Raw genomic sequence first — 144,179 nt, 5'->3', positions numbered from 1 at the left:
AAGCTGATGCTCTTGCCTGATTAGCAAGCTCGGCTGAGGGGATAGCCCCCCGGAATATTATGGGGGAAGTATTAGAGAAGCCAAGCACCCAAAAACTTGTTGTCATGGACATTGATAGAGGGGAAACTTGGATGGACCAAATCATTCAATGCCTAAAGGGGGAGCTGCTCGAGGACACCCCCGACTTCATAATGATCAAAAAGCGGAGTGAGTGGTTCTTTCTTCATGATGGGATCTTCTACAAAAAATCCTTTACTCATCCATTGCTGAAGTGCATTACCCCAGAGGAGGGAAATTATGTTCTTAGAGAAATTCATGAAGGGGCATGCGGTAGCCATCAGGGTGGAAGGACTATAGCTGGAAAGGCGCTAAGGGCCGGGTTCTATTGGCCAACCCTGAAGGATGATGCTGCCAAAATTGTCAAGAAGTGCAAAAAATGCCAAAGGTTCGCTGACATGCCCCATGTTCCGGCCAATGCACTCACAAGTATTCAGTCAGTCCTACCCTTTGATCGTTGGGGCATGGACATCCTAGGACCATTCCCCGTAGCCTCAGGACAAAGGAAATTTCTGATAGTAGCGGTGGATTATTTCACCAAGTGGGTTGAGGCTGAGCCGGTGGCAACAATAACTGATAAGCAAGTCCAGAAGTTCATCTGGAGGAATATCATCACCCGCTTCGGGGTACCCCGCATCTGAATCTCAGATAATGTCCGGCGATTCAATAGTGGGCCAACCATAGAGTATTGTGGGCGTTTTGGAATCAAGGCAAGGTTTTCGGCTATGTGTCGACCCCAAACAAATGGCCAAGCAGAGGCGGCAAACAAAACAATATTGAAAGGGTTGAAGACAATGCTGGAAGGCACGAAGGGATCTTGGGTGGATGACTTGCCCGGGATCTTATAGTCCATTCGTACCACAGTCAAGGAAGCTACGGGGCAAACTCCTTTTGCCTTAGTATATGGGAGTGATGCAGTACTCCTCGTGGAAGTTGGGATCCCATCCCCCAGGGTTACTTTCTATGACCCCGACCGAAATGATCAGCTAAAGCCCTTGGCCTTAGACTTACTCCTAGAGATAAGAGGAGATGCTCTGCTTCGCTCTATAGCATACAAGCAAAGGATTACTCATTATTTCAACAAAAGAGTCAAGGCAAGGCCCCTGGTTGAAGGTGATTGAGTGCTACGAAAGTGTGAGGCTGCGGGCAAGCCCCCGGCATTGGGCAAGCTAAGCCCTAATTGGGAAGGGCCCTACAAGATTACAGAGGTAGTCCGCCCGGGAACCTTTCGCTTACAAACCCCTGATGGCAAGGACCTCCCTCGGCCATGGAATGCAGACAACCTCCGGCGGTTTTATGTCTGAAGCATCTTCATCACAATGATACCCTAGGGGCAATAAGAGCCGATGCTAGGAGATCAACTTCTATATAGCGCATCATTGTAATGACTTTCATCTTTTTGTTAATATAATGAAAAACCCCCGGTTGGGATGTTTGCCCCATTTATTTTGCGCTTGTTATTTGTTGTTTACTTAGTTTATTTTTGAAACTTTTATATCGCTCATTAGCATAGCCAACGTTCATTTAATAGCACCACATGCCGGGCATAAGGCATTTTTGGTTCGCTAACACTAAAGTTTGTTCCAATGTTTGGGGCAAGATGCTAGCCTATACTCAAAGCATTTGAGATAGAGTCCTGGCCTAAAGATCACTCATAACTTGGGGCTCGTTTAGCCCCAATATCATTTCACTTTAATAATAATAAGAAGGGATAGCCCAGCTCTCATATCACTCGTAAATTGGGGCTCGTTTAGCCCCTAGCCCATTTACTTGGTTAATTTATAACTTAGGGCTCCTTTAGCCCCCGGATGTCCACACAAATCACGTACTTGCAAAAAATAACATAAGGCTCGGTTAGCCCTCGTTCATGCCAAAGTTACTTGATAAGCCTAGGGGCTTCTTTTTGGCCCCTAGGAGGTGAATGAGCAAGCAAAAAGCAAGTGTTAAACAATAAGCAAGCTGAAGTAAGAGCACATGAAATTTACATCAATAAGAAAGGCCGAAGTAAAAGTCAAATGTGCAAATGTACAAGCCGAGTTAGAGATTCAAAGTTCAAACAAAAATATCACAAGTCTCATAAAAAGAAAATACATCCTAGGAGAAGTCAATCAAGGCAAGGCAAGAGGCTACTCCTCGGTCATGCCCTCCTCAGCAAGCACCTTCCTCTGCTCCTCCTCATCGGCCTCGCGAACGAGATCCTTAATCTTGCCTCGTACCTTAGGGTACGAATCTTGGAGACCGAAAGAAGTAAAGGCAACCTGCATATGAGTCAAGGCATCCTCAATCCCCGCCTCAAAGGCCACATATCCAATCTCAGACTGGAAATCAGCGCAAGCCGGAGACTTCTTCCATTCAGCAATTACCTCCTCCTGGCTTTGCTCCACTTTCCTCCGAGCCTCAGCAAGATCACTCTTCATCTGAGCCAGCTCGTCTTTCCTCTCCTTCAATTCTTTGGCAATCAACTCCTTCCCTTCCTTAGCCTCCTTGAGCTGAGTCTCAAGGGCTTGAATGTGGGATGTCCCGGCCTCCTGGGCATCAGCAAGCTCCTTCTTGGCCGTCTTCACCGTCTCTCGAGCCGAGTTAAGCTCCTCCTTGAGGCCATGGATCTCGGTCCTAGCCTTTAAAAGCTCAGCACGGAGACCCTCAACATCCTTCATGGCCCCCCTCCGGTACTCCTCGGCGAGTACACTCAGAGTCATGCCGGCCTACATTCCAAAAAGACAAGAAGATGATGGTTAAATACAACCAAACTAAAGATAGAGAAATTCGATGTTATATAGAAAAATATACCTTCAAGACGCCATCAAAGGCCGAAGAAATAGCCTTGTTGGGATCCTTCTTCACCACCTCAATATCCTTCGCCGAGGGGAAGCGGACCATCGTTTGCTTTACCGTCTTCTTCCGGCCCCTCTTTGTGATGCCGAGGAGAGAGTCAGGAAAGTAAGGAGTCATGTCCTCTCAATCCTCCCCCCTTCCTCCTCGCTCTCTTCCACCCGAGGCTGTTTTCCTCGATCCCCGAAGCCCTCGGCCTCTAGAAGCTCAATGTGAGTGGAGCCGGTCGGGGAGACAAGCTGAGACCCCTGATCGTCTATCTCCATGTTGGTGGTGCCTTGGGAGGATCCCTCTCCCCTCTCGGCCGTTTTCCTCCTCAACTTTGAGTTCTTCGGGTTCTGAAAGAACAAATCACAAGTGAAGTTAGCAAAAAAGCGACATTTCATAAAAACCAACCTCAAAGAAGTAGGCATACCTGGGGAGGGGGAGGAATGCTCATGTTCCCCTTCCTCATGGAGACCTTGACCTTCCCAGCTCGAAAGTTCACCTCCGAAATCTTCTTCTGAAATCTCTTTGTCAACTGCTGGAAAGCAACAACTGAAATCATCATTTGCACATGTTTGTTATTGAACAACAAGGCTCAGGAGAAAGCATAGAAGTGAAAAACATAAGTAAACAAAAATAAATCCTACCACTATCATAGGTGTGGCTCAAGCCCACCACACTCAAAAACCGCTCTTTCTGAAAGTGTCTATCCTTCAAAATCCACATGGTTGGAAGCTTCTCTTTGGACCCTCTTTCCTTATATGATTGCAACCAAACAGCCGTCACGGCCTCATCGACTTCCATGGCAGGAACATTGTAGTTCAAGCCAACCCTAGGCACACCGCTATGATCTCGGGGAACCCTCCAACCCCCAGCATGGTAAATGAAGAGAAAGGTGTGGCGAAAGCCCTTCTGACTCGTGGGTTTAGTGTTTATAGTAAGATAGAACTCCCTACCATGAAAAGCATACCACCCATGGTTATCTACATTTCCTGGGGCTTCTTGGAGCCTATGTGTGTTCCTAAAAGCAGTCATGGTACAAGGGGCTCCAAGTAGACTACAAGTGGCTATGTACGCGTTTATCGTCAACCAAGATTTAGGAACAAGCTGGATTACGCAAAGGTTATACTCAATCAACAACTCCTCAATAAAAGGGTGTAGCGGAAATCTCAACCCGTTGTCCAAGCATTGCCTATATACAGCTATACACCCAGGGGGAGGGTTACTACGGTGCTATCACCCCCAGGAGGGGAAATGAGAAAAGGCTCCCTAATATGGTACTTAGTCTGCAAATGTCTAGTATCCTCAGATAAAGATCTAAGCCAAGTAGTGGAAGGGTGACACATAGAAGGGCTAACTCTCCTAACTGGTGGTTTAAAAGTCACCGGCGCCCCAAGAGAAGAAGAAGTATCATCCTCACTTGACATTGTCACCACTCCGTCATTAAGCAATCTTTTCAAAGAACCTCTAGAAGTCGGTTCACGTGCAAGAGAAACTTCCCAAGGAGAAGGAGGCAAAAAATAATCAAAGCATAAATCATGCTCGGGGGGTGGGGATGGCACACATGGAAAAGGCACACCCAAAGGAACAGAAGAATCAACACTACTACCAATTACATTTGTTACAAGAACTCCCCCCGCCCAGATTTCCTTAGACAAATCATAAGATGAAGGGCAGGGGAGAGAGTCAAGGTAATCTTGAGTCGCTTGGTCGTTCATGATACATGCATAGCTCAACTCAAGACTACCCCGAGGAATTCTTAATGCACATACAAAAAATACAACAAGCGTACCTCTAAGCCTAACATCATCAAAGGCGCAGCCGAGGAACAAGCAAGCATACAAGGAAAAAGTAGCAAATAATTACTAAGCCTGGAGACATGATACTTAGAGCTCAAAAAACTAAGTATAGAAGACTCACCAAGTGCTCAAAGAGGCCGAAAAGAATTGTCTTGAAGCTAATCAAACACCCCGGGGAGAAATACTCCTGAAATGCCAACAAAAATCCAAGAGTCAGAAAATTTTAAAAATCAAGCCCAGGTGAAAAATACATTCAAGTGCTAAAAAAAATCAAAAATATAGTAAGCAAGGCTCTCAGAATTCAAAATCAGGCCCCCGGGCTAGTGCTCTAATGCACCAAATGCCCCCTCGGCTCGGCCCTCCGAGCCCTCAGACATTGTAGCTATACCCGTGTCATTCCCACTTAAATATCTCTTCCTTACCTTACCTTACCTAAATCAGCTTAAAAAAAAAAAAAAAAAAAAAAAAAAAAAAAAAAAAAAAAAAACTCAAGCTAAACCCGAAAACCACCTCACCTCATGCTCTCGACCTTACCAAATCTCTCGCTCCCTCACCTACCTTTGGCCAGATGGGCCGTCAGTGAGCAGGGCACCCCCTCGGCCGCACGGGAACCCCCTCGGATCCCTCGGCCTTGTTGCTATCCTTTCGGCATTCACCTTCATCAAATTCTCTCTCTTTCTGCCCCATCTTAATAACCTCACAAAATCAAAAATCAAACTTGAGCCTTCAGAAATCTGCCTCGACCTACCCGCACATTTAAAGCCCTCGGCCTGCACAATACCCCTTCGGCATACCGCGCTCATCGCAACACTCACCCTCTCGGCATTCTCCCTCAGGCCGCATCTCCTCTCTCTCTCGCACCTCTCCGCGTTCAAAAGCACGAAACCCGCATGTTACCCCCTCGGCTGGGCATCCTACATTCTCGGTATATGCCAAGTAGGCACCTCACCTCACGGCCTGCTCTCACTCCCGAGTATGCTACACCAAAAATCTCGAAAGCTAGGAACAACGTTTTCACCCTTCGCACAGCTACCCCCTCGGAAGGGTCGCAAACCCCCTCGGCCAGATGCAACCCCTCTCGGCTTACTCTAAGTCCCTCGGCCTTACCCACCTCCCATAACCTTGAGTTAATCTCTCATACCTCCCTCAGCTAGGGGTAGCAGCACCAGCCGCGCCGCATACTCCCTCGGCCCCGACAGTAACTTCCTCGGCATAAGAGGTGATTCCTCAATGCTCTCCCTTGGTACGTCCCTCAATTCACCTCTCACCCCTTCGGCATACCCTTTCCCTCGCACAGCGACCCTCTCGGCCGTGCACCTACCCTCTCGGCACCTAGAATGCCAAGCTCTCGGCCTCGCTAATCTCTCTCTCTCTCACCCGATTTTAGCTGTGCATAAACCGAAATATAAAAAATAAAAAAATTATCCTATGCTAAGCCAGTCAGGAATCCGAAAATTCATCAATTATCAAACACAAACCCCAAAATTCAAAAAACCAATTAAAGCACCCCTAGCCGAAATTCATGCTCAACCAAAAATTAAATTAAAAATTCAAGTGCATAAACACCTAGACATGCTTTCGGATCTATAGAAATAAATCAAAGAGTGAAAATTTTCACATACCTCTTGAAGATCTTGATGAACTTGGATGAGCTTGTTAATATGAAATTAGGTGATGTGACTTGGATGTTCAAATTCTCAAGAACTTGGGAGAAATTGGAGAGGATTTTTTGAAAATTCTCTAAGGAAAATGAAATGGGTGAAAAGCAAATGCAAGTACAGTGGGAGTTCATATGTTCAAGCTAAGGAGATGGCAACTCCTCAAAACCCTAGTTCAAATGGGCCTAAGTGATGCTTGAGCCCAGAAAGTCACCATTGAAGGATTAAGCTTAATTACCGGCTTAATTACCAAGGAATCATCATCAGATTATCTCTAGAAATCCCAAGCTTAGTCAAAAAATGGAGACAAGACATACCTTCAGCAAAGTACATGGGGCTCGGCCTGAAGAAAATATTCTGAAAATGAAAATTTCATCAGTTACCCCTAAGCCATCATTAGGCTTAACTCTCAAAACTGCTCAATCATCTGAATTAAAGTACCTTCTATGCATTGCTTGGGGCTGGTTTTCACCCTTGCAAGTCGCTTGGGGCTCTTTTTAGCCCTCAAGTACCCTTGGGGCCCGTTTTTGCCCTCATGTACGCCTCGGGATTTACTTCAGCATATGTGACAACTTCTCTCATCTCTATTCCGCGTGATATCCGAACTTCATGCGATCTCGTTCCCACATCACGCGTGGGGCTAAATGTTTGGGCCCAGTCCATTGTCTTAAGCCCATTAACCTGAAATTACGAAAATACCCCTCCATGGTCCAGCCCATCATTAGTCAGAGCAAAGTACGGACTTACCCCTAATCTGTCCAACTAAGTACAACTTCTGCCACCTGAAAGTACATCTATAAATAGCTCTCCAATCATTGATGATGGTAACTTTTTCCTAATTCTCTAATCCTCTCTTTCTACTTTCTCTCTCTAAAGTACTCTTTCTCTCTCTAATTTCTCTCACTAGAAAGTACATTTGCTGACTTAAGCATCGGAGGGGCTTTCCCGGGTCATACCCCCGGGGCAGTTAACCTTCTTTCTCTTTTGCAGGCCTAGCTCTCGGACAGCAAGGCATAGCTGAGGGAAATTCGGACATTCATTGGACATAGCTCTAGGACATCTTGATTACCCTTACTACCCTAAGACTCCCAGGAGCATTCTGTTTCCAGAAACAAATTTACTTCCCATCTTTTGTGGGAAATAGAAATTTCCATGAATTCCCACTTCCCCCATATTTGTTTTTTTATGTCAACCAAACAACTACCCATTTTATCAATTCCCATGAATTTCTAATTCTCCCATTTTATAATGTCAATTGAGCGATTTATTGTTGTTTTTTTAGCGATTCATTGTTATTGTTTTTGAACGATTAATTTTGAGCGATTTCTTCGTTCTTCGTTGTTGTTTAATTTTTGTTCTTCGTTGTTGTTTAATTTCGTTGATTTATTGTTTTTTAGTTTAATTTTCTGGATTGAATTTTGTTTCTTGATAATTTTGATGTTTTTTTAGGGTTGATTTATTGTTTTTAGAGTTGTTATATTTGTAGATACATCATCATCTTCTATTGAAATAGAATGTGATTTATCAATGATCTTTGCCCCATATTTTGAGTATAAATCACAATGTCTTGTAGCTTTCATGCTCTGAAGTTTAACATCAATATCGTTATAATTTTTTTTCCCCGAGTTGATGTTATGGTTTAAGGCTTAAACCGTCTAATGGTGTTTAAGCATTAGCAATAGAAAAAGATTGGGTTTTTCTATACAGTAACCTCATATTTTTTCACTTTTCTACGTTGTGACCTAGCATATATGACTTTCCACGTTGTAACCTTAAAGCACGAAAATGGAGTGTACGGTAACCTCTTCGTTAAACTGTCGTTAGTAGGTTCCGTTAACTTTATTGAGAGTGCGTGCAGATAGTCTGTTATCAGTTTTTGGGGGAATATTTCCCTCCAAAAAAGCCTCTACCCCCCTCCTTTCTTCTTCTTCTTCTTCTTCTTCTTCCTTTTATAAATACCTTGTTGTTTATTTTTTTAATTATTTTAGGCTTCCATTGTAGGTAAGGAAGGTTCCATTGTAGCAAGAAGCCATGTCTAGTTCTCGCTGCTCGTTTCCCTCCAATTCACCCTGTTCCTTGCAAATCTTGAGCCCTCGGTGCTTTTGCAACCCTCCAAAAGAAGCAAAGTTAAAGGTTTCAACAAGTCGAAACCCTAGGAAAGTGTTCTTTAAGTGCAACGACTGCGGGTTTTTTGAAGTGGATGGTTGAAGGTGATGTGCAGTGTCTTGAAGCATTCAGTGGTGATGAAATTGAAATTGCATCTCTGAAGGAGTAAATAACAGAGCTGATTAACTACATTAGGGAAGTAGTTAAAGTTGGTGTTTTTATGTATGTAGTGTTAGTGATGATTATGCTGTTAAAAAATGTGGGGTGAAGTGATTGTAATAGAATGATTGCTGTAATTTTGATGTGTTAATGAAGTTGGTGGAAATACCCTTATTTAAATTCAATGATAATTCAATTTGTTTCAGTTGTTATAGGAATTTATAATTCAACATACAACACTGAGTAGCCTTATGCAATCATAAAAAGACAACATATAATAATAACAACACAAGTTGTAATTCATGATGCTTAAAATTTTAACAGCCATCATCAATCATCAGTTTTGTACACCCAAAAAATCATCCACCATTTCCTATCATAAGTTTGACAACCCAAAAACATAATTACATCATATATGGGGATTAAATACAAAATGCAACCAAGTTTGTTCCCAAAAAAGCTTGAAAATATAAACATTACTTCAAAGTTGTCCAAAAATAAACCCACTTTCATGCTCAATCATCCTTGACCTGTTGGAACAAAGGGGCTCATAACATGGCAAGCCTATTCATGATCTTTTGCCTTTTAGGGCTAACACTCTAATGCAAAGAAGCTGTAGCAGGGGCAGGCTGAGAGAAAGGCCCTTCAGCAGCAGAAGGCTCTCTGGTTCTGTTCCTGTTTGTCAGCACTGGTTGGCTTGAACACTCTGCATTTGACTGAGTTGAGGTGGCTCCAACCATTTGGTCAATCAAGTTGAAATCCATCTCATCTTGGGTGGCTTTCTGCCTAGTTCTCTTGCCCTTTGTTGCTGTGGTGGGTGCCTTCCCTTGCTGCTGCAAAAGTTATTTCCTGGTCAAACCACCCTTGCAAGTGGCAGCATTATGACCAGGTTGTTTGCAATTCTTGCAGTTAACAGTACTAGACCTCTTCCCTTTTCTTTTCTCTCCCTATTCTCTTCTCCTATTTCTAGAAGGTCTCCCAACACTTCTTTTTAATGGAGGGGGGACTAGTTTAGGAACATCCATGTCAGGCCACTGATCAGGGGATGGAATGGGCAATATATTCCCACTGTATGCCAACTTATACCTGGCCACAGAGTACCATTCCCTAACATAATCATTTGGGTCTTTCCCAGCATCAAGTATGGCCCTGATTCCATGCTTACATGGAATTCCACTTACTTGCCACCTCCCACAAACACAAGACCAGCTGTTCAATGACACTGGGAGCATACTTCTCCCATCAGACACTTCATACTCCCCCCTTCCAGAAGGATATGCATGGCATAACCTTGATTCTTTGGTCAAAGTCCTAACTCTTTCTCTTATGTTAGGACATATGCCTTCCTCCACCCACTGCTCAGCTAATTGTTGCCTTGTTGCATGCCTAACCATGGCAATCCTCCTAACCCCTGTATTGCAAAATTTTTTTAAAAAAAAAGGTTAATTCAATAGTTATAGACCAAAAAATACAGTGATGGTGTTAACATACACGTTATACCTTCAAGTAGTGTTAGGATGGGATATGTCCTATCAACACCAATAGTATTGTTGAAACTTTCAACAAAATTGTTGGTATTTTCATCAGAAGACAGTTGGGGGTCAAACTTCCATCGTGTCCATCTATTAAGGGGCCCCACCTCTTTAAACCAATTCACAGCTCCAAGTCCAGCTGTTGTTTGAATTTTCTTCAAAGCTTTTTTGAAACTGAAGGCAGAGTAGGCATTAGTCACTGCCCAAAACAGTTTGTGCATTAGGATACCTGGGTAATCAGCCTTGAAGTTTTTACATAAGTGTCTTGCACAGTATCTTCTAGGAACCTTTGGCCATACTTGATCCAAAGCAGGATCAATTCCCTAGCAAACAAAAAAAAAATCATAGTAAAAAAATTAGAATCTGATACTACAAATCACCATCATTGATTATTAATTTTCTTTGAGAAATGCAAACCTTCTGTCTATCTGAGATTATTGTCCGTTCAATCCTTCCTGTGCTAGTCAGAGTGTTCTTCAAGTGATGAAAAAACCAACACCATCTTGTCTTGTTCTCTGAATCAACTACAGCCACTGCAACTGGGAATATTTCATTATTCACATCTAAAGAGACAGCTGATAATAAAATCCCTCCATAGTTGCCTTTCAAATGGAAACCATCAACACCAATCAACCCCCTACAACCTTGAATAACACCTTCAAACTGTGCTGCAAAGCTTATGAATATTGACTTGAACTGGAGAGGATGTTCAGGTTGCTGTAGGGCTTTCTAAGTACAAAATGCAATTGTCCCTGGGTTTCTCTCCTTAAGCAAATGACAGTAAGCATTGAGGTTGTGGTAGGACTCATCATGCCCTCCCTGAATTAGCTCCATTGCAATACTCTTCATTTTATACAGTGATAAGGTGGCCATTTTAATACCAAATCTCTCCCAAAGCAACTGATTGAGAGCTTTCCCTTTGATATCTAGGCTAGCTCTAATATACTCCAGCAACTTTTGAGCTGCCCACTTGCAATTGCACATGGAATTGCTGACCATGTTCAGGTCACATGTGTGGCCATGCTTAATGTTCTTATAGCCCAAGTAAACCCATCAATGAGAACAGTAGCATAAATCCTCCACCTGCATCTACTATCAGCACATTCAGCAGTGTACCTGTCATGTTCAGCTTTCCTAACCACCAAGCTAAAACCTTCTTGGATGCAATAGTCCCTAAGGGCATCCTTGAAATGATCCCTGTCTACAAACAACTGCCATGGCCTTAAAGATATTCTCCCAAACTCTGCATCATCATAAACCTCACCCTTATTGTACAACTTTCCCATGTAACCCCCTTCAGCATCATAATACTTCTCATTACACCTAAAAGGCTCCCAACCTCCATCCACATAATTCTGCTACAGTAACTCACCCACATTCTCCTCCTCCACAAATTTAGCACCATAATCACCCTCACTCTCATTCCCAATCTCTTGCTCCTCCTCCTCAGGAATGTACTCACCATCACTCTCAGAACTGCTGTCATCATCATTATCAAGGCTAGCATCATCATTATGTAAGCTATCATCATCATTATGTAAGTTATCAGCATCAGCAAACTCCACCCCAATTACAGATCTTATCCTAAGTATCCTACCTGTTTCACCTTCTTGTACTGTTTGGGATGACTGACTGTAAGGAACAAAAACACCCTTAACCTTTGCAGTGGTGTTAGGCATTTTCTTACCACGAGGAAAGAGAACTGCTTTGCTTTGGCAAGATCTATTTTTCTTGCTAGGTTGAGATGGGGTTTCATTTTGGTTATTTTGTGGTGGTCTAGTTGGAGCCTGCCTAAGATTTGGGCTTGGGTTAGCTTGCAATAGCCTTGGGCTTCTTCTGGGTCCTGGAGATGACAATTGGGGTTCATAATTTCTTGTACAAAAGAAGTCATCATCAGCTAGTGTGATATGAGGGGGAGAATGAGGGGATATTTCTTCTAACAACCTACGTAACCTCCTAGGCTGACTTAATGAGGGGGTCAAGTTTTGGGGTGACAAGGAATGGGTCAGCCTTGGGCTCCTCCTAATGGGTTCAGCATCTGTTGCTGTTGTGTTTTTCCAAGTGGATATTTTTGGTCTGAAAGGCTTAGGTGGGCCTAGTTTAAAAGTCCCTGGTGGACCTTGTTTAGGTGGACATGGTTCACATGGGCTTGTGACAGCTTGTTGTTGGCAAGCAGAAGATGGGCCAGGAGCAACATTTGGGCCAGGATCAACAATTGGGTCAGTACAAAAAGGTGGGCCAGTAGCAGAATCTGCCACAGTAGCAGAACTTGAGGCCTGTGGTTTAGGCTTAGTTTGTTGGGGTTTCACTGTCTTAGCCAAATTTAGTATAAAACTAGGCTCACTCAAGCAACCCACCCACACATCTATCTCCTTGCTTTGTATATTCCCAAACATTTTCATCAATGTAGCATCATCCACTAATTTCAAAGCCTTCTCCTTATAGAAATAATGTAACCTAGGATACTTAGGCAATTCATACTCTCGTTTACCAAATTCCTCAAACATATCATTAATTACAACAATTAGCAAACACTTATCAACATCATCAATAGTTAAATCAACACAATTACCACCATAGTGGATTTTCAAAATTCTCTCTTCATCCATCTGCAATGTTACCAATACATCTATCAATTTTTAAGCAACTTCAAAAAATTACAGTCATCATACCCACCCACAATTTACTCATATACAAACCCACAAACAAGCACAAAATTATACAGCAAAAATACCCTCATAATCAACATACCCCCAAACCGACATTACCCACAACCAAGCACAAAATTTTCCAAAAACCCACCACATAAACACTACAAAACAACAAAATTTATAACCTTTATCTACTCATCAACAGAATAAATTCATAATTCGACATAAAATTCAACAATTGTACGTAAAGGGCTGAATAGACGACGAAACACATACCTCTGTCAATGCTTCTGCTCCACTATGAGATTAATCTCCACGAATGCCGCAGCAATAGCCCAAGTTTCCGTGCAAAAATTTAGCCAAGTTCTGTCAGAAATTCGATCGTTAGGGTTTTTGATCAAATGATGAAATAGGGGTGAGTGAAATGATGAAGTCAGAGGAGGGAATTTTAAAGGAGAGAGAAATTCTAGTGTACAGTAAAAGGTAGGTGACGGAATAAATGCCAACCCCCAACGTCCGTCATAAATGCATGCTAACGTAGGTTAGCGTACACTCCATTTTCGTGCTTTAAGGTTACAACGTGGAAAGTCATATATGCTAGGTCACAACGTAGAAAAGTGAAAAAATATGAGGTTACTGTATAGAAAAACCCAAAAAGATTTATGTATTGGTTGGATGACAATTCACTTGTTTCGGACTTTGGAGAGGATTTTTATTTTGTGATGTTAGTGTCAAAAGTCATTTTAGTAAGATTTGATGCTTAGTATTAATATATGTATTGCAAAATTCTTGTGTCAAGGTTAGGTTAGTTCTAATCGATGGTAAGAGGGACGTGAGCTACTTCCTGATTTACACGAAGTGTATCTATATGGTGTGATTGATAAGGGTTGTTGATTTTGAAGAAGGAATACACTTTCAAACTAATACTCGTAGTGTGATATGGCATAACATTATTTGGTGTCTTATTTTAGCATATCATGCTAGATATGGGTTAGGAGGAAGTATCTGATTGTGTATACTAAATAATGAAATAAGAATATTTAAAACTTTCTCCTGATCCAATTTTATTTTATTTTTGTAACCTTCTGTGGTAATTTTATCTTGTTTAAATTAATATGTAATCCACGGATAACTATATATGGCTGTAGGTTTTATCCCTCTCTCTTGGATTATGTTTTGGTATGCAGGACTTTAATAGGATTATGAATTGATTGGATGATTATAGTTCATTTCTTAATGATTTTGAAGTTTTTCTTAATGGTTGTGTTGAAATATTAAATTGGGCTAGATTGATATGCAGTGCTGAGTTCCGGATGAAATATTTTGCGTAGAATGCAAGTGTGATCAAGTAGTATGGGGAAAATTTATTGTGCCAGCAGAATTTTTATATACTACCTCCGTTACATATTATGTGCAACGATTAAACATTTTTTCTCTCTACTTTATGTCAAATCGTTGCAAATAATATGTAACGGACATAGTAGGTTAAGCAGAGGTCTTGAGTTTCTCAATTTTATTTACGGTTTTTTCACCAAATATCCTTAAACTTTTCAAACAATTCACCAAATACCCTCAAGTTTTTCAAAATTCACCAAATGCCACTGACATTTGTTAATATTCACACCGTGACCTCAAAATACTCCTGACGTTAAAGTTCCGTTAGCAATAAAATTTAATTCACCAAATGCCCTAACTTTGTTAAATAATTACACAAAATACCCTTATTTTTGGAAGTACAAGTGTACAACATCTAGTTTGAAATTTAAGGAAACAAGTCGTTAGTTTTGGTTTTCACCCTTTATTTGCATAAATACTCCTTAATAAGTCCGTAAGCAATCACGTCTTTATCATTGGTGTGAATATTAATAAACGTTAGTGGTATTTGGTGAATTTTGAAAAACTTGAAGGTATTTGGTGAATTTTTGAAAAGTTCAAGGGCATTTGGTGAAAAAACCGTTTTATTTAAGTGTGTCCTCTAGGTTTTGAGAGAGGGCTTTGGAGTATTTGGGTATATTTTCAGTTTATATTCTCTCAGTGGGGTGGAGGAATTTGAATTGAGATAAAGCCTGAGATATCGATTGTTCATTATTGGTTTGGAAATAATTGGAAGTGTATATAAGGTCAAGTTAATGCTAGTCTCTCGAGGTAATTGTGAATATACTTGTTGATTTTGTAATTGTTGGGATAATTTTTGGAGGTATTTATGTCTATTTTTGTAGGGAAGTTGATCTATATTTTTTGGGTTTTTAGGAATCTGAGATTGGTTTGATAAGTCCTGAAACAGTGAACTAATGTTGGTGATTGGATTATACTTGTGATGAGCGAAAAGTTACATTCTGACCAAACAGTGAGCTTGAGCAACCATAGACCTTGGAACCTTCTGAATATGACACACAACCAAAGCACCAATAACTTCCAAAATCTCCTGCTAAATCCAACATACAAAAATGTCTTTGGGAAACTGAGATCGAAGCAGATCCACCACCGAAGAACAATTAGTAAAAATTTGTAAAGAGGAATACCCACGCTGCCTGGCATGGCGTAAAGCAAACAGACAAGCCATCAGTTCAGCCTGGGTATGCCTGTTGATATGGGCAGGGGGAAGTGTCAGGTTTTCTAGCCTATGGTTGATAAACTTGTTCAGCGCCTTTCATCCTTTGCTTCTTTGCACCTTTCAGCGGCTGCGAAGTTGGTTATTATCAATTCTATATGTGTTGCTTCCTTCAACCATATCCTCTCTGTGTTAAAAGTGCCTTCTACGGTTTGTAATCGACTTGATAATCTCCTAGCTCGTTTTTGGTGGCGCTCTTCTCCTTCCTCTAAGGGGATAGCGTTATCTCCTTGTTCTGCTCTTTATTTGCCTCGAGGGCTGGGAAGTTTGGGTATTCGGAAATTTAGTTGTTTTAATGCTGCTCTCCTTGCTAAGCAGTCTTGGCGACTTATACATAATCCTCAACTGCTTGTTTCCAAGGTGTATCGAGCAAAGTATCCGTCTTTGCTGGCTTCTCATGGCACTGCCAAGACGGTCAGACCGTCTTGGGGTTGTCGTAGTGTGTTACAGGGTTTTCAAACCCTTTGTCATGGTTTGGTGTGGAAAGTGGGGTCTGGTACCAACATTAGTATTCTTGATGATAGTTGGGTGCCTGGGGTTCAAGTTCAGTTTCAGGATTCTGTGAACAGGATGGGTGTCCCATCCTTTGTTTCTGATTTGATTAATGTGCGTTCGAACGCATGGAAAATGAGTTTGATTCATCGGTTGTTTCCTCCTCGTACTGCTGGCCTTATTTTGGGCCTTGAACGGCCTAAGGAAAGAATTGATGATTTTGTTTATTGGAAATTTACTAGGGACGGGATGTTCTCCACGAAGACTGCGTATGTGTGCTCCTTGTGTTATGAGAATGGGGATCAACGATCACCTTTAGTTCTTGACTCAAGTTGGTGGAGGCATTTTTGGGCTTCCCCTTTACTTCCAAGGTGGAAAATGTTTGCTTGGAAAATTATCCATAATGCGTTGTCTTCTGCTTCGTTGCTTGCTCGGAAGGGTTTGCCTGTGGATTCCAAATGTGGGTTTTGTCATAAGGATATGGAGACTATTTCTCATCTTTTCCGAGATTGTCCTTTTACTTGGAGTTTATGGGAGAACCAGCCTTGTGGATCGGCCTTGAATATGTCCCCAGAACAGCCTTTTGAAGAGTGGTTTCCTGAGGTTCTTTCTAAGTTTCTTCATGATAAGGACTGGTTGATGTTAGATCGTTTTTTCAGTTTGTTATGGGCCCTATGGCTTACTCGGAACTCTATTAGATTTCGTTCTGCAGTTTCTTCCCCTGATTGTATTATGGATCTAGCTTCTAGTTGGGTGGATAGGTGTTCTGAGGCTAGGTCGTTCAGATATGATATTAATATTACGCCTGCAGTTCCTCCTGGGTTTTCTTGTAATATATCTTCTGCAGTTCTTCGAGGGAATGCGTCGGATGCTTGTTCTGTCAGCCTTACTTTTGATGGGGCCTGGAGTTCTGGCAGTCATAATGCGGGTACTGGATGGGTATTCTTGGATCTGGCTTCTGATGTTCAACTCGGGGGTGGGGCGCAGGCTTGTAACTCTAATTGATGCTTAGCTGAATCATCATTATGTGTTTGAAAAAGAACTTCTTTGCATCTGTTCTTAGTTGTTTAAAACTTCCATACTTTATCTAAAACAAGCAAAATCACTCCACATTCAAAACATGGGGTAATTTGTACTACAAACCTTGGATAAGTTAGAGCAAGACTAGTGCAGCAGCCATCTACTCCTGCATACAAATTCTTAAATGGATCTGGTTCAAACTAATTTATTGTGGACCACTAATATTATAAACAATATGATTGTTTTATTAATAAAAAAAATGTCACTATATTAAAATAAAGGTTATTAAGTTGAAATAAAAGTTAGTGCGACATTATAAAGTTATAAGAGATTAATTTTTTTAATCAATTTTTTTAATATAATGGTCAATATGAATAATAAAGATCACTATGTTAAAATCAGGTCACTATTCAACATAATGTCATACTTTAAGTTCACAATAACATAAAAAGATCATACAAATTTTAAAAAAGGTTACTATGTTAAAAATAAGGTTATTATAATATAATTAGGGGTCACTATATTGAATATAATGCCAGTTACGTGTATATAAAACTTATGTCCACAATAATATTATTGTGGATTTTGTGGACCAGGTCCGCACAAGATTTTCTGACTTTTGCATGCCTTTATGTTTAGGCTATGATGTCTAGTTTATGATGTCTTGGATACTTTGGTTACTACCCTGTATTATGTAATATGTAATGGTTTTTGTATTTGAGTTTTGATTCCTATGATTCTCTGGTTTTAAATTTTCTGGTCACTATTGTTTCAAAAAGGTCACTATAATTTACATTTTGATTTTTTTTTTTCTATAATAATGGTGCCAAAGGCTTGAAGAAGAAAACTAGAGCTAACAAGAAAAAGGAGCAAAACAAAGAGTTTTGAACATCATAATAACTGTTCCACCATGCATTCAACATTTAACAAAGCAATTTTTCTTTTGAACGATTTGAATATTTGGTCAATGATTATAGCCATATAGGTATTCATTTATTTGAGAAAGTTTGCTATGTGGAACAACTCAACTATTATCAACTTGTAATTCGAAAATGATTTGTACAATTATTATAAAATAAAATAAAATAAAAGAACAAAACTGTTGGGCATGGCCGCATGGGTGCCCTTTATATTTTTTGAAAGGATCAATGTTACCTGATGCCTAAGATATTATCTATACCTATACAGCTATGAATTTCAGTAACAAATTTAAAATGGATATATACAACTTCAGATAACCGGAAACCTACTTACAGTTCCTAAGTTCACAGCCACAAATGAACATTACACATCAATATAAATACAGCCAAATGGCTTTACTTCAACTTGTACACGGTTACCTAGTGTCAAGACTCCTCCGTAATGCATGTCAAGCTATGTGAACTTTCTGTTACCTAGGACTCTTGATGCTTTTCTAGTCTTAATTGTGTGTTCAAGCACTGCATATATCCTTACACTTGAACACAGGTACTTTGATACGGAATTTAAAGTCCCAAGTAAAAACTGGCTGACCACGCCATCCTCATCAGAAATTCCAATATAAGACTGCATGAGAATTCACTAATTCCATAGCAACAGCAATAACAAGGGATTGTCCTGACTCCTGAGGCTTTAGACTTAGCAAATGATAAATAATTCCACGCCCATTGCTTCTCTTGTTGATAGAAAAAACCCTCAGATTATCCACAAAAAGTCCAAGCAGTCCAGCTCCTAAGAAGTGCCCATTGCAGTTGAGTGTTCTCGGAAGACACATTCCAGAAGCTCTTATACCTGAATGTAGCAAGCGTCACAACTAATGAATTCAGCTGAAAAACTACAGAAGCCAGCTGCAGAAACCTGTAAAATGCCATGTATATTATCAGAACCTTTTCCTCGCTTAAAGGCCGTAATGATATGCAAAAGAGAAAGCTGCGAGCACTATACACTTCATTGTAAGTGGGGGGAAATTATCACCAACATAATCAATAATAACACAGATCCAGTTGTGTCTTCACACAAATGAACTTGTCATAATTTTAAACAATTATGTTGGTAAATTCTCTTCCTTTTTGCCGTTAGTCTCACTTTTCTAATCAGCTCATCACTGCAATGGTGGTTGTATTGGTATTAAGGAGAGAAAACCTGAGCCAGATCAGGATGATTCCAAAGAAAACGAGAGTCCCACCAGTGGCTGACAGGCTGCTACTCCAGTAGAGAAGACATGATTTTTAGTGGGAATGCCTTACCCAATGGATCTATAAAGGACCCCGTGTCCGTTAACTAATGCCAGTAAAGGCCAAGTAATCCTTGCATCTCACAGAGTTACAGGAAGGACAAGTGACAGAAAAGTAAACAAAAGGGAGAAGGGAGGGGAACTGGATAGACAGAGAGAAGGGACTAAAGCGCACAATCAGAATGCCTACAGCCACCAGGCAATAATCAGAAGCGAGGAATTGGTGGTGAAGATAGGGTGCCACATGGAACCATATCACTATTTAAAATGAAGTTTTCAAGTAAATCTTGTGTTTAAACCCTTTTCCCATATCTCTGTTCAATTCTCACCACTAAGCAATAACAAATTTCATGCAACTTACATAATGAAGACAAGGCCTGCATTACCTCCAAATCACAGATCCAAGTTTTTGCTATTTGTCCAATTGTCCCAGCCACAATTCTTGAATATGGTGTTTTATGTTATAAGACCACCTTAGAAGAAGCAAAGTTCCTTATAAGTGGGCTTGGGAGGGGATTTATTTGGACAGATATTTGGACTACTATTTGTAAAACCCATCTCTCAAGTCTCACCTACCCACTTCCACAATCGCTACAACCAGTCAACCACCAGTCCACCACCTACGCCGCATAACACCCAAATTCGCCTACTCTCTCCTTTGCCACCACTCAAATCTACACCCACTACTAAATTTCCTTCCCAATCCTTTTTCGACTTCACAATCCTAAAATTGAACAAATATTTCACTTATTGCTTGAATTATTCAATGTATAAATGTTGAAGTAAATAAAAGTTGAGAACAAATTTTTTACAAAAGATTAATCGTTAAATGAATTGGAGGAGGCTTTAAGTGCAGTGTGCGGGTGGTTGTACGTGAGATGCCCCTGTAAGTCAATCTTATAGAAGACCCACTGTTGTCCCAAGTGTATAAGCATCTCTATCATTACTAGTTCACAGCCTCATAACATTATATGAATCTTATAGTTAAGGCCTTACGGGTTCATTTGGTATCATTGCAGTTTTCTGTTTTTTTGTTTTTTAAAATCATGTGATATATTTTTTTTTTTTTTTGAACAAAAATCATGATAATATTGAAAACTGACTGCAGAAAAGTGGAATAAACTCTTTCTAGTTTCCCGTTCTTGGGTTTTTGTTTTAAAATAAACAGAAAACAAAAAAATGATCCCAAACAAGCCTTGTCGAAGTTTAAGCAGCTGTGCTAGCATACAATATGATACAAATCTAAATAATCAATGAATGCATCAGAACTTTTGATAATTTACCTGATTAGAGGTCCTGAAATAATTCCTTGGCTTGAGCAAGAGGGTTCACTTGACAAACTTCTCTTGCCCACACATTTTGTAAAGCATGCAGAGTCATATGCTCCTCCAAAAGATTCTTCTCTAACATGCTGACAGCATCAAAATCCATCGCGTGACCAGTTATATTCTGTAACATTGGTCATTGGTTTATCAGAAAAAAATATATACAAAGTAGATAAAAAGCAGACTAAAAACAATAGTTATGTGCCACAAAGTCCTATTCACTTGGTTGCCTATCATAATCAGTTTTAGAAGGTATTTCTCATCCTTTTTTAAATATATGATTGCAGAAACAAAGACAAAAAAAAAATGTAGCCAACCTATAGGTAGAATAAGATAAGAAATACAATACCAAGGAAATGCTACAAAATAGGCAAAACAACTTAAGCAAGAGAACATATAATCTGAACAAGTAGTCATTATGTTTCATCAGCTAAGGTAAACCTTTAGTCCAAAAGTTTCACACACTCATGATTTTTCTGAAACATCCACTATCATAACTAGCTTTGGATTTGACCTAATATATCTCAATTTCTGTTCTGAAATAGAAGGTACTAACCCATAATGTGCTAGAACAAGCATTTAACATTATAAACTTAAGCAGATTCTCATCTTGACTGCCAAAAGTGCAATCTGAACCATCAGAAAGCTGAATATCTTGGCATGAAGCGTCATGTATGGATCCATAATTTTTCACTCGTAGTCGTCCATGCTTCTTCAAAATTCTGTCAATATGGTAACTGGGTGTACTGAAGACCCTGCTTCTACTTCCAGCCTTTGATCTCCACCAACAACTTCCAGATTTTGCCTGAGGAATCTCTTCATATAGCCTCAAAAATGTTGCTGCTCTTTCACCATGAGTCCAACAACAACATTGTGATGACCCATCATCTGTTTAGATTTGAATAGTTAATAAGGATGATAAAATTAAGTAAAATCAATTCAATCCACAAATTTGGGAAAAGCTTTTCACTGATAGTAGATATTTTGGGAAAGTCATACCCTAGCCAAATTATGAGGATAAACCTTTTGACTTCTATCCTAACCAGTCAGAGCATTAATGAAAAATGGTGTGAGACATAAATAAAACTGATCCGAATTTAATTTATCATTGAGTAGTACTTTGACTACGGAGAATTTTAACATCCAATATATCAGCACAAGAAATCTAGCAAAATTTCTGTCTGAAAGCCTACAGAATTTCAGTAAAATGTAAAGCATAGATAATCAAAACAGTTAACAGAACATTCACAAACAGATAAAACATTCATGTTCCTTAATTAGTGACAGGAAAATTTCAATCATATAATTCGATCAATGGAATGCCATTGATCATAGAGATACTAAAGAATTCCCATAACGAAAAGTTTACATTCGTATTTTAGTCAGCATACATGTTTAGCCATTTATTTACACACAACTTTCATACGATAAGATTCTTAAATATGATGACTATATTTTCAACAACACGCTACAACCTCTGCCCCAATATAATCTTCCACTTAGCCTTTGGCATGCACATTAATAATATTAACAGGGGGTAGGCCAAAAAGTAGTTATGAACACAAAGTTGTAAATAGAACGATTAAAAATGTAGCATGAGAAATTGTCGGAAATGTAAGAGGAAAAGGATTGATTTGAAAGGAAAGAAAAAATGGTAGTAAGAGAAAAGGGGAGACCAAATCACATCAGGGTAGGGATTTTTAATACTAGAATAGGTTATAGGAAGATAGTTTAAGGACATCCCATTTCCCATTCCAGAAAACAGGATGACAGAATAAGGACCCAAGAGTAAAAAACTTTCAATTACAATGATAAGATGGAATTTTTACAATTTATGAATTTATGTTGTGATGGCCACAAAGGATGACATAATGCCCATGAGATGTCTCCTTCCACCACCCTACAACAATTACTGTGTTTGGAGTTAAGATTGGTAAGAGTAGGCATGCATGTGTGAGAACTAAGCCAGGTGACCAAAGGATGGAAATTGCTCATGTATTTTGTCCATAAAAGAGCATCAAGTATCAACTACAGCTTCAACCTTAACTGACTTGTTTAAATCCTTATGATCAGTCTCCTTGTTAATCACATGATGAGAATTATCCCAGCACTGTCAGTAAAGACAATGACAAACAGCCACATCCGTAAGAATAGAAAGTTAATTTAATTTGTTAGCCAGATAGAAACTTAACAGTCCCAGAAAAATTTAGCTGTCATACAATAATATTATACATTACATACCCATAATAAAGCCAGCGAGTGGAATGTTTACCACCGGTGACCCCAATTGAATTTGAGACAACAGCTTATCCATATTCGTGTTTCTTTCAAGCATCACAAAGTAAACTGCAACAACCTGCAAAAGGATGTGTAACAATAACAATATATAAATGTTGACCATAAAGACAGGGAATAAAACACCCATGTGACAGAATGCCGAGACTACAAAACTTACACTGCAATGGAACCTTCTTGGCTGGCCCGTATCACATTGGATCAGGTCAGATATTAAACAAGATGCAATAGTTTCCTCAGGAATAGGAAAAAGTGATTTCACAGATGAAGGGGTTTCTCTCACAGAGTTGATAGTGATGAATGATACTGGAGTCAACGTAAAACAATTCTGCCCTCTGAAAGATAGAACATGTCATTAAAACATGAACCCCACATAAAACTCACAACAGGGGTTTGGGGAGCCCTAAATGTATGCAGTGTTAAGCCTAATTAGTCACAAAATAAATAGATGTTAGAGAGTATTCTTCCAAATGCATCACAGAAAATTTTCAAAGGATAATTTGAAATAAGAAATGATGTGATTTTCAGCTATATAATCAACTATTTATCTTTTTGCAGTTCAGAATAAAGGAATTGGAAAAAATACTGAAAGGAATGGAACTAGACAATATTAGCAGTAATCATCATTACTTTTGAAGCAATTATCAAGAAAATGGAAAGATACGTAATAACTTCCTCCGTCTCACTTTGCTAGGCCACATTTTTAATTTGTGATGGGTCACTTTTTATATCTACCAAGTCAAATTATAAATTTTACTTACTACTCTTACTAATTTTAGGATTTGTTGCATAGTATTACAACAAAATGTTGGTTCTAAACAATTGTATAAATTATCGAGGGTAATTATAGTATTTCGAGTTGTTTCCTTCTGAATGACCTATTAACTAAATGTGACTTATTAATGTAGGGCAGAGAGATAAAAATAACTACTATACTGTTAAGTAAATGTGACTAATTCGATTTCTTAATTTTATCTCAGCTGAGTTGGGCATCTAACAATGAATTACCATCCCTTTTTATTATAGGTTATCTCCAAACTCCAATACCCTATAAGGAACAGCCAGTCAGCCCAGATTTTAAATCAAGAGAAAGATCATCAATTTTTTTTATACTAGGTCTTATTGAAGGTTCTCAACACCTTTTCAGGCTGTCTCCTCAATCTTCTCCTCCAACAAAGCTCTGGCAAACTTCATCTCTTTTATTATTTTATAAGCAGAATTTCTACAATTATATTTCCCAAAAACATTTACTGTGATACCATTAAATTAACATAGCTTAGACACCATTAATGACAAAAAATACGAAGTAAGAGAAGAATATGATGATTTGATCAATAAGCTGGAATTATAACAATGATAAAGGATATTCAAGCTTTTGAGATGCTTGATTGTTGATTCTGTCCTAATTACCAACCTAATATATTAAACAAGATTCTTATCAATATTCCAATGTAACTCCCCTCTTTCTCCAATTAGCTCTATATATATAGAGCTCTTCCTCTAACTGACTAGCTTATCATCCAAGACATGTAATCATAATACAACTACCTCTTCGTCTAGCATAAATTCATAGCATAAACAAGAATCAAAGAAAATGAGATCAATACCAGAACTGAACTACAACAAAATACAAAATCTTTAATAGAGTTAAATAACATGAGGCATTTATACTTTGAACTTTTGAGAGGAACAATTGGCAATAAATCCCTTTTAAAGCATTCAAAATAAACTTGGAACTTTATCCTAGAAGCAAAAAGTAAGAAAAAACAAAATCAAATACGAAGTATGTAGAATGCTAAAGTAAGTGAACAATAAATAACCAACAATGGGTGGGCTAGGCTCACTCAATATATAATACCAGTATTATAAATTAGTCAACCGAAAGAAGTTTCCATAAAATCAATACATTGAACTTGATCTTATAGTAAGTTTTTCCTGCTACACAAAAGAGTCACCTTTGTCAAGAAAACCATTTCATATATCATAAATATAGCTTAAGGTTGTAAAAAGGATGTATAGAGCATTTTTGCAAAATTTAATATTTATATTTCTTGAAAGAGGGGAGAATGAGTTAGCCCTATCTTGTAATAACATTCTTTATAATAAAATGAATTCTTATTACTTCCCTTCAAGATTTATCAAATTAATAAATAAAAACACACAGGAAGTACAATATAGGAATCTTGTCTGCTAAAAACTTTATACCTAAGTGCAAGTATCCTGTGAAATGTAACAGCTGCACCTGGCCCCAATCCAACAGGATAGTCAAGCTTACTAAGGCAACCACAAATCTGCAGCTGGTATTAGCATAAACTGTAATTAGCTAACTGCATTATTAAAGCAAGGTGATAAACATAGCAGCCATCATAAATCAACAACATTTTGTAGAGTTATAAACTTTCTTAAAAGCTTGGGTGTTGGGACAAAAATAAGATAAGTGTGAGTTTCACAAGATTGACAGATTCCTTGCCTATGAAGAAAGCATAAGCTTATTAAACTATGATTGTTCATAAATAAATTACAGCCAAAATAAAATCATCTAACTCTTGCATATGCATGTGCAGCCCAAAATTTTATAGTTACCAGCTATATTGTAACTAGAAAAATGAATGCTTGGTATAATGTGAAATCATTTTAATAAAAGGGAGGAGAACTGTGCGTTTTAAAACATGAAATAAATAAAAGATTAAAATGAGATTACCGAATTATTGTCAGCTGAACAAGTATTTGATCCAATCATGTAAACAAGCTTACTGTTGCAATGAAACAACTCAAGTTCTAGTTTGCTTTCAAATTGTAGTATGACAACTTCAGCTCAACTACAATACAAAACTTAGTGCTGCAGCAAAATGACATAATGGATCTTAGATCACCACCAAGCCATTCCAATTTTGATCAAATGTAGAGATGAAGCAATAGTGGCTTAAGATTTTAGGGTTGAGGAAAGTAATATGAGTGGTTATTACTTAATGCTTATGCTAAGTAAATGGTTCAAAATAAAAATATCCTATGCGTTTGCTATGCATGAAGTTTGTATTGAAACAAGAATGAAGTTTTTTTCTTTCGGCTTAGGTACATCCTAGTTAAGCTGGTACATGAGTTTAAAAATACTTTAGATTTTTTAGTATCCTCACAACAATGAAGGGGAAGTTTCACAAAAAAAGAATAGGTGTATTATACTAGTTGCACTTTGAGGTTTGAATCCTGTTGATTCTTCAAGATTAAGTGGCCTTAGGGTCTGAAAAATCAGGCTAGTAACTTATTATTTAAAGGCTAAGTTCTAATGTGTCAAATATAGTTTCAAGTTCATTTCCTTTTCCTGTCAGCATATTAAAATAACTCTCTTGTTATCACTTGGTAATAGAGCAGTATCCTTGGGTACAGAAGGCACAGAGCAGTCAGCTTTCAATCAGATCAAAGCTGGTTAAGGATCAAGACATAATAATAATTACCATGTGACAATCCGTCAAGACAAGCAGGTTGATTGAGCATTCCTTTCCTATGCTGGATTTCGGCAGATGAATGTTATGAGCAGCTCTATTGCACGGGATTCTATCAATAGAATAGCCATCAGAATTGTAAAGTCTGGCTACAATTCCTTGCAGAGAAATTAATTTTCCTTCGGGAAGACCAATGCCAGAATAAATTCCTTGGTTCTCAAAAAGGCCTGTCATAATGTTCCCGCAGCCAACTTCTTGTTGAATATTAAAGATATTTGTTGGTTTCAGTGACAAGTTTAAGACAAGCTTCTTCAAGCTCTGAAACCCAATATCCACATCTGAGAGATCAGTTGCATCTACTGCCACATGTAGATCAACATCAGTGAAAGATCCATGATCAGCAATGCTACAAGGGTTGAGCACAAGCTCATTTTGATGGCAGAACCTGTTTAAGTTCTTCCTAGTAGAATGAGAAGCATATGAGAGATCATTGCATGAGACAGAGGAACAGTCCATGGCTTCACCAAATTGAAATGAAAGGCTCCAGAATTTTGTATCTGAGGTGATGAACATGCTACTTCCCATGTGGTGAGAATCACACAAGCAGTTCTCAGCACAATGCTTCATGATGTAAATACCACCAATTTGCATGAACTAAAATCATTGCAAAGTTAAGTATCAGAAATAATTTCTCATTTTAAAAATAGATTAGAAATTGGAACACATTTCAAAAGAAATGAGGATTGACCTTATACTTGGAGAAGTTTTCAGAATTGAACTCTAGAAGAACTTTTCTTGAACAAAGCATGTCAGTGATGTCAAAGTTACCATCAACAAAGCACAGAGCTGCAGGTACATCCATGACTTGACCATGTATTTCTCTACCAGTTACCTTACAAGGAAATTGAATGGAAGATGCACCTCTAAATCTGTTGATAATCCTTGTCTTGTGTGGCAAGGAAAGCAGATTGTTTGGTTGGTCACATGATCTGTTTTCAAATTCTTCAAAATTGTTGCATAATCCAACTTTGTCAATGCAACTTGATGTTAGATGAGTTTTACATCTCTTAAAAGAAAACGCATCTTGGCAGCCAATTACAAGATCATCTTGTGGCATTTTTGTCTGAAAAACTGCACCATTACTCACACCAATATTCAGATCCCATGGCAAGACCATGACCTCAGCAAATAAACGGCTTTTGCCAGATACGTCACCGTGAAACTGCAATCCAGTAACAAATTCATAGTACTATATTGCCAAAAATTCAAATGCTAATATAATAATCACAAAGGTTACATCGAAGGCAGCCATGAAGCTGTCTTCACAGAAAAAAATCTAAACAAAAGTTGAACTGATTAAACTTGTTTGAGGAGATCATAGTGATGATACCATGACATACCCGTGATTGCAACGGGAATTTGTGGGTTAAATAGAGCAAGTGAAACGCTCCAGGATCAAGTTTTGCAGTGCTATTGATTGCACTCGAGCATGGATGAACGGTGAAATGCCTGTAGCTTACATTGCTCCAAGAAAAGTGCAAATATACTGTCAACTGCATTCGTCTTTCTATTGGGATGGTCTCAAACAAACTTCCGCATGAAAAAAAGTTGCTATGAAGCATCCAAAATTGAGCCCACATTCCGGGCTTGCCTTCTAACACAAGATTATAGTCAAAAACCTGAAAGAAAAAATGCAAGACACAATATGGTATTTCATGCAATATTACAAAAGGTGCAGATTTTATGACTGTCTAACCCCTTAATTTCTGAATAAATGCATTACTTGTTTTTACACAAAGTTTTAGGACAGCTGACGTGCAGGATTTGAAAAGTAGCATTAATGTAAAAGTGGGGTAAGTTGGGTATGCAAAGTAGTATTATATTGTATGAGTTAGGGTCACACATATAGAAGTGATGCATTTATTCAGAAACAGAGGGAGTGAAAACAAAAGCATAAACAAAGTTGTAAGGTTCATGTGCTCAGTCACAAACTGTAACGACTGCTACTGCTGGGAAGAGCAAGTATAAAGATTGGATCACCTATGAGCGCAGAGGAAAGAAACGGCAGCCAAAAGCGCAGCAGGGAAGGCCACCCAATCAGTGCACCAATCAATGAGCAGCTCATGATTAGTAGCAGCATCCTCTGTGGGTGTGACAGCTGCAATCTTATTTCGTCTCTTTTATTCTTGGCTTGTTCTGTAAATATAAGAAAGGGGGAGAGGGAGTGTGTTGGGTAGTCAGTCGTTTTGTAATCCCTAGAGTTAGGAGAGTTGTACCCTAAAGGTACTCAATAGAGAGTAGTGGCCTCAAGCCACCCTTTTGTCCAAGCTTCCATTTTTGAATCAATTAATCAACAGCCTTCTTCCCTAAAAATGGCATCTTTATTGCTTTCTTATTGCCGTTTTACAATCACAGTAAGGTAGTGTGTTACAAGTGGTATTAGAGTGGCGGTTCTGCGACCACCGGAGCCGGAAACCACCACGCTCCGTCAGTTTTATTTAAATTAAAAAATTAAAAAATTAAAAAAAAAAATTGGTTATTTCTGCAACTCAGAGATGTGATACCTTGGAAGAACAGATGGCCGGAGTGCAAACTCGGTTGGAGACGTTGGAGGCTGCAATGAGAACCCAGGAGGAGTCCATTAAGAAGACGGTGGAAGAGGCCATTCAACGGCTCGATGGCCGCTTTGAGTTGTTCCGGCAACAACAGGAAGCTCAGAAGATGGTCAATACCACCACTCAAACCCAGTTTTTTGAGGAGCTGCGAACTTTGGTGAACCAGAGAAACCAAGAGAACGCTCAACCCTTCAACTAAGGGATGCGCAACTGGAAAGGAGGAGAGCAATGCTGGAAGCCGAGGAAGTTGGATATGCCCGTTTTTGAAGGGATAGACCCAGATGGGTGGATACTAAAAGGGGAAAAGTATTTCCACCATTACCAGCTCACGGAGGAACAAAGCTTACAGGCCGCCGTTTCCGCCTTGGAAGGAGATGCTTTACGATGGTTTCAATGGGAGAATCGGAGGAGACCCATACCAAACTGGGAGAGCCAGAAGAGCCGTGTTTTACACCGGTTCCGGCCAACTCACGTCGGTAGTCTCCACGAAATTGATTGAATTGTTTAATGAACCCCTTTAATCTGGAGCAAGCTATGGAAATAGCGGGTCGGGTCGAAGAAAGGAATCGAGTAGGCGGGCTCAAGAAGGGACCTGGATATTTTGGGTCGAGTAGACCCGTGGCCAGCAATAGTGGGTCGAAGGCTTCGAGTGGGCCAGGCCTCATAAGCTCCTATGGGACTCCGCCAACAAGCCACCACTTTCAAGGGCTGGCCTAAGGCTCCATCAGAGTCAGTCAACTTTCCAAGAACGACCAGCTCGTCTTCTGCCAAATCCGGTGAACCATGGCGGCTGGCCGATGCCGAACATCAAGAGCGGAAGGCAAAGGGCCTTTGCTTCCGTTGCGATGAGCGCTGGAGCGTCGGCCCCCGGTGTAAAAATCGCGAGATGAGTATTCAGCTTCTTGGCGGAGCAGAGGACGACGAGGAGGCCAGGCCGTCAAAACCAACCGACGGTGACACCAACGACGACGAACTCACGCCAGGAGTCTCTGTGTGTACAGTGGTAGGTATCTCTAACCATAGAACAATGAAACTCGAAGGAAAGGTGGGACCGAAGCCGGTGGTGATTCTCGTAGATCCGGGGGCCACCCACAACTTCATTTCCGATTGTCTAGTGGCGGAGGTGGGAATACTGGTGGCGGGGACGCGTGAATTTGGGGTTTCGCTTGGAAATGGCGATATTATTTAGGGAAAAGGAAGGTGCCGGGGAGTGAGGGTCGTGATAAATGGCGGCTTCGTGGTGGTCGAAAACTTTTTGCCGTCGCAATTGGGTAATGCGGACCTGATTCTGAGAATTGAATGGTTGGAGAAGCTTCGGCCGATGGTCCACAATTAGAAGACCCACCCCATGAGTTTCATGGTGGGAGATGAGAAGGTGACTTTAAAGGGAAACCCAACCTTGACTCGGACCCGAGTCACATTCAAGGCTATGCTCAGGACCTTGCGCCATGAACGGGGAGACTTATGGGTGGAAGTTAACCGCACTAAGGCGGCAGGACAAGTTTAGGTTTAAAAAGCGCGCCTAGGCGCACTTGAGGCGCGAGGCGAAGCGAGGCGGGCTGCAAAGCGCCTCACTGTGTAAAAGCGTGGCGAAGTCAAGGAGGCGCGCGCCTCAGCGCTTTAGCCTTGAGGCGTGAGGCACTGTGAGGCGACGCCTTGTAGATGTAAGGCTTTTAAACGCACGTGCAACTACAATTTATTTTAAAAAAAAAAAAACCCAGGCTTTAATTAAAGAAATAGAAGAGAGAGAAAACAAATCTATTTGAAAAGTAAAACCCTAGCTTCCAGAAACCAGGCAATTCACGTTGGGTCTCAACCAATTCTCGCCGGAACTTGGTGATTCTCGTCGGAAACCTGCCGATTCTCGCAGGAAACGACCCAAGCAGTGGTGGATCTCGCCGAAAACCAGGTTAGCTTGCTTTTTTTTAAGGTGCGCCTCGTATCCAAGAGGCGCGCGCCTCCGCTTTGCGCCTCGCGCCTAGGCTCTGGGGACCCTTTGCGCCTCGCGCCTAGGCTCTGGGGACCCTTTGCGCCTCGGTGCGCCTCTCGCTTTTTAAAACCAAGAGAACAAGAGACAGCACAAGGTGCCTGGGTGGTTGCAGGGACCTTAGAACAGTTTCAAGGGGTTTTCGCATCTCCCAAAGGGCTGCCACCCAAACGGGGGCACGAGCATGCTATCGTGTTGAAGGAGGGCAGCAACCCGGTGAGCGTAAAGCCGTACCGGTACCCACAATTTCAGAAAGATGAAATCGAGCATTTAATTAAAGAGATGCTAGAGGCAGGGAAAATCAAACCTTCAGCCTATTTTCGAGCCCGGTTTCGTTGGTTAAAAAGGACGGTTCATGGCGGTTCTGTGTGGATTACCGTGCCTTGAACCGAGAAACAATTCTCGACAAATACCCCATTCCCATTATAGATGAGCTACTTGATGAGCTCCATGGGGCGGCGGTGTTCTCGAGACTTGACCTTAAATCGGGTCATTACGAGGGGCATTACGAGTTCTTAGTAATGCCTTTCGAACCAACAAATGCGCCGGCCACCTTCCAAGCACTCATGAACGAGGTGTTTAGGCTGTACTTGCGAAAATTTGTGCTTGTGTTTTTTGATGACATCCTAATCTATAGCTCGGATAAGGAGATTGACTTGGAGCATATGAAAGTGGTGTTGTCCAAATTAGAGGAACATAGTTTGGTAGCCAACTTCAAGAAGTGCGAGTTCGGTCAAGCCAAGGTCGCTTATTTGGGACATGTGTCTAAGGATGGGGTGGCTGTCGACTTAGAGAAGGTGAGAGCTATGGTAGAGTGGCCAATTCCACAAAGTCTGAAGGAGTTGCGCGGGTTCCTAGAATTAACCGGTAATTACCGAAAATTCATAAGAGGATACGCACAGATAGCTAGGCCCTTGACACAGCAGCTACGAAAAGACAATTTTGGGTGGTCGACAGAGGCCACGACAGCCTTTGAGTGGCTGAAATCAGCCATGACTTCGGCCCCTGTTCTGACCATGCCGGACTTACAAGCAATTTGTGATTGAAGCAGACGCTTATTAGGAGTTGTCCTAATGCAAGAGGCTCGGCCTGGGCTTTCTACAGCATATTATTAGGCCCAAGGTCCCAAGCTAAGGCCATTTACGAGAAGGAACTAATGGCGATTTGTTTGGCCATGGTCAAGTGGCGGCATTACTTGCTTGGGCGTCATTTCGTGGTGAGAACCGATCAACAAAGTCTGAAATATATTATGGAGCAAAGGGAAGTGAGCGGGGAGTATCAAAAGTGGGTTCGGAAGCTATTGGGATTTGACTTTGAGATCCAATTTAAACCCGAGGCTAGCAACCGAGTCGCGGATGCCTTGTCTAGGAGGGGTGAGGTAGTTGGAGAGTTGGCAATAATGGTTTCAAAATCAGGAATTAATTGGGATGAATTGGGGAAGGAAGTGAAGGCCGACAAGGACCTTAGCCGAATAGCAGCAGACCTCCAGCGGGATCAGGGACTCATGTGGGCTTCACACTCGAAGGGGAGATATTATTATTCAAGGGGAGGGTAGTAGTTCCTAAAGGGTCAACCTTAATTCCCAAACTCTTGACCGAGTATCATGATAGTCCAGTTGGAGGACACCAAGGAGAAACCAAGACATACTTGAGAATTGCCGCGGAGTGGTATTGGTCGGGAATGTGGAAGGAAATAGGGGCGTATGTGAGGCAATGCGCGGTATGCCAGCAAGCTAAACACTCGCAATTACATCCATTGGGGTTGCTACACCCCTTGCCCATTCCCGAAGCCATTTGGGAAGACATTTCGATGGATTTTGTGGAGGGACTTCCACTCTCAAAGGGGATAGACTCGGTGTTGGTGGTAGTGGACAGATTATCTAAGTACGTGCATTTTATTGGGTTGAAGCACCCATATGGTGCCTTAATAGTGGCTGAGGTGTTCTCTAAGGAGGTCGTAAGGCTTCATGGGATGTCGGCTTCGATTGTGTCGGATAGAGATCGTATTTTCATGAGTGTATTTTGGAAGGAATTATTTAGGCTACAAGGGACAGACCTCAAGAGAAGCAACTCATATCACCCTCAAACCAACGGCCAAACGGAGATCGTCAACAAAACTTTGGAAACATACTTGCGTTGTTTTGTGAATGGTAAGCCCAAATCGTGGGGAAAGTGGCTGCATTGGGTAGAGTATGCATATAATACCTCCTATCATGCAATTACTGGGTTCACACCTTTCCAAGTTGTATAAGATTAAGGTGGGTAGTGGGCAGACTCTAGTTGACAGGTTAGAGGAATGGCTTCAAGAGAGAGATTGGGTGTTAGAGGACTTACACATAAATCTGATTCGGGCTCAACAAAGAATGAAATTTCACACGGATAGGCGAAGGAGGGAAGAGGAATTTCAGGTTGGAGACTTGGTCTATTTGAAATTGCAACCATATCGGCAAAAATTCCTTGCAAAGTGGCCAAATGAGAAGCTAGCACCTCGCTTCTATGGTCCCTTCAAGGTGGTTCAACGTATTGGAAAAGTAGCATACAAGTTAGAGCTACCTGACACGTGCAGAGTTCACCCCGTGTTCCATGTCTCTCAGCTCAAATGCGCACTAGGTGATCACTTGGCAAGCCCTACCATACCTCAGCAGCTGACTGAGGAGCTGGAACTTAAAGCTGAGCCAGAGAGCGTGCTGGACATCAGGACTGCAAGAGTAACCCCAGGATTCGAGAGGTGTTAATTAAGTGGCAAGGGCTGCCCTTAATTAAAGCCACTTGGGAGGAAGCAACAACAATTCAAGAGAGGTTCCCATCATTTCACCTTGAGAACAAGGTGACTCTTGAAGAGGGGGTCAGGGGGGAGATGTAACAACTGCTACTGCTGGGAAGAGCAAGTATAAAGATTGGATCACCTATGAGCGCAGAGGAAAGAAACGGCAGCCAAAAGCGCAGCAGGGAAGGCCACCCAATCAGTGCACCAATCAATGAGCAGCTCATGATTAGTAGCAGCATCCCCTGTGGGTGTGACAGCTGCAATCTTATTTTGTCTCTTTTATTCTTGACTTGTTCTGTAAATATAAGAAAGGGGGAGAGGGAGTGTGTTGGGTAGGCAGTCATTTTGTAATCCCTAGAGTTAGGAGAGTTGTACCCTAAAGGTACTCAATAGAGAGTAGTGGCCTCAAGCCACCCTTTTGTCCAAGCTTCCATTTTTGAATCAATTAATCAACAGCCTTCTTCCCTAAAAATGGCATCTTTATTGCTTTCTTATTGCCGTTTTACAATCACAGTAAGGTAGTGTGTTACACAAACTCTGCAAAGGATCAACAAAAGGTCCCACCTCAACTTATTCTCTCTAAGACAAGCTTCTGTAAAAGAAATGAAACATTATGAAAAAAAAATTCATGAGATTATAAACTATCACCTCATAGATAGCATTAATGTCCCAGGCTGATGGAATGTCTGGTATAACAGCATCAACACTAGCCGTGCCATCAATATATTGCAATCTTCCAGTAGCTGGACAAATCTAAATATAGCACAGCCAGCCATTAGAAGGGCAATGGATATTAAACCAATGTGAACTGAGTTATAGTATATAATAACAAATATCACTTTTTTAAGTGACATAAAAAATAAATAAAATAAATAAATAAAAAAAATAGAAGACAACAATGTAATCATCAAAAATTGTCCAAATTGAAAAAAAAAAAATAATAAAATATATATATATATATATATATATATATATAGAAATCGTTAATAAACAAGCTTGAACATGAACACAAGATTACATTTTTTTTATCCGAAAAACATAAGGTGTTTAATAACTCGGCTTGTTATAAATAATGCAAGCTCAAACATATTTATGAGCTTTATCAAAAGCTTAATCTTGCCAAGATAACTGAGCTTGCTCTGTTAAACATGACCAAGTTAATACTCAGGTCGACTTGGCACAACCCCTACCTAAAAGCAAGTTTATCACCTTCATGCAGCACTGTATGCAGTAGGAACACCCCTACCAGCAGTCTTAAGTGGGGCTTATTGAATCCCAAATAGATGCAACTGAATAAGAACTACTCATAAGCTTCTGCATAGTTTTTGTAGTCACTAGACTTTAGCATTAACCAGTAAAACCTATCTATTCTACAGAATAAGTGTATATAAACAACTTATTTTTGTACAACAAAAAAATTTGCTAGAAAATAGATGGATCATAGTACTAACCTTCAAGTTCCCTAGTAAAGAAACTCCAATGTCTTTACTAGGTAAGATCCTCCTGATTAGTTGATCAGAAAGTCTTTTTTCCCTGAAAGGATGACCTACTTGGCTGCATTCTTCTAAGATTTTGATACCATTATTCATTTGCAGAAGTGATATTATAAACATCCTCTCACAGTTATTGACTAAATAGGAGAATGGCATGGCCTGCAAAAGAAGTAAGCACATCTCCTATCATTATTTATGGAAACAAGGGTTATCAAAGAAGTATCAATGAAATACACTCGCATGATTATATAGTCCACCTCATAATTGAATAACCTAAAAGATCAGATTTTACCCAGTGTTCAAAAAATTCAGAGAGCTAACCAAACTTAAGCTGCTGTAGTTGATGTTGCTACCAGAGCCACATGAATCATGCTTGCAGAACTCCGTGAAAGAACCATGCTGTCAAAACATAAATCACTTAATAAGATGACAAGGTCGAAAAAATAATCGCCAGAATCCCTCTTCATGTTCCAAATAAAGCTACCAAATTTACCCGTGACTGAAAAACGGATGATGGCAGCGTGGACCTGGCATAAGTTTGCACCAAACCTTCCTTCTGATGACACCACATAATATTTCCAAATAAGAATTAATTAAGCTGTAATAGACATCAATTGATAACAAATTTCAGCAATATCACAAGATTCATACGAAGGAGATAAAGGGGGAATAAATTACATGCTTTGTTCCTAGAATCTCCTTTTCTGAAAAAGCTCCAGAAAACTTTTTTCTTAGACATTGGACCAAGAGTAATGTCCTGAAACCACAAAATAGGATTGCAAGTCAGCTATGAGTTGCCAGCGCTAAAAATAAATAAAAATAAAACATTGCTCCACAAATATTTTATCCTACCATAATCGAGCTGGAAAGACCAATGTCTCCATAAATTTTCCCAGAAGACTCTGAGACCGGTACACTGGCTGACACCTGCACCATCAAAGTGTCTTGTGTGACACATCAAAAACTCAACTATAGCCTAAAATCTAAAAGCAATGTGCATTAGACTTATACCCAATTTCCAATGGAGAGAAAGATATCGTCGTTATGTTGGTCTTGCAGCAAGCCCCAAGTATAAGCATTTTCCCCCAGGTAAACTTCGGGTTCACAATATGAACATTCCTCACAGATAGCTACAGCAAAGAAAAAATGGACAAATAACCTCAGTTCAGCACTTCAGCATATCACAGCATAAATCAATCAAAATCCAATTTTGGGCTCGAAAAGAGAACTCACAATTGAGCCAACCCTGGCACTATGAGGCAAAAGCAATGATTCGTCTGTAAGTAAGAGCCAAACATCTTCATCCAACTCAACAACCATGCCCTGCATATAAGTGCTTCTGACTACACCAATATACATGCCTAATTCCCAATTTCCATTGATTCGAGCTTTATCATTTTGAAACGAATATCCTTCATTTTGTTGTAACTTGGGAACACTCAAACAAGTCATTTCAGTTGACACAAACATTAATCTAGTCTCTTCATTCTCTATGTACACCAACTTCTTTCGCAATCCCGACAATAGAAGTACACTTCCTACAAGCTTCAAAAACACAAAGTACGGAGACGAGCCAACCCCACAAAAGTACACATATTCAATTCTACTAAAACAATGTGAATCCCTTCTTAAACCTAAATCATCAGAAATCTTTACACAGTCTTTAAATTTGCATAACCTACAATCACAGCACAAAACCTCTAAAATAAAACCATGGCGATTCTCCGAAACACAAGGAATCAACGAAACAGGACTAACAGAACCCAATACACCATAAACACTATACTTACCCTTAGGATCACAATCATTCCCAACAACATCATTATCATCAAAAACCAAAGGAAAAAATTCAACATTACCAGAAACACAACATCCCACAAATTCCCATCTAATAATCTCCAAAAATCCACCACATTGCTTCAAAGGGATGAAATTCCAAGCGATAACACGAATTTCCCTCTTAATCATATTCAAATCGAACTCCAGAACGTCGCAGCAAAGCGAACCGGAATCGTCCGAGAAGGAGAAACAATGGTGAGGAGAATGACTAAAGAGTGGGAGACGGAGAATTCCGATTATGATTGAAGGTTGGGAGAGAGATTTGAGGATTTTGGCGCGAGAAGTAGTGCTAGGGTTTAGGGTTTTGGAGGAGTTGATGGAAGGTGGAGGAGTGGGCGGAGGAGGGGAGTAGAGGAGAGAGACGGCGCCGGAGATTGGGCGGCGGCGACGGAGAAGGTCGGAAATTGGAATTAGTTTAACGCCTTCCATTTTGAAGGTACTAATCGAATGTTCAAAGTGCTGCTGACATTCCTTTTATTCTTCCTGCTAAATCACTTGTGTCAGCAGAAAGGCGGGAAAGTAAAACAAGGTTTTTTAATGAGAAAATGTTTTATGAATCTAACAACACACGTTGGTATTTCACATGATACTAACAACAAATTATATCGATACCAACAAAACAATTTTATGTTCGTTGGTATCAATGAATAAGGTGATTGGTATCATGGTGATACTATCTAAAGTATAATGAAATACCAATATGTGTTATGACATTATTTTTTTCAAGTGTGATAAAAGTGAATGGACGATTATACTCTTGTTAGAATCATAAACGACTTTAACACTTAGAGTCTTAGAATTCCTCATAAGGGGGTGTTTGGTTTACGGAATATAGGTATGAGATATGAGTTTAAAATGACTAAAATTCATATTATATGTTTGTTTGTCAAAAGTATGAATTTTAAATACATACCTCAAACCCATAAGATATGAAATTTAGAAACCTTTAGGGGAGGTGGATTTGGCTCATTCCATTCCCTTGGATATCAAATATATGGTATTAAGGGGATGAAATTCCATTCGATAATTGAACCAAACACATGGTATTAAGTGTCAAGTTCCAACTTGATACCACCTTAACCAATACCACTACATGAACCAAACGCCCTCTAGAAAGTTATTATTTGACAAAATTAAAGTACTTAGGGTGATATTATAAATGACCTACATACCCTTGAAAATAATCTCTTCCCCCTAATTCAATCTACCTCATACATCTCCATCTCCTTCACACTGTTCACCAAGCCGCCATCACCCACAACATCATCACTACCTAAACGAAAACAACCTCTTCATGGAGGTAGCAGCCTCCCACGCAACACCGATCGAGTTCCATCGACCAGGACGAGCGCACGCGAGATAGACGCCACCATCGTCATGCCTTGTTAAGGGAAGCAATTACGGGGGAAAAGTCGGCCACCGTGAGGTGATTTTTTTCTTCTTTTTTTGTTGGTTATGAATGTTTGTCGGAGATGTCCTCAATGTGATGGAGACATCTGTCGGAGATGTTCCCTCCATGGTGGAGACATCAATCGGAGGTGTCCCTACCACAGCAGAGACATCTCCTTCAGATGTCTCCACAACGTGGGGGAAATCTGTTGTAGATGTTCTTCCATTGATAAGACATCTGTCGGAGATGTCCCTACCACGGTATAGACATCTCCTTCAGATGTCAACCGATATTTTTCTGTAAAAATTTTTTAATTTTTTTTTAAAATATTTCAAAATTAATTAGTCAAAATTAATGTTTTGCATCTAATTTGATTTATCGTAATTAGTCAAAATTAATTAGACATATGTGGGAGATGTCCCAACCACAAAAGAGACATCTGTCGGAGATGTCCCAATCATGTAAAGGCATCTGTGGGAGATGTCCCTACCACGTAAGTGACATCTATGGGAGATGCCCCTACCACTAAGTGAAAACTGTCGAAGATGTCCCTTCCACGGATAAGACATTTGTATGAGACGTCCTTACCGTGATTAGTCAAAAAATGTGGTGGTGGTTGTGGTGGTGAAGATGGTCGGGTATTGGTGGTGGTGGTGGTGGCAGTGTAGGTGTTGTGGTGCCGTCTAAATTTGTGGTTTGCAGGTAAGTATAGGTGAGGATGTAATAACATTTGAAAGTAAGGGTAACATGGTAATTAATAATGTCAGCTTGAGTATTTTTAATTCGTCAAATAGCAATTCAGTAATTTTATTGGTTTAAACATCCCTTTCCACCCCGCCGGACAATTTTTCACTCCCAATACATGCAGTCGATACTTCCCAATATACCAAAAAAATCTCTTTCTTCTCTTTCTCTTAGAAGGCGATTGATATCTTCAAGGGATGGTTTCTTCAAGTACTCTGTTGAGAATTCACAAATCACTCCGTTAATGAAGTGTGTGATACAATGTTTAGTCGTAGTTGCCCCAAGCTTGAAGATCAGTTGTGAAGCCATAGGCTAATATCCTTATAGCCGTTGTGCACTTTTGTATTGTAGAAGCACCCAAACGCATACTAGCATTTGCATGTTGTTGGAAAATCGGCCAGTTTCACTTAGTTGATTCACATCTTAATAAATAGAGGTTTCTGCATGCGAAACCTACATCGAAACTTATCATCACCATACTATGGTTGGTCGTTGAAATAGTCAGTAACCAACTGATCATGTGCTGCTTCACGATTATGCGTGGTATAAATTCCCTTTGTTTTCTCTGACGTTGAACATCTTCTTGTTGTTGTTACACAGTGGTATTAAGATTGTTAACCACATATATTAATGCATCTTTAATGATTTGTTGTTGTCGATTTCCCTCAATAAAATCAAGCAACATGTAGTCATAAATTTCATCACTAGAAGTTAAAAAAAAAATGAATTTCTACCCATTTTAAAACTACTATAGTAAATATGTAGTTGTAGTTCTAACAGTGATAGTGTTGTAAGTAGAATAGGTCAATTTACAGATAATCGAAATTATAGTAAGTAAAATTGATTTGCAATATGGTCAAATAAGACGTTTTTAACAAAGGATAATAAGATTTTTTAACATAAGATAAGATTTGTTGGATAAGAAAAGAATAGTATTAGATAAGGTAAGTTTTTTGGCAGCTTAGATAAGATTTTTTGGCAAATAAGATGAGATTTTTTAACAGAGGATAATAGTTTTAAAATAGGATTAGATTTTTGGTAGATAAAGTAAGATTTTGTTATAGATAAGAATATTTGACATAAAAGATTTTTCATATGACTAAACATATATAAGTATGGCTAAGCAAAAGTATCTGATAATCCGAAAATCCAATCCGCACCCGATCCGAAAATTTTGGATATAGGATATCGAAATTTCGGATTTCGGATATAAAAAAAAAATCGGATATCGGATCGGATATCCAATCCAAAATCCAAAAAAGAACATTTTTTTTTACCATTTCAAAATATTTCATATTCACTACTACAAAGTTGGGCTTAAGTAACACCCATTGGTATCACTTTAAAAAATTTATAATTGTTTGATTTATAAGTAACACTTTAGTAACATCATGGTATTAGGTAATATTTTTTGTAACACTTTAATATTATGTAACACTTTATTGTAACACTTTGATATTAGATAGCACCTATAAACCTAATTTTATTTTATTTTATTTATTTATTGAACAAAAAAACTTAATTTGATACGCTCAACCTTTTTTTTTCTTATTCTTATCAAGTAATTTATTAAAATCAACTTTTAGTCACAACCTCACAACTTCACAAGAGTCATAACTTTCTTCCTCACCGTATTTCTCCAACCCTCAAGCTTTCACTATCTCTTTACATTGCACCTCCTTTCCTTGCCTTCCACCGCTACCCCCTTGTCGCTCTCGGTGCTCCACTATAACCCCCGTCCATCGCAGCCTCCCTCCGTCGCAACTCGTGTTCCAACTCGAAGACGTACACAACAGCCCGTGCCAGCGATATCCACCTCTTAAAGGCAGAGATTGACACCTTCTAGCATCCATCCTCAAACGGCGACTTCCACCTTAAAGTTAGGGTTAGGGTTAGTTCATGTTAGGGTTTTAAAGAATTTGAGCTAACTAAAGTTAGGGTTTTAATTCCCTTTTTCTGATCTTGTTAATGATTTCTTAATTTGATGTTGAATTGCATATTAACATGTTTGATTTCACTAATTTCATATTGAATTTTACATGCATATGAATTGGTCAAAGTATTTAGATGAGTTTGAAAATTTTGTTTTTTCTTCGTTTCGATTATCGCCGATTTGATTTACCTTGTACTTGATCTTTGTTGTCTAATCTATCTAATTTAATTAAATTTTTCTTTTTGAATTGATTCCTCATAAGCTTGTCGAGAATCCATGTAATTTTGGGTGAAAGAGATGCAGAGATCCAGGGCAATACCAGTTATAATTGGAGGAATGGTGTTTGATATTCAAGCTAGTGCTGCTATTCCTGCTACTGCCAAAACACCACTCCTAGCAAGGTATTTTGTTTTTTAAAGCTCTAATTATTATGGAATTGGGTTTTTATTTTTCATTACCCGATATTATTTTATTAGTTGTTACTATTGTAAGAAATTAAATGTGTGATACTTACATCAGTTCCCATATATTCCAGGCTTAAATTCTGTGGGATTTAGATGATAAATTGGCTAATTTTCTGCAATTTACCCTTTTTTCTGGATTTTGCTTCATATTTTTTGGGATTTCAAGTGTTTGATGAGTTTAGATTCTACTTTAGTCATAAAACCCGGTTTTAATACTATGTTTATCTCTCTTTCTCATGGCTACATTATCAGTTACTTCTAGTCAAGCTCTCGGTTGTACAAGGCCTATCAGTTTAGCATGATAGTCTTACTTTACTGTAAAGTGGTACTAATAAGAGTTATGCAATGACTAAAGTTTGATGAGTAGTTAAAATATGCATTAATTAATTGAGTGTTGGTTTAAGGGTTTTAACTCTAAATAAATTGAATTTTATTAGGGGATTAGTATGATTAGCAAAGTGGCTAGTTTATCTTCTTAATGCTTGATATGTTGTCTTATTCTTTAACATGTACACGTAGTATATAATATATGAGCAACTTTTTTTTGCTGTGATTGCAATGCTGACTTAGATTAGCTCTGATATGTTGTTCGTATGATCATAGTTGTATATTCATGCATTTTTATGTTAGTTGTAGTAGTACTCTTTATTCCCCTAAACAGAGCTAAGAAATGTCAACATTATTAGTCTTCATATTTTTAGCCTGTGTATGATGTATCATTCTCTAATTTGAAGTAATATATCTCGCCTCCTTTAACACTTTTTTTTCCATGACTTCCATTTTACAATAGCTTAGAAGGGGTCTTGCCACGTTTGTTAGAATTTAAGTGGCAGATCACAAAGTTATTACTACCTAATAAAGTTTCTTGTATCATTTCTTTGAATCATGTGATTCCTAGTGGGAAATTGTCATGACTAGATATCCATTTTATGAAAATATTTAATCAACAATACAAAGTAGATATTAATAAATTCATTATTACTTGTCTTTATTCATCAAGAAATATATATATATATATATATATATATATATATATATATATATATATATATATATATATATATATATATATATATATATACACACACACACACACATATACACCATGCAACTAACTAAATAGATTGTTTATGTTAGCTACATGCTATACCAGTTGATTGCCTCATGTCCTGGGTTGTTTTTGTTTACTAACAAGTAAGGCAAAATATAATTGATAGTTTGAAACCATGACAGGTTATAACAATAGCTGGCGACTATTGTGTTGGGTATATATATTTGCTATGGATAATTGCAAAATTACTTTACGTGCAACTGTAAGGTAATTTGAAGGTGACTGTATCCTATTAATCTATTATGCTTTTAGTTCATTTTTACACACAAATCTAGATTTCATTATTACTATTTATTCATTCATTATCTGCTCTTTGTAATACTAGATGAATTTTTGTCATTTAATCTTTCCTATTTATCAGACAATAGGATTTCTTCTTACTCTACTTATAAATGGTGGTTGTTGATGCGAAACATATCCTTGTATTGTGGTACCGTCTATTGCTAGTTGCTGCAGTTACTGATGCCTGCTACTGTCGTGTGCTGCTATTGTTGTATTCTACTACCGCCGTGTGCTGCTACTTTTGTCTGCTGCTACTTTTGTCTGCTGCTACCGCCGAGTGCTGCTTTCGCTGTCTGCTACTATCATTGTCTGTTGGCTTGATAATGTTGTCTGCTACTATCTAAAGTTACTACTGCTGTCCGTTTGCTACTTCGCTGAATATTTTGGAGTTTGGTGGTCTGAAGTAGAGACCAAAGTTGATTTTCTTTTGTTTCGATTATTAGATTGTTTAGCTAAACAAAAAAAATTGGTGCTTATGGATGTTTTTTGTAAGAAACTATGAAATTATATCAATTTCAAATTATTGTTTATTGTTTATGTTAATTTGACATTTGTGGTTGTTGTACACATTAATATTATATTTATATTTAAAAAATAAAAAAGTTTAATATTTGAAATAATCAAAACAGTATTGTATAATAATAAATGTTATCTATTAATGAATAAGGTGATACATTAGCTAGCAAAAATGATACATAATGTCAAATAATGTGTTACATATGTCAAAAGATGATCGAAAAATGCTACCTAATTAGCAACAAGGTGTTACATTAGTTTGCAAAAGTGATACCACAATGTTGGACAAAGTGTTACTATATGATTGAAAAATGTTACTAAAGATAAGCAAGTGCTACATAAGAAATAAAAAGTAAAACTTTAAAAGTGATACTAAAAATATAAAAAGTGTTACATAAGAGGGTTTATAGTAACACTTTTAAAAGTGATACCATACGTAACCAAAAGTGTTACATAAGACCTTAGGTAACATGGGCGGATGTATCACCCACTAAAGTGTTACCTATTGTCTATAATAACAATTTTACCACTTTATGTATCACTTTTGGGGTGTTACTTAATGCTACTTATGTACTAGTGATTATACATACATTTAAATACCCTAAAGATAAAAACCCTAATTTTCATCTCTTTTCTCACTTTCTTAGATCCACCTCTCTCTTATCTCTTTTCTCCCTCCTTCCTTCTCACTTCTCAGATCAACCTGTAACTCTCTTCTCAAGTTCTCAGACCCGCCTCTCTTTTCTCCTTGTAACTCACAGCCTCACTCCACCAACCAGCCGCGACTTCCCTCACTCCTGCACCAGCCAGCCGCACTTCCCTCACTCCTCCACCAGCCAGCCGTGACTTCTTTCACTCTGATCTAGGGCGAGACTAGGTCGTTGAAAACTAATCTACCCTTGGTCAAAACACAATTTATAATCTCTCAACACAACCCTACACAAAGCATAGAGTAAGTCGAGGGTTGTACCACTAGGAATGGGAAATGAATGCTAAAGTCAAAGCTAAGCTATTTCGAAGCAATGAAATGAGGTGTGTCTATTCTACCAATCAAGCAATCAAAATGAAAATCAAACTTAACAAGCACTAGGGTATGGATCCACATATACTCGTAATTAACTCAACTAATTGGGATTGGATATGACTAAGTCAAGCGTTGCGAAGGAAAATCGATTAAGCAATCAAGAGAATATGGTAGGCTAATCTCCTAGCAGTCAAACTAGCGCCAACTACGAGAGACTCTAGCTAGGAAACTTGCAAACCTACTCAATCGACAAATGTAAGTCACAAATCAATTTTCCGTATCAATGTGAACCTACAATGCAATCTAGTATGAGAAACTTAGGTTGATCACTCCTAAATTGAACACACACATGCACTTAATCAATCAACCAATTTAATCACAACATCAACTCCATCAATTTCCCCTAATTAGCATACATCAATTACTCATATTTCACCATTTCCCTAGCAAGAAAACTACTCACTAATCATGGAAATCATTATCAAAACTAAACTAAGCAACAAATTCATCATCATCATATTAATAAAAAATATACCAATTCAAAAATCAATCAATCTTGAACAATTAACAAAGAAATTGAGATCAAAACAAAGATTGCATTAAAGAAAGAAATCCTTACATACTTGCTTCAATTCAATGGAGAAAAACACTTAGAATCATCAATCTTCAATTGTCAATCAAGAACTTCTCTCTATAAAAATCTAACCTAATTCTATTCTAAATTTCTGAAAAATTCAACTCTCCCTAAAAATAGAAAGAAAATCTATATATAGTAAAACTAACTAAGAGAAATTAGTTAGATTGTCCCCAAATAAACCCGAACAGGTGCGGCCAACTACAAGAGAGAGAGTGGCCGCGCAAAATTAGGTACGGAACAGGGACCTGAACAGGTGCGCCCGCGCCCGAGAGAAGCGCGCCCGCACCACAAAGCCGCGCGACCGCGCCATAGCTGCGCGCGCCCGCGCTTGGGAACAGGGCAACCATCTTCCCTATCATTCCGATGCTCCTCGTGCGTTCCACTTAATGATCTTGATAAACACAAAACCTTGCAGTTTCTAAACTCCATGTTTGCGGGTTCAAGACTAGAAATCATGCCCCCACGGCTTGAATGCATAGCTCAAGGTCTTTAGGAACTTGCACTTCTCCATGCTTGAGCTTCAAATGAAGACCACTAGGCATCCTAATCAATGCCAAACTTGGGAAGAGGCCTCGGGAAACTTGGATAACGACCTTAAACTGAAAAATAAAGGAAAACAAGCAAATAAAAGAGAAAATAACAAAATAAACCAAGAAATGCATAAAGAAAGAAATCAAACTAAGAAAATGCAAACTAAAAGAAATAAAGAGTAAAACTAAGGAAAAGGTAAGTAAAAGAGCTAAAGAATAGCATGAAATTCATCCTAAAAAGAACCAAATGAGTGCCATAAATGACACACATCAAATTCCCCCAAGCTAAACTTTTGCTCGTCCTCGAGCAAAACAAAGCAAGAAAGAATAAGGATGTGTAATACCCGATATTTTAAAACCCGATTTATCATACTCTAATATTTATTTTATTAGCTTAATTAAGGTTTTGTCTCTCTTTTAATAAGAACGAATGTTTTAGTCTTGAATTTTATTTTTCTTTTTAATATTATATTATTTCATAAGCTAATTTTACGAAAGTCAACAATTTATTATTTAAAGTTTATTTCTGATATGTAAAATGTTTAAAGATTTGCATCAAATTTTGTATTTTTACCCGAGGGAATAAAATGGTTACGACGGAATTCCGTCGTAACCCTACTTTACGACGAAATTGACATATGTTACGACGAACTTTTTCCGTCGCAATTTCGCTGTTTTCTTGTAGTGCTTATTCATACAAAAGGAAAAAAATCCACCTCTTCCTTGTTCTTTCTTCACGGTTAAGCATTGGAAGTCAAAATTTGCTTCTTTCCCATTGGATGTTCAATTGTTTCACTTATCATCACAACAAAAGTCAGGTGATCAGCTTAATTTTGATACTTATCAAATTAATATAGTAATCTTGATCTTTACTCTTCCTTCTCTTATAAGTTTCTTCTACCAAGTTATTAGCACCCATAAGTTTGACTGCTAAAGAGATACCACTATTGCCGCAATCACCGTATCTTTTCCTTGCTCCAGGCCGTTGTTGCCATCCTTCTTCTTACCTTCGACCAAGCTCATGCACCGCAGCTACGCACTCTTCTTCTTCCTCCATTCGTGTCATGTTTGGTGAAACCGAGAATAGTCATTAAGACTACTCTGTACACATGAAACCAAAGTGAGCTTATTTTGTTTGCTCTTATTTTGATTATAAGTTTATCCTTTATTTGAGATAAAACTCTCTACTTTCTTTGAAAACGATTATGTAGATATTTTGGTGATAAGAAAATGATGTTAAAATATAGTAGTAGCTTGCTATCTAAGTTCTATGTTTGTTCTTATTTTACTCTTAAAATTGTAGTGTTTGTTTATGTTATAATATTATTTTGCACAAGGAATTGATGATTATGTTCGTACATTCAACTTCCTAAAAATGAGTTTTGATACTAAGGCAATTTGAGAGTTCTCTTAATTAAAGTTTTTATAGTAATATTTTCCACTAATATGAATAGTAATAGTATCTATTTTTAAAGTAATGCTCATTTTACTCAAAATGAGGTAATACTTGTTTTGTTCTCTATAAAAAAAAGGTTACGTAACACCTGTTTGGGTCCAATTATGCTAATTGGGCCTGATCATTAAATGATTCAATATATGCCAAGGTCAAGGCCCAAGCCTCCATTTTGCCAAGTCAATATAAAGTCAGCGACCCAAATTGTCATGGTCAGCCCATGATTAAGTCCAGCCCATTCATTCTCCTTGCCAAGCTAAGGTATAAAAGCTTTCAATTACATCATTTATCATTCATTCACATACAAGCCTCAAGCAATTAATACTCTTGCATAGCTTTCTCTCTCTAAATACCATTTGACTTCGGCATCGGAGGGGCTTTCCTCGGAACCACCCCCGAGGCCAGTTTACGTGTGTTTGCTGTGTAGGAAACCTTCGACCCAACATCATTTGGACCGGATTAGTCTTCATCCACCTCATTGGACCTTCGGCAAGGTCCCATTGTTTTCACCCGAAACAATTGGCGCCGTCTGTGGGGAAGACTTTCAAAAAATCTTTAAGCCAATCAAAATCATCTTACCAAAATCTTAGTAACAATGGCTAAGAATCGCAAGAACAAGCGAGTAAGTCAAGGAACAGGTGAAAGGCCTACGGACCCTCCTACTCCTACACCATCACCTTCTCCGGACCGGAACTCTTCTAAGGGTGCCAGTTCAGGAGAAGCATACCGGGAAGATTCCCTTTCTCCCGTAATTCATCAATCTCATCATAGGCCGAGTCCTCCTCGGTCTAACAAAAGTCAGTCCAATTGTAGGACTCAATTAGTGCCTCAAAGCAGACCTCTGAGCATCCACTCTCACTCTCACACTCAGCCGAGGACCCCTTTAACGGGGCCTAGTTCGGAAGAGGTGGCGAGAGCGCTGGCGGTGCTCATGGAAGCGATGAAGGCTCATAACATGCCTCCTCCTCATGACCGAACTCCTCCGCATACTAGGCATCAGCGGAGAAAGCTCGGCCAGGACGATGGGGAGAAATCTCCCTCCTTTAGGGAGCTAGAACAGTGGGAAGAGGACACTTGGAGAACTGAAAAAGAGAGGAAAAAAAACCCCCACTTCTTCAAAGGATCCTCAACCTCTCGGCCAGAAACTCACAAAAGCAGCAGCTCTGCCTCTCGTCCAGAGACTGTTCGCCGAAGCGTCCTCGACCGGCTCGGCGGCAGGGAGCGGAGTGTGCATAGCCACCTCTCATTCCCTGTAGCCGAGGCCCGAACCTCCCATCCAGGGACGAAAACCACTCTTACCTCTCTAAGAGGGCAGAGCGCGGTCCCTTCGGCCAGGAACAAGGGCAAGGCCGTGATGCTTCCTACTAGTTCTCCATTCGAGCAATGGATTCTGGAAGAGCATGTGCCGACGGTTAAAATCCCCTCGCACATTACATATGATGGAACTTCGGATCCGAAGGGCCATATTGCCTCTTACGAGGTGCACATGCATCTTTGCCCTAGGTCCGAAGCGACCTGGTGCAAATATTTTCCCACTACTCTCAAGGGGGTCGCGCAAGCGTGGATCTCCAAGGGAGTGAAGGAAGGCTCTATAACGGGGTGGGACGACCTGTCCACCAAGTTCAAGAGCAAATTCTCCACGGCAAACCGCCGAGAGAAAACCACTGCAGAGCTTATGGGCCTGTAGCAAGGCGAGATCGAGAGTCTCCGGGACTACCTGAATCGTTTCAGCAACGAGTCATCCAGCATTTCCCGGCTGGATCAAGGGCTGGCCGTCTTTGCAATGCAGAACGGCCTTCAGCCAGGAAAGTTCCTTGACTTCATGGTCATGCATCCCGCGCAGACCTTGGAGGAAGCTTTGAACGCTTCGGATAAATTCATCCGAGCTGAAGAGTGGAACAAAATAAAATCCCAACCCCAATCTGGGAGTGGGAAACAAAAACAGTCGTCTGAAGGCTAAGGCCAGAAGTCGAAGGGTAAGGCGAAAGCCTCGGAACAATCTTCAGCCAACGAGCCGAAGAAAGAAAAATCTGCTCCTTTCACGGGTAGATATGAATCCTACACTCCGCTGGCCCTTCCGCGCGCTAAAATTTACAGCGTGACGAAGGAAGAGCAGAGTTATAGGAAGCCGAGACCGCTCCCAGAGTGGTATCAGCGCAAAAATAAAAATCAGTGGTGTGAGTTCCACGAATCACCAGGACACAACACTAAAGAATGTATCCAGCTGAAGGACCAAATCGAGGATATGGTCCGGAAGGGGTACTTGAAAAAATACATCGCGGATCACCGCGAGAAAAAAGAGGCTGAGAAGTCCGAAAAGGACTCTCGGCAAGAACTCGATTTTCCCCCGAAAGAACAGCAAAAATGCGGAAGGAAAATTTCCTCCAATCCATGTTATCTTGGGAGGAATATGTTCTCGGAGGGAGCACAAGCGTCACCTTAGGGCCCTAACCCATCAGGTGAATATCGCAAGCATTCCGCCGCCCAGTCACCGGTGCCGAACATGACGTTCACATCCGCTGACAGTCGGGGGGTGACGTACCCTCATGAGGACCCGTTGGTGATCATCTCCACGGTGGCCAACCACGACGTCAGCAAGGTTCTTGTCGATGGTGGAAGCGGAGCAAACATTTTGTTCCGAAAGGCCTACAACCAAATCAAGCTGAAGCCCAAGCACCTCACGCCGGTACCCTACCCGGTATCCGGATTTAATGGGGCTTCAACTTATCCAGATGGGAAGGTAACACTTCTTGTCACCATTGGCTGTGACAAAGCAGCCAGGAACGTCATGACCGAATTTCTGGTCATTGATGCTCATTCTGTGTACAACGTAATCATGGGGAGACCCATAATTCACGAGATTCAAGGGGTAGTCTCGACATACCACCAGCTCATGATCTATGTTTCGGATGCTGGCTATCCCGAAAGAATCGAGGGCAGCCAAAAGAAGGCCCGAAGGTGCAACTACCTCAAGCCATCCACTAGTCGTGCAGAAGAAGACGACGAGGATGAGGAGGAGAAAGAAAGGCAGCCAAGCACGAAGAAGCCGAAAGGCCTAAGTGCTTCGGCTTAAGGAGACCTGGCCAAAGAAAAAGGGCCAGGAAAAGAAAAGGCTAGCTCATCATCTGAGCCAAAAGACTCAGAGAGCCAGTCGAAAAAGAAAAGGTCTGGAACCCCTGCTGACATAGACATCAGGCCAGAAAGCAAAGAGTCCAGCCCCACAACAATGGAGCTGGACTAGCAGACCGAAACGGTCGAGTTGACCGAGGGAGACGCTGAAAAATGTGTTACAATCGGGCTGGATCTTGATCCGAAAGTCCGCGTTGAGCTCATCCAACTCCTTCGGGACAACCGAGATGTGTTTGCTTTCTCGGCAGCTGACATGCCCGGGATAAGTCCAGACCTCATTTCTCATAAGCTTAACGTCGACCCAACGTGTCGGTCAGTTAAGCAAAAGAAGCGGAATTACTCCGCAAATAAGAACCGAGACATCGCAGCCGAGGTTAAAAAGTTGCTGGACGCAGGCTTCATCGAACCCTGTCAGTATCCAGAATGGCTGGCCAATGTGGTGATGGTTTAGAAGGCAAATGGCACCTGAAGAATGTGCGTTGACTTCACGGACCTAAATAAGGCATGTCCGAAGGATTTCTATCCCTTGCTGAGGATCGATCAGCTAGTCGATTCGACAAGCGGCCATGCTTTGCTTAGTTTCATGGACGCATTTTCTGGGTATCATCAGATCTTCATGCACCCCAACGACCGAGAAAAGACGACATTCGTCACGAACGCCGGGGTGTACAATTACAAAATGATGCCCTTCAGATTGAAAAATGCGGGGGCAACATATCAAAGGCTGGTGGACCAAGTTTTCGCCGATCAAAAAGGCCGAAACATGGAAGTCTATGTCGACGATTCTATCGTGAAAAGCAAAAAAGACGGAGACCATGTTAAGGACCTGGCGGAAACTTTCGCCACTCTAAGAAAGCACCAGATGAAGCTGAATCCAAAGAAGTGTGTCTTCGGCGTGAAGTCAGGGAAATTCCTTGGGTTTATGGTCAGCAAAAGAGGGATTGATGCCGATCCCGCTAAGGTGCAGGCAGCGCTCGATCTTCCCGAGCCAAAAACAAAAAAGGATGTTCAGCGGCTCACCGGAAGGATGGTGGCCCTCTCGAGGTTTATTTCCAGGGCCTCGGATAAGGGGTTACCTTTCTTCAAAGCCCTGAAACTCCCAAAAACAAAAGAGCTCATTTGGGAGGACGAGCAAAGGGAAGCCTTCAAGCAGCTTCGGGAGCATTTAGCTTAACTTTCGACACTAGCTAGCCCAGTAGAGGGAGATTCCCTGTACTTATACGTGGCTGTCAGCCCAACCACCATCAGTGCATTGCTGCTGAGAGAAGAAACTAAAGTTCAGCAGCCGATCTACTTCGTCAGCCACACTCTAACGGATGCCGAGACCCGATACCCCTTACTCGAAAAAGTTGCTTATGCAGTGGTGGTAGTTGCTCGAAAGTTAAGACCCTATTTTGACTGCCATCAGATAGTGGTCCTAACTGATCAGCCGCTGGAAAAAGTCCTCGGCAAAGTTAAAAAATCCGGTAGGCTGGCCAAATGGGCTTTTGAGCTCACGGAATTCAGCATCAGCTACCAGCCGAGAACGACCATAAAGGCTCAAGCTCTGGCGGACTTCCTGGCCGAATGCTCGTACCAGGAGACGCTAGATGATGAAAAGAGAACCTGGGCCGTTTTCACGGATGGATCCTCCACCGTAAATGGTTCGGGGGCAGGGGTGGTTATAACCTCCCCTGAAGGCAAGTCCTTCGAGTATGCACTAAAATTTCCATTCAAAGCTTCGAACAACGAGGCGGCTATTGCCGGCCTAGAATTGTACATCTCGCTGGAAGCCGAGCACGTTTGTCTGAAGACAGACTCTCAGCTAGTTGCATATCAGATTGGTGGCAGTTACGAGGCCAAAGAGCCCTCGATGATATCCTATCTTGCCAAGATTAAGTCAGTCATTGCAAAGCTGAGAACTTTTGAAGTTTAGCTGATCCCAAGGGGTCACAATGCACAAGCCGATGCACTCTCCAAACTTGCTAGTTCAACTCTCACTGAGCTGAACCGATTTGTTTATGTGGAGGTGCGCTGAGAAAGAAGTGTTGACGAAGCACCTGAAGTGTGCTGCGTTGACCAGGAACCAAGCTGGATAAATCCCATCCTAGCTTTCAAGCTTCGGGGAGAAATTCTCGAAGACAAAATTTTGGCCTCCAAGTTGAAGCGAACCGGTGCAAGGTTCATTGTCTTAAAGGGGGAACTTTTGAAGAAATCCTTCTCAGCCCCGTTGCTGAAATGCGTGGGTCCGACAGATGCAGATTATATCCTTCGGGAAATCCATCTCGACATCTGCGGGAACTACATTGGGGGAAGGACCCTAGCCTACAAAGCATTAAGGGCAGGGTACTATTGGCCTACCATGATCTCAGACGCTAAGGAGCTGGTCAGAAAGTGCAAAAAATGTCAAAAATTTGCACCAGTCATCCATCAGCCAGCCTAGGAGCTTCAGCCCGTGCCGAGCCCACTTCCATTCGCCCAATGGGGGTTGGACATCTTGGGCCCATTTCCGGATTCCGCATACCAAAAAAGTGGCTGATAGTCGGTGTTGACTATTTTAGTAAATGGGTCGAGGCCGAAGCAGCCTCGAACATTACAGAGCAAACTGTCAGGAAATTTATCTGGCAGAATATCATCACTCGTTTCGGCATCCCGAAAGTATTTGTCTTTGATCATGGAAGGCAATTTGATAATCTGCCGCCAAAGCGGTACACAGATCAGTTCGGCATCAAAATGGCATATTCAGCGGTATGCCACCCGCAAAGTAATGGACAGGACGAAGCTGCAAATAAACAGATTCTGAATGCCCTCAAAAAGAGGGTGGAGGATCAAAAGTCCAAGTGGCTAGAGGAGCTCCCAGGAACTCTCTGGTCCCTTCGGACAACCGAAAAAGAAGCAACGGGCCATTCACCCTTCGAACTGGTGTATGGCGCCGAAGCCGTTCTCCTAGTGGAAATTGGCTCTGAAAGCCTGCGAGTGCACCACTTCTCGGCCGAGAATGAGCAACTTATGAAGGAATATCTCGATTTCCTCGACGAAGTAAGAGACTCGGCCCGAGTCAGAATGGCTGCGTACAAGCAGAGAATCAACAAATTTTACAATTGAAGAGTTCAGGCAAGACCTCTCAAAATTGGAGACCTCGTCTTTCAGAATGCTGCTGCAGTTCAGAAAAGCCGAATTCATGGGAAGCTCTCAGCTGCTTGGGAAGGACCCTATGAAATCTACGATGAGCTTTAGCCGGGAACATACCGACTTCGGCAGTTGGATGGAACTGAGCTGAAAAATCATTGGAATGCTGATGTACTTAAGAAATATCATGTGTAAACCCTTCGGGACAGAACAATCCTTATAAGTACATTTTGAATTATTAATGAAAGGCCTCCGAGCCATTATTTTCTACGAACATTTGCAATCTTTACTCTTTCGTCTTTTCTTAATTCTATCTACTCTTTAAGGGTTTCCTTCGGCCCTGTCTGAAACCTTCGCCCACAGGGCACCAGGTTTTGGATTGCCGATAAACTCGCCTTTTTAAAGAACAACGGTCTTTCAGCTGAGGTGAAAACCTCAGTAAGACTTGTTCTACAAGGCAATGAGTCCATGGACAAACCTGGGATATTGCCTTAACTGAGCCTTGTATCCCAGAAAGCCATTATTTGAAACACTGCCTTCGGTTGGCCCTGTGTTTGAGATATCCATTTTTACAGATAGATAGAAAATTAAGAGCAATAGCACAGCTGGTAGAAAATAAACAAGGAAAAGAAAAATGATCTCAGAAATCTTAAGATTAAGTCTTCAAATCTCTGGGGGGGGGGGCAAGAAGCACAATAAGTGCAGACTGCCTCAGCTGAGACCTCGAAGCCAAAGCTTTGTACTTAGCTTTGTACTTAGCAATTTACAAAAAAAAAAAAAAATGGACTCTCGTTCAAAGCAATCCAAATATGCAAGCATGCAAGTTCAAAGCAAGGCAATAAGAGGAAAATGTCAGATTCATAGATGAAAATCATGCTCGGATTACGAGCTACAAGCATAAAAATGTCTGAATAATGAGAAAGAAAATATCGGCAGCCGCCCACAAGCGGAAAATAACAGCTGCCGAAATGCGTACAAGGCAAAAATAAGTAGTTTGTACACTGAGGCAAGCTGAAGCAAAAACAAAGGCAAAAACATTCAGAAGCGGCATTTGTCATTTCAAGAGCACGTTGATCCGCAAGATTCTGAAGACGACTGCCCGAGTCCCTAGGCTTTAGCTGAAGGGTCAGTCCTCCCAGCAATGTTGGAGTTCAACGCGGCATCAGCTCCAGCTGCAGAAGAGGCGGGCTGAACTGGAGCTTGGGCTTCAGCTTCCTTCATCTCAGCCTCCTCGGCCGCAACATCCTCAGCTTGGAGACGGGCCAACAGATCGACCTCAGCCTGGCTAGCTTGCTGCATATGAGGATCCTTAGGGTCTTCAGCCTAGATTTCACATTAATACCAATCCAGGCCAGGTGCGGCATGGAGAGCCAGTCTTCGAGCCACCCCATAGCCGTTGAGGTAGGCGGTCGAATACTCCTCCTGGGTATAAACCTTGAGGGCTAGCTGAGCCTCAGCATCGGCCAGCTTCTTTTGGACCTCCTCCAAGGCCTTTTGGGAAGACTCCTGCTGCTCCTTCAGCTTAACCTCGGCATCAGCAAGCCGCTGCTCTGTCTATTCAGCTTTATCCTGGACTTGGGAAAGCTTTTCCTCCTTATTCTTCAGCTGAACCTCCAAGCTGGTGATGCTTTGCCTCTGAGACTCTAGCTGGACTCCGGCCTCGACCAGCTCGTTCTCCCTGCTTTCACAGGCTTGGCGATGACGGTTGGCATCAGCCTCCAAGATCTTGATCTTCCGCCGAGATTTTTCTTCTCGGGCCAGCACTTGAGATTGAACCTCAATGTCGATTTTGTGCTGGATCTTGGCTTTGAGGCTTTTGACATCAACCGCGCCGAACGCTTTGAGCAAGGCCTCTCCCTCGTCCATATGAGGCGGGATTTCCTTCTCCATTTCTTCACAGAAAGTGTTGAAGGAGTCAACCACAACCTTGGCCTTGTGCTCAGCGCTCTCCTGCTTCAGCTGAGCGAGTTTTGCCTCTGCTTCTGCGATGTCTACTCTCTCTTGAAGCGCATCAATCATCTCACAGGTCAGAGTATGATTGTAGACAACCTGCAGAATCGGGGTTCAATTCAAGGTAAATAAAATTACAAGTAAATAAAGCAAACTGGAACTGCTGAAGGTGCGAAATTTTATCACATACCCGCATCAACAACCTCTGGTTGTCTCGCGCGGGATCTAGGACTGATGGACCAGGTTCGGCAATTCCAGCAGTTGCCCGAACAGACCACTCTCAGACTTGCTCCATTTTAGATAATTCGGAGCAACCGCCGAAATAAGCCTCAGTGCTTTCTCGGTGTTTCCCCCAGATTTCGGCCCTAACGCCGGCTAGGATGGAGAACTTCTTGGCTGAGAACCCTATGTCCCCAGATTGAAAGGATTTGAAAGAGGGGAACGAAGTTGATGGAGCTTCATCGGCTTTCTCGGGCTCAGTCGTTGCCCCTCCTTCAGCGTGGTCCACTTCAGTCTGGACCCCTTCAGCCTCCCCAAGAGGTTGACTTGTCAAGGCGTCAACCTCCTGCTGGATTTCAGCAGTGAAGCCCCTAGGGCCTCGTCTTCAGCAGCATCTGCCTCTTCGGCTTCTTTTACAACTTCGCTCTCAGGAAGCTCAGCAGCACTCCCCTTGTTAGAAACTGCCTCAGGAACCCCCTCCTTTGGGTCAGGAGTTCGGTGATCCACCTCCATGTCGTCAGTAAAAGGAGGTGGTGGAGAGGTCCTCGGCGGTGACGGAATTGGTGGTGGCGGCTTAGTCGGAGGCGGAGGACCCCCCGTACCTCTGGGAACCCTGCCTCGGCCAGCAGCAGGCTCCCTTATTACGACGCCAGGCATCGGCCTCAGCGTAAAATTTCCCGGACCCACTACAGCTGGGCCCGTCCTTCTTCTCTTCCTCTGCTCCAGAGGTTGATCATCCATGTCGTCAGAATCTGAAGAGTCAAGTTTTGAAAGATCGTCTGACGACTGTGAAGCCTTCCCCTCTCTCCTTCTGCCCTCTTCCTCAGACTGCAGAAGTGGGGGAGCAAGAAGGGATCAGCAAAAAAAAAAAAAAAAAAAAAACAACAAGCAAACAGCAAAGTGCTGAAGGCCTTACCGAAGTCTTCGGCTGAGCCTCGGCAACACCAGAAGTCCCTTCTCCCCTTTCTAGGGAGTTGATCGCTCTGGTCACGTCCGCGACAGTTTGAGCGACTCGCACTTCTTCGGGTAGCAGGGGCCTCAAAAGATCCTGCTTCTCCCACCAAGGCTTCTGCTTCAGATAGTCTGCAGTAGCCTCAATCTGAAGGCCCGTTGAGTGCAAATGCAGCGGACGGTCCTTCGGACTAGTGATCGCAGGAGCTCGGTCTAGAATGACCCTTTCAGCGTTCACTCCTAGCCGATCGTAGTCAATTCCGAAGGTGGCCTCGCTCAGCTCTGAAAGGAAAAAGTGAAGGTCAGCCTTAGGGAATAGACAAAACGAATAAAGCGATAAGAAAGTAAATAAAGCAAATCCTCGGCCCCAGCCGAAGGTACTTACCGCCTCTGTGCTTTCGGCTGAGGCCGACAACCGCCAACATCTTCTCTTGGAAGACGTAATGGTTATCCGAAAGCCATCTCGTCGGGATGAACTTCATTCGGCCAGCTCCCTCAGGATTCTCCTGCTTGCCGAAGAATTCCATCTGCTCATAACTGGGATGACGAGAGGCATCAGGATCTTCAGGCCCCAAGTCTTGCATGTTCGGATCAGGCCTGGAGAGATAGCGTGGGGGCCCGAAAAAGTGGGGGTGCTCTGGATCTGCTGGAGCCCTCACCCAGATCCATTGGCCTCGCCAATCCTTGTCCGAAAAATCGTTCGGCCACATGGTTAAATATTGTGGGTGGCTCTCAATTCGCCACCAGCCAGGCCTGTGATGACCATATTGGCTCTGGGTGTTCTGTACTAGCTTGTGCATCTTTCGGAAACAATGTAAACTCGGCTCAACAGTAAAAAACCGACACACCCAGAGATAAGTCATTACCCGCCGAACGCTGACAGGCGTCAACTGGCATAGGGAAATCCTATACTTTATTAAATTGTCCCTGACGAAGGGATCTAAGGGGAACCGAAGCCCGTACTTTAATTGCCGAGTATATATCCCCACATACCCAGGGGGAGGACGATGAATTCTATCAGTCGGCGCGGGCATTCGACACCAATACCCATCTTCTTCAAAAATGCCATAATGCAACTCAATCTGTTCGGCAAACCGATAAGCTTCGGCATGCCTAACCCACCAATAGTAAGGGGCGTTTTTCCTCATGGCTTTTCGGGCTTCGGAATTTTGCCACTTAACGTGCCCAGGGAGCAAGTCCCAAAGCACGGGAGGCAGATCTTCCTCCTGTTCAGCGCCACCAGCCTCGACGCCTTGCTGGGGGGCAGCGGCGTTCAAGGGGACGGCCGGAATACCCCTTTCTGGGTCTTCCCGCACTTGTTCCCCGTTCCATACATCAGCACGGTCCCTGGGATCCCTGGCCTGGCCTCGTCTTCCAGTCCGGCGTCCTCTTCCTCGAGCCATTGATGAATTCGCAAGAAAGGAAGTCGGGAAAAAGGGAGTTCTTTCGAAAAACTAAGAAAATCAAGGGAAATTCGAGGAAATTTACCTTTATGAGAATCAAAACTCGCCGATTCAGTCAGTCGGGGCAACAGGTTCGAGCGTCAAGCTTTGATTTCGGGGTGTGGAGTGAAGTTTCGAAGCGGAAACAATGGTTTTTCAGGGAGTTCGAGAGTGAATTGGTGAAGAAATGAGGGGAGAAATAGCGAATTTGGCTTTATATTTCCAGAAAATGGGAATTTTGAGAGTCAGAATGCTTAATTTCTCTTAAATACCTCCATAAGTAACCGTTAGACACTCTCTCTCTTAATTAACCGCCCATTATCCACTCAACTTCCCACTCATTATCTTAATTACAGTTATTTAGTTAATGACTGTTTAAAATTTAAATCTTTTGATTTAATTAAATCATTTACTTCCCTCCATTTTTATTAAAATCAAACCCGACTCGTCATCCTTCCAAATCGGGTCTGGGGGGGAAGTTGTTTGGGTCCAATTATGATAATTGGGTCTGGTCATTAAATGATTCAATATATGCCAAGGTCAAGGCCCAAGCCTCCATTTTGCCAAGTCAATATAAAGTCAGCGGCCCAAATTGTCATGGTCAGCCCATGATTAAGTTCGGCCCATTCATTCTCCTTGCCAAGCTAAGGTATAAAAGCCTTCAATTACATCATTTATCATTCATTCACATACAAGCCTCAAGCAATTAATACTCTTGCATAGCTTTCTCTCTCTAAACACCATTTGACTTCGGCATCGGAGGGGCTTTCCTCGGAACCACCCCCGAGGCCAGTTTACGTGTGTTTGCTGTGCAGGTACCTTCGGGCCAGCATCATTTGGACCGGATTAGTCTTCATCCACCTCATTGGACCTTCGGCAAGGTCCCATTGTTTTCACCCGAAACAACACCTATTTCTAAAGATGAGTTTTATGGTGGTTTCATACTAAATTAATTAAAGAGTTTATAGTTTTAAATCATTTTCCCTACTAATGCAATAATGTATATTTTTAAGAGGAATCGGACCTCGGAGCTCAGTGAGAACGATAGAATAAAGGCTAACAGGAAGGTTATTAGGTTGTAAATCGAGGTAACGACTATTGCTAGTACCCGCGATTCCATTCGAAATGTGTTGATAAAAGCATGATGTCACTTTTGAAAGTTATTTATATCTCTGGATTAAATGACTTGCGGGATGATGAACGTGTTTATTAATGTATTTCAGTCTAATGATTTATGTGAATAATTTTATTGATATACGTTGTTTTATTGATCTTTGGATCTCACGAAAGTATGTTATGAGTCTATGAATGACCTATGTAAAAGGTACACAACATGATAAATAATAGTGAAAGACCTAGTCCGTCTGGCAGTATATGTTTACAGGTTACTTCTCGGTCATGCATGTATCCATGGGGCATTAGCCCAACTATGTCGAGCATCTGCTCTATGTTATGGGCACCGGCCCATCGCGGTAGACGTTCCGCCATATCATACTTGCCAGCGACTAGCATGTTAATATGAACGTTATATGTATCATTATATGAATTTTATTAAATGTTTTAAGATATTCCATTTCTCTGTTTTGTTAACTAAAATGAATTGAAATGATGTTACACTACTAGAGTAGTTCGTTACTGAGTCTTCGGCTCACCCGTTTTTATGTTTTAGGTACTGCTGGGGATGATGGAGACGAGTAGTAGCGAGGATTTTACTTTCAGTTATCACTTAATAGTAGTTATAGTTTTGAGTTGTTTAATTTGAATAGTAAGACTAAGCTACTTAGTAAAGTTTGAGATAAGATAGGATTTGCTATTATAAAAATTAAGAATAATGTTTGTAATAAATAGATTACTATGTTTTATAAATCAACTTTGTTAATTAAGTATGATTGTTGCCTTGTAAATCTCGTGAGGGATTTACGGTAGTGACGTCCCGACCGTGTTAGGTTAATTCCGCTGCTAAGATTCTCTTAATAACTGAATTAGAGGTCGGGGCGTTACAGGATGAAAGACTTATTCAAAAAGAAAAAGAAAGACATAAGACGGGAATATACACTAAGACTCACTTTCGTAGGAATCACGGTTGTTTTTAGCAACAACAAGCCCTTTAAACCCCAAAGTCGCCTACGAGGACGAGTGAGGTCTCGTAAAGGTTTCCTAAGAGCTTAACCTATATCTCTCCACCAACATACATGAGGCAAACCACAAAAAGGAAAGTAAAAGAAAGAAAAACAAAATTGAAACCTTTACGAATTGGACTTTAAAAAATGACCACATTTCAAATGAAAAACATCTTTCTTAAGCAATAGAGGTATGCACGTTTCATGATATTCGAGGTTGATTGAAACATAGAGGATGCTAAGCATAGAGAACTAATTATCACAATTCACCTTCATCCCGTTCAATCTTACCGCGATCTCCCTATAGTCACAAATCTCCCTCTAATGAGCATCTCAATAACTCCTCGAAGGAGCCGGAAAAGAAATAATTTTGGGCTACACGACGTCTTGACTATGCATCCCCTCTCTTTAGGCTTTAACTCATAATGCCCTCCCTCGAAATTTGACTCAACCTCTAGGTCGAAAGGTCTTTCCCATGGTTGTAACGTAAGGGAAAAAAGGGTTAGGGGTAGGCTAAAATTTTAAAATTTGGTGGTATCCCTAATAGTGAAGCAAAGAACGGGCCATTTCTTAGAATCACAATCAAGTAGTCACCAAACAAAAACAAACTAACTCCCCTAAGCTTATTCAAAGCCATAATCACAATCATATTTACAAAAAGCGTAAACGCTTCTCCCCCAAGCTTAAAGGAAGCATTGTCCTCAATTCTTGACAAGGGGAAAAGAATTACATCAAAATATTTTTGATTTTTGTCATTTTCAACTATTTTTTTTATGCATAGAATCAAAGCAATTGTCCTCGCCTCTTTATCTTTGGACGACTTTTACAACTTTGCATTTATTATGTCCATGCCATTTTTAACTTTGGACGGCTTTTTTTATCATACATTTGCCATTATTCACAAAATATTTACAAAACACAAGCTTGCTTACAAAAGGAACCAATGTCCATACTTATAAACCACAAACTCCACAAACATGACCATTTGCTTCACCAAAAACCAAAAATGGAACAAAAAGAAACAAAAGGCTCAAAATTCTAAAGATGTGGCTTGAAAAGAAGGGAAAAGACTCAAATGGTTAGCAAGAGGGCAAATGTAAACCCAAAGAACTAAAATAAAGAAGATTAAACCTAGAAAAAGAAAAATTACCACCCCAAAAAGATGCCTAAGTCCTCCCTAGATGGTTCGGTCTCGTGTTTGAGAATTATGAGTCAAGATTCAAAATTAGGTCCGCAATAGTCAAGGATCCATGCCACTCATGCAAGATATGTAGAAGGCTTGAAAAATGAAGAACCTCACATGGATGTAGCAAAAACTCATTATAGGTGTCAAATCGGCCATAGGAAGCAACTACCAACATGCCACAAACAAGTAGAATCCGGTTTCATGATCCTCCTAGTTCTAGAACATGATACTTTAGCATACATCTATCCTAGAGTCAACCAAGCATATTCTCAAACCGTGCATACCCATACCATTTAGGAAGATATTCATTCAAAAGCAAAAATCGGTTGTTTATAGTCCAATTCAAAAAGAAAAACAAAAAGGTGACAAATAAAGCCTCAAAAACATACCAAAATCCAAAAACAAAAAGAAGAAAAATAAAAGAAAAGAAAAGAAAAGAAAAACATAGATAAAGGAAAAGAAGGAAAATTAAGAATGGAACGAATATGCAAGTAGAACATGTCATTCCCAATCGACAAACAAGTGATCAAATGACAACATCGCCAATGATCCCAAACACTCTAGGTGTTAAAAGCATCCATCCTCGAACAATTCAACTCTTCCTAAAACTAATCCTAAACTATGCATCCAAGAAAATAAAAGAGAATAAAGGGAAATAAGAAAGATCTCTTCGGCTTCCAAGCAATGCTAAAAAAAGGTAAGGTGAAGAATCAACCACCTCGTGAAGCTCCAAAAATCAAAGCATCATCATCAAAGCCATGTGAGAACAAAAATGGAAAAGAAAACTATAGACAAAGAAAATGGTTAGTAACTTCAAAACAAAAGAAAAGAAAAGAAAACGAAAAGGAAAGAAAATAAAAAGCAAAAATAAGCAAAACTAAACTATCAAGAAAACAAAAATAAGAAAATAAGAAGTAACTAAACATCTAAATAAACAACAAAATACTAAACTATAAAATTTGGATTCAAGGGGTTTGGATTCATGGGATTTGGATTTTGGGGGTTTGGATACAAGGGAGCAAACACACATCATCATCACAACAACAAGAAGATAAAAAATGAGCAAACATCATACAAGTAGCATCAAGAATGAGATCATCATGCAAAGAGTCAAGAGAAACAAGGCAAGTTTCAACAACAAATTGGCCACCGAGACAAAACCCCTAAGAAAAGGAAAAGTTCCCCCAAGCTAAACAAAAATACATCTCAACATCCCAATAATACAAAGCAAGCACACATAAGATAAGGGATGGAGGCACATAGCACAAAAATGAGGGAACTAGCAACCACTACCACTCGGCCCGGAGCCATCATTGTTATCCCCATCATAGGAAAACCCGGATGGGGGACCATGAGGATCCCATCCCCCGGTGTAACTGGGTGGCCAACCATAATGCCCCCGAAATTTATCTTGTTGCCAAGGGGCAAGGGGAGTGAATTGCTCGGGCAAGGGGAGCGGTAGTGGATGATCGGGGTGTACATAAGGGTAGTTAAGATCACCCCTATAATCGCTCCCACCGGGAATACGATAATCATAGTTGCCGTGCTCATCAGGGAATGAGCGAGTCTCGGTGTTGGACCCCGGTGGTCCTTGCCAATATGGGTACGTAGGTACCCCATCACCCCCAAAAGATGGTAGAGGACCATATTGGGGTGGAAAGTAAGGGTTGTTAACCGGGGGAGTGATTTCTCCCCTGTTAACACCCGCATCATATAAGTGTTGTTGTTGGAGAAACAAACCTTGTTGCATCTCCGAAACCCCTCTCATATGGGTATAGAGGGCCTCAAAATCTTGATCATACATGCCCTCCAAACGGATTTGCATGCCCTTCATTTGATCACTAAGGGCATCCAAGTCGGAGCTAGCATATTGATGATGTTGCTCTTGATGTTGTTGTTGTTGTTGTTGTTGTTGTTGTTGTTGTTGTTGCTCTTCTTCTTCTTTTTCTTCACCCATTTCTTCATCATCATCGTAGTAGGGCGGGCGGTGACCAATGGGGACATGCCAAATGTTTGCAACATTCTCTCGGTGGAGAGAGGTCAAGGAAGGGTTAGGGAGATAACACTAATGCTCATTGTCCCTTAGCCGCTCAAATACCTCGTCGTCATCATTCTTTGCCAAGAAATAGATTTGCTTCAATTGCTTGACGTCGAGGTAAAGAGAAGCATCATCCTCCACCGGAGTGCAAGATGGCAATTAATGTCGTAGCTCAAAGTTGGTCACTAGCCTAGTGACCATGCTCCCACAAGGGATCTCGACGGATTCCCTACCTTGCAACCCTTGGCAATATCTTGCAAAAGTGTACCCCAATTTTAGGCGACCCCGGTGCTCCGCACGAGTAGCCATCACAAAATCCGAAGTTCCAATTGGCTCATCTTTCCCAATTCTTGCTTCGGGAACACCGAATATCCCAATAGCCTATGGAGAACCTGGAGACATGGTTGGTATACCTTACTAATCTTGGCATACTGGGTCACAAAGTCACCACAATTAGAAATATTGTCCCACCACGAATTCTGATCACACTCATCGTTGAAGAAGTGCTCGGGATCCAAAATATCAGAATTTGGATCAAAGTCAAGAGCCGCATTAAACTCTTCCAAAGATTGATCAGATTGAATGTTGAAGAGTTGAAATTGGACACGGTAGATATCACCCTCAATCACCACAAGATCAAACGTGGCCAAGAACTCTAAAGTTGGTTGAACATATGTACGGAAGCTCCGGCTCACAAAATACCCCATGCGAAGGTTGTTGAGCAACTCCCTCAAGTCTTTATCAATCCCCAATTTAATCATATCCTGTTTAAAATAGTGACTGGTGTAGACATCTACTTTTGGCCTCCTGTCCCGACAAGAAGTGCAATGACGATAAATAAAGCCATCTTCGTGTTGGATCAAAGTGAAGAATACTTATAAATAACTAGTTAAGCCACAAAACACAAAAGACTAGCCCAAATTAAAGAAAAAAGCCAAAACAAAGGTCCAATAAACTAAACCCGATCATAATAAGGCTTAAGCCCGTGCTTAACTCCTAATAATGACGGATTTAGGAGCGCCTAGGTTAAAACTTAGTGCTTCCGCAGAAAAAGCCGCGCGCAACTCACGAAGTCGCGCTGGGCTGCCGCGCGCAACTATTTTAGTTGCGCGCGACACCCAGCGCAACTTCCAGAGTTGGGCTGTGGAAGATTTGTAATTATTCGGAAATTATACGAAAAATATAAAATCGAATCTTACCATAAAGCCGCGTGCAAGACCAACAGTTGCGCTCCACGTAGCAGCGCAACTCTATAACTTGCGCTGAATTGCGCTCGACACCTACTGCGGCAGATTGCTCGAAACCCTAAACCTAATCCTTCTCTATAAATACGAGCTTAAACTGAGGCTTCAACAGACAGAAGTTAACCTAAAACTCTGGCGAAATAACTTGTGAACTTGTGCAACCTAGCCCTCTTGTCCTAAACACTCACCCTTTCGATACTTTGTTACTATGGTGGAGATTCCCCAACAAGAAGGTGTCCATAAGTGTTTACACGGAGATTTAGCAAAGAGAAGTGGTAAATTTCCGAGCACTTAGTTAAATCACCTTTATTTTTCTTGTTTAAAAGGACTTTAATTAATTAATTAGTGTTGTTTGATCACTTTTAAAATAATTAATTAATCAATTCCACATAGTATCTTACGTTAAATAAAGACTAGAATTAGATTAAATAATTGTTGGTTGATCACCTAAGCCAAGGCGAATCTTGTTTATTTATTGTTCTTTCACAAATATTATTAAATAAGAATAACGACTTTGCAATGGAATTCCTACGTGAATTAATGCTTGTAAATAAAATCAACTAACATAGTTTTATGTATCGCGTTGCATATATTGCTTGGTGATGAAATTTTGAAAAAGGAAGAGCTAGTAGAGGCCGTATTAGGGCTAAGATGACAATTCCCCTCTAAAAAGAACGTTATCTTAGTACCCTCGCTCCCGAACTCATTTCTGGTTTATAGACCAATTTGGGCATGGGTAAACTTATGATTTGTGCTAATTATTCCATGAATTCCACATGGAAGAAAGGCATGAACAAGGTTTATGAGTTTTTCCTAAAACTCATTGGCGACTCCTACTTGTTTCTTATAAAAAAGCATGATGATGGAATCAATTCTAATTCAAGGTCCCCCAAACAGTCAGGAATTCAAATCCTACTACACCTTAACAAATTTAAAGTCCTAGGCTTTTAAGTGGCCAAGGGAATTTAAGGAGAGTACCCCTTACGATGGGATCACCCTCCTTACAACGGGAAGGCTTGAGGGAACGGTTTCCTTTGAGCTTGGAGAGTCTAGCTTTTTGGATTGGGTCGGTAATTCTAAGCTTTGGGATAGGGGTAGGTTGATGTTGTTGTGAGGTAGATGGAGAAAGAGAGGGTTCTTAATTGGTTTTACGTTTCTTGAAGAGGCTTTTGATGTGTTTAGACATGATGATTTTCAAATGTAGCAACTCAAAACACCACAATCACCCAAAGAAACTCCAACCAACAATCTTGAATGCTTTAATCGAACTCCTTAACCAAAACCGACAAGCAATCATTCACTACCAAAGATGAGCAATCCCAAATACACACAATTACCACCAATTCAAGCCACCAAATGCTTTCAAATCATATACCAAGCACAAAGAAATCAAGAACCAAGGCTCAACATTATCAACGAAGCACCACTACCAAAATTCGATCACAACAATTCTCAACAATAACGATCAATTTTGCTACACAAACAACAAACAACACAATGTAAGCAATTAACAACCATCATTCATCACAAATAACCAACCAAAATCCAATTTCAAACATCAAAACCATAAAAAAACATACTACTACTATTCATGCCCATGAATTAACTAAAACATGCAATTATATGGTATAATAAAGTAATTAAGAGTAAGAGTAGATGATTATACCATACAAGAAGCAAGTTAGAGCAATCCTTAGCCACCAATTTCCACTCACAAGAAAAAACCCAATTAAGCTTCAACAATGGAGGAGAGAGAATGGTGGTTGTTATGGGTGAAATGTAGTATGAATTTGTTAAAATTGGAAGAATTACAAAAGGATTTGATGAATTGTGATGGAAATTTGGTTGATTTTGAGTGAATTTTTGATGAATTTGTGTAGGAATATGGTGCGGTTTTGATGAGGGTGAAGGGGGTTTGTGTTTGTGAGAAAGAGGGTGAAGGGGAAATGAGGGAAAAGAAAGAAGAAAGAAATAAGCACGGCAGGGAGGGTGCGCGGCTGCGCGGCCTGGCAGCGCGCCCACGCCAGCTACTGCTCTTCTTGCCTTTCGCTTTGGTGCGTTCATGCGTGGGTACATCGATAACTATCATTCCGGGATTTTTTTTACCCCATCATAACGATCAGTTTCTAAAGGTGAAAAATGTGGGTTTAACACCCCAAATTATGGTAGCACCACGATGAACTCACCAAGTTCCAATTTCTTCAAACTTAAGCACAAATTTCCTAACTTACCTTTCTAACAATTCTTACCCCTTTACCTCAAAATTTCAACAAAATTGGACATAAACACATCAAAAACCGCAAAACACCATTCCATTGCTCATTCCACTTGATGTAATCCAACTCTAAGAATTCAACCTATAAATCCAAAATAAAAACAAGTGAAAGAAAAGAAACTAAAAGAAAGAAAATTGAGAACAATTGAAATCAAAAGAAAATGTTAGAAATCTCCGGGTTGCCTCCCTGGAAGCGCTTGCTTAAGGTCCTTAGCTCGACCCTTCCTCCAAATCACGGAAGGTCAAAGAACACCACCTTCTTCAAAGTGGCAGAAGGAGCAAATTTCTCTTCAATTTTTAGCAACTTCTTGTTGTTGCTCGATGAAACTTCATTCGATGGTTTCTCAAAAGCAAGCTTCTCTTTCCATAACCTCTTTCTCTTTCTCTTTTTCCTAGAAGCTCGTGCTTTTATCTTTGCCTTGTTCCTCTTTGTAGATGGTTTCTCACCATCAACACTCTTAGGATCATCGTCCTCCTCTTGAGGGTGAAGCTCGAACCAATGAGGAATGTCAATCTCCTCCTCGTCTATGAGCTTGGGAAACTCCTTTTTCTCTTCACTAACCTTCTTGCAATCAAAACTCAAAATCACATCATCACAATTCTCAAGAATATTGTTAGTTGAAGTATCAATCATGCATACATTATCAATAGAGCGAGGGGAATTAACACACATGATTCCTTTCACAAAAGACAAAGACTCATGCATCGGTTTTAGCTCGAAACTTTCCTCATTGTTACCAACTCTCAAAGTAATATGACCTCCCTTAACATCAATCAAATCTCCCGAGGTAGCTAAGGAAGGTCTCCCTTGAATGATAGGAATATGGTCATCTTCTGCAATCTCTAACACAATGAAATCAACGGGAATTGTGAATTCTCCTATCTTAAGGGGAACATCCTCAACTCTTCCTTTTGGGAACTTGATGGATCTATCGGCTAATTGAAGGGTCATATTAAATGGAAGGAGCTCACCTATCTTAAGTCTCTTGAAGACGGAATAAGGCATGATACTCATACTAGCACCGAGATCACAAAGGGAATTTTGGAACAATTTTCCTTTGATTTTGCAAGGGATGGAGAAATTCCCAGGGTCTTTCAACTTTTGGGGTAAGTCATTATGGATAAATGCGCTACAACACTTCCCCCAAATTCACTGGTTCCACCATATTGCAATCTCTTTTACCGCTCAAAATTTCCTTAAGAAACCTAACATAGTTTGGCATTTGTTCCAAGACTTCGGTGAAAGGAATAGAAAGATGAATTTTCTTAAGCATCTCAATGAATTGTCCAAATTGCTCATCCAATTTGTGCCTATTTAACTTTTGGGGGTATGGAAGTTTGGGCTTGTAAACCTCATCTTTCTTCTTCTCTTTCTCCTTTGGCTCTTCATTAGATTTCTCACTCATCTTGCTAGACTCCTCATGCTTACTCTCTTTGCTCGAATCACTCTCCTCTTCACCTTCCTTATTTTTCTAGGAACACTCTCTTCAAGGACCTTACCACTCCTAGTGGTGATAGAACAAACCAGTTCCTTAGGATCAATTTCTTGCGAGGGTAAAGAAGATAGGCTATCCCAATATTTCAAAGGGTTAGCTAGTTAATCGATGTGGTTGTTAGCTAGTTAATCGATGTGGTTCTCAAGCATCTTTCCATGAGTTAATAGGCCATGAAACATCTTGTCGCTAGAGGATATGTAATTGTCCAACTTCTTGGCTTGATCTACCATGAAATTCGCTAGCTTACTCATAAATTGAGATTGTTGATAATAGGAATCATCACTTTGGCATTGATTTTTTGGAGTACAATTGGGTGAGGAACCCCTTTAAACATCATTTTGAAATTTCCTCTACTTTGGTTACTCCAATTACCCTTATCAAGATTTTGGCCGGAATTTTGACTATGATTACCATAACCTTGGTTATGATCCCCATATTCTTGGCCATAGCTTTGATCATTACAACCAAAGTTGTTATGGTTACCACGAAACCCTTGGGCTACTTGGTTCCTATAACCACTATTTTGGTTATAATTATCGCGCTCCCATGGTTGTGATAGTTCCTATTTCCAACATTCTTTTGAGCATTAACTCTAGATCCAAAATCACTATTTCCAACATAATTCACATGCAAATTTTCATTTTCATCGTATTCATCACATCCATCACAAGGAAAATTTGGATAATTAGAAGCATCATGATCATTTCTTCCGCATAAATCACAAGCCAAAAATTCTCTAATCATGCAACAAGAAGCGAAAAGAGCGTTAGAGTAAGAAGATGTACCTCTCCCCTTAAATTGGGAGGGAAGATCTTGTGCTTGTGAAGATGAATTTCCAAGCTTAGCTTTGATAGAAGCCACCTCCTTCCCTAAGTCCGAAAGTAGAGTAGACAATTTGTTGATGGCATTGACTTGATCAACCGAGGCACACTCGTTGTTGACTCTTCCTCAACTTCTTGCCAACTCATGTAGTTCCTCACTACATCATCTATCACATCAACAACCTCTTCCATCGTCTTGTTCATGATTGGGCCTCCGGCTCCAGCATCTAAACTCGACTTACCTTGAGGACTCAAACCACTATAGAAAATTTGAATTATTTGGTAAGTTGGAATTCTGTGGTGAGGGCACTCTCTTTGATATTCTTTGTACCTCTCCCATGCTTCATAGAGATTTTCATTAGGCCTTAACTTGAAATTTTGGATCAAAGCCCTTGCCTCCACCGTTTTCTTTTGGGGGTAGAAACGGGATAAGAATCCTTTGGTAACATCGTTCCATGTTCTTAAAGAATTCGGCTTGACCTCCTTGTCCAACCATTCCAAGGCTCGCCCTATGAGGGAAAAAAGGGAACAATTTGAGCCTTATAAACTCTTGTGCAACCCCACTCACCCTAATAGTGTTGCAATATTTCTCGAATTCCTTAAGGTGGTTGAGAGGACTTCAATTCGATGCACCACTATATTGTCGCCTCTCAATCAAGGTAATCATTGCCGCTTGATTTCAAAATCACTATCCGGGATCTATAATGGAGCAATCCCGCTCTCATACTTGTATGCACCCAGAGTACCTAATTCCTTCAATGTAACCCTTTGAGCTTCTCCCATGCTCTCTTGCACACACAAACTCAAAGGAAAATATTAGTAGCACGGCTACAAATGTAGCCTAAAGAAGAAAATCTTTTTGTATTTTCAATTTTTTTGTGAAATAGACTCAACAACAATAGCAATCATCTACGCCATTCCCCGGCAACGGTGCCATTTTTTATCTAGGGCGAGACTAGGTCGTTGAAAACTAATCTACCCTTGGTCAAAACACAATTTATAATCTCTCAAAACACCCCTACACAAAGCATAGAGTAAGTCGAGGGTCGAACCACTAGGAATGGGAAATGAATTCTAAAGTCAAAGCTAAGCTATTTCGAAGCAATGAAATGAGGTGTGTCTATTCTACCAATCAAGCAATCGAAATGAAAATCAAACTTAACAAGCACTAGGGTATGGATCGACATATACTCGTAATTAACTCAACTAATTGGGATTGGAGATGACTAAGTTAAGCGTTCCGAAGGAAAATTGATTAAGCAATCAAGAGAATATGGTAGGCTAATCTCCTAGAGGTCAAACTAGCGCCAACTACGAGAGAATCTAGCTAGAAAACTTGAAAACCTACTCAATTGACAAATGTAAGTCACAAATCAATTTTCCATATCAATGTGAACCTACAATGCAATCTAGTATGAGAAACTTAGGCTGATCACTCCTAAATTGAACACACACATGCACTTAATCAATCAACCAATTTAATCACAACATCAACTCCATTAATTTCCCCCAATTAGCATACATCAATTACTCATATGTGCTTCACCATTTCCCTAGCAAGAATACTACTCACTAATCATGGAAATCATTATCAAAACTAAACTAAGCAACAAATTCATCATAATCATATTAATTAAAAATGTACTTCAAAAATCAATCAATCTTGAACAATTAACAAAGAAATTGAGATCAAAACAAAGATTGCATTAAAGAAAAGAAATCCTTACAAACTTGCTTCAATTCGATGGAGAAAAATACTTAGAATCATCAATCTTCAATTATCAATCAAGAAATTCTCTCTCTACAAACTAGAGTTTCTCTCTCTAAAAATCTAACCTAATTCTATTCTAAATTTTTGAAAAATTCAACTCTCCCTAAAAATAGAAATAAAATCTATATATAGTAAAACTAACTAAGAGAAATTAGTTAGATCGTCCCCAAATAAACCCGAACAGGCGCGACCAACTACTAGAGAGAGCGGCCGCGCAAAACTGGGTACAGAACAGGGACCTGAACAGGTGCGCCCGTACCCGAGAAAAGCGCGCCCGCGCCACCAAGCCGCGCGCCCACGCCTTGGAACAGGGCAACCATCTTCCCTATCATTCCGATGCTCCTCGTGCATTCCACTTAATGCTCTTGATAAACACGAAATCTTGCAGTTTCTAAACTCCATGTTTGCAGGTTCAAGACTAGAAATCATGCCCCCACGGCTTGAATGCACAGCTCAAGGTCTTTAGGAACTTGAACTTCTCCATGCTTGAGCTTCAAATGGAGATCACTAGGCATCCTAATCAATGCCAAACTTGGGAAGAGGCCTCGAGAAACTTGGATAACGGCCTTAACCTGAAAATTAAAGGAAAACAAGCAAATAAAAGAGAAAATAACAAAATAAACCAAGAAATGCATAAAGAAAGAAATCAAACTAAGAAAATGCAAACTAAAAGAAATAAAGAGTAAAACTAAGGAAAAGCTAAGTAAAAGAGCTAAAGAATAGCATGAAATTCATCCTAAAAAGAACCAAATGAGTGCCATAAATGACACTCATCACACTCCTCCACCAGTCAACCGCGACTTCGACTTCCCTCACTCCTCCACCATCGGCAGAAACCTGAGTTCTTTCACTCCAGCCACCAATGGCGACAACTCGAGTTCGTTCCCTCGCTCCACCAACGACGGCTTGCCCTGCTTCCCTTGCACTGATATTCTTTCCACGTTTGTTATTACCACTAATTTGAATCAGTTAATGGGGTTTTAGGTTTGATTTTGGAAACAAATTTTTAGGGTTTTAATGTTTTTATAGTTGTTCTTGTTTTAATTTTTCTTACAAATAATGGCTATAGGTTAATAACTTAATAAATTTTGCCTTTTGAACTATTATCTGTTAATCAAGTGTTGTTCTACTTTTGCTCTGTTAAAAATTGGAAAAAAATATCAATTTTTCCATTTAAAAAAACTTGTAATTAAATTAGTCGGATATAGGATATTCGAATTATCTGATCCGAAAATTTCGGATATCCGGATTTTCGGGTATCTGAAATTTTCGGATCGGATACGAATTTCAAAAATCTGTATTTTCGGATCTGGATATCTGATCTGAAATCCACTTTCGGATCGGATATCCGATCCGTGATCAAGCCTATATATAAGCTTTACTTAATAGAAAATTACATTTTTTTTGGTAGAAAACATAACATTATTACTCCAACACATAAGATTACAACACCTAATACCAACAAAAATATAAATGATTAAAAATTCTACGTACGATTACATCTTAAGTACTACGTCATTAATTAGCTAAAAGACAAACTCTTGATACACAAAGTAAAAGATGAAATCCCCTTCATCATATCCCGCCTATTTTTTTCTTTACCGGTTTTTGAAAACTGGTGGGCATCTCTCTATGCGGATTTTTGTTTTTCTACTAGTGTTATGTCTTTTATTTTAAAAAAACTTGTTTCTATACTCCTTTCTGAGTTTCTTGTACATTTTGGCTTCAAATTTGTCGAGGACTACGAGTTTTGCCACCAATGAACGTAACATGCCGAATTTCATCTCCTCTTCCTTTTGATTTTTCTTATCTTCTCTCCTTTTGCTTATTAGGTCAATCATTCATTATCCTTGCTGAAGCCTCTTATAACTACATTCGTTAAGAATTGTATCGAAAGTTTCAAGATTTATCGTGTAGTAGAATTACTACATTCTGCAACTAAACTCTTTAATTTTTTTAAAATCTAGAGGCCACTTTCTTCCAGCACCAACACTTAGTAATTTTGGTTTGGATCATTTTCCACCCCCACGCTCTCCGAAGGAAGTTGTTGGACCATATGCGTAAGGCTGTTCATTAGTCCAAGATCGGACCGGACCGGACCGAAGACCGAAAATTAGAATTTTAAGAACCAAAGACTGGGCCGATTAGGCTAGGACCAAACCCGGACCGGACCAAAAGAATCGGTCCAAACACAGACCAGACCGCTTTGGACAGATTTAAGAATTTTTTAAAAAAGAACTCTAATTTTTTTTTATTAATTTTATGGAAAACTCGAAAAAAGTAAAGGAAAATCTACACTTTAACGTCTTTTTTTTTTTTTGTATATTTAGAACAAAAAAGCTCATAAATTTAAAGTTTTCTAAGCTTATTAAGGATAATCTAACCATTATTTAAGGTTTCACGCATATATTTAATAAAAAAATTGATCTAGTCCAAGACCGGTTTTTATAATATTCTGGACCGGATCAGACCAAAGATCGGAAAAATAAATTTCTAAACCCGATCCGGCGTGGTCTGTTCCATTTTTTTGGTCCAGACCAATTTATGAACACCCCTACATATGCGGGTCCCATTTTGGGAAATTTTGCATTGTTTCAAAACAATGAATCAAAGTAAAGTGTTTTCCATGATCGAGTTTTGCATAATAATCATGGGCACATTGGACAACGTCCCAACCTGAGTTTCCACTTTTCGGGTGTCGTAGGATATAACTGTACGCCATAACCCATTTTGAAACCCATTTGTTGATAAAATCCCAACGTTGTTGCATGGGCTTAATGGTCGTCTGTCCTTTAATCTCCTCAAGGTTCTTTGGTCATGTATGTTCGTATAACTTCCCAATTGTAGTGTAACACCCCCAAATCTCCCTCTACGGAAATACTAGTATAATACGTATAATTATACCGTAGAGATAGACTTAGGCGTATTACCCTTGCGTGATTATGCAATGCTACTCAAACTTACTAAATAAACCAATACTTTACAGCGGAAACTTTAAAACTCTTCTTTATTTAATAGTAGACTGAAAATAGTAATCATTGTCATAAGTACTCAGAAATAAATACAAGGACCAACAAATCCTAATCTAGGTGAAACCATTTCCGGGACTCCAAATGCTCAATTATTGACTCCACCTGAAATTAGTCAACACTATTTACCATTAAGGTAAACAGGGCGAACCAAAACAAAATAAGAAATACGGATTAACAAAATATGCTAAGTACGATTAGTGTGAGATAATTTAACTCAATTTAATTTGCAAACATGCTTTTGAAATCAATTCCATCCATTCCAATAATTAAATCAATAATTCCAACCCAAAATTCCAAAACCAATTTCAATAACAATTATTAATATCCAATAAATCCAATTCCAATTACTTAAAACCAATTCCTCTCCCAAGTGTGCACACCCCCAAAGCTAGTATCCTTATGTTACAAGGCTATTCTTGAGGAAAGACTCGGTCGTACAAAGTCTAAAGTCTTATCAAATAAACCAAATCCGCATAGTGGGATTACTAACATGATTATAAAGCTTTAATAATAATAATTCAATAAATCCTCTTTAAACCCAATACTTCCAACTTTTAATAATAATAATAATTCAAACTCCTTTTTATTAAATTCCACTTGCTTTCAATATTAAACCTTTTTAAAAATTAATTTATTTAAAACACAATATAAAATCAATACTCCAATTTATTTATTAAAACCAATTTAATTAAGGAAAAATTGCCCGGAATAATCCCACCTTTGCGCCGTCCGCTGAAAATAATCCCACCTTTGGATTATTGTTAAATAATCCCACCTTTATACCCACTCCGCTATAACTGGTCCCAACCGGTCATTTAACTTGTTATAACAAGTTACCATACACATGGCAGCTTGTAATTGGTCAAAAAAAATAAAAATAAAAATAAAAATAAAATAAAATAAAATAAATCTTTTTTTAAAAAATAAAATAAAAAATCAATATTCAAAAACCATCCACCACCCAAGCCAACCCCCAAACCGGCCAACCCCATTCACGCGGCTCCGGCCAACCCCATTCACGCGGCTCCGGCCAGCCACGCGACTCCGGCCAGCCTTAAACTCCACTCAGGCGCGCGACCCCTCCCCCTCCCCTGAACCACCAACCCTCTCCCTTACTCCTTCGCGAAAACCCAGGCGAGCCACCACAATTTTTAGCCGCGTCGTCGATCTCCCTTAAACCTAGCTCCGGCGCGCCGACCAGGTTCTTGATTTGTCCAGCCGCGTCGAACTACTAGGTTCTGGTTTATCAGGTTTTTGAATTTTCGAAGGGGGTTTTGGGGGTTGGCTTGGCTGGGGTCTTGTTCGGTGGCGGTGGTTCCAGGATCTGGTTTCGGGTCTGGTTTGGTGGCGCCGTGGCGGTGGTTTCTGGGTTTGTTTTCGTGGCAGTAGTGGTGGTTCTGGGTTTGTGTGGTGGCGGGGATGGTGGTGACTGGTGGATGAAACTTTGATTTTTTTTTTTTTTTTTATTTTTTTTTTATTTTGAACCAATCAAGTTGTGACATGTGTAAATTAAATTTAATTAAAAAAAAGTTACCTCTTCAACCGGTGACTAGTCACTCGGGACCATTTAGAGCGGATCTGGTATAAAGGTCGGATTATTTTGGGCGGACGGCCCAAAGGTGGGATTATACTGGGCAATTTTTCCTTTAATTAAACGTACTTTTATTTCATAATCATAATTTAATTCAATTCAATCATCATAAGAAATCATTCAAACATGCTTATTCAAACCAATCTCTTTCAAGGTATCTGTAGGGAATATTTTAAGCCATCCCACACTTGAGCCCCACTGTGATCATACACTTAAGTATGATGGCGTCTAAAGGGAAGAAAAATAGAGCAAAAGAGTCGCAAACAAGTTTTAGGAACTTGTAAACCGTTCACAGGATGAAGGTTACACCCCTTAACGATCCAGGAGATCGTTAACTCCAAAAGGTCTGGAACCATGACTTGTGTTCGGGGATGAAGGTACAAATCCGACCTAAAAGAGATTAAACCTGCCCTAATAATAGGCCTCTACTTTATTCTACTCGTATTCATGTGCGCAATCTGACTAACATGCAATCAATAGGTTTACCCTAAACCTGCTTATCTATGTTGGTTGAATATTAATGCGCAAACAAAACTATTATTGGCGATTACTTGAATTATAATCATATTATCCTAAACAAGATTATTAATTATCTTATTAAGCGTGATTACAAGTACAAATTCCCTTTAAACATGCATAAAAGGCGTGATCAAGCAATAACAATAAATAATCATCGAGCAACATAACAAATCATAATCATCATAAGCATAATAATCATGTTAAAAAATAATAATAATAGCAAGATCCTAGGCACGATAATAACATGATTAATAACAAACCCTAGCATGTCACTAAACAATCAAAGATCAAAGCTTTAGTCCTAACATGATATTAACATGATATAAGGAAAGATAATAGGAAGCATCATAGAAATCATAATTGATATTAGAAACTTAATTATTACCCTAAACATGATACTAGGAAGCAATAAAACATCCTAACATGATACTGGGAATCAAAATAACAATCTAAGCATAATTTCTATATCAAAAGACCAATTAAACGATTAACGTACTTACTTCGATGCCTCGTACCACTTTCTAATAACATAATACACACATTAGTAACTTTAAGGAAAATAATAAAATTAAAGAATTAAATTAAATAAAAAGAAAGAGTTAAAAAGTTTAGACTGGATTCGGGACCAAACCCTCAGAAATTATCAACCTTTCACGTCTAGGGCGAAGGAAACTTCAAACTTGGCTAGGTGTTTCTAGTGCTAATGAGTGCGGAATTGTGTTTGTAAAAGGTTAGGCTAGAAAGAGGGAAAGAGAGTAAGCTTTAGCTTAAAGAGAGAGAAGAAATAGAGGATTCCGGTTATTGAAAAACGGAGGTCCAAGGACCCTATTTATAACAAAATAGTCCAGAATTGATAGAAAAGAGTTAGAGTTCAAAAAGGAATAAAACTACACCCTGTCGCCAACGACAGAGCTCGCCGCCAAGCGACGAACCCGTCGTCAGGGGATGCAGTGATTTTCAACGCGAAATCCACTTCTCGATAAAATTGAGTCGTAAAATTCGTACGAAGGCTAAAATCGTATTTTCATATAAAACACTTATTTTGTTCCAAGTAAAACTCTAAAACATAATTATCAATCATAATCCTACTAGATTAAAAAATAACCTTCTAGATGATTCTAGAAGACTATAATCAATCCTAGTAGCTTTAGGAATGATAATTAATAATAGGCTCTCCTCTAATCATTGGGCCGCGTATGAGAACCAAACCGGGCCCGGTTTAGTATTTTGGTCATAACTTCCTCATTATTCATCGGAATTGGGCTTATAATATATCGTTGGAAAGCTCTTTTCGAGCCCCATCCAACTACACCATTATGGAACCTTGTCATGGACTAAACTAAACGAGACTGGCTATTTTCACAAAATAGAGCAGGTTTTCGAAAACAGAAAGAAAGATTTTTTATAAAAACTAACCGCAACACTAGACTTTTCACACTTTCACTTCATTCGATTATGATTCCACGCGAAAGTTATTCATCATTGGGTTTTGTTTTGGGGAGACCCATTTGGGTGTCTACAGTATCTAACCACCTAACATACCTTGATCCTTGCTTAGCAATATCACACAAAAGGAATCTCAAGAATCTTGATTGAACACATCCTACAAATAAATATAACCTTAATTAATATAAGGTTAACAAATAATCACAAATAATTAAACTAAAAACATCCCAACTATATGTACATGAACCTTTTAAATTAATTTATCATAACCACCATTAATAATTTGATTTTATATAATTAAGGGTAATTCTATATGTAGCCCTAAGGGCTATATATAAGCATTAAATACGCTCTTGGAAATTGTATAAAATTAGGAAATCATGACAAAAACACGTGTAATTCAGTGTAATTAGTGTTTATATTTTTGATGATTTCTTAACTTTTTACGATTTTCAAGTGTAAATATAATGTTTATATGTAGCCCTAAGGGCTATCTATAACATTTTCCTATAATTAAAACTACTCATAATAATTTTTTTTATAAATTCCCCTTAATAATTATAATTAATTGAATAAGAGAAAAGAAGAAGAAAAGATAAGAAACTAAGGAGAAGAGAAGGGATGAGGTGGCAAAAAGAGTTGTTGGCGGCAACAGGTGGTGCCGGAAGGTGGAGGGCGGAGGTAGTGGCGGCCGGAGAGGAGGTGGTGCACGGTGGAGGTGGTGGTGCGCAAGGAGGAGCAAAGAAAATAAGAAAATAATTTGAGAGTGAAATTAGAGAGAATTATGAGAATTTGAGTGAGGGTTTGATCATGAATTGAAGGGGTATTTATAGGCTAGTGTAAGCATGAATTATGGTAAGAAAATGCAGGAATAATTATGGTAAGTAGGGTTTAAAGGATTACTTGGAGAAGTGAGTAAAAGAATCAATGAAGGTTTTGATATTAAGGTGATTGTGTATGATTAAATATGGAATGTATGTTTATCATGAAAAATAATAAGGAAATTGGAATTACTTGGGGAATAACTAATAAGAATAAAAGGCAAGAGAATTTGATGATCAAATATTAAAAAGATGGAGAAATAGAATTAAGGAAAGTAAAGGATTTTGGTAGATAACTAAAAATACAATTTTACTAAAATAAATTCCCCTAAAATAATTAGAGAGGGCAGAAAATCTTGAGCTTCCCATAGCTCAGGTTTTCAGATTTCTCTAGGATTATTTAGGAAGATTTTGCTCGGTTTTAAGGAATAAAATAATTGTATAAATAATATACGAAGTAGAATAATTAATTTATTAAATACCAATTATTCACCAATATATAACCAAGGAAAAAAAAAATCAGATTTTCCTACATGTAAAATCCGAAATCCATAGCTAATTATTAGGAATTTTCGGCCATCTTAAATAATTAATAAAATAGTTTTTTACTTTAGTTAAAATATCCCAAATATGTAAATAATCCGGTTTTTAAAATAAGATAAATGGATAATAAATCTTATCCAAAATAATGAGTAGTTTTCAAAATAATTTTGGCGCCAAAATTCAAATATTATTTTGGCTCCAAATCATAATTTTACTAAAATACCCTTTTTATTAAATAATTCCTAATTAATTAATTAGAAAATACGTATGAAAATACGGGGTATTACAGTCTACCCCCCTTGAAATAAGTTTTAACCCGAAACTTAGCCAAAAGAAACAAAAATCATTTTGAAATTATTGGTTCATGCACATCCTAACTTGACTCAAGACTCCAACTGAACTCAAGTAAGACTCGAAATCACTAAAAAATGACTTGAAATATAGACGTGCGAAACTCTATCGCCCTCTACCCCCCCTTAAAGGAGTTACGCCCCCATAACTCGACCACTAACCTTAGGCAAACAAATCTGGGTAACGTTTCCTCATATCAGCTTCAGCTTCCCATGTAGCCTCAGTTTTCTGATTTGACCACAACACTTTCACAATACTCACATCCTTCTTCCTTGTGCTCCTGAATTTAGAGTCAAGAATCTTTACTGGTCTTTCCTCGTAAGTCAAATTCTCATCCATCTCAATGGTTTCTGGTTGTAATACATGTGTCACGTTAGGAATATACTTTCGATTTTGGCTCGCATGGAACACATTGTGAACCCTTTCTAACTCATTAGGCAAATCCAGCTTATAAACCACTTTTCCCACTTTCTAGATGATCTCATAACGCCCTATGTACTTCAGGCTCATTTTCCCCTTCTTTCGGAACCTCATCGATCACACCGTTCATGGGTGAAATCTTTAACAAAACCTTCTCTCCTACTTCATATTCTTCATCCCTCCTTTTCAAATCAGCATAGCTTTTATGTCAATCTTGGGCTGCTTTAATCTTTTCCTGAATCAACTTAACCTGTTTCACCATGTCTTCAATCATCTCTTGTCCAAGAGCCATAGTCTCACTTATATCATTCCAACACATTGGGCTTCTACATTTCCGACCATACAATGCTTTAAACACTTTCATTCTAATGCTTGCATGGTAATTGTTATTTTAAGAGAACTCTATCAAATCCAAATGGTCTTCCCAAGACCCTTGATACTCCATCACACAAGCTCTCAACATGTCTTCCAATGTCTGAATTGTTCTTTCTGTCTGACCATCTGTCGCACAATGAAATGCTATGCTCATTAACAACTTCGTTCCTATTGCCTTTTGAAAACTTTTCCAAAAGTTAGACAAAAGTCTTGAATCTCTATCCGAAATGATATCCGTGGGTACCCCATGGTACTTCACCACAAACTTCACATAAGCTCTTCCCAAGTGATCTATAGACCAAGTACTTCTCATGGGTATGAACGCTGCTGACTTCGTCAACCTGTCCACTATTACCCAAATAGTGTCATTCATTGCCTTGGTCTTTGGCAAAGCTCCCACAATATCCATAAAAATCGAATCCCATTTCCACTTGGGCACCTCCAAGGATTGAACCTTTCCTTGAGGCCTGCGACGCTCAATCTTCACCTTCTGACATGTCAAACATTTAGCCACAAATTCAACCACTTCTCTCTTCATATTGGGCCACCAAAAAGTCTTCTTCATGTCCTTATACAACTTATCCCCTCCAGGATGCATTGAATAAGGAGAATTATGGGCTTCTTCCATCAATCTTTGTTTCAGATCTCCACGATTCTGCGGTACGCACCATGTTCCCTTAAAACGAATACTTTCCTCATCACTAATGGTGAAATCCAACACTTTTCCTTCATCAATTTTCTTCTTAGTTGCCTTTAGTTTCTCATCTTCCAATTGACTTTCCCTTATCTCATCATAAATGGATGGTTGAATCACCAAAGCATTCAACAACCTAGTCACTTCACCATGCTCCATTACTTACAAGTTCTATTTATGAAATTCCACACATTGTAGGAGTTTATAGGTACGAATGCGGAAAAACATGAATCATATTCATATAGCACCTAATCCCAAGATCATGCATAACATATAAAGAATTAGAATTAATACCTTTGTAGCGTGATTCCACGTGTGATCGAACAAGAACAAGGGAGACAAACAACCTCAAACGTGATTCCTCTACTTGGTCCACGGGCATGGATTAAGACCTCTACTAATTCTAGTTAGTTGCAATTGAACCCTTCAATTGACCTTCTAAGGAGAATAATGAGCAATGAACCAATCACAAACCAACACGAACCACCACACGCGCCACTAGGGGTGGCCGGCCGTGAGTCCAAGGGGGAGGAGAGAAAGCCATGGGTTAGAGAGAGAATGTGAGGGTTTTGGGATTTCTGGTTGCTTGATTCACAATTAACTGTTAAATTGTGTTGTCTCATACAACCCTAGGAATAGATCTTATTTATAGATCTCATCTCTAAATAAGAGTCCATGACAAAGCCCAAAACCTAACTCTAATCTAACTATGCTAGCCCAATCCAATTCATGATTAGTTACTTACTCATGAGGCCCATAAATGGGCCTTTAACTTGCTTAACCCAATACACTTGTGTGTGACCTCATAAGATCCATTCTAGTGGGCTTTGGACTATTTGACTAGCCCAAAGATCATTGATCATAGTCTAGAAACAGATAATGACGACCCAAAAGAACGAACTTATTATCTCCATAATAGTGATCCTTGATATATCTAGTAATTGCACTTATCGAAGACAAAACTCCTTCAATCTCTCACTTGCCTGAGACAAGTGCACAATATTCAAATTCCTTAAGTCAATGTGTGTCGATTTGATAATATAATTGCATCTCATGTCGTGATCATATTAGACCTGGCAATCCTAACCCGACCTGAATGACCCGACCCGTAACCCGAAAGTTGACCCGAAATCATTGACCCGAAAATGACCCGAACCCGAACTAACCCAAACCCGACCCAAAATAGAGTTGACCCAAACATTACCTGACGACCTGAAGTGACCCGACCCAAACTTGACCCGACCCGAAGTGACCCGACCCGATTTTAACCTAAATTGATTGACCCGACCCGTAGTGACTAGACCAGAATTGACCCGAATCCTAAGTGAATAGGGTGAAATAGTGAATTACTTAGTTTGGGGCTTCTTTATTTCCTACGTAATAGATACTCATGATTTTTTTTTAACGATTTTACTTTATTTTTCCAATTATTTTTGTAAAGTGAATTTATTTTGGCGACTTGACACAAACTTGACCCGACTCGAATTAACTCGATCCGATTTTGACCTGACCCAAAATTAACCCAAAAATTGATCTTAAAAATTAACCTAACCCGAACAGAATCGACCCGAATTGACACGACCCGAACTTGACCTGACCTGAACTTGACCCGACCCGAACTTGATTCGAAGTGTTGACCCGATTTTGACCCGAAACCCGAATTGATCCGACTCGACCCGAACCCAACCCGAACATTTGCTGACCCGAACTTGACCCGACCCGACCCGACCTGAATGACCTGTTTGCCAGGTCTAGATCATTTTAATCTACAAATCGTTTCTTGAAAAATTGAGTTAGAATTACAAATCAAATGATTACTATGTAATCCATTTGAGCACGTCCATGCATTTTCTGAATTCTCCCTCTTCAAGGGGCCAACACACATTCCTAATTAAATAGGTAGACTCAATCCAATCTTGTGGCAACCAAGGATCCCACTCAAATCATGAGGTAACCAGGAAACACCCTTTATAATCTCCAGTTACGGGAAGACGTGCGTTTGAATGTACACAGTTACATCAATCATTGAATGGAATCAAGGTTCCACTCATGTCAAAGGAATCCACTAATATATCTGAAAGCTCCATACTTGAGCTTCAAAGTAGGTCTATAGTTCGATCATGAATCATTCATGCATATCCATGTGATTGACCGAGCTTCACTACGCTCCTATAGCCCATGAAACTGCGCTATCCAATCAATCTTACATGCTAGTCCATTTAAAGAAATCATTTATGTCCACTTTAATGATTCCGAACTAGGAACTTGAATAATATATGAATTTTGTTCACATGTGGGGTTTCATTCACCAGGTCATCAACTTGATGAGCCCATCAATCCATAATTATTTTGGACATTTTATTTAATATCAAAAACCATAATTAAATAAGATTGAAACTTTGTTTCAATTGATAAACATAATTCTGCAAATTGATGTACTACTTATGTAATATGCTTTCTCAAAACATATACAACTTAAATTACATAACTTGCTTCAATTCAAGAATCCTTAGTATGACTCTCATACCTTGATCATGAAAGGGGTTTATTAAGTAGAGTTCATGAGACATTCTCATAAACACGAATTTGAAATCTATCATCACTTGTCTTTAAAGCACGTGAATCAAACAGACAAGTATAGTCCATGATATGCATGATTCATCCTTCGCAAACTACATAAGGAATATCACTCAAAACATTAATTTCATCAACCTTTCTCAAAGCATTGAATCTTTAATCAATGTGTCATGTTACATGAGATTGAACTCCTTTCAGTTTAATGTTGAACCTTATAAGAATCTTATCAATAAAAGTTTCTTAACCAAGCTCAAACATATTTCAAAACCTATCTCTATAGATCTTGAATCCCAACTGTACTCATCTTCCTCTTCCAGGTTTTCATACAAAATGCATTACCCTCCACTTGACTCTTCAAGCAATGAATAATGGCTCTTTATACTAGACCAAGAAGACTGTATGACTCCCACTAAACATCTTGTATACACAAGACCTTTTCTTCATTTTATAAAAACATCAAACAATTTGATTAACTCATAATATTAAGAACATTAATCAACTCCATGATGCTAACTTCAATCCATTTAAGGATCTTTTATGCATCCTTAAGATTATTGGATTTTCAAAAACATTATGATTGTATCATATACAAATCTTCTTTCATGAACCATTTTAAGAAAGCGCTTTGAAATCCATCTACCAAATCTCATAAGGTATAAATCACTAAAATATCTTTAATAGATCTTTGCAACATGACTAATGTAAAGTTTTTATCATAGTCATAGTCATACTATGAATTAGTTGAATCCTTTAACAAGTCTTTTCTTAGTTAGAAAACATTTTTCTTTCTTGTCTGTTTTGCTTATAATGGGTCTCACCCAATTAGGCAAATTATTTAACAAGTCTTTTCAAGTTTCTTGGAGTTATAACTTGTCAAATCATCTTTATTACTTGCATAATCATGATGTTCCAAAATTAATAATTTGAAACTCTTAGTTAATATGAAAGCATATTTCTTTGGCTAAGTTTTACACATGCTAGTCATCATAGTGGGTTTTGATGCAACAATTGAAAGTTATACAACAACTTTGTTTAGTTTCAATGAGAAACGACAATAGAGGATGTGCACTTGGAATGTACTACCTTCGACACATGGTTATTATTCCCATTACACTTAATGAGACCACGCGTTGTCACTTGTAACATGAGGTGAATCATGCTCATATTGTTTCTTTAATTCGATTACTTCTTAAATTTCTTCAAGATTTTCGAAATCACTTTTCTTGAACTCTTTCAACTTTCAAGGCTCTCAAAATTTTCGAGACTCTTATACTCCCACTTGCCTTTTGAGGAGGCATATTTATCATAGGGTGAACCAATCATGGTTTGAACCACGTTTGCTTGTTTCTTTTCTCGAACTTTTTCGAGATTAATACTACTCCCACTTGACCTTTTGGAACAATTTCCATAAGGGCACCTGCTTGAGCAACAAACATTTTGTGCTAAGTATGATTTGTGTAGTAGTACCCTATGCTCTGTATAGGAATTGATCGCGCATTAAACGATTTTATACAACTTTTATTCCTTGCTTTGTAGAAAGACTTTATAAGAACTCTTCTTATCCATATCATATATGGAGTCTTTGCTACATTTGATTTAACATATATCGTATGTTTAGTTTTGTAGATTATCTTAAAAGTATATCCCTTGAACAATGGTTGAAATATAGGTAATTTTCATCCATTATCAAAATATGTCTCATATAGATTGATAGCTCCCTTCATAAACACTTCACAAGGTTTTCTTTCGGAGTTTGTTGTAAAAAGATTTCACAACTCTTGGATGTTCATCAAGGTCTTGGCTTAATTCTCAATATTACGATCATATAGCAATATTTTGAATGTGTTTCCAAGTTAATGTCTTGACTCAAACTTTCATCATTACAATCATATTGTAGTGTATTTATTATCTTGTCAAGTTGATTTTGAACTTCATACTGGATTTTTGAACTTTTCAAAACTTTCACACTTTAGCTTCAACTAAGCATAAGTGATCTTATCACAAATGAAGTTTCATTGTCTGTCTCTTGCTTTTGAACCTTAGGTTCTCTTACATCTATATGTATTTGACCTCGAGTTCACATCATCATTTCTCTAAATGGTGACTTTGTCAAAGTTTCAAATTAGAATGATAACTACATATATCAATAAATTCACAATCTAATGATATTGAAAGTCCATACCTTTGGATCTTTCGCATGCAATGTTCATTTTTCATTCGAATTAATTGACATATTAGAGGCAATTTATATATAAAAATGGTTTACTAATTTATATCATATAGAACTTTAAACCTATTCAGCAATTCAAAACATATTATGACTCAATGAAGCATAGAATAACATTTAGTCCATGTTTTTGAATCTTCAATTCTTAGTCATTACTAACATTGAATGGGTATGTTTTGATATGAAAAGAATGAATAACATTTATTTAATTCTAGTCAATAGCTAGGTAAGATGAAATATAAGTTCTACTTGTAAAGTTGCAACTTTTGCTTCTAAACTTGTAGATTCTACTTGTGAAGTAGCAACATTTGCTTGTAAACTTGTAGATCCTTAGCCATAACTTCTTCCTTTAGTTCAACCACGTTGTTTAATGAGGGAACTAAACAAGACATCGTATGTCTAAGAAGTAGCAAAATGCTAAATCAATTTCTATAATATACTTCTTAAATTGGAATATTTCCATTCTTTTACCTTCCAACTTTATGAGGTAGTTTCTAATCAATTGGAATTGGTCCATTTAATTTGAAACATTTGTTGTTTATAACAACTTTTAGCATGTAAGTAGTTCTAGGTTTGAGAAGTAGCAACTTGTTAGCATTTCTTGGCTTATAACTTCTTAATGCAATCCTCATATATTCCTAAACCTTTCCCATTTGAGCCACTTAGAACACTTCTCTTAGGTTCAAAATGATGCTTTGGTTAACTACTTTAAGCACTTTTTATGATTTTTCTAAGTCTATTCAATCATTATTCATATTAGAGTTTAATCAACCATTTAACTCTATATGAAATGGATGAAAAATAATGTCATTTGATCAACTTTTGATTATAGAAATTTCCAATCACTTTCTTATATTCAATCATATTGAAGATAAGATATTTTATTGGACTTCTATACTTGTCTTTTAAAGGGTTTGTACCTCCCATCTCATTATATCCCTTGAAACACTTTTTAAAATGAAGATGTGTTGGAATTTTACTCAAACATTTTGAATAATACCAACCTTAGACATGTGACATGGGTTTCTTAAACTTGCCTTTTAGAACCATCTTAGCAAAATTGGAATATATGTTTATGGATTATCTTTTAACCTTTTTGAGAACGTTTCTCAACTTTATTTTCAATAGAGGAGATTATATGTAATAATAAAATTATAACGACATGTTACTCGTAAGTAAACGCAAAATTCAATTATGTTCAATAAAATTTAAAGTACCATAAACGATTTAAATTGGTAACTTTAAAGCATTTATTCAATATCAAATTGATCCCTACTGAATTAAATGATTCCAAGACCCTTTATTTGTGTAATAGTTGACCGGACTGAGGCACTACCATCAAGCATTACATTTTCAAGGTGAGTAAACTCTTTACTGATTACAACTCTTTATAATTCTTGGCTGAATAATTAATCATCACATGTTTAATTATTACCCTTAGCTTCAAGGTTCTAAACTCTTTAGGTAACCTTGTTGAGTATAACCAATTAAATGTGTAGAATGTAATCTACCCCACAATTACCTATGATAACAAGTGACACTCTGCTGAGGCCGACCTATCACTCATGATCTAAGGATTGTTGGGTATTCAATTGGAAAAGCAGCCTCAATATTATTGGGACCTAGATTTATTATGTTGCGATTATTTAGTGAACTCTAGCGCATCAAATACCACCATCTATTGTTGCCAAAATTGGAAATACCACCTCAAGTTTTTTTTTTTTTTTTTTTTTTTTTTTTTTTTTTTTTGTCTTTTGTTTTTTTTTTTTGTAAATTACCACCTAGTTTTTTCCTAAACTTTTGAAACTCCCACCTCTTTTCTTAGATGACGTCACCGTGGGTCCCACATTTGCGTTTCCCCTCTCTTTCCCTCTCTCTTCCCTCGAATTCCCCTGTTCCTCAAGTTCCTTCTTTCAATTTCATCTCTCTCCTCTTCAATACCCATTACTATACTCTCACCCACCCAAATTTATTGTTAAACCCTAACATTCAACACTCATTTTTCACTCTCTCTCCTTTTCTATCTGAAAGAATCATTTTTTCGTTACTTTCTCATAGCAAAAGAACAGGGGGGACCAATTGACAAGCCAAATCAACTGCATTGTAGAGGGGGGACCTGGAAATTGATGCTGGTGTTGAAAGTCAGTGAGGAAACAGACAAAATCGAGGTAATTTTTTGTTCATTTTTGTTTTTGTAAATGACAGTGGTAAACCCTAGAATTCGTACTCAGTAAACACATGCAATTAGTTGTTAACTGTGCATAAATGCTGCTTTTCAATGCAATTAGTTGTTTATTAGGGTTTTATTATTGTTAAATTACTTTGTGGATTGATAAAGTTTAGTACTTTGATGTTGTTGTTAGTAGTGGGTTATGTGTTGGCTAATTAAAAAATGAAGTTAGGCAAATCAAGTAATCCTTTGTTTTTGTGAATGTTGTTCTTTTTCTTTGCCTTGTTGACAAAATGTGATTAAATTATACTTGTTTTGACTGCATGCAGAATGGACAACAATGAATATGATAGATTTGTTGACATTAGGATTAAAGTAGGAGGTGGGTTTGTGACAAAGGTACATAAGGGTAGGAAGATTGTTGAATATGAGGGTGGTGGGTTGTATTTAAAAACACAAGTGAGTGTGAAAAGCATGAGAGTGTCAGAGTTGAGGCATGCTGCAACTGAGGGTTTTAGGATAGGTGAAGTGTGTGTGCCTGAGAGGTTTAAGGTGTGGTACAGGCAGAAGGGGAGAACACTTGGGACAGGTAGGAAGGAATTCAAGGATGACTTGGATATTGACAGGTTTCTTGAGACAATAGATAAGATGGGAATTCTGGATATGTATGTTACAGTTGAGCCTGTTTTGGAACCAACACAAGATGAAGGCAGTTTGCATAGGTTAAAATACAGAACTAAGTAGCCTAGCATAACCATAAATGAACCTGAGCCCAATCTTCCAGGCCCAACTTACTCTCAAGATACAGGCCCAGCCCAAAAGGAAAATAGGGTTCAGAAGTTGCAACCTTTTAGAAAAACTAGGGGTAGTGTTGGGGAAACCAGCTCACAAGCAGCATTTGTTGTGACTGAAGATGAGTTTTATGAGGGTTTGAAAAAGCAGCAGAACACCCCTAACAGATCTACTCCTAAAGTGAAGCATGTTGCAAAAAAAAGGAAAGAGAAGAAATGTAGCAAGAAAGGTACAAAGAAAGGCAGCAAGAAACTGAGTAAGAAAGTCAGCAAGGAAGGCAAGAGCTCCAGTAAGCCTAAGGCTAAGAAGAGATTGTTTCCTAAGGATGTTGAAGGTAGTGGATCTTCTAGTTCTGATGGTGATACAACAGATTTGGATTGGGAGATTGGTGATGAAGAGGGTGAACCAGAAGATAAGGAAGAGAAGTTCTGGCTGAAGCGTGCTAGTATTGGGATCTTAAGAGAGGTTCAGTAGAGTTTGAATGACAGGGAGAAAACACAAGACAAGACTGAATTTGTGGCAAAGGGGGAAGTCAGGGTTGAAGAAGAACCTAAGTTAGATTTAGATGAACTAAGGAGCCTCAATGGGTCTGGATCTGACTCTGATGCTGAAGTTCATACCTACTTTAATGCACTCACTGATTTGAACAAGCCTATTCAATTAAAGATAGGGTTGAGATTTACTACAAGCAAAGTGTTAAGGCAAGCTTTGAGGAAGCATGCAGTAGATAACAGGTATGACTACTACTACTTGCATAATGACAAATCTAGAATTACTGTGTATTACAAGTACAAATGTAGTTGTCCTTGGAATCCTAAGACAGCAAGGAAACCAATGTGTGTGTGTGAAAATCAGTGTCCTTTCAAGATTTATTCTAGGTGTTACAATAGGTAGGATTTTTGGGTGATTAAATCACTGAGGTTAGAGCATACTTGTGTCAGAAAAACCATGAACACCAAGTTAAGTTCAGAGTACTTAGCTGAGAAGTATTTAGAAGAATGGAGGACTGATCCTCATTGGAAGCTCAAGGCATTTAGGCATAGGGTTTTATTAGACACTGGAGTTAAGATTACTTACTCCAAGTCATGGATGACTAGAGCTAGGGCAAAATTTCTGATATATGGGTCTGCAGAGGAGGAGTATGAGAAAGTTTTTTAGTATGGGAAGGCTTTAATGAAGTACAATCCAGGAACAAGAGTTGGGGTGGTTGTTGATGTGGATAATGGGCCTGAGCCACCTTTGTTTCTAAGAATGTTTATAGGGCTCAATGGATTGTTTGATGGATTTACTCAAGGGTGTAGGTCCATTATTGGAGTTGATGGCTGCCATTTGAAAGGTGCATACCCAGGGCAGATCTTAGTTGTTGTAGGGAAAGATGGGAATAACAACATTTCCCATTTGCATGAGCTACTGTGGAGGTGGAGAACACATAGACTTGGATTTGGTTCCTGCAAGAGCTCATGAAAGAGTTGGCCGATGAAGAAGGAGAAGGGTGGACCTTTATGTCAGATAGACAAAAGGTAAAATCTTGTAATTTAATATTGAATGTTACTCTATTGTATGCACAAGTCAGCAATATAATCTACTTTTTTGTGTGACTTTGACAGGGGTTGATTGAGGCATTCAACACGGTTGTCCCAAAAGCTGAGATCAGGTATTGTGTTAGACACATTTGGGCAAACTTCAAGCTTCAATTCAAGGGAAGCTTATTTAAAGAACTGTTCTGACAAGCTGCAAGGGCCACAACTCAGGTAAATCATTTTGTGTTCAATCTGTGTTCTTTGTACTTAACATTAAAACCCAATGACAATGATCTAATTTTGCTCCTAGGTTGATCATGACATTGCAATGGAGAGTATAAGGGTTTTGGATGAAGATGCCTTTGAATATCTTGCAAATATTCCAACAAATCATTGGCGTAGGCATGCTTTCTCAACTCAATGCAAATTAAACATGCTATTGAACAACATTTGTGGAACCTTCAACTCAGTCATAAGGGAAGCAAGAGACAAGCCAATTCTCACACAAATGGAGTGGCTTAGAATATACATGATGAGGAGATGCAATGACAAACGGAAAGCTGCAAAGAAAGTGATTGACAAGAACATGCCATACATCAAGAAGACCTTAAAGGGCATAGAGTATGTTTCAAGGTCTTGTATTGTCCAAGCTTCAAGGGATGATAAATATGAGGTGGAGTTTGGAGGAGATAGGGTAATAGTGGACCTTGAGAACAAAACATGCACATGTTTTCATTGGGAGCTGACAGGTATACCCTGTGTGCATGTATATGCATGTCTTATGGATAAGAGGGAAGACCCCAATCTGTATGTGGATGAGGCATACAACAAGGAGACATACATGAAGGCATATGGGAATCCTATACACCCAATGCCAGGGTCAAAGCACTGGGATAAGTTAGGTTGGAGGAAGCCAAAACCACCTCCAATTAGGGTGTTACCTGGAAGACCAAAATCAAAAAAGAGGAAGAAGGAGAAGGGAGAGGAGGAGCAGCAAAACCCTGAGAAGAAACAAAAGCAATGTGGCAACTGCAGGCAGGTAGGGCATAACAAAACTAATTGCAAGAATTCCCCTGTGACTGAAGCCCCTGCAATGGGTAAGGGAGGCAGACCCCTTGTGGACACTTCATGGGTGAACAATGAAAGGAAAAAAAGAGAACTCAGGGATACAAATAAGGTTAAAGCTGATAAGATACTACAACCTTCATCACAACCCTCTCAATCAACTGTCCTAGACCCACCAACACAACAAAGTCAGAACCAGCAGCAACAAACTCCTAGCAGGGCCAGAGAAAAGCTTCCACTTAAGAAGGGCAAATTTAAGACTATTGAGTCTTTATTAGTACTGTCATTCACTAATGTATAAACAATTGGATGCATACTTTTTTGGGATGTCTGTAATGTCATTTGACCACTGATACTTTGGTTTTTATGGGCAATAATGGTGTTTTTTTTTTGGATTTGAACATGATCATCGAAATGATCACCACTACAATGTTAGTGTTTTCGCCCCAATTGCATGTTTAATTGTGTTTTCGTGGTAATTACTTATTTAATTGTCCACTTATTCATTCAATTTTAACTTCATAAACCCTAATTTGTCCAATGTAGCAAAACCCCCAAATTAATTACCCAAACCCTAATTAATCTAATTAATACACTTCGTTTTAGGTTAGATTGCATAAATTATAACCTAATTTGCGCAAATTTTTGTACACGCCATCAAATTCAAGAAACAAAATTGGAAGAGAGGGAAGAAGAAGATGAGGAACAAGGGAAATCGAGGGAAGAGAGAGGGAAAGAGAGGGAAAACGCAAATGTGGGACCCACAATGACGTCATGGTGGGAGTTTCAAAAGTTTAGGAAAAAACTAGGTGGTAAAATACAAAAAAAAAAAACTTGAGGTGGTATTTCCAATTTTGCCAACAATAGATGGTGGTATTTATTAAATTTTCCTAAATTAAGTCTAACATGCATTATCTACTAATGCATAAATAAAACATGACATAGTATGACCCCTTAATCCTAAGAAAACTAATAAAGTAGAAAATGCTCCCACTTGAATCTTCATGGATCTCATCCATCTTATTCCTTTGGGCCTCCACTCCATAGGCTTCTTGGTTCAACTATAACCTTTAATATTATTCTATTCTATCTACTACTTAAATAAAATAAAATAAATTACAAAATACTTAACGGTACGCAGACCGTATTTAGATTACAAAAATACGAAATGATGCGCATATCGTATTTAGAATCTATGGGCCATACAAGTCTATATATAGCAATAAATAATATCATATATTATAAAGTGCCACATAATAAATCACTCATCATGCGTTCCTAAACTACAACATTGATTGTTCACAATTAAGGAAACATGGCTAAAAATATCTCATATTTTAATTTATCAGTGCAATTAGATAATATCATATATTATTTCTAACCAACTATAAAATATCATATATTTTATTTTAAGTAAGAGATAGAATCAAATCAAATTATGGAAGATAAATCATATTTATTTTCCATGATTATCCTAACTAATTTAGGAGATTCTATCCTAATTGATTGCCTAGCCAATCACATAATTTTAAATCAATTATTATCCAAATTAATTATGGGATAATCTCATTAAATCAATTATTATCCAAATAGAATCTTTTGCTCCATTATTATCCAAACTTAACAAAATTAACCACTTTAACTTTGTTAATTATCTTTTCAAAATCAAAACTTATCTTTTAAATTTTAATTTCAAAATCTGATTTTTTATTAAAATAAAATAATTTTTATTTTTTTGAAATACGTGCACCAGTCACCGTGGTGTGGCCAGCCAAAGCTAGCCACGGTGGTCGTACATCGTGAGGTGTACGCTGCTCTGCAGTGGTGCATAGCAGCAGCAGCAGCAGTGTCGTGCAACCCTTGCACGGTGCTACTGTTGCTGCACTTCCCTGACCCAACTGCTGCCCCATCCCCGACCTCCCTCCAAGCCACCTACAGCGGCAGCCACCGTGGCTGCGCCACCCAGCCGCGGTTGCTGCTGCTAAAAACCTTTTTTTTATTTAAATAAAAACAAAACATATTTTGTTAAAATTAAATTAATCTTAATATGGTCCAAATAATTTCAAATTTCAATCATATTCAATCTTGAAATTAGGGTTCTTCATGAAATTAATCCCCAATTTAATTTAACTCTTAAATTAAATAATTTGTTCATGAAAATTCATAATTCAACATGAAATCAAATATATTAAATTCTTTAAACACATAACTATCGAATCAAATCAAAACCAAAAAACATATTTCTCAAATTAGGGTTTAGGGTTTCGAAATTTTCAAAAAATAGGGTTGCGAGGTTCGAGAGAGAGTGTGAGGGTTTTGGGATTTCTGCTTAGAGAGAGAGTGTGAGGGTTTGGGATTTTTGGTTGCTTGATTCACAATTATTTGTTAATTGTGTTGTCTCATACAACCTTAGGCATGAATCTTATTTATAGATCTCATCTCTAAATAAGAGTCCATGACAAAGCCCAAAACCTAGCTCTAATCTAACTATGCTAGCCCAATCCAATTCATGATTAGTTACTTACTCATGAGGCCCATAAATGGGCCTCTAACTTGCTTAACCCAATACCTTTGTGTGTGACCTTATAGGATCCATTCTAATGGGCTTTAGACTATTTGACTAGTCCAACGATCATTGTTCATAGTCTAGCAACAGATAATGACAATCCAAAGAACAAACTTATTATCTCCATAATAGTGATCCTTGATATATATAGTATCTGCACTTATCGAAGACATAACTCCTTCACACACAACTGGTCTGGCACTACCATGACATTCATCAAATGTTTTGACTCATGATACTGAATATCTAATGTATAATCACTCATATACTCCAACCATCGTCTCTGCCTCCCATTCAAATTTATCTAGGTGAAAATGTACTTCAAACTCTTATGATCCGTGAAAACCCTACAAGTCACCCCATACAAGTAACGTCTCCAAATCTTCAAGGCAAACACTATTGCAGCTAACTCCAAATCATGGGTTGGGTAATTCCCTTTGTGAATCTTCAACTGCCTCGAAGCATACGTAATCACTCTTTGATTTTTTGCATCAACACACATCCCAATCAAAATCTCGATGCATCACTATACACATCATATAGATCACTTCCATCCGGCAAAGCCAGCACAGGTGCTGTGGTTAACCTTTCTTTCAAGATCTTAAACGCCTCCTCACACTCTGGAGTCCATAAGAACTTATGCTTCTTTTTCATCAAACTTGTCATGGGCTTTTAAATCCTTGAAAAATCTTTCACAAAACTTCTATAGTAGTCTGCCAACCCCAAGAAACTCCTTACATCTGACACATTCTTTGGGGTTGGCCAATCACTCATAGCTCGAATCTTTCTTGGGTCCACTGCAACTCCGTCCTTGGAAATCACATGGCCCAAAAATGCTACTTTCTCTAACAAAAATTCACACTTAGATAACTTGGCATACAACTGGTGCTCCCTTAAACATGATAACACATGCCTCAAATGCTCCTTATGTTCTTCTTCATCATTTATATAAATCAAAATATCATCAATAAACGCCACTACAAACTTGTCCAAGTATGGCCTGAAAATCCTATGCATCAAATACATGAACACTGCAGGTGCATTGGTCAAACCAAATGGCATAACTGTGAACTCATAGTGACCGTAACGGGTCCCAAAAGCATTCTTTGCAATATCTTGCTTCGCAATTCTCAGGTGGTGATAACCCAATCTCAAATATATATTTGAGAATACCCCTGCTCCTTTCAACTGATCAAACAAATCATCGATCCTTGGTAATGGACACTTATTCTTCACTGTCACCTTGTTCAACTCTCGATAATCAATACACAACCTCATACTTCCATCTTCTTCTTCACAAACAATATTGGGGCTTCCCGGGGTGATGAACTAGGTCTAATGTAACCTTTCTCCAATAAATCATCCAACTGACTCTTCAAATCCCTCAACTTGGCTGAAGCCATCCTAATGGAGCCTTAGAAATAGGTCTAGTTCCAGGAACTAGATCGATAGTGAACTCAACATCCCTTACTAGTGGCATACCCGGAATCTCATCTGAAAACACATTTAGAAATTCTTCTACCACAGAAATACTCTCCTTACCTTTCTTTTCCTCACTTTCAATCTCTTGAATACTACACAGAAATAAAGGAAAACCCTTCTTAAACAGCTTCTGTAGTTGAATTGTAGACACGATTCTCAATCTTGAACTTTTCTCCCTTTTTATATACTACTTTGGTTTTACTTAGGCTAGTCAAAGTGACCTTTTCAACCGCACAATCAATCTTTGCCTCATAATTTCCCAACCAATCCATACCCAGAATCACATCGAAGTCATTCAAATCAAACTCGATCAAATCTGCCAGAAATTCTACCCTAGAGATGGAAATAGGCACACTCAAAAACAATCTCGAACAACTCCTCACTTCCCCAGATGGAATAGACACATCTAGAGAAACTGACTCAGGACTTTCTAACCCGAGACTCCCAACTACTTTCTTATAAACAAAAGAATGAGACGCTCCTGAATCAAACAAGACTTTCACATGAGAAGAGCTTATAAAGAAAACCCTAATTACCACATCATTAGCAGACTCAGCCCGACGGCTATTCATCACGAACACACGACCTTTTGGGGTACCTCCCGCACTGCTACTAGTTCCAGCCTTGGGTGTAGGTCCCCTAGAATAGGTGTTTACTAGGTGCACTAGACTCTTTCACTTTCCCAAACTTAACATCAGCTTCCGTCTTGAAACACTCGTACTCACAGTGTCCCAACTTCCGACAGTAACGACAAGTTATCGGGTTCCCCTGACAGTCCTTCCCTGGTTGGTCTTTCTCACACCTCTTGTAGAAATACTTCCTCTTGGGTCTCTCACCCCTTTGGTTCCCATTCCCCTTATGGTTGGATGACTGGCCTCCATTCCCTTTCCCAAAGTTCCCCTTGTTGTCCCTCCTATCCCAAGAATTCCCTTAGTAGCTCCCATTGGGCTTATGCCTCTTTTCACCCCCGTGAGAAGAGTTCAGGTTCTTCCTTTTCTCTCTAGCATGCTCCATTTCCCTTCCCTTGATTCCTTACAGGTGGGCTTCATGGCCATACACTTCATCCAAGGTCTCAAAGGTCACTCCCCCTAGCTTCCCTTGGAGGGTCAAGGTTAGGCCTTACTCAAATCTCTGAGCTTTGATGGTTTCAGTAGGGACTACTTCCGGGGCAAACCTCATTAACTAACTCATTGAACTTGTTGTAGTATTCATTGATTGACATGTTCCCCATTCTTAGGTTGGTAAACTCCATGCACTTTTTCTTTCTCAGGTAGGAAGGGTAAAACTTTTTTCTCAAGGCTTCCTTAAACTCATCCCACCCAAAGTTTGGCTTTTTCAACAGCTCATCTTTTCTTTGGACCCACCATAAAGCAACTTCCTCCCTTAAGTAGTAAACCCCATTATTCATCCTCAACTCACTTGGGTAATTGATAGCATCAAACAACTTATCAAACTCCCTAATCAAGTTTTCAAGACTGGCAGGGTCCTTCTTTCCCAAGTAAACAGGTGGTTTGGCTGCAATAACTCTCTTGAAAACCTCACTATAAGAGTCAAGGTCAAAGCTTTGGTTTCCTTTGCTCACCACTTTCGTGATGTTCCCAGTAATATGGGTTAGCTTTCTAAGGACCTTCCTAACTTTGGAACCAGTGCGCTTACTTCTCACTTGGTATCTCATTCTTGCAGACATACTTCCTGGGTTTAATTATCATACTTTAAAAATTAAAACAAGTTATATCATATAAGCATTTAATTCACTTAATAACATAGAGAAATTTCAAATAATTCATTTATTTCATTAATAATAAATGAAAATACAACTTTGTCATTTAGGACAATTATTGAAACACTAAACAAAAACCATAGTTCAAAATCATTAAATCAAGCAACACTACGAGCATAACCATCTTCTATAGGATCATAATCTGGATCATCACTTATATTACTTGGTTCGGCCATGAGAGTTGGGTTGTAACCACTATAGCTTGGAATAAGGCCTGATGAGCTTGACCCAGATTTACTTATATTTCTGTCCGGGCCAGGAGTGTAACTTAGGATTTTTATTGGGCTTACATCACCATGAGGTTAGCTTGAAGAAGCGTTGGGGCTTTGGGCTCTTTCTTTTGCAATTTGAGAATGAGTTCTATGCCTTTTTATAACATGGAAATGGACTTTTGGGCTAGGCCGTTTTAAAGATTTGTAGCTTGGAGTTTGGGTAGGAGAACGGTAATGCTTGCCCCTGCTAAGAGATGGTATGGATTCATCACTAGATTCCATATAATTATAACGCTTCCTTGGGTAAGAGAAAAACATTTGGGTATTTAGGTAGTACATTTGGTCATTTTCTCCATAGGTGCAATTCTTTGGGGGCTTGGGAATTTTCACAGCTTTTCTCCTAGGTTCATACTTGCGCTCCACATAGTGCAAGTCCCTCTTAAGGCTAGACATGCTTGCCAACCATTTCCCTTCATGACGATGATTCTCATTCTACATCCCATTTTCCTTGATCACGTCCCCATATTTATCAAAAAGAGGTTGATATCTCTCACTTCTAGGCAAATGGGCCAAGGCCAAAAGAACCATCCAAGGTTGTTGGGTCAAGACTTCCTCACGAAACTTCTCATTAAGGGTCAAGGCTAAAGTACAAATTCCAGTCATGAAATCACTAAATGAGACTCCACTCTCTTTCAAGTAATGAATGTCAAAATAATGGTGTCTCATTTCATCCATTTTTTTCATCTGTTTCACACACACATGCAAAACAATTAATTAAATTTCAAATCACACAAAAAATTCAATTCAAAATCCATTTGCAATAAGAAATTCATAACTCAATCAACCAAGCATAACTCAATCAACCAAGCATAACTCAAGATCACCCAACCATGGGTAATAACTCCAAGAATTTCGGACCTCTTGACCATTCCCTAAGGTGTTTTAACACCAACTTTAATGCACACATAATCGCATACTCAAGTTTCAAATAATTTCAATTATTTTTATTTTCGAAAATAATAGATACGTACTTGAATCATGATTATAGGACGGTCGAGCCAGCATCTCCAAAGAAAGATACCTGCAACGTTGAGGCGAGCCTTTCCTAGACAGAGATTCGTACCCATTATAGGCCTCTGTAGAAAACTCGAGCATACTTTTCTCATTCATCTTTCCACAAATAGGAAAATAGTTTTATATAAAAATAAAGCTTTTGACTCTCACACAAATGCGAAACTCTATCTATCCTATATGCCCTTCTTAAGTCTACCCACCATTTTTTTATTCCAATTTTAATCTTTTTAGGACCTTGAAAACTGATACCACTTTGTAACACCCCCAAATATCCCTCTACGGAAATACTAGTATAGTACATATAATTATACCGTGGAGATAGAATTAGGTGTATTACCGCCGCGTGATTATGCAAGGCCAATCAAACTTACTAAATAAACCAATACTTTGCAGCAGAAACTTCAAAACTCTTCTTTATTTAATAATAAACTAAAAATAGTAACCATTGTCATGAGTACTCAAAAATAAATACAAGGACCTACAAATCCTAATCTAGGTGAAACCATTCCCGGGACTCCAAATGCTCAATTATTGACTCCACCTGAAATTAGTCAACACTTCTTACCATTAAGGTAAACAGGGCGAACCGAAACAAAATAAGAAATACAAATTAGCAAAATATGCTAAGTACGATAAGTGTGAGATAATTTAACTCAATTTAATTAGCAAACATGCTTTTGAAATCAATTCCATCCATTCCAATAATTAAATCAATAATTCCAACTCAAAATTCCAAAACCAATTTCAATAACCAATATTAATATCCATTAAATCCAATTCCAATTACTTAAAACCAATTCCTCTCCCAAGTGTGCACACCCCCAAAGCTAGTCTCCTTATGTTACAAGGCTTTTCTTGAGGAAAGACTCGGTCATACAAAGTCCAAAGTCTTACCAAATAAACTAAATCCGCATAGTGGGATTACTAACATGCTTATAAAACTTTAATAATAATAATTCAATAAATCCTCTTTAAACCCAATACTTCCAACTTTTAATAATAATAATAATTCAAACTCCTTTTTATTAAATTCCACTTGCTTTCAATATTAAACCTTTTTAAACATTAATTTATTTAAAACACGATATAAAATAAATACTCCAATTTATTTATTAAAACCAATTTAATTAAACGTACTTTTATTTCATAATCATAATTTAATTCAATTCAATCATCATAAGAAATCATTCAAACATGCTTATTCAAACTAATCTCTTTCAAGGTATCTAACCACTTACCATACCTTGATCCTTTCTTAGCAAAATCACACAAAAGGAACCTCAAGAATCTTGATCGAACACACCCTACAAATAAATATAACCTTAATTAATATAAGGTTAACAGATAATCACAAATAATTAAACTAAAAACCTCCCAACTATATGTACATGAACCTTTTAAATTAATTTATCATAACCACCATTAAAAATATGATTTTATATAATTAAAACTACTCATAATAATTTTTTTTATATATAAATTCCCCATAATAATTATAATTAATTGAATAAGAGAAAATAAGAAGAAAAGATAAGAAACCAAGGAGAAGATGAGAAGGGAGAAGGTGGCTACAAGGGTTGCTGGCGGTAGCAAATGGTGCCGAAGGTGGAGGGCGGCGGTAGTGGCTGCCGGAGAGTAGGTGGTGGTGCGCAAGGAGGAGCAAAGAAAAGAATTTGAGAGAGAAATAAGAGAGAATTATGAGAATTTGAGTGAGGGTTTGATCATGAATTGAAGGGGGTATTTATTAGGGGTGTTCAAATCCGAGTACCTGGGATTTCGGGAACCCAGAGTTTCGGGTAGTTGTCCCTTCGTCCCATGCCCCGACCCGAATATCTCGGGTACCCGAATTATTCGCATCGGGACATAGGGTACCCGGATTTCTTTTTATTTTTTTTAAATAACACTATACTTGTAAAAATTTTATGTATTTATACGTGAATCCGAAATAGTATCGGCATACAAGCGAAAGGGGTAGAACAATATCCAATGAAATAGATCCAAAATATTTAGGAATCCCAAAATAAAGAGAATGAAAAACAACCAGTGAACAAAATATAGTACAATTGAAGACCCATAACATAAAAGAACAAAACATGAAAAATTGAAAAGTAGACAAAATCTCCAAATTACAAAGGAGAATAAATGGCATCAAAATTGACGAAGGCAAACTGAAGGGTTGAGTCGCTTGAAGTCGCTTGATTTCGCATGAAGTGAGAATTGAGTCGCTTGAAGACAGGATCTGTGAATTGAAGGAACTCAGAAGGCTTGAAGAAGGAAGGCAGGAAGAGAGAGAGTCAAAGAGAATCAGAAAAGTTCAAGGAAGAGAGAGGGAGAAAGCAGTGTTAACTGACAGAAGAGAGAGAGAAACCCTAAGTCACTAACTGAATATCTAAACTTTAAGTGGGCTGGACTCGGTTTGAGAGAGTGTTTTTTTTTTTTTTTTTTTTTTTTTAGAAAAGATATTTGTATTAATTTATTTTCGGGAAATTGGGTACCCGGGTAATAAAAAATGTGGCCCATGTCCCGACCCGGATACCCATCCCGAAAAAATAGTTTTTTTCCCCAAATTTCCCATCGGGTATTTACCGGGTCATCGGGAAATCAGGTCGGGACAATCGGGTCGGGTTTTTTGAACACCCCTAGTATTTATAGGCTAGTGTAAGCATGAATTATGGTAGGAAAATGTAGGAAGAATTATAGTAAGTAGGGTTTAAGGGATTACTTAGAGAAGTGAGTAAAAGAATTAAGGAAGGTTTTGATATTAAGGTGATTGTGTATAATTAAATATGGAATGTATGTTTTTCATGAAAAATAATAAGAAAATTGGAATTACTTAGGGAATAATTAAGAAGAATAAAAGGAAAGAGAATTTGATGATCAAATATTAAAAAGATGGAGAAATAGAATTAAGGAAAGTAAGAGATTTTGGGAGATAATTAAAAATACAACTTTACCAAAATAAATTCCCCTAAAATAATTAGAGAGGGCCGAAAATCTTGAGCTTCCCATAGCTCGGATTTTCAGATTTCTCTAGGATTATTTAGGAAGATTTTGCGCGATTTTAAGGAATAAAATAATATAGAATAAATATTTATTTAATTAGTTAAATACCAATTATTCACCAGTAAATAACCAAGAAAAAAAAAATCAGATTTTCCATACATGGAAAATCCGAAATCCTAGCTAATTATTGGGAATTTTCATCCATCTAAAATAATTAATAAAATATTATTTTACTTTAATTAAAATATCCCAAATATGTAAATATTTTGGTTTTTAAAATAAGATAAATGGATAATAAATCTTGTCCAAAATAATGATTAGTTTTCAAAATACTTTTGGCGCCAAAATTCAAATATTATTTTGGTTCCAAATAATAATTTTACTAAAATACTCTTTTTATAAAATAATTCCTAATTAATTAATTTGAAAATACAGGGTATTACATGCAGCCCATAAACCGGTTTAAGTTCATTTTGTATTTACGATAACGTTCCCTCCTGCAATGATGTAGCCTAAAACAAGTGTCTTATTTTCAGATATACTCCATGAGCTAGCTTTTTTTTTTTTTTTTTTATCATTGGGGTCTTCTCTTGTAATGTCTTATCATCATCGAGATCTTCTAGATGTTGAGCTTCTCATACATCTTCTATTGGAGAAGCAATACTACTAACATTTACTCCAGGAGATTGATTCATGGTTAAGTAAAATGTTGGGACATGGGAAATAATGGGACATTTTGTGAAGATGAGCTCCCATGAAATTGGTGAGAAATTTGAGATGTATAATTTAGGTTTACAGGTCTTTGTTGGCTACCATATACCATTGCATAGCAGCTTGAATTGTGGATTATTGAAAATACTTGAGTTGATGTGAAATGCGGTCCTAAAACAAACGTATTTGTAGTATTTTAGTCCCTTAACTATTGAGTGAGGCAAATTGGTCCATTAGCCACCAAAGAGTATTATTTCCGGCCAAATAGTTTAGGGAACTTTCCTTGTCATTAATAGGTAAGGGACCATTTAAAATTATATGACAAAGTTTAATTATTATTTGAATACAGTACTTTAGGGACTTATCAAATTAATTGATTAAAGAGAATAGTTTAGGGACTACAAGGTTGACTTGGTAATATCACTGATAACAAAAAAGGTTAGGGACTTTTACTTTACTCATACTCTAGAAGACTTTGTAAAGTGGGTTACTTCAAGGAATAAATAAAGACTATTATTGAACACTACTTTCATCTTCAAAATTAAAGAAAAAAACACACGATCTCCATTGTATGTTATGATTGGGTGAGAATTTGGAGAATCATTGTAGACACCCAAATGTGTCTCCCCAAAACCAAACCCAGTGATGAATACCTTTCATGTCATTTGATTATCGAACAAGGTGAAAGTGTGAAAAATTTTGTGATGAGGATGTTTTTATTAAAATATCTCTTCTTTCTGTTTTTGAAAATATTTTTTCCTTACCCTATTTATGAAAAACGTGCATTCCAGTTAGTTTGGTCCATGATAAGGGTCCAATAATAGTGTAGTTGGATAGAGGTCAAAAAGAGCTTTCCAACGATATATTATAAGCCCAATTCCGATGCATAATGAAGAAGTTATGGCAAAAAAACTAAACTGGGCCCGGTTTGGTTCTTACATACGACCCAATGATCTAGAGGAGGGTCTATTATTAATTATCATTCCTAAATCTAATAGGATTGTTTATAGTCTTCTAGAATACTCTAGAAGATTCTCTTAAATCCTAATGGAGTTAGGATTGATAATAATGTTTCAAAGAGTTTGAAATTGAATAAAACTACTCTTTTTTAGAATCCTTGTTTTGTACGAAATGGAATATATTTAGATATTATCTTTTTGCCTCATAATCTTTATCCAAATCTTATATGGTTGGATAGATCTTGAAATTATATTTCCAATGATATATTATAATATTAATTCCGAGCTATAACGAAAAAGATATGAATGAGATACAAAACTCTATCTAAAACTGACACCCTTCCACTATTTGGTCCATATCTTTTTATCTACAAAAGATTTTAATCTAATTCCAACTGGTTAGAAATTAGACTTCAAGATATTTCTAACGACATATTATATGACTTATTTGGAATTCTGGATCAAACGATATGATAAAAACAAAATCCGCAAAAACTGTCATGCATCGCCAAACGACAAGTTTGTCGCTTGGCGACAAAGCCTGTCGCCTGGCGACAAAATCGTTGCCTGGAGACAAGACCCTATTATTGGCGACAAGAGGATGTTTTATTCCTTTTCGAACTCTAATTCGTTTTTATCAATTCCGGACTATTTTCTTATAAATAGGGTCCCTGAACCTTCGTTTTTCAACAACTCTCAACTTGTATTCTCTAATTCTCTCTCCCTCTCTCTAAGCTAAAGCTTATTCTCTATCTCCCTCTTTCTAGCCTAGCCTTTTACAAAAAAAATTCCTAGCTCTAAACACACCTAGCCAAATTCGAAGTTGCCTTCGCCCTAGATATGAAAGGTTTGATATTTCTGAGGGTTTGGTCCCAAATCTCTATTTCAATTATCTAATTTAATTCTTTGATTTTATATTTTCCTTGAAGTTACTAATGCGTGTATTTTTTTATTAATAAGAGATACGAGGCATCCAAGTAAGTGCTTTAATTGTTTAATTGATATTATGATACAAAAATCATGCCTAGATTGTTATTTTGATTCCTATTATTATGTTAGGATGTTTTTCTTAGTATCATGTTAGGATGCTTTTCCTAGTATTATGATAGGATGCTTTTCTTAGTATCATGTTTAGGGTAAAGAATAAGTTTCTAATATCAATTATGATTTCTATGATGCTTCCTATTTTCTTTCCTAATATCATGTTAGTATCATGTTAGGGCTAAAGCTTTGATCTTTGATGTTTAGTGACATGCCAGGGTTTGTTATTAATCTTGTTAGTATCATGCCTAGGGTCTTGCTATTATTATGCTTTATTTTTAACATGGTTATTTTTATTATTATTATGATTATTTTTATAATTGTTGTTATAATTATTATGATTATTATCATGTTGCTTGATGCTTATTATTGTTATTGCTTGATCACACCTTTTATGCATGTTTAAAGGGAATTTGTACTTGTAATCACGCTTAATAAGATAATTAATAATCTTGTTTAGGGTTAATATGATTATAATTCAAGTGATCGCCAATAATAGATTTATTTGTGCATTAATATTCAACCAACATAGATTAAACAGGTTTAGGGTTAACCTATTGATTGCATGTTAGTCAGAAAGTGCACATGAATACGAGCAGAATAAAGTAGAGGCCCATCATTAGGGCAGGTTCTTTCTCTTTTAGTTTGGATTTGTATCTTCATCCCCGAACTTCCAGTCATGGTTCCAGACCTGTTGGAGTTAACAATCTTCTAGATCGTTAAGGGGTGTAACCCTCACCCTATGAACGGTTTACAAGTTCCTAAAACTTGTTGGCAACTCTTTTGCTGTAGCTTCCTTCCCTTTGGACGCCACCATACTTAAGTGTATGATCACAGTGGGGTTCAAGTTTGGGATAATGCTTGAAATATTCCCTATAATCATCTGATCCTAGTTTAATTTTTTTTTTATAATGCGCTTATTTATTTATGAAAAATCAGTTAGGGTTTGAATTTTTTAGAGTTTTGATATATATATATCTTTCTTTGGGTTGATCATCCAAATTTTTTTTTAGAGTTTTGATGTGAAAAATTTCAGTTCCTAATGCACCCGCAACATTTGAGCATATGAATTTATAGGATGATCAACAATAATTTGAAGAACATACCGAAATGTATAGCCAAATTTCAATCTATAACATCTATTTTATTTTTCACTAAACGAATTTTTAGATAATTTGTTGTACAAATATGGGCGTATTCGGAAAAAGTAGTTGTGTTAGCTGTCAGCTGTACACCTAGCTGTAAGCTGACAACTAACTATTAGCTTAGAATGTTTTAATTTTAAATAGTAATGTTTGGTAAATTAGATGTTGAGTTTCTAAATGTTATTGCATAAATTATATTTATATTATTAGTCAAATTTTTAAAACAAAATTTAAGGTTTGGTTTATAAAATAAAGTACACAATTTCTTGATTACTATCAAATACATTTGAAAGGAAAGTGTACAATCTATAAAATTAATAAATAAATTAAAATAAATGAGTGTATACAAACCTTTAAGTAAGAACTTTTATTTGCTTAATAAGCTAAAAGTTTCTCTAATGAAAAAATACCCAAATCTTTTTATTACAATAAATAATTACGGAGTCTAGCTTTCCATAAACTATCAGCTATATGGTCACGAATAACTTTCATTTCAATACCATCACCTTCTCTATTATAACAATTTGATCCAGCATGATTAATATCTGGCAGCTCGAATGATGGAATTAAATGTGGATAATCCTCCAATACTCGTAAAAGGGGATCAGGTGGTGAATTAATTATAATAAACTTGTGTAGGGAAAATGTAGCAACCAGGATTTGTATTTGTGTCTCAACACTATATTTTGACATTTTGATAAGTATCTTCCATCTCTGCTTCAAAACTCCAAAAGATCTTTCGATACAACTTCGAAGGGATGAGTGCCAACGATTAAAAATTTCTTGTTTATTTTGCAGAGATACATTCTCAAATTGTGACTTATGAATTTAGACCTGGTAAACGGGTTGTGTCGTTGTTAATTGAGATGAACACTACAAGAGGGGGGGTGAATTGTAGTTGAGTTCCTATTAGTAATTTTGCAAATATAAAACAGAACAAAATAAGAACTTGCGATGCACACAGAGTTTACGAGGAAACCTTCTAGTGCCCAACTAGAAGTAAAACCTCGACCCTACCTTAGGGATTTCAAACACAAATAATTCCACTATAATAGGGCAAACACCAAGCTACAACCTATTATAATTCAGCCACTACTCTCAAGTTCCAGAATGAACTTGCTATAGAACAACACCTTGTTCTACCCAGTTTGAGTCCCACACTCAAACTCACTCGTACTCCCTAAGTACAGATCTTCCCCCTTCTCACCAGAAGCTCTCTCTGTATGCAATGATAAAAATACTCTTACCCTAATAAACCCGAAACCAAATACAAGAATTAACACCTAGTATATGATCGGCAAGCTATGCATGAAACTCGAAACTAATATGACAGTATGATAAGCTTGGCAAACTTACGCAACTATAGCTCTGTAAATTCTTCACGCATAAAACTCACAAAAACCTAGGCTCATATTATTCTCTACTATTTATACGAGTATTACCTGTATAAACAGTAGGTTTACATAAAGATAAATAAGTAAAACTTAACTTATATTAAAACACGGTTTTTTTAATTAAATCCTTTGAAGAAAATCTTTTCAGAAAATAAGATAGAAATATTGAACATAATATCTTTTTAACAAACTGATTTTAAAAGATAAATATTTAAAGAAAATCTTTTTCCGATTTCTATCTTTTATCTTTTCCGATTTTAATTTATTTGCCAAGCTAACTGTCACGCTTCTAATAAGTTTCATGCATATCCTACTTAACATATTTAACAATGAATCTAGAAGATAAAATCTTAACTAAAACATTGCTGCGCTGTACTCTTGTTCTGGTAGGTTTACTTGGACTCCACGCTTACTAAGTTCCTCCAAAGATCTTAGCTAGCAATCTTCAAGTTCCTGTGAAGGAACGTTCCTGTGAGGGAACTCAGTTCCTGTTAGGGAACTCTTCTTTTATATTGAATAACTTTCTTGATAAAGAACTCCTTCAAGTCTTCTCAGCTTTAGTTACTTCCTCCATCTCCAAGATCAATTTCACCTAGGCTGCACAAACACTTGAAAAGTCTTTATGAGATGAGTTTGCTGTAACTTAAGTTCCTCATCATCAAAACCTTTAAACATCAACAGTCGTGTCGTGTTTGGGTCCATCATAAACGGGTTGAAGAACCCCAAACTCTGACACGACTTGTTTACTAAACGGGTCATAGAGGCTAGACACAAACACGACCCGTTTATTAAACGGGTAACACGAATTTAACACGTGTAACCCGTTTAGATAAACGGGTCATGTTCGTGTTAAAAATTTTAACCTGTATAATAAATGACCTGTTAAGTAAATATAACCTAATTATAAAAAAAAAATAAAAAAAAATAAAAAAACTGATTATCTCAATTAACCCACAAAAATAGGCTCACTTGGCCCAAATATTTTCAACATTACCAAACAAACCATAGTAGCCATGTTTGCCCAAAAGGCCAAAATATTACAAACTAGAAATTAAAGTTTGCCCAAAATATTAATTGTTCAAAATATTACATGTCACTTAATTGTTCAAAAAAAACCCAAAATGTTCATTCCATAAGCTGATTTGTGACGACAAGATTGACAACTTCCACTTGAATTCCAAATTTCATATGCCACCAATTCAAGCCACCTCCTCTTGCAAGGGTACCTAACAAAACAAAATTCCAAGTTAAATAATAATTAATAAATAATGAAAAAACAGCAAGTAATGAACATGATTTATAAATAATAACAAAAAAAGGTATGAGATTGATCACCTAATCAAGAACATTAACGGCAGGTTTGGAAGTTGAACAAGGAGTGCTCCCACTTCCAGCACTACCCGAAACAGGACTTGGTGTAGTGCTTGGACATGAAGTGTCATCAATATCAAGCTTTAAATTCATGATGTTGTCACATATATCCTCCACCCCAACAATCTCATCAGCTAAATAGAAGAATAAACAAGAATAAGGCTATTGAAATCATAACTAATACTGTAGTAATTTTATTTATAAATAAATAACAAGTTAAAAAAATCACCTTGCTTCCCATACAACCAATCTCTTAGACATATCAATGCTTCCACAACAGATGGCTTTAAAGAGCTCCTAAGAGCATCAACACTTGTGGTATAATTTTATACCATGGTGTAAATATTAATCCAAAAGTTTCAAATTTTTACTACCTTGGTGGCATAAAACTATACCATCAAATGGTATATACCATCCCATGGTAAACTTTTGTTTCGTTCCACGTGAAACATGAACCAACCAGGTCATGCCATGTGGCCTGGTTGTCATACATCTTTTATTTATCTTTTTCAATTTCATTTTAAGAAAAAATTATAAAGTCAAAAATTATGAAAAAATTACCATTGTTCATAATTTTTCAAGACATACACATAGACACCCATATTGATGTAGTTTTATATATTTTTGAAATTCACTTTTTTCTACCTAAATTGCTTATTTTTATTTAATTAACTTTATAAATAGTAATTAGTTATTTTCAACATAAAACAAAATATAATTATAATTTAATTAAGTGTATAATTCATACATATAGGAGAGAGAAAGTGTGTTGATAAACTTTTTTTATACCATGGGTGGGGTGATTTTTGGAGAAAGTATATTGTATTGTAGTATAGATGATGTGGAGGAGTGAGAAAGTGGTAGAGAGAGAAGGGTGGTATAAATTTTTACACCATGAGTGATGATGGTCTAACAGGGTCTAAAACCCTCCCACAAATACTAAATGCAGATTCTGAAGTGACAGTTGAAATAGGCATACATAGGATATCTCTAGCCATAAGAGAAAGAATGGGGAAGCGAAATTGAATTAATTTCCAAAAATCAAGGATGTCCAATTCATTGACACGAGCAATTAAAGACTCCTCCAAGAATACTTTGTTAGGAAATAATGGTGTAATTGTGTTTGATTAATGCGGAACAAATCAATGAAAAATAAGAATTGAGAAAAACAATAAAGAAGATAAACAAACAACACAAGGATTTACGTGGTTCGGTCAAAATAGACCTACATCCACAGGTGGGGGATTCGAGAGCTTCTTCACTATAATGGAGAAAGAAACAAGAGAATAATACAAGGAGTCTTAAATCTAATGGCTCAATAAGGTATGATCTAATTGATCAACTAAAGGGTCCTTTTATAACACAAGGAAACCCTAAGATTGTTCCCCAAGTATACTCAAATAGCCGTCATAGAAAAGATATAATTTTGGGAAATATTCCATAAATTATCCTAGAATAACCTAACTACCGAGCTATAGCTCGGCAGCTAGCTCATGCCTGCCGCAAGTCCTCATAGGGCCGAGCTATAGCTCACTCGCATAGAGCTATAGCTCGCAGCCTTGTTGCAAATTTTCAGCTTCGTCAGGTTTTTGTAAAACAGTCATAACTTTCTTGTTTCTTATTGGAATTGGGCATATGACCTATCGTTGGAAAGCTCTTGAACCAAGCTATCACCTCCAACTTGAATCATCTCAAAATAAGTTGTAGTTTGAGATATATAAGCGTTCAAAGTTAGCCCTACTAGATTTCGAGTCACAATTTAACATACTTCAAGTTTAGATTTTGGAGTACTAGCAAATTCCCCTCCAGAGAAATCATCAAAGTCCTAATTAATCATATTTACAATAAGTAAAAAAAATAATTCTAATAAATAATAATCATAGTAATAATAATTAATAATAAACAAAAAAGTAAATAGACAATATACCTTCATGAAGCCATCAGCAGGAACAAAGTTCACACCACCATCATTAGTTTTAAAAGGTGTGGATGATCCACCATTTGATTGAGTTGAAGAAGTAACATATGAATTAAACAACTCAAATAACTTGTCTTTCAAGCATGACACCTCAAAAGAGGCATTTGAATCATATAATTTGGCATATACAAAACTCATCAACTGAAATTTGTATCGAGGATCCATAACCGCAGCAATAGCCATAATGGGAGAGAAATCAGACCAATATTTCTCAAACTTACCCCACATTCTCAAGGCCATCTTTTTAACAAAAGAATCAACACTTTCCATTTCATCTTTCAACAACAATCTTACCTTCATAACATTAGGAAAGTAGAGATTCACAGTAAGGTATTTTGAACCTGAAAAAGCACAAGTAAAATCATAAAAAACTTTCAAAAACTTGAAAATTTTCTCAAGCCTAGACCACTCCTCATTTGTTGGACAATGCACATAGTTAGTACCAGTTTTATGAAGATAAACAAAAGCCTTTCTGTAAAATATAGCACTCTCTAACATCATATAAGTAGAGTTCCATCGAGTTGGCACATCTTGCCTCAACCCCTTAGATGAACACAATGAAATATAAGCAACGCAATCAAGAAATCTTTGTTTCCTAGACTATGAACCCTTACAATATTTCACAGTTTCTCTAACCTTACAAACAGCCTCATCAACCTCCTTAAGTCCCTCTTGGACTACCAAATTCAGAATATGACAGCAACAACGAATATGAAAATATGTCCCATCACATTACAAATCAAGATTTCCTTTCAAACAATCAACAAACACATCATTTGCAGAAGCATTATCCAAAGTCATTGACATTATTTTTTTCTCAATTCTCCACTCTTTTAGCAATGTGTAAATTTTTTCAGACATAGCAACACTAGTATGGGGTGGGGGCATTAAAGAGAAGTTCAAAATCCTTTTTTGTAAAGTCCAAGACTCATCAATATAGTGTGCAGTAAGTGATATATATCCATCAGTGGTAAGAGATGACCAACAATCAGATGTTAAAGAAATTCTCCCAGAAACTTCATGCAAGGCAGCACCAAGTCTTACTTTCTCCATATTGTAAAGTTTAATTATATCATTTTTTGTGGTGTTTCTAGAGAACAATTTCACATCAGGTTGCAAGTAAGAGAATACATTCCTAATCCCTTCATATTCAACAAATTGAAAGGGCAACCCATGCTTAACAATAAAAACAACAAGAAAATCACGAAAAACTTCAGTATTAAAGGTAGGATTTCTAGTTTTCAGACCATCAACACTAGATTGCAAAAGCATTTGACCAATATCTCTACTATTTTTCTTCTTACAACTAGTAGATTGTCGAAGAAAATTACCAGTACCATACTTACTATCAGCACTATAAATCTGGCCACAATTCTTACACTTACACCACAAATTACCATCAGGGTCAGGTTCTAAAATGGTAAAATTCACCCACACACCAGAGGTAAGCTTTCTATATCGCTTAAAATTCTTACCAGGCTTGTAAGTGTGGCCGATTTTCTTTCCCTTTTGTTGTTTAACCGATTTAGCCCGTGTTTCCTTAACAAATTCAAGATATAGGTCACCTTCTTCCCCATCAATTTGAGTGGATTTTGGTCCAGAATCCATCTACAAAACACGAATTAAGGAAGCTAATTAGGAAAAGATGTAGAAACTAATACATGAACATAAAACTAAAAAGTTAAATTATATAGATCTACATGCATGAAACAAATAAACACAAAATAAATTAAAAATCATACTTAAAAATGAGAAATTACCTTAAGAATATGAAGTATGACAGATTATCCAAATGATCTACAAAACAAATACTAAAATAAATTAGATGAAAAATCAAAAAAATAATACAATAATATATAAACAATGAAACGTCTCAAATGAAGAACAAAAATAAAAATAAATGAATTGAAGGTGATGAAATGACGATGAACTCATGAGGAGATGAAGTGAGGAATTTACCTTGAGAAGTTGAGAGAGAGTGAGTGTGACGTCTGTGAAGAGAGAGAGACCAGAGAATGAAATGTGAAAATAGTTAGGTTAATTTCATTGATATATGACGGATGTAAGGAGAAATGAAGTTAGGTTTATTTCATTTGTTGGGCCATTTTATGTTTTTGGGCCATTTTATTATATTCGTTTTTTTATATATATAAACAGGTAAACGGTAAACGGGTAAACACAAACACAACCTGTTTATTAAGCGGGTTGGGTCGTGTTACAATTTTCAACACTAACCCGACCCATTTAAGTATTCGTGTCGTGTCGTGTCAACCCGTTTAACTAAACGGGTCGAAAACCCTCAACACTAACTCGTTTAACTAAAGAGGCTTGCACATGATATTATAAGATCCTATAATCCTAGTTTCAAAGGCGTACCAGTCTCAACGCCTTTGAAACTAGGATTATAGGATTTTATAATATCATGTGCAAGCCCCTTTACCTTTCTACTAGAGATTGAGTAGAGAACTTCATGAATAACTCTACTTAATATTGACGGTTCGTTGAAAAAGCTCACACAAAACTCTGTTTGAGACCCCTTGAGCCAGTGTAAATGCAAACTTTCTCTACAATATACATGTTACCACTAGCTTTCAATCCATATTTTGAATATAAGTTGTTACATAATCTCAATATTAACCTTAGCTTCATTCTAAATGCATTGACACATCGAGTAGGATGATCATTTAGCACTTCCCTTATCCACTTTTCTCCTGTAAAATTTGAAGTCATACACGGTTCCATATAGATATACTTACAATAATAAGTATATATAAAAGATATAGCATATGCTATTGCAATCCAAAATTTGCACTTTCTATTGTCATCAATGATGTCCATATCTGTAATTTACATTTCTATAACAAGTGATGAAAAAAATACATAGATAAATAAATAAAATTATATTAAACTAAATTTATAAATATTAGAAAATTAAACGAATTACAATTATCAACACTACTAGTTTAGGAGCAAATAACTCCAAATACAATTTAGCAACAAATAACTAATTAAGTTGCTTATTTTAAACATATTTAATGATAAAAATCAAAACTACCTAAAAAGATCTTATCTAATTTTATTTATTCAAATACAAGTATTGCAACCATCTAAGCCTACTCTCATCATCATCCATATTCAAAATCACCTCTCTCTTAGTTTATCTTCAATCACAAAAATAACATAAAACCAAACATCACAATATTTCTCTAAAATATGGTTTTGTACCATAAGATTGAGAACTTGCATGGATGTAGTAATTGTGGATGAGGATGGTTGGGTACTTGCGGTAGGTGTACTACTTTGAGCCATAAGCTTAACACTCTGTCATTTCACCAATTTTATGAGACAACATTGTTGATCCTGCTGATTGTCTTCTCTTACACTTCATTTGGACAACATTATTCTTTGTTATATGTAGCTTTTGGGACTTCTTATAAGCATGAGTACTAGCATTTGCACCTTCATTAGTCACTTGTAAAGCAGCAACAGGATTTGGTAACACTGAATTTTTCAACTTATTCCATAAAATTTTGGAAAAAATTGTCATTCATTAAATCAGATGTAAATTGGTCACTTTGAAAATTGTTACCATTTTTCGGAGTTTCTTCATACTCTTCATCATAATTCTCATGTTCTATGTTATGCTCTTTAATATTAATAACATAGTATATTGAAGGTGCATACACAATATTCCCATGTAGCATATGAATCTCCAAATAAACTATCCCATTTGTTTACAAGCTTTGCACTAATACCCTTATGACGAAATTTTTTGAAGTATGGATTCTCCTACATATTTATTTTTTAAAAACAAATTAAATTTAAATATATCATATAATTCTATTTTAATGAATAAGAAAATCCTATTTAAAATTAATGTGTACACACCTTAATTTTGTGTCCACGATTCATTCGTGGCATCAATTCTACCAAATTTGGGATTCCATCCTAAACCAGTTTCTTTTTATTTCAAAGCTTTCCAATGACGCCAATATTTTCTCATTTTATCACACTTATGCTTGCAGCTATCTGTATTTATAAATACCCATCCAATTCTTTTTTCGACTTCCGCTTGAATTTCCTTCCCACTTAAAAAATTGTAAACGACCATTGTCTTTAATAAATTGAAGGCATGCGTCACACAATATCATCATGTTTTTATCATTCCATTTAAAAATCTTTTAAGTTGCCTCCTATTTACGAGATGAAGCCATTTAGTATGAAAACCAAATTATTAATATATTAAATTTTTATAGTATATATATATGAAGACCTACATGCTACCTTAAAAACAAGTGTATCAAAAAGGAAAATAAACAAAAAACTAAGGGCTTATTTGGCATCATTTTTTGTTATAGAAAACTAAAAACCAAAAACAGGAAACAAGAAAAAGGTGTTTCCACTTTTCTGTTGTCGGTTTTTAAAATTACATGATTTTAATAAGTCTAAATAATTTTTGATTCATTATGTGACATATATAATATACTTTTAAAAAACAAAAAACCAAAAAAACAGGAAACCACGGCGATGTCAAACGAACCCTAAGGTTGTAAAACATCATATATAAACTTATTTAGTAGTTATATCATGATTCATTTTTAAAGCAATAATGTACTCCATATTAATTTGCAATGGATATCATAATTTTTCAATTTGTAGCTTTTTATTAAGTGTTGTAGAACAAATGTATATATCTATATAAAGGAATGAAATTCTTCCTTGATTTCCATTAATTGAGATCATACTACAATTGTATACATAGCTAGCATAACACCCGTCTTAAATATAGGAAATCTATATGAGTACAACATTCTAGTTGATTACCCAATATTCTAGCTAACATATGTTAGACATATTTATCTACACTAGTTGACCGTGCGCGGTTCCCAAAGTTGATATTAGCTTTAAGCTATTGTTTTATGGGTGTTTGTATGTTCATCAACGGGTTTAGTTAGGAGGGAATACACAAAATTGTATATGTTGATTAAATATATGCATTCTTTAATTTATTAATATAAAGTGTTGTATGTTTCTTGCACAAATGTTGACATACAATGTCATATGTACTATGTAGAATGGAGCGTAATGTTTTAAGAGGTTTATTGATGATCATGAATGGAAACGGAAAAAAGAAATTGTGAAATAGACTGAAAATAAGAAAGTGTTCAAACAAGGAAATTTATTTATTTTAAATATCAGACTTTTAAAAAGATATTTAAAAATGGATTATAGACTAAAAGGAGTGATTTTGGGCCCGAAACAAAAGAAGCCCAATCCCAAAGAGAATCAGGATGTTTGTCAAAATTATACTACTGGAGTAACAATTTTTAAAGCATGTACTGAATAGTGAGTGTACTCATATAGTCATTACAATATTACATACATCATACCCCATCCCCAATCAAGTAATCAACTACGGAGTAATAATACAAAATATTAAGAATTATTTTTTTGTTAAATCTAATTTTCTATCAGTCAAAGTTTTTATCGAATAACTTGATTTTTACTAATCAAAACTGTTTTTTACTTAATGCAACTTAATTTTTTTCTTAGTTCTTATTAGCCTATTATGTTTTGATTTATGTGGTAAAGATATATACCATAATAATGTATAGGTTCATTTATGAAAGGAATGGTGTCCTTCGAACAAGTGTATTATTCTGATAGCGGGTTCAAAATTATTAGAAAGCTAATATATTCAGTAAGGTCAAGTGATCGGAATGTCTGGGTGAAGGCCGCTTCCGATCAGTAATATTAATATAATTAATATTACAGCTTAATCTTGACTGAACCCTTCGGGTCACACCCAAGCAAAACATACGAACCGACTCGACGAATTAATTCTGAAGAAATTAATTCGTCGCCCGAGTGTTAAATATTTAGACGTCGGAAATTCGAGCTTAGAGCGTCAAAACCGAGCGTCGGAAGTCGAGTCAAAAATAATAAAAAGACGAGACGGCAAATTAGTAATAAATCAACAATGACCAAAATACCCCTAGCATCGGAATCCCGAGTGCTAGGGGATTAGCCGAGCTAGCACCCCGCACCATGTGCGAGACATGCTAGCAAGGCGTGGCTAGCAGCCCGCACCATGTGCGAGGCATGCTAGCACAGCACGGCCAGCAGCCCGCAAGCAGTGCGCGGCGTGCTGGCCTGCGCTGCTGCTAGCAGCCCGCACATGTGCGTGGCTAGCTAGCAGCGCCCTCGGCATCAGCAGCCCGCACTGATGTACGTGGGCGTGCTGGGCCGAGCTGGCAGCAGCTAGCAGCCCGCACGGTGCGAGGCTAGCTGGGCCGTGGGCCTAGGTCAGGTAGAAAGGGAAAGCTAGTAAGTATGCTTGCTTTTTGGTGTGGACAAGTGTCACAAGGAGAGGAAGGAGTGGGGAGCAAGTATGGTCCCCTCCTCTCCAAGTGGTCCATACTCCTCTTTACATATGACTAGGACACTTGTTGATTTATTACTTGCTTATATATTTAATTTAATTTAGCTTTAAATTAATTTGTGGAATTTCATGAATCCCACATTGATGGGATAGAAATTCCCACTCATACTTTCCTTTATAAATACCAACCTTGGGATTTGGAGTAAAGTGCTTGAGTGGGAGTTAGAAAGAGCATTCCATATTTTGGAAAAACTCTTAAACTCCATTAACACTTGGGTTTTGGTCGGACCTTGCTAACTCCAAGGTAGCGGACCTAAAAAGTCGTGTTCGTCCTTTGTGGGTGGATACCGTTGGAGGCACGGCATTTGCGGTGCTCAAGGCTTTCAAGTAAGAGCCCGTTTTGAGAGGGCGAAGCTCGCTTCAAGGGTATGATTCGTTCTTCCTTTTCTTGTATTTATTTATTTATGCTTTATGGTTTTATTAATTACGAGTGGTTCCTTGGGTCGGGGTTGTTTCCGCGGTGAGTCGGACTCACCAAACCCCAACAGCGGTATCGGAGCCCCGCTCGTTTATTTTTATAATCATGTTTTTCAAGGTTTATTTTGGCTTATTTTTCTGGTTTAAGTTGCTAATTAGATTAGTAGCTCGGTTTTATTTATTTTAATCCCGTTTTTAATGTCGAATTTGGCCCAGAACCTAGATTTTCGCCCAAAAATAGTGAATTTTGGGTGGAAAAGGTGTTCAGGAAAGGTTTTTACCCCTTTGGAGCTGTGATTTTAGCCAAATTCTGACCAGAAATGTCTTTTTCGAGGGATTTTTCGTTTTTGACGAAAAATTTTAAGTCTTTTCTAACCTTGAAATTAATGGCATAACTTGTTGATTATGTGGTTGATTATTTGCATTATTTTCTGCATTTTTAAGTCCCCATAAAGCACACTTACTTGGTAGTATTTGATGCTTAAAGGTTGATTTATTTTCACATAATTGCAAACTAATTGCTTTTTAGTGTGAAAATTTTTGTTTTGAGGCTTCCTAAGTGTTAAAGATTCAATCTTTATTTGTGATAAGTGATTGAAACTTTAAAAACCACTATATTCCATGTTATTTTGTATTAAACTTTGTTGTTTTGATCATTTTGAGTTGATTGGAAACATAAAGTTTCAATTTTTGTGATAGAAATTTGGTTATCTTCATGTTGGAAGATATAATTTTCAAGGATTCACAAAATTTAGATGTTGGAATTTTCATTTGAACATTAAAGTTCATATTTTTCCAACTTCCCCTTACTTTGTCAAATTCTCAAGTTTAATTTAAATTGATTAAATTAAAAGTGAGAAATTGCCTCAACTTTGTTATTGCACCATGCTAAACCAATTTAATTAAGAATGGTTCTTGGAATTATTTTGGTTATTTGCACTTTGAAATTTTATTAAGTTAGACTTGTTTAAAATTTTTATTTTTTTGCTCATTAAGTTAGTTCTAAAATTAATTTAGAATTAATTAATTATGTCTCGCGAAATGGAATCAAATCCCGAGGCCATGGCACGCAAAACGAGGCAAAGAACCACCCTTGGCTAGCCGGGCTGCATAGCAGCCCGCATGTGGCTGCCTTGCCTTGCGTGGGGCCACACGCCCGGCAACAGCACACGGCCGCAGCATCCACGCACTAGCAGCCATGGCTGTGCGTGCGCGTGCGTGCGGCAGTGGCAGCAGCCCATGGATGCTTGCCGCGGACTGTGTGTGCGGAGCTTTTGTGTGTGTATGTGCTTGGTGCGGTGAGGCGAATGGCCGTAGTGTGCTTGGTTTGCACGAGCCGTAATTATTCGAGTTTCTTTGGCAAAACGCTTAAAGCGAAAGCCACTTGAAATGCGGTTGGCTTAATATTTGCTTACTTTGCCGTTTTATTTATTTTAATTAATTTTGTTTATTTTAATTAAAATTTTGGGAGGCTAGGCCTCGGTTTTGAGCGGCATTGGCAAAATTTTATTTTGACAAGTTTGGGTGCTACCGACTTAATTATTTGGATTAATTAAGGGAAATGCGGATTTTAGTGGGAGCTTCAATTATTAATGACGTCAATTACATAATCGGTTAAACAACTTTGACTAGTTTTAATTAGGCGTGTTAATCGGATTAACCACCTAGATTAGTTACTAGTGTGCGCGTTGTTTAAATCCATTTTACTTGTATGATATTGTAAATTGCATGGGCCATTCACAAATAGTGAATGGATGAATGAAATATATATTCTTTCTCACAGGTTTTATGAAATGGCAACTAGTGGGACCCGATTAGGATAGAAAATACAGACTACGTGCCGTTATGTATTTTTGTAAATCTAAATACGGTCTACGCACCGTTAAGTATTTTTGTACCTTAATATTTAGATTATTCCTAGTCGTAGACACTAGTATTTGCATAGTTTGGTTAAGTCTTGAAGACGGCGTATCTTGGAAGACAAAGCCTTGAATTGCAAATGAAGACCTTTTGAAGACTTAAAGAATTCAAGGGGTCATGCTAGTTGCCAATATGCATCTATTATTTCGCTTTATATTTTATGTTATATACATGTGAATTATTCGTTAGATGCATGTTTAGGTTTTCTTTATGTTGCGATGATTAGTTAAGTTCACTTAAATCAACCAACATAGAAATCCTAGGTCCCTAATAATATTGAGTCAAATTTGCCTTTCCAAAACAACACTTACTAACCGAACGAGCTGAGGGTGATGGTAGGCTACGCCAAAGCGAGGTGCCATCACTACTCCAAGGCTCATAAGGCACACCGGGTGTGCATGTTGGTTTTGGTTGAACTCATCGGTATGAGTGAGGAGTCCTCACATACTGTGGCAAAAGAGATACATCGTCAAAGATGCATTAGATGCGACGATTATCTAACCAAGAGTGGCTTAGAGCCATTAGCAAGGCAATGCTTACCTTAGAAGATTGAGTGTTAAGACAAGCCAAAGCATGCTTAACCACTCTTTGTTTCTTCGGATCTTGGAATCGCCTTAGTTTCGCCAAATAGGGACAATTTTTATGCGTAAATAAGACGTTTAATAAGATTGAAGTTTGCATGAATGCTATTAAATTTCAAACTTACTATGTTCTTGATAAATGGTTATACTTTACACTTATATTTATAGTATTCTAAATCAAATAATATTGTTTCCATGATTGGTAAAGGAAATCCTTGAGAATAGTTCTCAAAGACAGGAAAAGCATTTCTAAAATACAATTCTCATAAATGACTTTTATAACTAAGTCCGAAAGGACGGTTGGACATCATGTATTCAAAATACTAGGTAGTTTTGATAAAACATGAGGTATTGAGTTGCAAACTCAAGATTGTCAATGTTTGACAACCAATGTATCTTTTCGCATCATACATAATTGAGTAGGACTCATTGATGTAGTAATTCGAGTAAGAATTAATGGAAAAGATGGAACTTTGTTTTACGGCGCACTAGGTGCTTGATTATGCCTAACAAAGTATAAGAGTCAAGGTACTTAAAGAAATAATTCTTAAAGTAAGATTATGAGATATTGTATGATAAGAAATATAGGAAAGAAGGAACAAAGAAAAGGAATTAGATTCCATTTCAACTCATGAGTTCATGTTATTGTAGTTAACTTAGCAATTCGTTATCTTCACAAGTATCGGATACTGCTTGAGTGTTCCACTATGATAGTGACCTCAAACTATTGAAGTTAAGCTAAGTTATCGACTTACAAGCTTAGAATGAAGCAAGAAGAGCTACATCAGTTGTAAGGTCGTATGTTTTGTTTAAAGACCTTTTAAGCCAAAGGCTGGAACAAATAATGGTTATTATGTTCCATAATCAGCAATTGATCCGTTTACACATGGAAAGACTCACATTCAAAGTAATGAGCAATAGTTGCGAGATTTATTTGAATGGCATGGTTATCCAAGCGTTGAGTCAAGAATGCTTGATTATAAACAAACATTTCCCTAACATGATTAACTCACTAAGTTCAAGTCATGGGCTTGATTTGCGTTCCAAACATCTTTAGCAATGTCATATCGACAAGAACGTACTCAAGATTCTATTAGATAGGCTCTTGATAGTTGCTCGATTTGGAATCATTCTAAGACAAGCAAGTCTTAGTTGTTGAAACCGACAAAGCAGAGAGCTATTGTTCTTGGTATAGACAATTGACTCCGAAGGCTAAAGAGGAATCAATTACTTCAACGTTTCACAAAGAATTTGAAAGGATATGGCTATATTCATCAAATGTGAACAAACTTGACTTGAGTAGCTCAAGAGTCCAGTGAAGTACAGAATCGACTTGGCAAGATATCAAAACTTCTAGATTAGATCGAGCAATGTTTGCTTGAGCCAAGCGTGACCATCTCAAAGTTATGAATGGAAATTTTCATAAAGAACTCCATAAAGAACATAGTGTGTCCTCACGGAGACCTCGATGTCATTGGAAAATGACTCAAACGATGATGGTTCACAACCCTTCCTATAAAGTTCTTAAGGATTTGCACAAATGATTAATGTTACACTAAACAATATTTAGAAGCTAAGAAAGGACGCCATATTCAGTTATAGATAGAAATAACTTCTAAAAGTCTTTTCAAGTATATGTCTAAGGCTCTTAGTCTCATTGGGAGTTCACTAGCTCAGTGGGAGCTAAGTGGCTCAGTGGGAGCTAGGTGGCTCAGTGGGAGCTAAATGGCTCAATAAAGACTAAAGATAGCTCAAGTGGGAGCTAACTATTTGTTTCACAACGAACTTTTACCCAAAGACAATATACATGTCTCTTTGTAAGCATTCAAGTGAGACTACGGGTATTACCTCCACATCCTAATTGAGAACATAATGTTTGTTGCTCTAAGTGGTGTCTTTCTGGAAAGTAACACGTTTCCAAAACGACAAGTGGGAGGAAAATGAACTCGATGACCATCGAGCTTAGCAACAAACTAGAACTGAGAATCTCGGAAGACCTTAAAGGACTTCATGAGAATGCTTGATCAAGAATACTCAAAAGGACTTTACAAGTGCCTTAAAAGAGAATTCATTACTCACAAAAAATTAAAAATGTTGGAGTAAGATCAACATGATAAAAGGGCTTTGAAAACGCCTTAAAACTTAGTGTTTGATGCAATTACCCCGTATAGGTATAGAATTCACCAAAGGCTTGGATTGAATCCTATAAATTTTCAATTAAGTTAGAAATAAACCTAAGACTTACAAGCAAAGGAATAATGTCTTGTAAGATAGCTACGGCAAATCCAAATTTCGAATGATGGTTAGAGGCCATGAAAATCCGAAATAGACTCCATGTTTGAAAATCATGTTCGAAACTTGATTAATTTGCATGAAGGATGAAAGATCCATTAATTGCAAATAAGTTTTCAAGGAGAAAACTAACAAATGTGGAAATGTATATGCATACATAGCTAGATTGGTTGAAAAGGATATAATTAATTTCAAGGAGTTGATTTTAATAAAAACCTATTCACCAATCGGAATGCTTAAGTCTTTTCGTGATTGATCTAGCAAAATTGCACATATGAAATATGGCAAAATAGATACCAAAACCGCCTTCCCAAAATAGGATCTTGGAAGTGACTATGGAATAGTCTAAGGGTTTTGAAAATCTAAATAATGCTAGATTTGAAAGCAAGCACATGGAATCCGTCATGGGATTAAAGGAAGCATTGCATGAAGGAATTGGAACGTGTTTTCTCATAAAGTTAATAAGAGGATTGACTTATGGAGAAACATAGAAATTCTGATGAACAAGAAGTTTAGTGGGAGCAAAAGTAAAGGTCCAACGAGAAGTTTACGAACTCTATTGTGAAACAACTATCAAATGTTAAATGCTTAGATTTGAAAGTATTTTCGACAATGGACCAAGCTAAAGACGATACTTAGTACATGTTGGGAATTAAGTTCTATGGTATAGACTTAATTAAATGTTTAAATGAGTAAAGGAATTTACCATGTTAAACATGAAGGACTTTGAAAGGCTTTCGACCCATATATGTATGAAGCTAAGTAAATGTTTGAACTAGTATAAGCTAGGCTAAATACTAAGTCAACCAAGAAAGACTCTAGTAAGAGACTTTCAACCATATCACATAGCAAACATTTTGGCAAGACTCAGTGTAACTGAATGAGCTAAATGTCACATGGATGGAATAGAATTGAGAATCATTCTAGAATTAAATCCATCATGTAAATCTATGATATGGAATCGTCAGACGACTTACTTGCTTAGAGCATGTGAAGTACGTATATAATACCAGTCGACTTTAATCTAAGTATTAGATCATTAGATTATAGTCAAGAACATCCATAGCACTTAAATAAGTAGTTGGATGAGTTCTTGACGCATGGAAACAAATACAACTTGAGTTTTGATGTTGCAAGCACAAACCTTAACAAGGATTAGATCCTTAGCAAGGAAGCCATTTATAAGCACGAGGCAAGAAGTGTCGTGGCTTGAGAATGGTAACATGGATATGCATACATGTATAATGTGCGGAAATTTAAGATAAATTTCCATGATCGTAAGTGATTTGAGTATTCCAAATCATTGTGAGTCGTTTGGAGTGAAATCCATGCAAGGCATCATCGGAGAGTCTACTAAAACATATAATGAGAATATTGTTGCCTTAAAGTCAATAATAAGATAGATGTTAAATGGAAAAGTTCGTTGTTGAACATTGATGATTGTAGGTTGTCAAGTAGAAGGTCTCAAATCATGAAAATGAGTGGGAGCCATTGCTTGGACAATAAATCCTGAATCACATGTAATCCATTAACACTCTCAAAATTTTATCATCTTATTATGGAAATGGTGGATAATGAAGATGCTAAGGTTTGCAAAGTAATTATAACTAAACCTATGCAATAAGTGAGCGACAACATTCATAATTGAATGAAAGAAATCAAGCATATCAAATATGAGTGTGATTTCTATGAATGTTTTATGAAGAGTACTACTCTTAAAACATTTGGGGAAAAACCATTTATCATAAGATGAAACATTGTGAAGTTTCATAGTGGAATAAAATATTTCTAAATATTCCAAAAAACTATTTAATTGTGGTTTAGAATTAAATAATGAGTCCATTCGATTTTAATAAATATTCAAAATAGGGTATCAAGTTAATGGCTTGGATAAAGAAACACCTATTAAGTGAACATTGAATATTTTAATCGAAAATTATCCCTAATCAAGGTCATATTTTTTGTGGACGATTAATGACCATTAGAGATTAGTGTGTAGTATGATTTATAGCACCGTTTCTTGTGATATGAGGATATAAATAATTTGCACAGGTATTGGTTTAGAACCATACTGGATCGACCTATGAGAATACTTTAAGAGATTTAAAATCGTCATGAGTATTTTTCTCATTATTACTATCGGAACTCTTTTCCTTGACCATGAGTAGTGGGAGGTCTCTTGTTTGAGTACTAGTCCGCTTTGGTATCCGCCAAATGTCTGCCGTAACTGGGGATTATAACGACAGATATCGGGCGGCTAGGTCCTCTTAGTAAGAGAAGCTACATTACAAGAATGGAGATGTCCCTCTATTAACAATAGGAAACATGTCTTGTTGTTTACAAGGCCTCTCGAAGAGCGAGACTGTGAAAATGCATGGCCCTGCTCAGATGGATTTTAGAAATCATCTGCTTATTGACAGTCAAACTCGGATTTCGAGAAACACTTTTGGACGTAACAGAGATGACGAGTAATCTTACTCTGTAGTTCATGAAGAGACATGAAGAGACATAGGAAAAGTAGCTATACACTAAATGCACACTTGTCCGGAAGGACAAGTGGGAGATTGAAAGGAATGGTGTCCTTCGAACAAGTGTATTATTCTGATAGCGGGTTCAGAATTATTAGAAAGCTAATATATTCAGTAAAGTCAAGTGATCGGAATTCCTAGGTGGAGGCCGCTTCCGATCAGTAGTATTAATATAATTAATATTACAGCTTAATCTTGACTGAACCCTTCGGGTCACACCCAAGCAAAACATACGAACCGACTCGACGAATTAATTCGGAAGAAATTAATTCGTCGCCCGAGTGTTAAATATTTAGACGTCGGAAATTCGAGCTTAGAGCGTCAAAACCGAGCGTCGGAAGTCGAGTCAAAAATAATAAAAAGACGAGACGGCAAATTAGTAATAAATCAACAATGACCAAAATACCCCTAGCATCGGAATCCCGAGTGCTAGGGGATTAGCCGAGCTAGCACCCCACACCATGTGCGAGACATGCTAGCAAGGCGTGGCTAGCAGCCCGCACCATGTGCGAGGCATTCTAGCACAGCACGGCCAGCAGCCCGCAAGCAGTGCGTGGCGTGCTGGCGTGCGCTGCTGCTAGCAGCCCGCACATGTGCGTGGCTAGCTAGCAGCGCCCTCGGCATCAGCAGCCCGCACTGATGTGCGTGGGCGTGCTGGGCCAAGCTGGCAGCAGCTAGCAGCCCGCACGGTGCGAGGCTAGCTGGGCCGTGGGCCTAGGTCGGGTAGAAAGGGGAAGCTAGTAAGTATGCTTGCTTTTTGGTGTGGACAAGTGTCACAAGGAGAGGAAGGAGTGGGGAGCAAGTATGGTCCCCCCCCCCCTCCAAGTGGTCTATACTCCTCTTTACATATGACTAGGACACTTGTTGATTTATTACTTGTTTATATATTTAATTTAATTTAGCTTTAAATTAATTTGTGGAATTTCATGAATCCCACATTGATGGGATAGAAATTCCCACTCATACTTTCCTCTATAAATACCAACCTTGGGATTTGGAGTAAAGTGCTTGAGTGGGAGTTAGAAAGAGCATTCCATATTTTGGAAAAACTCTTAAACTCCATTAACACTTGGGTTTTGGTCGGACCTTGCTAACTCCAAGGTAGCGGACCTAAAAAGTCGTGTTCGTCCTTTGTGGGTGGATACCGTCGGAGGCACGGCATTTGCGGTGCTCAAGGCTTTCAAGTAAGATCCCGTTTTGAGAGGGCGAAGCTCGCTTCAAGGGTATGATTCGTTCTTCCTTTTCTTGTATTTATTTATTTATGCTTTATGGTTTTATTAATTACGAGTGGTTCCTTGGGTCGGGGTTGTTTCCGCAGTGAGTCGGACTCACCAAACCCCAACAATTTAGTCATAATTTTTCTAATTGAGGTACTTTTATGAATATTAAAGTGCGATATTTATGTGAAAGGTGTCATTATATATATTATTAAGTATATATTTGACTTAGGTGTGGAGTTGGAATTTGCAATTGTAAGTTGTGAATGTAATTACATTATGTTGCTTGATTTTTGTAGGGAATCAGTTTCATGCATATTAAAGTTAAAGATTAATGTTAAACTTATTACTATTAAGTATTTGTTTCACTTAAGTGTAGACTGCATATTTCAGTTGTTTTATTTTTTGCCCTATAAAAGCATCATTATTGTGCTTTTTTGTCCTTGTTTTTAAAATTATTTTTATACAAATGGCAAATATAGGTGGTAATGGTGCTAACAAGCGTGGTCGTAAGCTTTTGATTCAAGAATGTTCGTCAAGGATGATTTAGGCAAATAGTTGGGCAAATAGTATGTCAACTAGATTAAAGGGTCGTTATTTCCAATTTGTGTTTTCTGAATCGTATCATTCACAAGGAATTATAGTATGTGTTTTTGTTTTGGTTTATTTATGTCTATAATGTTGATATTTTTAAAGTCATATTATATTGGATATTGTGGTGTTTATACATGTATGGTTTCCTTTTTTTTTTCTTCTGTTTTTTCTTTTGTTGGATGTAGAATGTTCCAGTAGATTTTTCTCGAGACCATTTTCAAAATCTTGGAGAAACAACGAAAATACTGTTGCGCCTTTATGATTCAGAATTTGAATCCGAATTGAAGATACACACTTCTGGAAATAAAATTGTGAAGTGTTTTTTTATTAAGAAAGGAGTTCATGAATTGATCAATGAGTATGATGTGCAAATAGATGAAGGCGTTGTGTTCAAGCTTAGTCGAGCAATCATATTATTTTTTTATGTTTATTTGCAATTGAGTGCTGATTTTTGATGTTGTTATTTAGAATCAATAAGAACTTAATTTGTTAAGCTAATTGTATGACTTTTATTTTGGTTTTGGTTAGTAATGTTATTAATTTATAGACATGTGTTTTTTGTTAATAGTATATGATGCTTACTAATTCTAAAATGGTGCGTCTCTCTTTGTTTAAATTTTAATGTTTCTTGTTGAATTGCGCATGGTTCCCCAAGTTATCAATGCATATTGTCGAGGTATTTTGTTATCGTTGTGGTTTTCCAAGGTTTTTTAAACGCGTTGATAGTATCCACCAAGTACACTATTTTTAGAGCTTTCCATTCTCCCCTAATCACAAGTAGAGGTGTCAATTCGGATAACCAGATGGAGTTTGGGTCAGGTCTATTCAGGTCGGGTCTGTTCGGGTCGGATATGTTCGGATCAAAATTATCCTTTTAACTTGGATCGGGTCGGATCGGGTCAAATTCGGGTCATGGTCTATCGAGTTCGGGTCGGATACGGGTCGGGTCAACTTAAGATCGATTCACTTTCGATTCAGATATATTTGGATCGGGTTTAAAACGGGTTTAGCCAGGTAACTTCGGGTCAGATGAATTTGGGTCGGGTTAATTTCGTTTCGGTCAATTTCGGTTCAATTCCTTTTTGTGTTTGGCTGGATTTTGGTCGAGTTGACCAAATTCATATCCAAATAAGGTTATTTTTAAACTAGAGATATTGTTTAGTTTTTACCTTATTATTGGGTCAATATGATTATTAATTACGAAGCACGAAGTTTTAGTTTTCTCATTTGATCAAGTTATGTGTAATTTTTATCTTTGAGGAAAATTGAGATTGAATAATTATCGATGACTTATCATACCTATATAAGTGAGAACTGAGACCGAGCTAGTGATATATTGACGAATAATAGTTACATATGGTGATATATACAAAAAAAGTATGTCATTTTTTTAGGTTATTACAAGTTTACAACTCTTCATCAATTGTACAATCATATGAGGCTATGAGTTTTGTACTATTAGTTTAGTTTATTACTGATTCAATTTTTTAAAGATATTTGTTAGAGTTGTTAGAATTACGTTATTACTAATTCAATTTGTATATTAAAAACTTGACATTATACATATTGATAGTTAATTGTTACTATGTAAATTCTTTTTATTTAAGCATAAATTATTGCATATGTATGTAGTGAGTATATAACCGTGCGATGTATAACGCCTATAATTCTACAATAATGCACAATTGTACTCCGCACTTTTAACCAATAACTTCAGTTTTATCAATATAACATATTTCCAACAAGTTTAAAGTAATATTAATTAGTATATTACGAATCATATGAGTTATCAAACTAAACATTAAATAATCTATAATATACAATAATTAAGTCTATAAGGGTGTGTTCTATTCATCTGATTTTCACTAACTTGACTTATCTTAACTTACCTGAACTTATATGAACTTACTAGACCTTATTAAAACTTATTATTTTAGTCTTAATTTGTACTTGGGTAACCTTATTAGAACTTATTAAATATGAAGTGGACTTATTTGAACTTATCACACCTGAAATCGTAAGTGAAAATAAGGTGAACAGAATAGACCCTAAGTTATGACAATATATATACAAAATATGTAGTATATGAAATGAAACTTTATCACGAGTTCAGTTGGCACGAAAGTAAAGCACAAATATACAATCTATGTTGATAGTGAAAATAATAGGGAGTGTAATTACGGATTTTTTAATTGGTAATAATAATACTTTTTCTACCTCTTATTTATGTTTATCAATTCCCATAATTTTCTACCAATAGTGACTATGATGGAGGGAGTAATAATAATGATCTTGTGGGAAAAAAATTCTACTAAAAGATGAAGTAATAAAAAGAATTATGTAAAAAAAAAAAGGTAAAAAGTTAAAAAAAGAAAAAAGAAAAGGTAGTATAAAAACCCCATTATGAACTCCAACCTAACCCTAGTTCTCTCTGTAGCCGCTCCTTCCTCCTCTTCATTCTCTTTCCTTTTTTTTTTATTTTATTTGAAGGCAAGCATCGAAATTCTGGGTAACTTCTCTGTTTCATACGTATATTTCAATTCGTTGGTAATTCCATTTCATTTGTAGGTATGTAATTTACCTCCCTATCTTAATTTCTAATAGTCCCACCATTATATAAAACTAAATTATCTTGTTATTGCTAGATTTTTTTTTTTGTTGTTGTTTTGAAATTAGTAAAGTATACATATAGATCTGAGTTTTTAGGCTACCCAAATTATTTTATTCAGATGAATTGTTATTATATACAACTAAAACGAGTATTATAATATACATGGGGATCGTATTCTCATTAGATTAAAATAAATTTGTAAACGGTCAACATCTATACTAAATTGCAAAGATATAAAACTAATTGCAAGTTTTTTATTTATGATTTATTATTTAATAAGTTCTGCACTAATTGCAAGTTTTTGATATATGATTTATGATTTACAAAAGGATGCTAGAGGGGTAGATCTTCCACGTCCGGTTCCCCCTTAGTTTTGTAGCAGGAGTAGCTTAGCTTAGTTTGTTTTTTATTTGTTTTTGTTTCTGGGTGTTGCTTTGTTTTTGTTTGTTCTTTGTTTTTTCCTCTGTTTTATGGAATTTATTTTCCTTATTTAAGGTCTGCACTATATTTATGTATGGGAACGTTGCTATATTATTTTTATTTTTTTAAAAAAATCAAATAATGATGAAAGATGAACTAGAATATTAGCTCAATAAGGTCTGCACTATAAGGTCTGTCAATTGTCTCTTGCTTACCCCAATGCGCCAATGACCCATCTATTTGCTTATTTTGTTTTACCTTTGTTTTGTATGCATTTTTAATGATGTTCATTGTTCTTTTCAGCAATGGCTTCGAATGATAATTATCTTGAGTCTAATATAGGTATGATTCTCCAATATTATTCTTTTAAGTTATTCATTTACTCTGATTGTATATTGATTTTTTGTTTTGTTTATCAGATGATAGTGATTTACATTATGAGCTCGAGCCAGAGCCAATTGTGGAAGATTTGACCGTAAAAGACTCCATCACTGATTTATATGCTAAGCGAAAATCATGGGTGTGGCAACATTTCATCCTTTACATGGAGGGAAAGAAAATTTTGGGTTGTTGTAAACATTGCTTGAAAACAGTGTTTCAATCAGAAAGTGTAAAGGGTACTTCTAATCATTCAAAACATCTCTGTGATTCTTGCCAAAAATATAAAGAATTTAGAAAACTTTACTCTATTAGTAATTTTGATCAAAAAGTTTATTGTGCTAAGTTTGCTAAAGCCATAATTTGTCATGCGTATCCTCTTCAAATTATTGAGCATGCTGAACTTAGGGAGCTCCATATATATTTAAATCCTCTTGTTAAGCATATATCAAGAAGCACCATTCTTAAGTATTGCATTCGTGAGTTTGACACGCACAAAGCTATATTGTCTAATGTATTGTCTAAATTACCTGGCCGAATATGCTTTACTTGTGATGTTTGGTCTGCTTGCACATCTCGTGGATATATTGTCCTCACTGCTCATTTTATTGATGAGAATTGGACACTTCGGTCCAAAGTCTTGTGTTTTAGATATTTCCCTCCTCCACATAATGGCAAGGATATTTATAATATTACTGTCAAATTGATTGATGAGTGGAATCTTAAAGGGAAAATCTTTTCTATTACTATTGATAATGCATCGGCAAATGATGTTATGGTTGATGAGCTTAGGAAAGATTTGCTAGAATCTCATTCTCTACCATGTGATGGCAAGTTTCTTCATGTTAGATGTGCAGCTCATATTTTGAATTTAATTGTAAGGGATGGTCTTGACATAGTTGATGAAAGTGTTGTTAAATTGCGCTCAATTGCAAAGTACATTGATTGGTCTGATGCAAGACTTACTCAATTTGAAGAAGCATGTAAGTCATCAAAGTCTGGTTTTTCTGGTAGGCTGAAACTTGATGTGAAAACTCGGTGGAACTCGACATATTTGATGCTCAGAAAGTGTTTGGAAGCTGAAGTTGGTATTGATAGGTTTTGTGTATTAGAATCTGGTTTGCCATATTGTCTAACTGCTGCTGAATGGCAAACCATACAAAATGTGTGTGATTTTCTTGAAGTATTTTATGATGTTACAGTTCTGTTTTCTGGTTCTGAGTACCCTACATCTAATTTGTATTTTGAAAACATTGCTTATATTGAAAGCTTGTTGGTTTCTGCTCATGCTGACCCTGATGATTGCATTAAAAAAATGGTTGCTCCTATGTTGGATAAATTTTCTAAGTGTTGGGAAAATTATACTTCCATACTTGCTATCGCTGTTATGCTTGATTCGCGTTATAAAGCTCAAATTGTGAAGGATATGTATGACACATTGTATCATCATGATGAGAGTGCTAAAAAGGTGGATGAGGCATATTATGCTTTTACTGAGCTTTATACCTCGTATTCTGGTGTTAGTACTACTTCTACGTTTTCTGATCAAAGTGATTTATCTTCTACTATAAGTGCTTCAAGTGTTCTTTCTCGGCCCTATAAGAAGACTAACACTAGAAAGGTGATTCTATTTATGTTATTTGAAAGTTTATTATTCTGGAGGTTCTTAATTTGTTTTGTGTTTGTGACTGTGTGTGTGTGTTTGCTATGTTGTATTTTTAAATTTTTTTAAAACAGAGATATGTTGCAAGTATGGGCGCAAGCAGGGGGGTCAAATTTGATATTGATTCATATCTCAATTCCCCTCTTGTGCCAGTCATAGATGGGCAAAAGTTTGATGTTCTTGATTATTGGAAAGGCCAATCCTCTGTGTATCCCATTCTTGCTCGTATGGCTAGGGATGTCTTAGCCATTCCAATTACTTCTGTCACCTCAGAATCTACCTTTAGTATGGGAGGAAGAATTTTGTCCAAGTTCAGGTCAAGGTTGTTGAGTAAAAATGTTGAGGTTTTGATAACAACTCAAAGTTGGATAAAGGGTTATGATGAACCTATAGATGATTCCAATTTGGATGTTGTTAGGGTGGTTGTGCCTCAAGTGATTGATGACGAAGACTTAGAAAGTAATAAGCGCTTTTTGCATTAATGACCCTCTTTTTGGTAAGCCCCTTTGATATCTCAACATCAAATTCTAAACTTTATTATTTCTTTTGTTTGATGCATTGGTAGAAACTGAGTTTTGTTTCTTGTTGTTACATTTTGTGTTATTGATTTATTTCTGACAGTGAACCCAAAGGAGCAAATATGTTTTGTTTTGGAAATTGTAAGTTTTTTTATTTTTTTTTTTTAAGTTTTTATTCTATATATTTATGCTCTTTTACATAATTAGTGATAATTAGTTAACATTGTTGTTTTCTACCATATGATTTTCATGGTGCTCTGCTTCAAGAAGGGATCTTGTGTCAATGAATTTTTTTGGTATGTCCCTTTGTCCTCTTAACATCAAATTTCAATAGTTTTAATCACTTTAGTTGTAATGTTAAGAATGGTTTTAATCACTTTCTTCTGTAATTTAAATTTCACAAAACCCCTGATGTATTCATGCATGTTTTTTTGGGTATGTTTGACTTTTTTTTTGTAAATAAATTTGTGGTTATGTGGAGAAAACTACTTAAGTTTTGGAAGAAGGTATATCCAATTGGTAGATTAAGATTGTTACTTGCAGCAAGATTCTCAAGGTATATTCACACCCTTTATCATTTTAATATTGAGACATTCTATAATTTGCTGTCATTTGAGATATGCTACTAATTAATAGTTGATAGATTTGTTTTGCATTGTGTTTAAAAATTAGCATTTAACATTATGTAGGAATAAAATGTAGGTAGAAAATGCTAAGATTCTATAGAATGTATGAGTGTGAGTTGTTTTATCTTAGTTTGATTTGGTGTAAATGGTGATAATTTTGTTTTACCTTAACTGTGAATCTTGGTTTTTTCACTTTTGTGGCTCTGTTTTGCGGTTCTGTACGATTGAACTATCCTTCCTCTTTTTAGTCTTTCCTCCTTTCCTCATTCAAGCTGAATTGCGACTCTTGAATCATCTTGGAATTATCATAGCAAACTTGTTATAACAAAAATTGTAGAGATGAAGCAAGAGTTAAGTAAATGTTATAGTTTTCCTTCAGTTGATCTTATTTGGGATACCCAAATTAAACTTTGAAGTTTAAACTGATTATGCAATTACTCTTCGGCTTGCATAATTATTACTAAACAATCAGTAAATCAGTAAATCAATCAGCACTTTGGAGTTAATTGATTTGCTTAAAAAGCTCTAGTAAAAATGGTTTAACACTCCTTTTATTTCACTACTAAACAATAGGCACACTATTGAAGCAATCAGATTTTGCACAACTATATATCTAATTCATTCTCTACAATCTTTACTTAGGACTGCATGAACCAGAAAATTGAAAGACTTTGTTCATTTCTGAGCATGGAGCTGTTTAAAATCTCATGCCTTGTATTTTTTGTGAAGTTAGGAATTTTTTTGGAAGGGCAAGGCTTTTGTTATTTTTGAGGAAGTCGTACCCATAACATATTATTGGAGTCAAAACATTGCAATGATATTATATGCAGCGTATTTTGTATATGAAAATGAAACTACTGAAAAATACCTAAGTTTTAATCATTGGATTATGTATATGTAATATATTTAATTATTATAATGAAAATGTAAGCGCTTGATATATCCTTTAAAACTTTATTTATTTTGCTTTCATAATTGTTTCTTATAGGTTGCATCAGACTAGTAGTAATGTGATTTATATTGATATAATTGGTTGTAGGTGTTAGAGAAAAGAATTATTAGTTCATAAAATATAACAAAATGGGAGGAAATTCATTAAAAATGACAATAGGCTTTACGCAGCATTTAACTAGAGCTTTACAAGCAAATCAATTAACTCCCGCTTAATGTTTAGGTTTATTAGATCTTGTGGCATTTATTAAAGAAAGTAAATTAATATAATTGATATGTACATGAAGTAAACTTAAGACTCAATATTATTTCTTTGTAGTCAAAAAGTTAACTTATTAAAAATTAGTAAATATATAGTATAAGAACTTGAATAAAAAAAGTAAATAATTAATTATGATCGGGTTAAATTCGGATCGGGTAAAAATGAAATCGAGTTAAAATCGGATCGGGTTAATATCAGTTCGGGTCAAAACAGATCGGATTAGATCGGTTATTTTTCGGGTCAATTTCGGATCGGGTTGAGCTCGGGTCGGGTCAAATCGGTTCGGTTTGAGGGTTTAGGTCGGGTCAAATTGGATTCGGGTTGAGTTCAGGTCGGATCAAATCGGTGCCGGGTTAAGTTCAGGTCGGGTCAAGTTCGGATTCGGGTTGAGTTTAGTTTGGTTACAGATCGGGTTGGGTCTTGAATTTCTCGGATCAAATCGGATCGGTTACAGTTCGAAACGGATAATTTTTTTCGGGTCGGTTCGGTTTTGACACCTCTAATTACAAGCCTATATATCACATGAGTATGTCATTGATGACAAAAGATAGATATCTTGAGTGCAGTTTGAATCACTTTAAGTGATCTAATTACAATTTAGCAACATAGTACAGGATATATTGCATAGTATATCCAAATTCTAGTACACAACCGAACTCTAGCATGAACTGCATAGTATATTCAAATTATAATTTCCCCAAAAAAAAGTAAAAATCCAAAGTACAATGACCAAACATGCAGTTAAAGAAAAAGAATTATTCTTAAAAAAGGGGTTATAAAGACAATAACAAAGCCAACATCCATATATAATAGCAAAATGACAATATTTATATTACATAGTCTTAAAATAGCTAGATAGAGGGGTATTAAGTGGCACACAGCTTTCAAAAGTAGTTATTGAAATGCACATAAAAGTAAGCAACTATATTATGAATTTCTAAGGCATAAGTGTTAGGCTAATCATGTTGAAGGTGTGTGAAGGGAACCATTTCTTCATGCTTGATCTTTATTGTTCCCATTTTGTAACAAAATTCACACTCTTGATAGCATGGAATACTGTGGCCATTTATTTTCTTTCCACAGGAGAGGGTACAAAGATATTAGCATGGAATACAAATATATTGAAGGTGTTATAAATATACAACTAAAGGTTTAAAGTTATAAGGAAGTAAAATAATGATCGTAGCCTTTGCATAATTTTGTAATAACTTTCATTTAATTTTTTACATTAATATAATAATTACTCCATAATAAGGTAATCAAACTTAAAAACATAATATCATTTAGAATCCTAACAATTTTTCCCGGGCAATAGTAGTATTGGCGACCCAGATTAGCCGAGTTATGGGAAACCCGAATTTCGCACAACCCGGCACTGCAGAGGCAGTGAATAATTATTGAGAAACTATAATACAAATATGTTGTTGACGAAGATAATTTAACCGGCAACTTCATAGTTGTATTAAAGAATCGGTTATAGAAATACATTAGCAAAAATTATGCTAATAATCCTATATTTTAGCAAAAATTGTGCTATTGAATATCAAGGTTTTTGTTTTATTTAATGGAATTTTGAAATAAGCTGTAATTGTTTTTTGATTGATAAGTGGAAGGTAGGAGGTTTTTTTATTATGAATCGGTTTTTGAGACATAATTTTAGCGACGTAATGAGCTAGTGATGTATTTGTGATTATAATATGTGTAGGGTTTTTGTTTTTGTTTTAGGGGATTTTTTTTACTAATGTGGAGGTGCATAGATTAAATTTTTAGAGGTGTATTTATAGTAACAATATAAGGTAATTTTTTTTATAAGGAAAGATAATAATTGATTACACGTGTTGATATATAGTATGGTTCTATAGATTTTCCATACACATAGATTTTCTGATATGGTGGGTAATTTGTTTTTTTAAAAGTAAATAGTTTATGCCACTTGTTCATTTGTTGTGGCTGTTGTATAGCTTTTTCAAAGATTTTGTAATGCTTTATGTCATTTGAATATCTTTTTCAGCTAAAGCCACCATGAGTAAGCTAGGCTATGCTATGTATGGTGTATAAAATATTATAAATCATATGAAGTAAGCCATCACAAGTTTGTACTTCAAAACACCACGCTAAACACATTTAGGAAAGTTAACATTAAATATACTTACAAGTGAATAACCATTTATGATTATCAGTTGTTAATCTTATTTATTTATATCATTTAAATTAATGATGATTTGAATCTGAAATAAATAAGCTGTATTTGAGTTAGTGAAGAACAAGGATGTAATTTGGGGACATCCTTAAGATTAATCTTGAAATAAGAGTGATGAAAATGATGGTGAGTAGTGTCTAATCTTAGGCACATGAAGTTGGCTAAGGGATTAAGGTGTAATATGATGTCTACAGATGGAAAAGAATGACTGGAGTAATGGTGAAATAAGTTCTTTAAAATTATTGGGAAGCTTAAAAGGGTATGTTTGAGACATTATAAAGTGTTTTAAAAATGATGAAACTTTCCACATGATTCATTTATTTTCTCAAGTTGAAAAAACGACAAGCATTCTACTTTTCAACTTGGAAGAAGACATCATATTGAAAAAAAAAATATTTTTTTTTTAAAAAAAACCTAGCAATCTAAATCAGCTATAGCATAATAAGCTATAACAGTATCTATAATGCTTGAAAGGTGATGTATACTATATAAGACAAAAGTATATATTCTATTAGATACTGCTTAATTTATTACATTACAAAAGTTTAAGGTTTGCTTTCCATTACAATTAATAGACCTATATAGCATATAAAATCTAAACTTACTTAACATCATATCCTATTAAACCTTAAATGGTTAGCTAGAATGAGCAAAAGAGTTCAACTACTTTTAACCTATGTAGATCAAGTGTTATGTAGGAACACAAGTTATCACTTATGTGCCTTCATAACCCTCCAAAATATTAAGGATCTATTCAACCATATTATATATGACTTTTCATACACTACTAAGTTGTTGAGGGTGCAAAATGCAACAACTTTATATTATATTCTAAGCTAAGTGTTATGTAGGAACAGGGGCTATTACCTTTGTTCCTACACAACCCTTCAAAAGATTTAAGTCATATAGATTTTGTTGACTTTTGGTTTATATGAATTACTATGCTGCGAAGGGAGCAAAATGTAGCATTCATAAAACATAGTAGAATATTTTAAATTAGCAATAGGAGTTTTTCAGCAAACCTTGTACCATCTCTGGTTCATTTTGGAAGGTATGTGCTGATTGCTGAGGAATTTTTAGTTGCTATGTTGTCAGGGTTGCTGTTTTGAATACAATTTCCTACTCTTGTGGAGAATCAGTGTTGATGTTTTCAGTAATTTTTGTGTATGGTTCATTGAAAACAGAAGGTATTTCTTTGATATGAGCATTGGGTATGCAGATCTTGGTCTTTGTAGTTTCAACTTCATTGACAGTGTTGGAGTGTTTTCTTTTGAGTGAAGAGCGTGGTCGTCCATGCATTGACCAATTAGGGAAGGGTTCTTTTGCAAATGTTGAAATAGAAGCATTCGTAGTTGCTGAAACTTGCACTCACATCTTGATCAATTGTTTCTGATATGTTGGAACCATCAATATGTGGAGGAACTTAGACCTGTTTTTTGCCCTTTGTAGTACAATCACCATGATCATCTTATATCTGAACTGCTTCTAATGTCCACTGAATTATGTTGCTAGCAGTTAATGCTAGTAGGGACCAATTTCCAGATAGAAGACTTTGGAACTCATTTTTTGTTGTATGGCTGTGAAACAAATTAAATTTCCCTGTGAGCATTAGCATATGAATATGTAAGCTCATGTATACAGAATGATAATAACTATATTACTTGATAAGTTAGAATACATACATTTTCCATCATATTATATATATCAGTTGTATTCATTCCAAAGATTTTTTCAGTTTCATTGGCAAATGATGTAAGTGCTATGCTGTCATAGGCATCTGTAGCATCAAAAGTTAAAGCAACCCTGCATATAATTTTGTGTTATTCAATACATAGTAAAAGATTATGTATTATTTACGAAGGTACTATAAGAATAGGTGAATTAATATAACCTGAGACAAGCATTTGCTTCTTTGGTATAACATTTTGAACAAGCAAATTGCCTCCCTTCTGGTAGTTTTGTTGGCTTCCCACACTTTGAACATCCTATATATGCTTTTAGTTGTTGTTCCATAGATACAAAGGTCACAGTTGCAAGTACCTAATGCCTTTCATCTTGTAATGCATTTTGCACCTGCATTTGGTTGTTAAAAGGAATAAGTTGCAAAGTTATGTTGGAACCATTTTTTAATATGTAATAATAGATGTGAAGCTGAATACCTTTTTATCCTTCAGGTATCGAATAGTGACAGGTGCTCTTGCATTTGCAGGGTCTCAAACTTCCAGAATCCTTTCCTGTCGATCTAATAGCATCTGTGCATATAGGGTTGACCTATACAAGTGATAATACATAAATGTAAGTGATGTCAATGTAATTTTGTTTTACAAGTGATTACAAAGAATATTGATACCATTCTCGCAACACATTAGCTCTGTCTCCTTTAGGATTGTAGATAATCTGGTTTTACATTCTAGTGGATAGAGAGAAGCCTAAAAAATACATATAATCATTAGCTTAGAAGAAACACAGCAGATGAATTATATCGTATTATTGTTATTTTCTAACCATTGAGGTTGCTTGGACTGATTGATGTGAACCCAACGACTACAAATTTTTTAGCCCAAACTTTTAATTGCTCACAATTATTTCCAACAAGATGATTCCATACATTAACAATTATAGGCTGGGTGTTGCTGTTCAAGGTTTAGATAATTAAATTAGGTACATCTCGGCATTAGTAGCATTTATTTGCACAATAGATAGTGGGATATAATACTTACGTTTGGTCAGTTATGATAACCTCTCGAACATAGGCTAGCTTTCTGTCCATAGAATGAGGTAACCAAACGGACTTCTTCCTCCACAAACAAGACTACTCCTAATAAATCTGCCATTATTAAGGAAATATGTTAGTTTAACTTTAATAATACATATAAAGTGAAATAATTATAATGTAAGTGTCGATACCATATCTGACATCTTCTCGTATGTCTTGTGCTATAGAACCGATTGACTGAAGTTTTGTATAAAACATTATGTTATAACCACATAGCTGTTATTATTAAAGGTATATGAAAGTTTTAGTTTACATACCACATATCTCATCCAAGAAATGTGCTTTGGCTATTTCTAATATTTCTTGAAAGTCAGGTTCTATTTAGCTAGTTACAGAACATATGGGCTGGATCAAAGTCTTGTCTGTGAAATTAATTTGGTATGGTATATTTGTGATTGCTCTCTCAAAATGTCTTGGCATTGGATTGATTGCATCATTGGTTATCTCATAGTGAGCATTTATTGTGAAATTCTGACCAACAGTGTCAATCTGATCTTTAATTAAACGGGCATGCATCATAGTTCCCTAGAGGATGCAATGAAATAACTTAATGTCAGATTTTTATTACATAATACTCTAATTTTATGTAACTGAGTTGTGCAAGTGCGAGTTGTTTAATAGATTGATGTTTCAGATTACTGATGTAAGTGATGTCAAACTCAGGTTCTAGTTGTGCAAGATGTTTCAGACTACTGGTATATACATATGACATATATGACAATATTGGTCATCATATTTAAGTTTTATAGACATACATGACTATATTGGTGTATGTAATAATTGATTCATTTTCATTGAAAAAAAAGGGGTTAAAAGAGCAGATATTGTTGTTGTTGTACTAAATATGATATAAATGAATATAGCATTTACAATAATAAACCCAAGGTGTATAGTACAATATTAAATTTATAATGAAGTATCATTCGAATATAATTAATGTAAGGCTATGTAGTTTCAAACTATACCTTTTCATCACATAATAGAAGCGTTTCGTAGAAAGTGCAATCATCCGTAGTAATTTTCTCTCTGAAATGTCTATTACCTTCACTTTTATTCTATAATCATCAGCTCCTGGACTCAATTCACTAAGAAATAGTAATTCTGGTTTCATATTGGTACCTGTATTTGTCAAGAAAGAAGTAAAAAAATAATTTATTTATTTTACATTGTCCATTACTATCTTAAAAAAAACATTGTCCATTACTAATTGAACATATTTTCTACTCAAGTATACACTTTACAGTAATTTTAATTGTCAATTCAAGGTGACTTATAGATTAGCATAATTTATTGAATTTAAATACATGGCTATACCTAAATTGAATTATATAATATTGCTTATTATTAATTTTTAATTTTTTGGTGAAAAATACATTCTATAATAGTTTCTTCTACTAACAATTAGGTTTATTTAAAATTAAATTGTTTAAAACACTCTAAATCAGCATGATTCAACAAATATCCTTAATTTAAACAAAGAAGATTAAATTGATTACAAAGATTTATGGACATAAGGTGAATTATTGAAATTGCAGTAATTAAAACAGTAATAAATGTACAAATCAATTAATATATACATAGTGCATAAATGTAGAAGATGAAATCGATGAAGTAGAGACGAATTACCTAGGTTATAAGCTTGATTGATATATGGATCTGCTTTTTTTTTTTCACTATTTATGATGTAGAAATACTACTGAAATAAATATGAGATAATTTAGGAATCTCAACCTTTTTATCCTCAAAACTATATAGTTATATATATGTAGGGATATAGAAAGGATGAAGCTATATATCTAATCATTTATAGAGACAGTCATATTATACTGGTAATATAATTTTTTATTTTAATAACTTATATTTTTTAAAAAGTTGTGGTTGACCGTAGTTATATGTACTTTTTTGCTTGTAATAGATATGAAATATTTAGGGAGTAGATCTTTTTATGGAGTTAACAGTGCAGCACTGCCATTGTGATTATTTAAATAAGTAAGAAAGGACTAATTGCCATACTTATTACTATTTGCAATTCTGAATTTCTAAAATATTGCTAAGCAAGCAAAAGGTTTGCTTAATTGTCCTGTCCATTTTTTCTTTGTTTGGATGAAAAGACCTGATTGGAAAGCTAAAAATTTAGATCACCTCTTGAAGTTGGAATGATTTAGTATTGCTAAATGACTTTTAAATGTATTAGGCTTGAGGTTTTTTTGAGCTTAAATGTCTTTTATTTACCTTCTTAGGCACTTGTCAAAAAAAACTACGAATATCTAGGGGTATTATGGTAAACAAAATTATTTTCACAACTATTTTTAGGCTTTGTTTGCGAGTATTTGAATTGAGCATAGTTGTATCTCGACTCGTTCAAAGTTTGAACCAAGTATATAAGTGTATGAGGGATATTGTCTTATTGCGTGTCGTTTTCGTAACTATGTTATGTTCTATAAAAATGTGTTGTTAATATGCTTTTGCTATGATGCTATTGTTTCTTTATTATTACATTATAAAATTGTTACATAAAGTGGTAAAAATTACATTGCCTTTTTTTTATGAAAGGATGGTGACAAAGAATGGTAACTTGAAGCAGGAAATTTTGTAGATCAAACAATTAAATAGCACACATTTAAAATATTACTTTAATTTTGATAAGTTGGTGTTTTTTTTTTTGTTCATAGAAATTTTCACTTCATTAGCAAGTCTATATGTGCTCCTGTTGATCAGAAACATCTTTTTGGGAAATGATTGTGAGCAAATATATATATCAGGAATTTAAAGTCGGGTATAATTGTGAGCAATTAAAAGTTTATCCAAACATCTTTTTGGAAATTTATTTGTTGTGTATAATTGTGAGCTATTATAAGTTTGTCAAGCCTTTTAATTTGTTGGAAAGAATAATTTGCAAAACTATATTAGCAGTCTACATGTTTGAATGCACTTAGTAGTGTTTTGCATAAGGTTTATTTGATTTATGTAGAGTTTTTAGAGAATATGGAAAACAATAAAAGTGAACTACAAATTATAAGGAAGTTCTAATATTTAATAGTAATAACATAGTGCAGTTCCATTAGAACCATAGTAATACATATGCTTGTTTCTTGTTTTGCCTTTTGTGTTGTTTTCCTCTTTTGGTTACCCTACTTAGCAAAGTACAAATACATTCTAGCTGCATCAGCCTACTATGATATAAAAAAAGGCAGTCTTTACATGCATAGCAAAAGATATAAAGGGTAATAAAATATGATTAGATTCAAGCCATAATTTTCGCATTCATTAAGCTAAGCTTTAAGGAGTGCTTATGTAATCAAAGTTATCTCCATGTGCTGGTGCATCAAGACTTTGTGTGGACATAACTTGATTATCATCTTTTGATTTCCCCTAGTTTTCCATCCCTATAACTTCTGCACCTGTAGGCAGAGCATTCAATGAACGCTTCTTTCGTGTTGTTCTTGTGCCACTGAATTCAGCATTTTTCTTCTTTTGAGTACCAGAGGATTGTTTTAGGTGACAATCAAAATCAATTTCTGATGCGCCAATTATTTATGCAGATGTCTTTGGGTCATGATTGATTGAATGAACATCTGTGTTGTGATCTGATTCGGAAGTCTTTGAAGATAGCTCAGCAATCAAGTTGTGTGCATCAGCGAAATTGCTAGAGAATGCAGGGTCAGCTCATCGTCATGGTTACCCCTTTTTTTTCCAGAAAACAGTTTGTGGAATATTTTCTGCATTTTCAAGATCACGTCCATTGTCAGAAGTGTCAATCGTTATCTGTATAGAATATTCATTAGTCTCTGATGGTAATTGTTTAACACCATCAACTGAAGTAATGTCTGTATTCATAGTCATTACATTAGTATGTGACTTTTTAGCCACTAAAGCTGTAGGTACTTTTTCTTTTCTGTATTTTGAATTAACTTCTATTCCTTTCAAACACCATTCAAGAATATTGTTCCTTGAAAGAGTTGTTGTAAGGCCGACTTGCATTGAAATATGATTCGTACGTAGTCTACGTACAATCGGCAAGAATGCATTTTCATCTTGCTGTCAATATAAGTAGTGTTTGGTAAGTTTTTATGCTTTGAGAAACTGATGCAAAATTGATGAGTCTAGTATATCACTTATAGAATCTTTTATAACATGAGTTTCTTGTGCAGTCTAACCAAACAACTTTTCTGTATCAGTATTGAATGTTATGAAAGTCATAGTTCCGGAATCATCAACTACTTCAAACTTGAAAGTAACTCTGTATCATGAGAAGACATTGGATATATTAACATTAGGTAGTGGAATAGTTTTGCTAAAACCTGCTAATAATTTTGTTTTACCGGTGTGAAGAGCTGCTGTCCTTTTTGCACCCACCACAGAAGAATCCTGTCCCGACAGGAACATTTGTGCGCCTTCCACAACTAAAACATCCAATATAAGCAATGATATTATCAAAATCAGGTTTGACAATTGTTACATTTAACCAATGACGCTCTTCTTGTAATACATTATGTGCCTGCATTATGAACACAAGTCAATGGAACTATCTATGAAGCTATATTTGTTCCAAATGCTAAACTCTACCTTTTTATTTAATCACATGTCCTCTTAGTTTGCTTATTTTAGGTCCATTTAGAGATTCCACAAGAAGAGTTTCTAAAATACTTTGAAACAGAAGGAAAGGAAAATTGATTTTAAAAAATCAAATTATGATTTAAGATGCTACTGAAGTTTAGGACAATGAAATCCCATCTCTTAATTCAAAATATTTTCCTTATCACCCTTCTGTCTAGCCTCAATTACTATGACCTAGATAACAAATCAATAATCCTACAATTTCAGAATCTAACTTCAAAGATTAACGCATACTAATTAAAAGAAAGTGGAAAAAAATGACAAAAATCAAAGATTAATTGACATGAAATTGGGGAATGTAGGTAAAAAAAAAAGTTTCTTCATTATCTTAAACAGCCTAGAAACTGAAAGCAAATTAAAGAACTGGTATGAGTAAATAAATCAATAACTAACTCACTAATTTAGTAAATTAACTCACTAATTCACCAAATAACCACATGGTACTTTGTAAATAAGCCAACAAGCTTAATCAATACTTTATCTAAACTCTAAAGTGACAGTGGGTACAAGCTGCTGCATGAGAAATCAACCAAAGCAATCAGGTGCATCATCAAATAGGAGTTACAATTTAGCTATTCTAAAAATATTGAATCTAATTGTACCTTCTTTTCTCGGACGCCATGAATATTTATGTAGTTGTCATTTGAAGTTTGATATCGTACTTGCAATATTTGTTCCTTTCTATGTAACAGCTGCTGAGTATGAATCTTAGCCCTGCAAAGGATATCAGGTGTTTGAGGGCAATTACAATATAGCAGCAATAAATAATATAGAATTTTGTGAAGGTATACTATTCACGCAGAATGTCTGCCTTCTCTCCTTTGGGCTCATGGATGATTTCAGTAGACATACCAGTAGACAATGAGAACCCTTCATTATGGTTAACATATGTCAGTTGTTTCCTCTAAATGACACACGGAATTCAAAATACTCTAAATATCCACTGTTACCTTTATGTAAAGAAGGTCTTAACGCCGTAAAACCAACGACAGCAAAATCTCTAACACATGTACGTAGAGCATCACAAGCAGTTCTAGCTAAATCATTCCATGCAATTATAGTAAGAGGCTGAGTGTTTCTGTCAGTAAAGGTACACATGTAAGGATCATTTTTTTTCAAAAAAAAGTTATTTAACCATGATATCAAGCTAGGACTACAAAGATTTAGACTGTAAAGGATGCATATACAAGCTTACATGTGATCTATTACAACAATCTCTCTGACATGGTGTTCCCGACCTTTGGTTTGAATTGATCACTCGTAACTTTTCTTCTACATGCAGAACAATCCCTAAAACATCTAGAAAGTGAACAACATATATAGTTTAACTATAAATTTGTAAAACTTAGTAATTACATAATTTCTAAAATAAACTTTTCAACACAATCTCTGATTTTAGTTACTGTATTTAGAGTCTGCTATCATGATACGAGGTATTGTATGTATTGATTGAAATATTAAACCACCAACTGGCATCTCAGAGTTTGCTAGTCGAACAACAGTTTGTCCTCCAAAGGTCATTTGGTAAGGCAATTCACCATTGTTGGACCTCCACTGTTCTGCTATAAGCTTGATAGGTGCATTTGAAATTATATATTC

At 37.2% G+C, this 144,179-nt stretch overlaps 4 protein-coding genes, 3 long non-coding RNA genes and 1 pseudogene across 11 annotated transcripts; 4 read left to right on the top strand and 4 right to left on the bottom strand.

The window, feature by feature from the left end:
* Positions 1 to 9,195: 9,195 nt before the first annotated feature.
* LOC145640263 (uncharacterized) lies at positions 9,196 to 11,127 on the bottom strand. The gene is made up of 5 exons (XM_081691565.1): positions 10,866 to 11,127; positions 10,546 to 10,796; positions 10,097 to 10,451; positions 9,616 to 10,007; positions 9,196 to 9,429 (listed from the first exon to the last, which is right to left on the bottom strand). The coding sequence occupies exons 1-5, from the start codon at positions 11,125 to 11,127 to the stop codon at positions 9,196 to 9,198; spliced, it is 1,494 nt and encodes a 497-aa protein (XP_081547691.1).
* A 6,892-nt stretch (positions 11,128 to 18,019) lies between these two features.
* Positions 18,020 to 37,303, bottom strand: LOC145640262 (CST complex subunit CTC1-like). The gene is made up of 17 exons (XM_081691564.1): positions 36,269 to 37,303; positions 36,047 to 36,165; positions 35,888 to 35,962; positions 35,714 to 35,792; positions 35,529 to 35,591; positions 35,357 to 35,434; positions 34,994 to 35,194; positions 34,191 to 34,295; positions 27,575 to 27,853; positions 26,923 to 27,396; positions 26,187 to 26,828; positions 24,940 to 25,031; positions 22,895 to 23,069; positions 22,681 to 22,795; positions 20,996 to 21,327; positions 20,398 to 20,563; positions 18,020 to 18,738 (listed from the first exon to the last, which is right to left on the bottom strand). Exons 1-16 carry the CDS (start codon positions 37,301 to 37,303, stop codon positions 20,402 to 20,404), a joined length of 4,026 nt encoding a protein of 1,341 aa, XP_081547690.1. The 3' UTR covers positions 18,020 to 18,738; positions 20,398 to 20,401.
* A 3,274-nt stretch (positions 37,304 to 40,577) lies between these two features.
* Positions 40,578 to 43,328, top strand: LOC145637880 (uncharacterized). 2 transcript variants are annotated; one of them, XR_014114528.1, is made up of 3 exons: positions 40,584 to 40,899; positions 41,204 to 41,342; positions 42,639 to 43,328. It is a non-coding gene; the product is annotated as an uncharacterized LOC145637880 (long non-coding RNA). The 2 variants fall into 2 exon arrangements; XR_014114527.1 differs by having other exon boundaries at positions 40,578 to 41,342.
* A 9,471-nt stretch (positions 43,329 to 52,799) lies between these two features.
* LOC145640261 (uncharacterized) lies at positions 52,800 to 53,171 on the top strand. The gene has a single exon (XM_081691562.1). It carries the CDS (start codon positions 52,800 to 52,802, stop codon positions 53,169 to 53,171), a length of 372 nt encoding a protein of 123 aa, XP_081547688.1.
* Positions 53,172 to 58,758: 5,587 nt separating this feature from the next.
* LOC145637879 (uncharacterized) lies at positions 58,759 to 59,602 on the top strand. The gene is made up of 2 exons (XR_014114526.1): positions 58,759 to 58,845; positions 59,427 to 59,602. It is a non-coding gene; the product is annotated as an uncharacterized LOC145637879 (long non-coding RNA).
* A 9,627-nt stretch (positions 59,603 to 69,229) lies between these two features.
* On the top strand, positions 69,230 to 69,329 carry LOC145641213 (small nucleolar RNA R71; annotated as a pseudogene).
* Positions 69,330 to 107,164: 37,835 nt separating this feature from the next.
* Positions 107,165 to 107,897, bottom strand: LOC145637878 (uncharacterized). The gene is made up of 3 exons (XR_014114525.1): positions 107,819 to 107,897; positions 107,554 to 107,723; positions 107,165 to 107,444 (listed from the first exon to the last, which is right to left on the bottom strand). It is a non-coding gene; the product is annotated as an uncharacterized LOC145637878 (long non-coding RNA).
* Positions 107,898 to 135,676: 27,779 nt separating this feature from the next.
* LOC145637876 (uncharacterized) lies at positions 135,677 to 139,723 on the bottom strand. Of its 4 annotated transcripts, none has more exons than XM_081688886.1 (8): positions 139,590 to 139,723; positions 138,929 to 139,082; positions 138,095 to 138,140; positions 137,908 to 138,014; positions 137,347 to 137,458; positions 137,079 to 137,260; positions 136,870 to 136,990; positions 135,677 to 136,786 (listed from the first exon to the last, which is right to left on the bottom strand). In XM_081688886.1, the coding sequence occupies exons 6-8, from the start codon at positions 137,198 to 137,200 to the stop codon at positions 136,709 to 136,711; spliced, it is 321 nt and encodes a 106-aa protein (XP_081545012.1). In that variant the 5' UTR covers positions 137,201 to 137,260; positions 137,347 to 137,458; positions 137,908 to 138,014; positions 138,095 to 138,140; positions 138,929 to 139,082; positions 139,590 to 139,723; the 3' UTR covers positions 135,677 to 136,708. The 4 variants fall into 4 exon arrangements, with proteins under 4 accessions (XP_081545012.1, XP_081545013.1, XP_081545011.1 ...); XM_081688887.1 differs by lacking the exon at positions 138,095 to 138,140 and adding an exon at positions 137,538 to 137,616; XM_081688885.1 differs by lacking the exon at positions 138,095 to 138,140.
* Between the last annotated feature and the right edge of the window lie 4,456 nt (positions 139,724 to 144,179).

The sequence above is a fragment of the Chenopodium album genome, chromosome 7 (genome assembly GCF_948465745.1).
Source record: "Chenopodium album chromosome 7, dcCheAlbu1.1, whole genome shotgun sequence".
Taxonomy (NCBI): Eukaryota; Viridiplantae; Streptophyta; class Magnoliopsida; order Caryophyllales; family Amaranthaceae; genus Chenopodium; species Chenopodium album.
Note: the sequence above shows the minus strand (reverse complement) of the source record. Positions and strands in the feature narration are given on the sequence as shown.

What these genes read in the sequence shown, in the direction of transcription:
- LOC145640263 (XM_081691565.1), bottom strand. Translation starts at nt 11,127, where the DNA reads ATGGTCAGCAATTCCATGTGCAATTGCAAGTGGGCAGCTCAAAAGTTG. An exon ending in CCCAGGGACAATTGCATTTT is followed by an intron (nt 10,797 to 10,865) that starts GTACTTAGAAAG and finishes TAAGCTTTGCAG; the next exon opens with CACAGTTTGAAGGTGTTATT. An exon ending in CATCCTAACACTACTTGAAG is followed by an intron (nt 10,008 to 10,096) that starts GTATAACGTGTA and finishes TTTGCAATACAG; the next exon opens with GGGTTAGGAGGATTGCCATG.
- LOC145640262 (XM_081691564.1), bottom strand. Translation starts at nt 37,303, where the DNA reads ATGGAAGGCGTTAAACTAATTCCAATTTCCGACCTTCTCCGTCGCCGC. An exon ending in GTGCCAGGGTTGGCTCAATT is followed by an intron (nt 36,166 to 36,268) that starts GTGAGTTCTCTT and finishes TCTTTGCTGTAG; the next exon opens with CTATCTGTGAGGAATGTTCA. An exon ending in CTTGTTCTAGCACATTATGG is followed by an intron (nt 20,564 to 20,995) that starts GTTAGTACCTTC and finishes CCAATGTTACAG; the next exon opens with AATATAACTGGTCACGCGAT.
- LOC145640261 (XM_081691562.1), top strand. Translation starts at nt 52,800, where the DNA reads ATGGCATATTCAGCGGTATGCCACCCGCAAAGTAATGGACAGGACGAA.
- LOC145637876 (XM_081688886.1), bottom strand. Translation starts at nt 137,200, where the DNA reads ATGGAACAACAACTAAAAGCATATATAGGATGTTCAAAGTGTGGGAAG. An exon ending in GAAGCAAATGCTTGTCTCAG is followed by an intron (nt 136,991 to 137,078) that starts GTTATATTAATT and finishes AATTATATGCAG; the next exon opens with GGTTGCTTTAACTTTTGATG. An exon ending in TATATAATATGATGGAAAAT is followed by an intron (nt 136,787 to 136,869) that starts GTATGTATTCTA and finishes TAATGCTCACAG; the next exon opens with GGAAATTTAATTTGTTTCAC.